The 111,806-nt window shown below is 47.6% G+C and overlaps 6 protein-coding genes and 1 pseudogene across 6 annotated transcripts; 3 read left to right on the plus strand and 4 right to left on the minus strand.

The window, feature by feature from the left end:
* Nucleotides 1-2,068: 2,068 nt before the first annotated feature.
* Nucleotides 2,069-20,166, minus strand: LOC129023683 (uncharacterized). Its single transcript, XM_063663366.1, has 3 exons — nucleotides 19,855-20,166; nucleotides 5,414-5,567; nucleotides 2,069-3,018 (listed from the first exon to the last, which is right to left on the minus strand). The coding sequence occupies exons 1-3, from the start codon at nucleotides 20,164-20,166 to the stop codon at nucleotides 2,780-2,782; spliced, it is 705 nt and encodes a 234-aa protein (XP_063519436.1). The 3' UTR covers nucleotides 2,069-2,779.
* A 3,856-nt stretch (nucleotides 20,167-24,022) lies between these two features.
* Nucleotides 24,023-34,323, plus strand: LOC129023458 (putative POM121-like protein 1-like). The gene is made up of 2 exons (XM_054470189.2): nucleotides 24,023-29,352; nucleotides 33,891-34,323. The coding sequence occupies exons 1-2, from the start codon at nucleotides 24,910-24,912 to the stop codon at nucleotides 33,924-33,926; spliced, it is 4,479 nt and encodes a 1,492-aa protein (XP_054326164.2). The 5' UTR covers nucleotides 24,023-24,909; the 3' UTR covers nucleotides 33,927-34,323.
* A 606-nt stretch (nucleotides 34,324-34,929) lies between these two features.
* On the minus strand, nucleotides 34,930-51,654 carry LOC129023456 (ubl carboxyl-terminal hydrolase 18-like; the record flags this gene model as incomplete). The annotated part of the gene is made up of 10 exons (XM_054470184.2): nucleotides 34,930-35,555; nucleotides 38,439-38,488; nucleotides 39,005-39,136; nucleotides 41,378-41,545; nucleotides 42,348-42,443; nucleotides 44,222-44,368; nucleotides 44,914-44,993; nucleotides 50,324-50,469; nucleotides 51,312-51,408; nucleotides 51,531-51,654. Coding segments are annotated over 10 exons (1,086 nt in total), but the record flags the coding sequence as incomplete, so codon positions are not given.
* Nucleotides 51,655-54,469: 2,815 nt separating this feature from the next.
* Nucleotides 54,470-62,626, plus strand: LOC134737582 (putative POM121-like protein 1-like). Its single transcript, XM_063663367.1, has 4 exons — nucleotides 54,470-54,495; nucleotides 54,721-57,658; nucleotides 59,304-59,345; nucleotides 62,282-62,626. Exons 1-3 carry the CDS (start codon nucleotides 54,470-54,472, stop codon nucleotides 59,322-59,324), a joined length of 2,985 nt encoding a protein of 994 aa, XP_063519437.1. The 3' UTR covers nucleotides 59,325-59,345; nucleotides 62,282-62,626.
* A 609-nt stretch (nucleotides 62,627-63,235) lies between these two features.
* LOC134739256 (ubl carboxyl-terminal hydrolase 18-like) lies at nucleotides 63,236-79,957 on the minus strand (the record flags this gene model as incomplete). The annotated part of the gene is made up of 10 exons (XM_063662770.1): nucleotides 63,236-63,857; nucleotides 66,742-66,791; nucleotides 67,308-67,439; nucleotides 69,679-69,846; nucleotides 70,649-70,744; nucleotides 72,523-72,669; nucleotides 73,216-73,295; nucleotides 78,627-78,772; nucleotides 79,615-79,711; nucleotides 79,834-79,957. Coding segments are annotated over 10 exons (1,086 nt in total), but the record flags the coding sequence as incomplete, so codon positions are not given.
* Nucleotides 79,958-82,764: 2,807 nt separating this feature from the next.
* Nucleotides 82,765-91,805, plus strand: LOC129023454 (putative POM121-like protein 1-like; annotated as a pseudogene).
* A 666-nt stretch (nucleotides 91,806-92,471) lies between these two features.
* Nucleotides 92,472-109,205, minus strand: LOC134739257 (ubl carboxyl-terminal hydrolase 18-like; the record flags this gene model as incomplete). Its single annotated transcript, XM_063662771.1, has 10 exons — nucleotides 92,472-93,097; nucleotides 95,981-96,030; nucleotides 96,547-96,678; nucleotides 98,920-99,087; nucleotides 99,890-99,985; nucleotides 101,764-101,910; nucleotides 102,457-102,536; nucleotides 107,867-108,012; nucleotides 108,863-108,959; nucleotides 109,082-109,205. Coding segments are annotated over 10 exons (1,086 nt in total), but the record flags the coding sequence as incomplete, so codon positions are not given.
* Between the last annotated feature and the right edge of the window lie 2,601 nt (nucleotides 109,206-111,806).

The raw sequence follows: 111,806 nt of genomic DNA on the forward strand, positions 1-111,806 counted from the left end.
TGTTTTGTTTGTTTGTGTTTTTTGAGACAGAGTCTCACTCTTGCCACCCAGGGTGGAGTGCAATGTTGTGATCTTGGCTCACTGCTACCTCCGCCTCCTGGGTTCAAGCGATTCTCCTGCCTCAGCCTCCCAAGTAGCTGGGATTACAGGTGCCCACCACCACGCCCGGCTAATTTTTGTACTTTTAGTAGAGATAGGGTTTCACCATGTTGGCCAGGCTAGTCTCGAACTCCTGACCTCAGGTGATCCACGCACCTCAGCCTCCCAAAGTGCTGGGATTACACGCATGAGCCACTGCGTGTAGCCCTGCCATTTTAAGGTATGTTTCTTCTCTACCTAGTTTGTTACTTTTTTCAAGACATGGTCTCACTCTGTCTTTCATGTTGGAATACAGTGGCACGATCATAGCTGCAGCTTTGAACTCCTGGGCTGAAGCCACTTCAGCCTTCTGAGTAGCTGAGACTACCAGTGCATGTCACCAGAGCTGGCTAGTTTTTATTTTTTTGTAGAGATCTATGTTCCTCAGGTTGGCCTTGAACTGTTGACCTCAATTGACCCTCCCAGCTCAGCCTCCCAAAAGCACTGGGTTGACAAGCATGAGCCACCGCCTGGCCCAGAGTCACATTTTAACATCACATCCTCACTGCCGGGCTCAAGTTTTGGCAGTGACTGAGAACCCTAAGGGAAAGTTTCTGGTCAGGCTTAGCCCAGTCTGTGCATAAGAAGGGAATGGAAAAATGGCCTGTGGATGGTTCTTTTGGAGAACTGGCCAGACAAGCACTGAGATGCCATTTCCTGGAATACAGGGCCGTGTGATGTCCCGCCCAGCTGTCAGGCCCTTGGCACCATCTAGTTTGGGAGCTCATCCAGAAGTGGCCTCATTTACCCAAAGCAGCTGGTCTCCCTTCCAATCTGGTCCCATTTGAGAGATGCAACTGGGCCCTGTCTTCCAGGAAACCATTTCAGTGCCTGTCTTTCTTCCTGCACTGGCTGGCCTCTCTGAACTGTGAGAACTTGGGTTATGCAAGGCTCTGCCTGTCAACTGAGCATCATGAAGCAGCTCTCTTCTGTTCCAGTGAGGCCGACCAGACTCCAACACCCCTGCCCTGGGTCTGACCATTCTCCCCTTCACCCAGAAGTGACCTCCAACCCGATGCTGTGCCCTGTCTTCTGGCAGCTGCTCTGGGGAAGGGCATTTTGGCCCCAAGGGCTTAGCATGTCATTTTCTGTTTGTCTTTCCAGAGCTATTTGGGACAGCCCACGCGTTAGTCCATGTACTGCTTCTTTGGAAGGCAGTTGGGGCTTTCTTTCAGGGGTGGGTATAAAAGTTCTTGTGGCCGGGTGCAGTGGCTCATGCCTGTAATCCCAGCACTTTGGGAGGCCAAGACGGTCGGATCATGAGGCCAGGAGATCGAGACTATCCTGGCTAATGCGGTGAAACCCCATCTCCACTAAAAATACAAAAAAATTAGCCGGGCATGGTGGCAGGTGCCTGTAGTCCCAGCTACTCAGGAGGCTGAGGCAGGAGAATGGCATAAACCCAGGAGGCAGAGCTTGCAGTGAGCCGAGATCGCGCCACTGCACTCCAGCCTGGGTGACAGAGAGAGACTCCGTCTCAAAAAAAAAAAAAAAAAACATGAGAAAGAAAAAAAAGTTCTTTTGACATTTGTGTATGAAATCAGCCTTCACTACATGGATAGGACCAGCATGCTTCTGCAGCACGACTCTGCAATCTTACTACATTTTTTTTTTATTTTGTATTTTATTTATTCCTTCTGAGACAGAGTCTCACTCTGTCACCCAGGCTGAAGTGCAGTGGCGAGATCTTGGCTCACTGCAACCTCCACCTCCTGGGTTCAAGCAATTCTCCTGTCTCAGCCTCCCAAGTAGCTGGGACTACAGGCACATGTCAAAACGCCCGGCTAATTTTTGTATTTTTAGTAGAGATGGAGTTTTGCCATATTGGTCAGGCTGGTCTCAAACTCCTGACCTCAGGTGACTGACCTGTCTTAGCCTCCCAAAGTGCTAGGATTACAGGTGTACATTTATTTATTTATTTGAGACGGAGTATTGCTCTGTATTTATTAATAATTAAGAACACAGAAGAGGCAAGAAATCTGTGACAGATATGAAAGGCAAAAGTAATCAGACTGGGAGAAATAACTGTATACGGAGGCCAAAAATGGAAAAAGATGGCATAACTCTTTTTTTTTTTTTTTTTTTTTTTTTGAGGCTCTGTCACCCAGGCTAGAGTGCAGTTGTGCCATCACAGATCACGGCAACTCTACCTCCCAGGCTCAGGTGATCCTCCCACCTCAGCCTCCCCAGTAGCTAGGACTACAAGCACACGCCACCATACCCAGCTAATTTTTGTATTTTTTGTAGAGACGGGGTTTCACCACATTGGGCATGTTGCCCAAGCTGGTCTTGAACTCCTAGGCTCCAGTGATCCGCCCACCTTGGCCTCCCAAAGTGCTGGGATTACAGGCGTGCACCATCGCACCTGGCTGGGGTAACTTTTTTCCCCAACATTAATTCCTTTCCCTAGTTCTGTAAGTGGTACCGCATCCTTATCTAAATCAGAAATCCTTACAAAAGAGAAAGTCTGTTCATGTTTGAAAGATAAAAGAAGAAAAATTCCTCTCTGGATTACTGTAATGAGTAGACAGAATAATCTGAGGTAAAGACAAGTGAATTGATACACGGAAATCAAACAGTCTTAGGAAAGTAACTAGAGGAGGTAAAGGTAGAGCAGATGAACTGAAGAATAAGGATGTTGTTATAGGCTGAACTGTGCCCCCGCAAAACACACAAAATTAATATGTTGAAGCCCTAACCCCAAAACCTCAAATGTGACTGCACCTGGAGACAGGATAATGAAGTTAAAGAGGTAATTAAGGTAAGATGAAGTCATTAGGGTGGGCCCTAATCCAACGCGACTGGTGTTCTTGTAAGAGGAGGAGATGAGGACACACACACAGAGGGACGAACCAGTGAAGACACAGAGAAGGCAGCCATCTGCAAGACAAAAAAGATATCTCAGGAGAAAGTAAATCTGCTAACACCCCCATCTCAGTCTGGCCTCCAGATTTGAGAAAATAAATTTCTGTGGTTTAAGCCATCCAGTCTGTGGTATTTTGTTATGACATCCCCAGCAAAATAAAATAAACGTACAAAGCCATACTGGGGCAGCTAATCCAGAGAGGTGATAACTGAATCCTGAGGTCAGGTAGCATCAGTCAGCAAGAAACTAAGTATACAAACACATGGAATCTCTCCCAGTACAATTCTAAAGGCAGGAAACAGGAAGACATGCAAATGGCAAGAGTATTTAATTTCCTTCCTACCACATAAGCTACAATGTTAAATGTGGTGATGACCCCAGGCTTGGGAGTAAAGACCTTGCCTCACCACCGGCCTTGTGGCCTTGTCAAAATAGATCCCCAATAAATATTTACTGAGCAAATGAATGCATGGCCTTGGCCAAGACACTTAAGCTTTCTCATCTCTAAAATGAAGATACTAGTTCTCACAGGGCTACAGTGAGGATAAAATGAAATCATGCCTGTAAATCACAAAGCAAAGACTTCAATATTCCTTCTTGTTAATCACACCTATTATCATTAACAGGGGGGCCCAATCTGAAATGGAAGGAAGAATCTGCATAAAGCCAAAGCAAAAATGAAGACAGTAGGTAATCCTGGCCTAGAAAAGTCTAATACACACAAGAGGGGCTAAGAGCCTAAATTACGATGACAGAAAAGGATCTGATGTAATTTTTACAATTTGCCTTCATAAGCTTTATTACAAACACTTGATCTTATGTTTACTAGAAGTTTTAAAGTTCTTTTTCTATAAATGTAAGAAGTAAAATATGAGAGCATTACTCCTTGGACTGTAGGATAAATTAATTTATCAACTCCATCGAATCTAGAAACAAATACCTGTTACTGAATGAAGAAAGATGGCAGAATTAGAATGAATGGATCTAGGCACTGATCATCAGAGGCTTCTAACATCATTTGAAGAGGGACAATCAGAAACTATGTGTTTCCTGATGGGTGGACACACCACCACCTATGAAGGAGTCTTGTATTTTGGTTGTTTTGTTTTCAAAATAGGGGGACAGGGGACCTGAATCTGTCCCATAAGGCTCCAATGCCATTTACAATAAATACAGAGAATAAAGGGTGATGGGCAAAAACATCATGGAGATATTGCGATATAAAAAATCCACATACTCAGAACTCTACAGCTCATATGACCAGCTTCCACAAAAATTAAACTACAAGAATCAGGATAAACCCATAGATTTTAAAAAAGAAGATTTAAGAGAGACATCAGCCAATTATATATGGACCTACATGAGTCCTGATCCAAATATAAAAATAGACAGTAAATAAAACAAAAATATTTATAAGACTGTTAGAAATTTAAATACTTATTGAATAAGTTATGATTTAAGGAATGATTATCAGTTATTTCAAGGACTGATAATGGTATTATGATTATATTTTTAAAACAATCCTCTGGCCGGGTGCGGTGGCTCATGCCTGTAATACCAGCACTTTGGGAGGCTGAGGCGGGCGGATCACGAGGTCAGGAGATCGAGACCATCCTTGCTAACACGGTGAAACTCTGTCTCTACTAAAAATACAAAAAAACTAGGTGGGCTTGGTGATGGGCACCTGTAGTCCTAGCTACTTGGGAGGCTGAGGCAGGAGAATGGCATCAACCCAGGAGGTGAAGCTTGCAGTTAGCCGAGATCGTGCCATTGCACTCCAGTCTGGGTGACAGAGCAAGACTCCATCTCAAAAAAAAAAAAAATCCTTCTCCTAGGCCCGGTGTGGTGGCTCATGCCTGTAATCCCAACACTTTGGGAGGCCGAGGCACGCAGATCATGAGGTCAGGAGTTCGAGACCAGCCTGACCAACATGGTGAAACCCCATCTTTACTAAAAATACAAAAATTAGCCAGGCATGGTGGCGCATGCCTGTAATCCCAGCTACTCAGGAGGCTGAGGCAGGAGAATCACTTGAACCTGGGAGGCGAAGGTTGTGGTGAGCCAAGATCGGGCCATTGCACTTCAGCCTGTGTGACTAAGACTCCGTCTCAAAAAAAAAAAAAAAAAAAAAAAAAGAATCTTTCTCTTTCCAAGATAATAAAGTATTTATGGATGAAATGATATGATGTGCAGAATCTGCTTCAAAATAATGAGGGAACAGTGGGTATCAGGAGTTACAACTGGCTGTGAGTTGATAACGGTGATGAGCGTATTGGGTTGAAATATCAATCCATCTACTTTTGTATGTCTAAAATTTCCTATAATTAGATGGAACACTGTAAACACCAATGCATCCTGCCTATTCAAACAAAAAAGCAGTTGAAGTCTCAGACTGAATGTCACCAATACCTGTGCTAATCTTGGATTTGTTCTCCACGGTGGTCATGGCAGGGGCAGATGCTGAAGGTGCTGCAGATGGGCAGGTGCTTTTCTTTCCTTTAACACCATTAGTCACCGTTACCCCTCCGGCCATTCCAGCTAAAAGGTCATCACTGCTCTTGGTCTAGAAGCAACAGAAAATAAAAACAAATTTACTAGATCAAGCAAGATTAGATATTTTGGGACTCAACAAAGCTCATGACTTTTATACTAAGTTCAAGAGCCCTATTACCAAAACTATCTGACAGGTAGTAAGCAGCACACCATACTGTGCTACAGAAACAGAACTTCTTTATAGGTTTATAAACAATCACTTACTTCTTTTTAAAATAATAAAATCGTACATGTAATCAAAGACTTTATGGAAGCCTGCTATGTGTCCACATATGCCAGATTCAGATGATGGGGGATAGCACATGATATCTTGGGAAAGTCCTATAATGCCACAGGAAGTGTCATCTTGCAATTTCTAGAAAGAAATATCATTGAGAGTCAAATAATCTTCACTGCTCTAAAGTGATTCCATGATGAGGCCAGTATCTAAAAGAATTTATTCTGAAATTTATCTTTTTTACCTTATAATTCTGTAGTAATCAAATTTTAGTCACAATTGAAAGGAGATATTTTCTAAAACATGCATAATATATTAATAAAAAACTAGAGACTTTACAGTTTGAGAAAGGGTTCTGCTGTCTAAATGATCGTTATTACGTGAGAAAGACTATGCACTATTTATATTTTATAAAGGCAATTTAAAAACCATGAGCCTTAAAAAAACACTATGGATAATAAATCGGCTGTAAATTTATTATTCTAAAAAGTAGTGAAGAAACGTTTTTACTTCTCCTAGAAATGAAGGGAACACAGAGCAGTTAAAGATATGTGGGGGAAAAAAAGAGAAAAACTACTTTTTAACAAAAGAACCCAAAAGTTTTCTCTCTTTGGCATGAGTTAGCCAACTGATTTACACTATCTTCTATCTGGAACCATGCCCTCTCTCGGATAATCAAACTGAATTCATTTCTACTAGTTAAGATACTTCATAAGTAACTAATCTCTAAAGTGTCTTCCAGTTCTAAATGTCAGTGACTCCATATGGAGCATATTTCTGTTATTCAATTATCAAAGTTCTAATACAGTACCATTAGGTTAAAAAGAGGCAGAAAAGGCTGGGCACAGTGTCTCATGCTTGTAATCTTAGCATTCTGGGAGGCCGAGGTGGATCACTTGAGCCCAGGAGTTCAACACCAGCCTGGGCAACATAGGGAGATTCCATTTCTACAAAAAATTTAAAAACTAATTACCTGGGCAAAGTGGCACATGCCTGTAGTCCCAGTTATTGGGAAGGTTGAAGTGAGAGGATCGCTTGAGCCCAGGAGGTCAAAGCTGCACTGAGCTGTGATCACGCCACTGTACTCCAGCCTAGGCAACAGAGTGAGACCCTGTCCCCACCCGCCGCCCAAAAAAAGAGGCAGAAAAAGGAATAAATATTTTCAATGAATTAAACAGAATTCAACTCTGGTAATTAAGGGCTGTTACATTATGAAATCTAGAATACATAAAAAGAGAGGGAAATACTGCATTAATTTCAAGGACTGTTCATATTCTTTTTTTTTTTTTTTTTTTTGAGACAAAGTCTCACTCTGTCACTGAGGCTGGAGTGCACTGGCATGATCTCGGCTCACTGCAATCTCCACCTCCCGGGTACAAGTGATTCTCCCACTTCAGCCTCCTGAGTTGCTAGGACTACAGGCATGCGCCACCACGCTCAGCTAATTTTTATATTCTTAGTAGAGATGGGGTATTGCCATGTTGGCCAAGCTGGTCTCGAACTCCTGGCCTTCAAGTGATCTGCCCACCTCGGCCTCCCAAACTGCTGGGATTACAAGTGTGAGCCACCATGCCTGGGCCTGTTCATACTTTTAAGACTTGTTTCTGTTCACAAAAACTGGCCATCAACTATGATGCCGAAGTCACACAATGAAAGTCATGCCACTTTCCTGCCAATTTGTCCCTCCTCTATTAGCCAGTAAATAAACTCAACACATTCTTATATTTTCAGTTTTGTTTTGTATCCTGCTAATAAAAGTAAAATTATCTTTGAACTAATCTTTCTTCCTCCATAAGTTAAATTCTTCCATTTGATAATAATTACATTGAAAACCACCCTACATTGTCATGTCAAAGTGGACTACTCATCACACTTCTCTGGTTACAATTTGCCTTTGGCTAATGACAAAGTTAAATATACATAAGGGCACCAAATCATAAACTTTGCACTTATAATAATTAAGACAGTATAGCGCTGGAACAAGAATAAACTAGTGAAACAGAGTCCATAAGGAAACTGCATATTTATAGACACTTGATTTATAACCAAGGCAGCAAGGGAGAAAACAAGAGTTTTGCAGAAAATGGTGCTAGGTCAAGTGCATACACCAAGGGGGCAAAAATAAATGCTGAGACCTATTTCACACCGTATCAAACATAAAGTCCAAGGTTTTCTAACTATGATTTTAAATCTAAAATTGTAAAACAAAGACTTGATCGATGTGACTACATAAAAATTAAAATCTTAAAAATAAAAAATCCTTTTAATTAAAAAAAGTTAAAATGTTTTGTACGACCAAAAAACCATCATAAATAGAATTTTAAAACGTAAAAAACTGGGAAAGTCTATTTGCAATATCTCACAAACAAATGGTTAAGGTCCCTAACACAGAATGCTTTAAAATTGAGGGGGAAAAGACCAAAAAAAGACAGAAAAATGAACAAAATGAATGAATCACACCATCAGTTTACACACACATACACAGAGAGAGAGAGAGAGAGAATGATGATCAACCTAACTCATAATGAGAGAAATGCAAATTAAGCAGCACTTGTCACCTGACAGATTGGTACACATGCTCTTTTGGGAGGAATATGGGGAAACAGGCACTCTCCTTAGTTGCTGACGGGATGCACCTTGACATAAGCCTTATGAAAGGAATCATGCAATATCTAACAAAGTTACACATGTATTTACCTTCTCCCCAGCAACTTCACTTCTAGGAATTTAACCTGAAGATACACCTCCAATAATACAAAAATACATATGCACATGGCTAATTATTCACTGCAGCATTGTTTTTTATTGCAAAATACTGGTACGCCTTAAATGCCTATATATATGCAGGAAAGCATATGAAGTACACTTTAGTGAATACAATGAGGTATTAAACAGCAACAAAAAATAAGAAAGACTGCTACCAATTGGTATGGAGAGAGATTTCTAGAGTACATTAAGTGAAAAGATTAACAGAGTGCAAAAGAATATATTTTGCCACCTTGTGTAAAAAAGGAAGTAAAAAATGTGTATTTGCTCATTTGTGCAAAAAGAAACATGAGAAGAATAAACAAAAACTAAATTGCCTGTTAACCTCTGGGATGGGTGGGAACTGCGTAAGAGGGAACAGGGGAGGGGAGGGGCACTTTTCTGAACATATCTTCTCATATAGTTCTGACTCGTGGAGCCATGTTAGTGTTTCATATGCTGAAAATAAACAAATAAATAAAATTTAAATAAAGATAGGAGAAACCTAAAATGGAATAGGATAGGAACAAACAGACTAACCGTATTTCAAATGAACAACACGACCCAAGTATTTTTTCAACACGGTAGTATTTTGACCATAAATCCTCAAACTCTCAAGCCAAAGACAAAAGTATGCAAATATTGAACTTCAGGCCGGTCCCAGTGGCTCATGCCTGTAATCCCAGCACTTTGGGAGGACGAGGTGGGTAGATCATGAGGTCAGGAGTTCAAGACCAGCCTGGCCAACACAGTGAAACCCCATCTCTACTAAAAATACAAAAAATTAGCCGGGCATGGTGGCACATGCCTGTAATCCCAGCTACTTGGAAGGCTGAGGCATGAAAATCGCTTGAACCCAGGAGGCAGAGGTTGCACTGAGCCGAGATGGTGCCACAGCCTGGGCGACAGGGCGAGACTCCGTCTCCAAAAAAATAAAAATAAAAATTAAAAAAACCCAAAAAACAAAAGAAAAGAAAACTATAGAGACTCTAGCAAGCAAAGAGGTAGTCCTCCATCACTGGGAGGCCCAAGCAGAACAGCCTATGAAGGAGGGGGCATAGCAGAGCTTTACCTTGAACACCTCAACTCATCAGGTGTCTTGATCTGTTGAGTTAGCACACAAAATGAAGTGGCAACATCTGCTGGCTTAACACTCAGGGATTACTACCTTCCTTGCGTGCCATTTGGAAACAGATATTTTTGTTTGTTTGTTTGTTTGTTTTGAAATGGGGTCTCACTCTGTCACCCAGGTTGGAGCACAGTGGTGCAATCACAACTCACTGCAGCCTCAATCTGCTAGACTCAAGGGATCCTCCCACCTCAGCCTCCTGAGTAGCTGGGATCACAGGCGAGTGCCACCATGCCTAATTTTTTTTTTTTTTTTAATTTTTAGTAGAGATGAGGTCTCACTATGTTGCCCAGGATGGTCTTGAACTCCTGGTCTTGAACTCAAGCAGTCCTCCCTCCTTGGCCTCCCAAAGTGCTGGGATTACAGGTGTGAGCCACTACACCCAGCCTGGAAGTAAAAAAATGAATCTCTGTAACTGAAGTCCCAAATAGGAAACCCTGAGCTTTTGAGGATACATAATTTTTTCATCTCCTCCAATTTAAAGTGGCAAATGAGGATGGTCATGGTGGCTCTGGCCTGTAATCCCAGCACTTTGGGAGGCCAAGGTCAGGAGTTCGAAACCAGCCTGGTCAACATGGTGAAACCCCCATCTCTACCAAAAAATTTAAAAATTAGCTGGGTGTGGTGGCGCTTGCCTGTGATCCCAGCTACTCAGGAGGCTGAGGCAGGTGAATCACTTGAACCTAGGAGGCAGAGGCTGCAGTGAGCCGAGATTGTGCCACTGAACTCCAGCCTGGGCAACAGAGTGAGATTCCATCTCAAAAAATAAATAAATAAAGTGGCAAATGAGAGAGGAAGCAGGTTTTGGAAGTGTGTAGATGCCTCAAAGGTCAGCATTTGATCTTACTGCCTATGAGTTCCCAGTAAAAGCAAAACATGTGAAAGGACTCTGAGGCACAAAAATACAGTTGGATGGTCCTGGGCAGGCAAGAGGAAAGTTGAGTAAATGTGTGTCTAAAACGTGCATTTCTAGGCTGGGCACAGTGGCTTACACATATAATCCTAGCACTTTAGGAGACCGAGGCAGGAGAATCACTTGAGCCCAGGAGTGTGAGATCAGCTTGGGCAACATAGTGAGACCCTGTCTCTACAAAAATAAAAATTAGCTGTGGTGATGAGTACCTGTAGTCCCAACTACTCAGGATGCTGAGGCAGGAAAATCACTTGAGCTCAGGAGGTGGAGGCTGCAGTGAGCTGTGATTGCACCATTGTTGCCCTCCAGCCTGGGCAACAGAGCAAGATGTGTTTCTAAAATAATAATAATAATAATAATAATAATAATAATATAATAAAATGTGCATTTCTAACTTCATTTCAAAGTTAAGGCCAGGTGCAGTGGCTCATGCCTGTAATCCCAGCATTTGGGAGGCCGAGGCAAGAGGATCACTTGAGCCCGGGAATTTGAGACCAGCCTGTGCAAAATAGTGAGACCCTGTCTCTAAATAAAAATAAAATAAAAAGTAAACAAAGTCAAATTTTTTTAAAAAATGGGAACAAAGGCCGGGCACAGTGGCTCATGCCTATAATCCTAGCACTTTGGGAGGCTGAGGCTGGTGGATCATGAGGTCAGGAGTGCAAGACCAGCCTGGCCAAGATGGTGAAACCCCGTCTCTACTAAAAATACAAAAAATTAGCCAGACGTGATGGCACGTGCCTATAATCCCAGCTACTGCAGAGGCTGAGGCAGAGAATAGCTTAAACCTGGAGGGGCAGAGGTTGCAGTGAGCCGAGATCATGCCACTGCACTCCAGCCTGGGCAACAGAGTGAGACTCCGTCTCAAAAAAAAAAAAAAAACAGAACAGAAACGTTTAACTGCATACCTCTAGGCCTAACAGAGTAGGGGTTAGCACAGGCGCAACCAGGTTGCATATCTATATACAATCTGCCCTGGCAGGAAGGACATCCTTTTCTTCCAGGCTTAACCACTCTAGGTGACCCAGATTATTTTAAATTATAGTGTCAACAATTTAAAGCAGGTTTTACTGTAAGGCACAATCTCAATAATCAATAGGGCAATATAATAAACACATAAAAGCTCAGGGAGAAAACAAGACTCTTGAATGGGCCTGGAAGTTTTGCCATGTCCCCCAAAGTACGCTCAGTTGCATCCTTCAGAACCTTTCAACACATACACATATACCTCCCTCATCCTTTTGTGAAGAGTGTCTATTAATCACTAATTAAGAGGATTTAGAGAAAATTTATAAACGGACAAACTTTGCTACCAAGGACTGACACATTTACTTTTCTAGCTCATCAGTTTATGTCCTAGAAAAACTCCAGATCCACATTGACCAGCTGTTTCCTATTTTTCATTTTACGATGGTGTTTCCACTTTCACCTGCAAAGTGAGTAATAGTAATACCGACTACAGTAATTTAAGTAAACCATTTAGAGTAATTTTGTCTTTAGTACTTTATTTACACTAAGAAAGCTGCCAACGATTCAAGCTGCACTCACTGGTGAAACCCTATGCTATATATGTAATTAATTTATTTCCTCAATTCTTACCTTCCTCCACCCCCTCCATTGGAAAATAAACTCTTAAGAATGCAAAAGCTTTCGTGTGTTTTTGTTCAATACTTAGAGCAGTGCCTGGTATCTAACAGTCAATATCTGCTAACTTTGATGAATGAATGGTATATTTATATTATGCAATATTACTATGCAGCCATGAAACACAACGAGTTAGAGGGTTACCAGCTAATTTAATGGAATTTCCAGAAGTATGAAGTCAAGAAAACAAGAAGAAAACTGTCAAAAATATCATCCCGCTTTTTTTTCCCTTGAAATGGAGTCTTCCTCTGACACCCAGGCTACAGTATAGTGCTGCCATCATGACTCACTGCAACCTCAGACTTCTGGGCTCAGGGAATCCTTCCACCTCAGCCTCCCAAGTAGCTGGGACTACAGGTGTGTGCCACAACGCCCAGCTAATTTACTTTAAATTATTTTTTGTAGAGACAGGGTCTCCCTATGTTGCCCAGGCTGGTCTCAAACTACTAGGCTCAAGAGATCCTCCCACCTCAACTTCCCAAAGTGTTGGGATTACAGGTGTGAGCCACTGTGCCCAGCCTAATCCCACTTTTTAAAAAGTATACCCCCAAATCCATACACTGGTGAGGAAGTGGAGAACGTGGAATCCTCATACACAGAATGTAAAATGGTACAGCTCTGGAAAACATTTTAGCAGTTTCTCAAAATGTTTAACATAGCTACTACACGACCCAGCAATTCAACTCCCAGATATACACCTAAGAGAACTGAAAGGATATGTCCACACAAAAATTTGCAGAGGAACTTGTACACACTTGTTCACAGTAGCATTATTCATAATAGCCCAAAGTGGCAAAAATGCTAATATTCATCAACTGATGGACAAATAAAGTATGAACTATCATTCAGCCATATAAGAAATGAAGTGCTAATACATGCTACAACAGGGATAGACCTTGATAACATTTTGCTAAATGAAAAAAGCCAAACAAAAGGTCACATGTTGTATGATTCCATTTACATAAAAATACCTAGACTAGGCAAATCCATAGAGACACAAAGATCAGTGACTGCCCAGAGCCAGAGGGAGTGGTGAATGTGAAATGACTACTAATGAGTACAGACTTCTTTTTGAGGTATTGAACATGTTATGGAATCAGATGGTGGTGATCAATGCATAACTTTGTGAATATACCAAAAACCACATGAAAGGTACACTTTAAAAGCCTGAATTTTAAGGTATGTGAATTATATCTCCATAAACCTACGATTTTGTTAATATACGCTTATTTGCAAATGAATACATGGATAATGAGGAATAATATGAAAGGTTAATGACAACCTTGGTGATAGGGTACAGGAGACTGGGAGAGGAAGATGTGTTGAGGTAGAAGATGACAAAAAATAAAAGACTAAAACAATAATCCAGGGCCAGAGGCCATGAGTTGGGAGATGGAGCAAGACGAATTGTACAAAGAAACGAGCATAAATCATAAAAAGGAGGGAACTAGGGTTGAAAAATCCAGCAAGTAGTTTGTAATGGGGGAGACGAAGCAAACCTAAGTAACTGCAGTGATTCAACGGAATTTGCAGAAAATGCAGAAGGGCGAGAAAAACAATGAAAAGATGGATCAGAAGATTTAAAATTGGCTCTACCCCACCAAAGTTTTAAAAAGCAAGCAAGAAGAAAATTCAGTTGCTCCTGGGCAAGAATTCTTGGGCCCAGTGGGGTAGAACCAAACCATGATAAGGAGACACCAGTGTTTTGTAAGCAAGAGAATATATTAAAGAGAGAAAAGGGGCATTTATTGGGAGAAAAGGTCTCACTGTGATTGTTCTGGAATAAAGTAGCCCCATCAGACTGCCTCAGGAACTCATGGTGGAAGAGGTGCCACTGGAAAATGGCTTAGTCGGGATCTTCCCCAAGAACACTAGAAGAGAGAGAGGAAGAATAGAACAGCTTTAAATTTTAGCAGATATTTCTTTTTCTTACTTAAAATAAACGTTATTGACCTAATATTTTTGAGACTGGGCTCTTGCAATGCTGCCCAAGCTGAACTCAAACTCCTAGGCTCAAGAGATTCTCCCACTTCAGCCTCCTGAAAAGCTGGCACTACAGGTGTGCACCACTGGGCCCAGTATAATGGCAATTTCTTGACAAATCTTGACAATGCCACCAGTATGTTTTTCTTTAGAGACAGAGTCTCTCTTTGTAGCCCAGGCTGGAGAACAGTGGTGTGATCCTAGCTCACTGCAGCCTCAAACACCTGGACTCAGGAGATCCCCCTGCCTCAGCCTCTCAAGTAGCTGAGACTACAGGTGCACACCACCACACCTGGCTAATTTTATTTTATTTTTTTATTATACTTTAAGTTCTAGGGTACATACACCTGGCTAATTATAAAATGTTTATTTGTACAGACAGGGTCTCGTTATGTTGCCCAGGCTGGTCTCGAACTCTCGGCCTCAAGCAATCCTCTCCTCTTCACCTCCCAAAGCCCTGAAATATGCCCACATCCAGCCTGCCACCAGTTTCTTTGCATACTTCTTTCCTAGGCTTGACCAAGACCTTTACTTTCTTCTGTGTACAGCTCAGCATTAAAAAAAAAAAAAAAAAAGTTTAGGCTGGGCACAATGGGTCACGCCTGTAATCCCAACACTTAGGGTGGCCAAGGCGGGAGGTTTGCTTGAACCCAGGAGTTCCACACCAGCCTAGGCAAGATGGCAAGACCACATCTCTCCAAAACAATTTTTGTAAAATTAGCCAGGTGTGCTGGTGCGGGCCTGCAGTCTCAGGTAGTGAGAAGACTAAGGCAAGAGGAACGCTTGAACCCAGGAGTTCAAGGCTGCGGTGAGCTGTGATCACCTCTCCAGCCTGGGTGATAGGGTGAGACCCAGTCTCTGAAAACAATTAAAAATTTAAAAAGTTGAATAATGAGTCTTCTTTTTAGAGGCAATGCATTTTTCCTCTTTAACTTTTTGTTTTCCTTAGGCTATATGCACAATAGACAAAGTTGAAATTTAATCTTAATCTCTTAAACCCTTACTGTCCAAACACATCAAACTCAAAAAAAAAAAACAAAAAAAAAAAACCAAAAAAGGTGAAAGGTGTACAAGAGAAAAAAGGGAAGTAATCTGTGCCAAATGTACATTCCTTCCACAATTTGGGACAAAAATGATGCCTACCTGGTCTCTGGGTGCCAAAATAAGACATCAGAGACACTCCCCTCCTTCAAGAAATAAAATTGGAATCAGACTACTAAGATACAATTAAACAGACTTTGAAAGTTGGTATGCACTACTGGGAGGTGTCTCACAGCTGGCAGGGTCAATTGCAACTAGAATAAAAGCTCCTAAGGGCAGAAACTAAGTGGCTCACTTCCTCTGTAACACTGCCGTGCCCAGCACTGTACCAGCACCCCAGCAGAGTCAACAACTTTCCATCAAGCCACACACTTACGGTCTCATCATCCAGTGGAGGCCGCAGACGAGACATAGTGTGCCAAATCCCAAACGCACAGGGTGCCAGACAAGTTTGCAGGAGGCAGGAGGACTAGGGAAGCCTTCCAGGCAAGGTGATGCCTGAGCTGAGTTGTTTTTCTTTTGAGTTTGGAACATTAATTTAATCAGAGGAAAACAAGGGACATGAAAAGGGCAAGGAAATAAGAAAATGAGCTGAGTTTTGAAGGCAATCATCAGATGAAGTGAGAGAAGAATATTCCAGCAGAGGGAGACAAGGAGACTGCAGAGATTTTAAGGGGCCAAGAGCTGTTCGGTGCAGCTCAGTGAAGCACCTAAACAGAGGTGAGGGAAGGAGAACAGGGGTCAAAGCCCAGTATTGAAGTGTTCTGGATACCAAGCTAAGGAAACCTTATTAGGAAGGTAGTGGGGCTGTTGAAGGGTTTAAATGGGAGAGTGATTTTGAACAGATTAATAGTTTGGAAAGATACAGGCAGAAGTAAACCTCTGGATTTAACCAAAAAATAAAGGACAGAACCACAATGAAGATGTTGGAAAAAATCAGGAAAAACACTGTTAAAAGATATTCACTCTCTTCTCTTATTTACAGATTTCCTTTATGGAATTACCAAATTATTCTTTGAAAATAGAGAACTCAGAAGTGGCTGAGAGCAGTCAGTCAGTCAGTCTTCAGAATGTAAAAACTACTATTCTGAAGAAGTAGATATTACATTATTAATTTCATTTCAAGATGCTTTAAAAATGTGCCTTTTGATACACTGCAGGATTTTTAAGAGTATGTCACAATAACTCTAAATCTTACTTGAAATTAACAGAAGAAGAGCACTATAAATTTTAAAGGCTTCACAGACACAGGGATCATCTGTTATGTTCACTTTGGAACAGATCATAACTGTCCCTCCCCCTCAACATACCCCAAATACATTGTTTAAGGCTACTTTCTTAAGGGTCATGTTATTTCACAGTAAAAGACTGAGGTCACAATGATTTCTGAGCTGAAGGAAAACCCCATGGGGGTTCTTTACCTCGCAGCTAGTCTATTCAATACTAACAATTCCAACCACCAGAAGGAATTTCCCTGCCTAGGCTTATTTGTTGGCACAATACAAAAAAAATCTCCTGGGGCCCGGTGAGGTGGCTAGTATCTGTAATCCCAGCACTTTGGGAGGCCAAGGCAGGCGGATCACCTGAGGTCGGGAGTTCCAGACCAGCCTGACCAACATGGAGAAACCCTGTCTCTACTAAAAATACAAAATCAGCCAGGGGTGGTGGCACATGCCTGTAATCCCAGCTACCTGGGAGGCTGAGGCAGGAGAATCGCTTGAACCTGGGAGGCGGAGGTTGCAGTGAGCCAAGATCATGCCATTAGACTCCAGCCTGGGCAACAAGAGCAAAACTCTGTCTCAAAACAAAATATCTCCTGACATTTTATATCTAATAAGAAAAGATCTATTTAACAATGATCAGAATAGGAACATCTTTAATGCCACACAAATTTAACAGCTTTCTCAGTGGATTTCTCAGTAGACTGTGACAAATGACCTCAAAATAAACTCATATTTACTCTTAAGAAATATTCTATATTTGAATCTTCTTAACAGCAAAAGCCCCAGGAACTTTTTCCTGAACTCCCTAACAACAGCAGCAAAACAAGAGATTCTCGGTTCTCTTTGTTTTTACAAATCACAGTAACTACCCTTGAATTTACTATTTACGTTTACCATATATCACCATTTACTATCACCATCATTTCATAAGAGATGCTTTATTTTAACACCAAGAAAGCAGAACATTTTTAAAGAAAGGATAGTCCTTCAATTGAATAAATTGAATTGTATAAAAGACTCCCAATATTGTCCTTTTTTTCGTATTTCTGTTCCCTTACTGAGCTGAGCAGTTTGTGTAATACCACACACAGGTTAGTCATGTGATTTAAATATGTATATGATAGTAATTTTGATACTATCACTTAAGTCATTTGAAATATCAGATGCACTGCGTGTCAAGTCAATTATAGAGAACCACTGCTTCAGAGAAATCACATCTGAGGAGGAAACACCGCAGATACACCCCCTAAAAGTTCACCTTTGAAACAGAAATTTTGATACAAACTTCACTTTAACTACAACTGTAATTGTAATTATTACAGTTATTCTCCACTCACTAGATACTGTACTTGACACTCAACGTTATTTGGTTGGCTACCAACGTGCACCAGTGATAAAGCTTTCCTATGGCACAACATTCACTTTCTTACTGAAAATGTCAAGAAAACCCCTACACACCTGCAACCCTTAGGAAGCATTCTCCAGCTATCAAAAAAGTCACTGAGTCGGCTAAGCGACTCTGTGTGGTGTACACTAAATCAAAGGGGAAAAGGTGTTTTTATGGAGGAAAAAAATACTGGATCAGCCATTTATTCATAGAAACAATTTTACCCACAACAATACTTCTCCTTTCACTATACACCCTTCTATATTGGTTTGGTTATTTTACAACATACATGTATATTGTAATAGCTCTTTTTTTGTTTGTTTGTTTATTTTTGAGACAGAGTCTCACTCTGTCGCCCAGGCTGGAGTGCGGTGCAGTGGCGAGACCTCGGTTCACTGCACCCTCCGCCTCCTAAGCAATTCTTCTGCCTCGGCCTCCCGAGTCACTGGGATCACAAGCGTGTGCCACCACGCCTGGCTAATTTTTATATTTTTTGTAGAGACCTGGTTTCACCATGTTGGCCAGGCTGGTATCGAACTCCTGACCTCAGGTGATCTGCCCGCCTCGGCCTCCCAAATTACTGAGATTACAGGCGTGAGCCAGGGTGCTCGGCCTTGTTATGTCTGGTTTTTGTTTTTTTGAGATGGAGCCTCGCTCTGTCGCCTAGGCTGGAGTACAGTGGCGCGAACTCGGCTCACTGCAACCTCCGCCTCCTGGGTTCAAGCGATCCTCCTGCCTCACCCTCCTGAGTAGCTGGGATTACAGGAGCGCAATTTTTGTATTTTTAGTAGAGACAGGGTGTCACCATGTTGGTCAGGCTGGTCTTGAATTCCTGACTTCAGGTGATCTGCCCGCCCCGGCCTCCCAAAGTGTCAGGATTACAGGCATGAGACACCGCGCCTGGCCTGGTTTTTAATTACGAAGAAAAAATTACTATAGTCCCTTTGGTATCACCCACATTGGCAAAATTGCAGTCCCCCTTCACTCCCCGAAGCCACCAGAAATGACTGCTGTTGTCTACAAAGCCTACAGCTCTGATTTCATCTCAAGATGTGTCCTACTGGGTGACAGCAAATGTCATTTTTTAAAGGCTTGTATCTGTTATAAGCTTGGGAAATATTATCAATGGCTTAAGAGGCTCTTTTGACAAAAGAAAACACTGTTCCCTGAAATCACCTGGGCTGTATTCATGGGAATCTTTCCCTCGCCCTTCGGGTACTTCGAACAAATGATCAAGGACATCAACAAATCACGGTTCCCTGCATTTGAATGATCACAGAATTTTTGCGTGTTCTGTAAATGGGCTAAAACTACTGGAAACTGATTTCTTTTCGTCATCTCCAGGGCAGCTTGCCCAACGTGCCATGACTATGATGTCTTAAACTTAACTACTTAAGGTAATACAATTACCAAATTCCTGGAAACGCAAAACGTCCTCAGACAGGTACCGGATTATTCACATCCAACCTGATGCAATTAACCACGTCTCAAAAAGAAAGGAGGTTCCGTCCGCCTGGGGTGCCGGCCACAGCAGAAGCAGCACCCGCAGCAGGCCCAGGGTCCGCCGCCTGGGGCCCCTGCTCCTCCGCGCTGCGCCCTCGGGGCCACCGAACAACGCTGTCCCCGCCCCAGGCAAGGGACCCGGGCGATGGGGCGGTAGCCCCAGCCTCTACCGGAGCACCGGAAAGGCAAGCACGAGGGTCGCACCCGGTCTGTCTGCACACAGACAAGCCGCAAGCGGGATCCCCAAACCAGCTGAACCCCAACATCAACGGACGAAGGCCCGTGGGCCTCGGCGGTGAAGCCTGCGGGTTGTCCCAGGAGCCCCGAAGCCCAGAACGAGGACGGCGCGGGAAGGGAAAGGCGCAGGTGCGGGACACACCGGAGGGGCCCAGGAGCAGGGACGATGCAGGCGCGAGGCCTGCTGGGACGCCCGGGCGCGGCCGTGCGGGCTGCGCTGAAGCGATAAACCAACCCACCAACGAACACTGCGGGAACCCGGCCGCGGCTCTTACCGCGGCACCGCATCGCTCCCTCGCAGGCTCCTCGTTTGAGCTGGGCGGTGAGCTCACCAGGTGGCTCAGCCGAGACCCGTTGAGTCCGGCCTCAGGGAAGCAGCCAACCCCGCGGTGCCGCTTGCCCGACCCGCCCAGCCTCCATCGCTGCCCCCGCCCTTGGCCAGCCCCTTCGCGCCCAGCAGGGCTGCGGCTGTCTGCGCAGGCGCCGTGGCCGTCTGCGCAGGCGCCATGGAGGCCCCGCCTACATTCCTTCACTGCGCAGGCGCCGCTGTCCCCTCCCACCCCCCCCACCCCCTCCCCTTCCCCCATCTCCAGCTCCTGTCAGTCTGAGCACTGGGTCGCGCAGGCGCCCTGCCACTTGGCCGGTCAAGAAAAAAGTAGCCGGCCAGCTGGTGCGCATGCGTTAGGCCTTGGGCTGGAGCCTGGCAAGGCGGGTCCCTTCAGAGGCCCCTCTGGGCCCAGCGGAATGATGCTCAGAGTCCGCTAGTCCCAAAGGTTCTCCTCAGCGTGTTTACCGTGTGCCAAGGACTGTGCTCTGCATGAGCCAGACAGTGGTGAGGAAAACACAAATCCCTGTCCTCGTGGCACTCCCGGTACATAAGGGAACAGACAAAAAAATAGGCGAGCAACATATATATATGTATATGTATATACACACATATATACATATATATGTGTGTATATAGATATGTGTGTGTGTATATATGTATATATATAAAATATTAAAGAAATTCTGGTGGAGTTCGAGTTCCATCGGCCCCCATCCGGGCCACCCTGCCGCCTTAGTGGCTGCTCCTCCCCAGAATGCTGATGCCTAAGAAAAACCGGATTGCCATTTATGAACTCCTTTTTAAAGAGGAAGTCACAGTGGTCAAGAAGGATGTCCACGTGCCTAAGCACCTGGAGCTGGCAGACAAGAATGTGCCTGGCCAGGCGCGGTGGCTTACACCTGTAATCCCACCACTTTGGGAGGCCGAGGCAGGCGGATCACGAGGTCAGGAGTTCAAGACCAGCCTGGCCAAGATGGTGAAACCCCGTGTCTACTAAAAATACAAAAATATTAGCCGGGCACGGTGGCAGACACCTGTAATCCCAGCTAGTCGGGAGGCCGAAGCAGGAGAATTGCTTGAACCCAGGGGGTGGAGGTTGCAGTGAGACGAGATCGCGCCCCTGCACTCCAGCCTGGGCGACAGAGTGAGACTCATCTCAAAAAAAAAAAAAAAAGAATGTGCCCAGCCTTCATGTCGTATAGTCCCGAGGCTACTACGTGAAGGAACAGTTTGCCTGGAGACTTTTCTACTGGTACCTTACCAATGAGGGTATCCAGTATCTCCGTGATTACCTTCATCTGCCCCTGGAGATTGTGCCTGCCACCCTACGCCGCAGCTGTCCAGGGACTGGCAGGCCTCGGTCTAAAGGTCTGGAGGGTGAGCGACCTGCAAGACTCACAAAAGGGGAAGCCGACAGATACCTACAGAGGGCGTGCTGTGCCCCCTGGTGCCGACAAGAAAGCTGAGGCTGGGGCTGGGTCAGCAACCGAATTCCAGTTTAGAGGCAGATGTGGTCGTGGACGCCATCAGCCACCTCAGTAAAATTGGAGAGGATTATTTTGCATTGAATAAACTTACAGCCAAAAAGACTTAAAAAAAAAAGAAAAAAATTGTATTATGTCGCAAATGAACCCGTTGCAATGATCATACAGGTTTTTTCCTTTGATAGTTTGTACTACTTTAATAGTTTTTTATTTTATTATATCATCTTAGTCTCCTAGGAAAACCCCAACTTGGTCGTGATACATGTTTAATCCATTGCTGAATTATTTGCTAATATTTTATTTAGCATTTTTGCATATATGTCCATAAGAAGTTAGTCTATACTTTTGTCTCCTTGTACTATTTATGTCTGGTTTGGTTTTAAGCCTATACTAAATTCACAGTGAGTTGGGGAGAATTCCATTTGCTTCTTTTTCTGAAAGATTATGTAGGCTGGGCACTGTGGCTTACGCTTGTAAAACTAGCACTTTGGGAGGCCGAGGCAGGTGGATTACCTGAGGTCGGGAGTTCAAGAACAGCCAGGACAACACAGTGAAACCCCATCTCTACTAAAAATACAAAAAAATTAGCCGGGTGCACCTGTAATCCCAGCTACTCTGGAGGCTGAGGCAGGAGAATCGCTTGAACCTGGGAGGCGGAGGTTGCAGTGAGTGGAGGTCATGCCACTGCACTCCAGTCTGGGCTACAAAGCGAGACTTCCTGTCAAAAATAAATAAATAATTTTTAAAAATTATGTAGAAGATAAAAACTTTATGTTCTTTTTAATGTTTGCTGTCCATAAAATCATCTGGGCCAGGTGCTTTTCTTTGGTTTTGTTTTTTTGTGAGATTTTTGAGGGGATGGGATACAGTTTTTTTTTTTTTTTGAGACGAAGTCTTGCTCTGTCGCCCAGGCTGGTGTGCAGTGGCACCATCTCGGCTCACTGTCAGCTCCGCCTCCCAGGTTCACGCCATTATCCTGCCTCAGCCTCCTGAGTAGCTGGGATTACAGGCACCCGCCACCAGGCCCGGCTAATTTTTTGTATTTTTAGTAGAGATGGGGTTTCACTGTGTTAGCCAGGATGGTCTCGATCTCCTGACCTTGTGATCTGCCCACCTTGGCCTCCCAAAGTGCTGGGATTACAGGCGTGAGCCACCGCACCCGGCCGGGATACAGATTTTAAAATAAACATTCAATTCCTTTAATGGTTCTAGATCTAGACAAACTTTTCTGTTTCACCCTACTTCCTTTTTATGAAGTTATATTTTTCTTTTGAGACAGAATTTCTCTGTTGCAGTCACGCGATCTTGGCTCACTGCAACCTCCGCCTCCCAGGTTCAAGTGATTCTCCTGCCTCAGCCTCCCAAGTAGGCAGGGTTACAAGCATGTGCCACCACACCCAGCTAATTTTTGTATTTTTAGTAGAGTTGGGGTTTTACTATGTTGGCCAGGCTGGTCTCGAACTCCTGAGGTCATGTGATCTCAGGATGAAAAAAGGCCGGATGAAAATTTTGGAAACATATGGAAGAAACCAAATGGATTTCTAGCTCAACTAAATCGTAATTATTCAGTGTCTATTTTTTGCAAGAAACCATATATTTCATGTCCACAATCAGGGCCACAGTCCCAGCTCTCTTGTGGGTGTTTCCTAAGCAAAATGAAGAAAACAGGCATACAAGTATACAAGTGCATTAAATTAATAAATCTTTTTCTCTCTTTTTTTTTTTTTTTTTTTTTTTTGAGATGGAGATTCTCACTGTCACCCAGGCTGGAGTGCAGTGGCGAGATCTCGGGTCACTGCAAGCTTCGCCTCCTGAGTTCACGCCATTCTCTTGCCTCAGCCTCCAGAGTAGCTGGGACTACAGGCGCCCGCCACCACGCCCGGCTAATTTTTTGTAGTTTTAGTAGAGACGGGGTTTCGCTATGTTGGCCAGGCTGGTCTCCAACTCCTGACCTCGTGATCCGCCCGCCTCCGCCTCCCAAAGTGCCACCGCACCCGGCCTTTCTTTTTAAGACAGAGTCTCGACGGGGCGCGGTGGCTCACGCCTTTAATCCCAGCACTTTGGGAGGCCGAGGCGGGCTGATCACGAGGTCAGGAGATCGAGACCATCCTGGTTAACACGGTGAAACCACGTCTCTACTAAAAATACAAAGAATTAGCCGGGTGTGGTGGCGGGCGCCTGTAGTCCCAGCTACTCCAGAGGCTGAGGCAGGAGAATGGCATGAACCCGGTAGGCGGAGCTTGCGGTGAGCCGAGATCAGGCCACTGGAATCCAGCCTGGGGACAGAGGGAGACTCCGTCTTAAAAAAAAAAAAAAAAAAAAGACAGAGGCTGGCTCTGTTGCCCAGGCTGGAGTGCAGTGGCGTCACAATCCCTGCCCCGCCACTGGGTTCAAGTGATTCTCCTGTCTCAGCCACCCGAGTAGGTGGGACTACAGGTGGGTGCCACCATGTCTGACTAAATTTCTATTTTTACTAGAGACAGGGTTTCACTATGTTGGCCAGGCTGGTCTCCAGCTCCTGATCTCCTGATCCGTCTGCCCTGACCTCCCAAAGTGCTAGGATTATAGGCATAAGACGCCACGCCCGGCCTCTTTTTTTTCTTTTTTTTTTTATTTTGAGGCAGAGTTTTGCTCTTGTTGCCCCGGCAGGAGTGCAATGGTGCGATCTCAGCTCACTGCAATCTCCACCTCTGCAGGAGAGCAGGAATCTTCAGTGATCCACGGGCAGATCTGCAGCCATTGTGGGCACCTGTTCTTCCCGTGACCTTTGTGCCCGGGTCGCAGCACGTGCTGAGATCGCGCCATTGCACTCCAGCCTGGGGGACAAGAGCGAAACTCCATCTCAACGGAACCCTTAAGGTCGTTCTGTCACTGGGGCCATTATGAGCTCACGCACCCACTCCCTCAGGTTTAAAAGGCGCGTTGCCCGGCAACAGAAGGAACTGCTGGCTTAGCCTTTGGCCGAGTTGGCAGCTCCACGAGGACCCTCAGAGTCCAGCTCTCCAGCGTTCAAGCATCCGACGGTTCCGAGTCCTCCCAGGAGCGGTTACCTGGACACTCTGTGACCCTCATTCCTGTCGGGGCCCAGGCTGAGGACCTGCTAGTAGGGCTCAGTTGCCTGGAGTCCGTTCAGCCCATCCCCCAGTTCACTTTGCTTGTGGGATCTCCCCGTTTCTCCTGCCCCTGGACTGAGTGGCAGGCCATCCCACAAGCACCCGGACACTTGGCATCAGTGGTGTCAAGACAACTCTAAGAAGGTTTTCTGTGATCCTGCAAGACCTGTGTTCCTTCCCGGTGATTCTGCCTTCAATTTGATTGCACAGGTACCACAGCAAGCCAGTGCTGTGTGCGCCGAATTCCAGGGCATCCTCCAGCTCAGCCACTACACTGAGCACAAGGAATCTCTGTGGGACCCAGGAACAGGTAGTCACCCCTTTGGGGCCCACAACACCCGGCTGTCCCCAGACTTGTGGCCAGGGAAGATAGTATTGAGGGCCCTCAAGGAGAGCGGGACAGGGATGGCTGAGCAGGACAAGGACCCTAGAGTCCAAGAGAATCCTGATGATCAGAGAAGGGTCCCCGAGGTCACCAGGGATGCACGGTCTGCATTTCGGCCCCTGTCGGACAACGGAGGCCTCTCTCCCTTTGTGCCCAGGCCCGGGCCTCTGCAGAGAGACCGCGATGCCCAGAGGTCAGAATTCAGATATAACCAGAGATCCCAGACCTCCTGGACGAGCTCGTGCCCCGAACTAAATGCGATCTCGAGCTCCTACAGCTCTACAGGAGGCCTCCTGGGGCTAAAGCGGAGGTGGGGGCCAGCCTCATCCCACTGCCAGCTGACCCGCAGTTCCTCAAAGACAGTGAGTGAGGACGGACCTCAGGCTGTCTCTTCTGGTCACACCCAGTGTGAAAAGACGGCAGATATAGCACCAGGGCAGACACTGGCCCTCAGGAATGGCTCCCCCAGATCCCAGGCCTCTAGGCCCCGTAAACGCAAGCTTCCCCTGCCGTCACGCAGGCAAGGGGATCCTCTGATGCTGCCACCTCCCTTAGTGCTGGGGTTCCAGGTCACTGCTGAAGACCTGGACCTGGAGAAGGAGGCGGCATTCCAGCGCATCAACAGTGAACTGCGGGCTGAGGCCAAAGCCATCTCGGACTGTAGACCCTCACGGCCTTCCCACGCTTTGTCCTCACTTGCAACAGGGACTTCTGGTGTGCCTACCATCTCTAAAGCACCCAGTATGGATGCACAGCAGGAGAGACACAAGTCCCAAGACTGCCTGGGCCCAGTGGCCCCCCTAGCTTCTGCTGCAGAGGTCCCCTCTACAGCTCCTGTGTCTGGGAAGAAGCACAGACCACCAGGCCCCCTGTTCTCCTCCTCAGATCCCCTTCCTGCCACCTCTTCCCACTCCCGGGACTCAGCCCAGGTCACCTCGCTGATTCCTGCCCCCTTCCCAGCTGCAAGCATGGATGCGGACATCAGAAGAACAACGCCTGGCACTTCTGCTCCTGCAGCTGCCGCAGAAGCCCCTCCCCCCTCCACATTGAACCCCACATCGGGGTCACTACTGAATGGAGTGGATGGAGGCCCTTCACATTTCTGGGCCACAGTCACAGCTGAAGCAGGTGCCCAGAGGTCAGAAGTCAGATATAACAAGAGATCCCAGACCTCCTGGACGAGCTCGTGCCCCAAACAAATTGCCACCTCGAGCTCCTACAGCTCTACGGGAGGCCTCCCTGGGCTAAAGCGGAGGTGGGGGCCAGCCTCATCCCACTGCCAGCTGACCCGCAGTTCCTCAAAGACAGTGAGTGAGGACGGACCTCAGGCTGTCTCTTCGGGTCACACCCAGTGTGAAAAGACGGCAGATATAGCACCAGGGCAGACACTGGCCCTCAGGAATGGCTCCCCCAGATCCCAGGCCTCTAGGCCCCGTAAACGCAAGCTTCCCCTGCCGTCACGCAGGCAAGGGGATCCTCTGATGCTGCCACCTCCCTTAGTGCTGGGGTTCCAGGTCACTGCTGAAGACCTGGACCTGGAGAAGGAGGCGGCATTCCAGCGCATCAACAGTGAACTGCGGGCTGAGGCCAAAGCCATCTCGGACTGTAGACCCTCACGGCCTTCCCACGCTTTGTCCTCACTTGCAACAGGGACTTCTGGTGTGCCTACCATCTCTAAAGCACCCAGTATGGATGCACAGCAGGAGAGACACAAGTCCCAAGACTGCCTGGGCCCAGTGGCCCCCCTAGCTTCTGCTGCAGAGGTCCCCTCTACAGCTCCTGTGTCTGGGAAGAAGCACAGACCACCAGGCCCCCTGTTCTCCTCCTCAGATCCCCTTCCTGCCACCTCTTCCCACTCCCGGGACTCAGCCCAGGTCACCTCGCTGATTCCTGCCCCCTTCCCAGCTGCAAGCATGGATGCGGACATCAGAAGAACAACGCCTGGCACTTCTGCTCCTGCAGCTGCCGCAGAAGCCCCTCCCCCCTCCACATTGAACCCCACGTCGGGGTCACTACTGAATGGAGTGGATGGAGGCCCTTCACATTTCTGGGCCACAGTCACAGCTGAAGCAGGTGCCCAGAGGTCAGAAGTCAGATATAACAAGAGATCCCAGACCTCCTGGACGAGCTCGTGCCCCAAACAAATTGCCACCTCGAGCTCCTACAGCTCTACGGGAGGCCTCCCTGGGCTAAAGCGGAGGTGGGGGCCAGCCTCATCCCACTGCCAGCTGACCTGCAGTTCCTCAAAGACAGTGAGTGAGGACGGACCTCAGGCTGTCTCTTCGGGTCACACCCAGTGTGAAAAGACGGCAGATATAGCACCAGGGCAGACACTGGCCCTCAGGAATGGCTCCCCCAGATCCCAGGCCTCTAGGCCCCGTAAACGCAAGCTTCCCCTGCCGTCACGCAGGCAAGGGGATCCTCTGATGCTGCCACCTCCCTTAGTGCTGGGGTTCCAGGTCACTGCTGAAGACCTGGACCTGGAGAAGGAGGCGGCATTCCAGCGCATCAACAGTGAACTGCGGGCTGAGGCCAAAGCCATCTCAGACTGTAGACCCTCACGGCCTTCCCACGCTTTGTCCTCACTTGCAACAGGGACTTCTGGTGTGCCTACCATCTCTAAAGCACCCAGTATGGATGCACAGCAGGAGAGACACAAGTCCCAAGACTGCCTGGGCCCAGTGGCCCCCCTAGCTTCTGCTGCAGAGGTCCCCTCTACAGCTCCTGTGTCTGGGAAGAAGCACAGACCACCAGGCCCCCTGTTCTCCTCCTCAGATCCCCTTCCTGCCACCTCTTCCCACTCCCCGGACTCAGCCCAGGTCACCTCGCTGATTCCTGCCCCCTTCCCAGCTGCAAGCATGGATGCGGACATCAGAAGAACAACGCCTGGCACTTCTGCTCCTGCAGCTGCCGCAGAAGCCCCTCCCCCCTCCACATTGAACCCTACGTCGGGGTCACTACTGAATGGAGTGGATGGAGGCCCTTCACATTTCTGGGCCACAGTCACAGCTGAAGCAGGTGCCCAGAGGTCAGAAGTCAGATATAACAAGAGATCCCAGACCTCCTGGACAAGCTCGTGCCCCAAACAAATTGCCACCTCGAGCTCCTACAGCTCTACGGGAGGCCTCCCTGGGCTAAAGCGGAGGTGGGGGCCAGCCTCATCCCACTGCCAGCTGACCTGCAGTTCCTCAAAGACAGTGAGTGAGGACGGACCTCAGGCTGTCTCTTCGGGTCACACCCAGTGTGAAAAGACGGCAGATATAGCACCAGGGCAGACACTGGCCCTCAGGAATGGCTCCCCCAGATCCCAGGCCTCTAGGCCCCGTAAACGCAAGCTTCCCCTGCCGTCACGCAGGCAAGGGGATCCTCTGATGCTGCCACCTCCCTTAGAGCTGGGGTTCCGGGTCACTGCCGAAGACCTGGACCTGGAGAAGGAGGCGGCATTCCAGCGCATCAACAGTGAACTGCGGGCTGAGACCAGGGCCATCTTGGACTGTAGACCCTCACGGCCTTCCCACACTTTGTCCTCACTTGCAACAGGGGCTTCTGGTCTGCCTGCCATCTCTAAAGCACCCAGTATGGATGCACAGCAGGAGAGACACAAGTCCCAAGACTGCCTGGGCCCAGTGGCCCCCCTAGCTTCTGCTGCAGAGGTCCTCTCTACAGCTCCTGTGTCTGGGAAGAAGCACAGACCACCAGGCCCCCTTTTCTCCTCCTCAGATACCTGTCCTGCCACCTCTTCCCACTCCCGGGACTCAGCCCAGGTCACCTCGCTGATTCCTGCCCCCTTCCCAGCTGCAAGCATGGATGCGGGCATCAGAAGAACAAGGCCTGGCACTTCTGCTCCTGCAGCTGCCACAGCAGCCCCTCCCCCCTCCACATTGAACCCCACGTCGGGGTCACTACTGAATGGAGTGGATGGAGGCCCTTCACATTTCTGGGCCTCAGCCGCAGCTGAAGCAGGTGCCCAGAGGTCAGAAGTCAGATATAACAAGAGATCCCAGACCTCCTGGACGAGCTCGTGCACCACACGAAATGCCATCTCGAGTTCCTACAGCTCTACGGGAGGTCTCCCGGGGCTAAAGCAGAAGAGGGGGCCAGCTTCATCCCACTGCCAGCTAACCCTCAGTTCCTCAAAGACAGTGAGTGAGGACGGACCTCAGGCTGTCTCTTCGGGTCACACCCGGTGTGAAAAGGCGGCCGATATAGCACCAGGGCAGACACTCGCCCCCAGGAATGGCTCCCCCAGATCCCAGGCCTCTAGGCCCCGTAGACGCAAGTTTCCCCTGCTGCCACGCAAGCGAGGGGAGCCTTTGATGCTGCCACCTCCCTTAGAGCTGGGGTTCCGGGTCACTGCTGAAGACCTGGACCTGGAGAAGGAGGCGGCATTCCAGCGCATCAACAGTGAACTGCAGGCTGAGGCCAAGGCCATCTCGGACTGCACACAGCCCTGCCATTTTCAGGTATGTTTCTTCTATACCTAGTTTATTTGTTCCTTTTTTCAAGACATGGTCTCACTCTGTATTTCGTGTTGGAATACAGTGGCACAGTCATAGCTGCAGCTTTGAACTCCTGGGCTGAAGCCACTTCAGCCTTCTGAGTAGCTGAGACTACCAGTGCATGTCACCAGAGTTGGCTAGTTTTTATTTTTTTGTAGAGATCTATGTTCCTCAGGTTGGCCTTGAACTGTTGATCTCAACTGATCCTCCCAACTCAGCCTCCCAAAAGCACTGGGTTGATGAGCACGAGCCACTGCCTGGCCCAGAGTCACATTTTAACATCACATCCTCACTGCTGCGCTCAAGTTTTGGCAGTGACTGAAAACCCTAAGGAAGAGTTTCTGGTCAGGCCCGGGCCCGTCTGTGCATAGCAGGGGAATGGAAAAATGGCCTGTGGATGGTTCTTTTGGAGAAATGGCCAGACAAGCACTGAGATGCCGTTTCCTGGAATACAGGGCCGTGCGATGTCCAGCCCAGCTGCCAGGTCCAGGGCCCTCGGCACCATCTAGTCTGGGAGCTCATTCAGAAATGGCCTCATTTGCTCAAAGCAGCTGGTTTCCCTTCCAATCTGGTCCCATTTGAGAGATGCAACTGGGCCCTGTCTTCCAGGAAACCATTTCAGTGCGTGCCTGTCTTTGTCCCCGCGCTTTTCTTATTAACTAAGATTTCTAAATGTATTACATATTCACATTTAGAAACTCTAAATATCATAAAAGGTTAGCAAGGAAGTTTCCCTTCCACTCTGAACTTCCAAACACCAAGTCAACATTTTTGTTTGCATATCATCCCTGCAATCTATGTGCAAATAGAAACATGCACCTGGAATGCATGCTGATGTGTGATCGTGTTTACACAAAGTCCTCTGCACCTCTGCATATATCACTGGGCAATGCACCTTAGTTATCATTCCACATTTCAAATGTAAATCCATTGTATTGTTTCAGAGCTATAAAGTACTGCACCCTATGACTATTCCCAAAATTACTTAAGCACCCCATTATGGGTACACATTTCTTCTGTTTCCAGTCTTGCTCTTATAACCAATGCTGTAGTGAACAGCACTATGTTGAGTAGAAGTGGTGACCATGGGCATCTTTGTCTTGTTCGCGTCCTCAGGGGGAATGCTTTCAACTTTCCCCCTTTCAGGAAAATGTTGGCTGTGGGTTTGTCATAGATAGCTTTTATTACCTTAAGATATGTCCGTTCTATGCTGATTTTGATGAATGGTTTTAATCATAAAGAATGCTGGATTTTGTCAAATGCTTTTTCTGCATCTATTCAGATTATCATGTGATTTTTGTTTTTAGTTTTATTTATGTGATGTATCACATTTATTGACTTGCATATGTTAAACCATCCCTGCATCCCTGGTATGAAACCCACTTGATCATGGTGGATTCTCTTTTTGATATGCTGATGGATTCGGTTAGGTTGGTTGTAGCATTTCTTATTATTCCATCTGTGGAATGTATTGGTTTAAATAATGAAAACATGTTCTATCTTCACTGCTTAGCACTTTGTGTTTCTTTAACAGCCTTCCCAACAGGGCAACATAAAAGCAGGAACCCCGCTAGTCTCCCCTTAACCTGGAATTTCCCCTTCTCCACAGCTCGCTCATTGGACAGGATAGACTGGGCATCCAGGCCTCAAGGTAAGGACACACTCCGTCACCTAGAGTTGCAGTGCCTGGGAAGGCCAACCTTGGAGAGGCGCTGCCAGCTTTACAGCGGTAGAGGTGTTGGGAGGGACTGACCACCAATTTATAAGGCTGTACTTTGTTGGCGACATAAAGGATTGTTTCACAGATTGTTGGGGAGGGACAATCCCAAGGGCTCCCCTGTCCCTGGTCCTGGCTCTGCACAAAGGCAATAAGAGAGGGATGCTGGTAAGGGCTGACCTGTTGCTGTGCTGGGGAGGAAGGTGCTAGGCTGAAATTCAGGAGGCTGAGGATGCAGCAGTCCCATAGGAGGTACATGACCTTCAGGATACATTTTCTTCATTGATGATCAATGGAAATGATAAATCACTGACTATTTTTTCTATCATTGGAATCTACTCTCTACTGCTCATGCTGTTCCTGTCTTTTGGGGAAGATGGAAGATCGAATCAGTGTGTGCTGCACTGAGCGGATGGAAGGAGAACTGCGACAAAAATTGAGGAAGGGTGAGGGATGAGAGGGCCCTTCATCCAGCTGCTTGCAGAGTCCTCCTGAGGAGGAAAGCCCCGTGGCTCCCTGAGGAAGGAGCAGTGAGGGCTGCGTGACTCCCACAGTGAAGTGTGTGGTATGTCTGAGGACACCCAGGCTGGTCCATGAGGAGCCAGTGGCAGAGTGAGAAGCAGAAAGGCCAGGAGGGTGGCTGGAGGCCAGGCTCTGAGTCATTCTCCATGTGATGGAAACAGCCGGAGCCCAGTGGGCTTGGAGGTACAGGATGCGGTGGCTGATGACAGAACAATGTGGAGAGAGGCGTCATTTGTCAAATCCTTACTTTGTTCTGGGCATTGTGCTAAAAATTCTGATGGCTCATCCCATTTAGGGGCTGAAAGTTGCAGAGGTTTAGGAAGCTTGCCCACGATACTGGAGCCCCCATCTCCTGCCCTAGTGCTGTCCTCCTTCTCACCCAGCCACCACCTGTTTCAGGGGAACACACAGAAGTGGTAACCTCTTATGGAGAGGCGAGTAAATTCTGCTGTTTTTGTTATTCACAGAAAAAACACTGGCTCGTGTGGGTTGGGAAGGATATTTCATCTGGTTATTTCCACCTGTGTGACTCTTATAGTATTGAAATGCATAGGTTAGCATTTTTGGCCAATTTACTCAGCATTCTGGGTTAAAGGCTTTTATTTATTTATTTATTTATTTATTTTTGAGATGGAGTTTCACTCTTGTTGCCCAAGCTGGAGTGCAACGGCGCAATCTTGGTTCACTGCCACCTCTGCCTCCCAGGTTCAAACTATTCTGTCTCAGCCTCCCAAGTAGCTGAGATTATAGGCACGTGCCACCACACTGGGCTAATTTTTCTGTATTTTTGGTAGAAATGAGATTTCACCATGTTGGTCAGGCTGGTTTCGAACTCCTGACCTCAGGTGATCTGCCCTCCTCGGCCTCCGAAAGTGCTGGGATTACAGGTGTGAGCCACCACGCCCGCCCTAAAGTCTTTTAAAATTCACTTGTATGAGTTGACTTAGTTTTCTTTAACCTTGTAGAAAAATACAAAAATGGCAATCTCTTTTATCACACAAATAATGTCTTTTTAATGGAGTGATTTTTTTCTAATTGAGGTATTATGTACTTTTCATTTACTAATTATTGTTTACATTTGAAGTGTTTTGTGAATTAATATTTAATTGCATAGATGAAGATTACTAGTCATAGGCATTTTACTAACCAATACTCATTAAGCATAGCGTGGATTCATGTGACGTCAAGCAGCTATTTTATTGGTAAAAAAAACGAAAAAGCACAAGAATGAACGCAAGAACTGAAACAGTGGAGACACTTAGAATGACTTGTCTAAGATCTAAATCATTTTGTTGTCTTCCCAGCGTACTTATTATCCTGATCATTGTCATCAGCATTGTTTGGGTCCTTTTAGCACAGATTTCTCAAAATGGGCAACTCCATAACAGTTGGAAGCTTACGAATTCATATAATTTGTAAGAGGGCAATTTGGAAGTACCTATCTACTTTAAAATTCCAATAACCTGGGAATTTCATCTAGAGTCTTTTATGTCTAGACTCTTTCATGTAAAATATTTCCACAATTAGGAGAAATATGTGTATGGGGATTTGCTATGTAGCGGTGTTTTGATAGAATAGAAAACTGGGATAAACCAAATTTCCATCACGAAGGAAATAGTAATACGCTGAATAATAATACAGCGAATATTATGCAGGCTTTAAACATCAAAAAAGAGTTCAACTTCTGACTTCCGATGATGGTGTTGAAGCAGGTCACTGCTGGTTTACATTTGATTTTCATGTGGGAACTCTGGAAGTCTGCCTTAGTGATTTTTTATGTGGCTAAATTTAGCTAATGACAAGCTATTCGAAGTATGGCAAAATGGAACTTTAAAACAGTATCTTGTCAGCAACCAAGTGGACCTGTTTCACGTAAAGCCCACGCATTCATCTGCCTGTCCTTCATTCTGTCTGTCCACACGGGCATCATTCATTCGTGGAACTGAGTGCCCACTGTCGAGCTGACAAGCCCATAACCTCCCTGTTCCTAGTCACACATTAATTCTTCAACAAGTTCCTTTTGATAGATTGTGACTAAGCTTAGCTGCTATTTCCAATTGCTTCCCCAAACGTACTTCTCACTGTTCTCCCATCACACCCTTCAGCCCATCCATGCGGGGTTCCTTTGCTTTTCCCACCTTACACCAAACTCCCTATTTTTACTCCCACTTTTACCTCCTCTCCAAGACAAAACAAACAAACAAAACTAGCATTTTAAAACTTAGTTGTAATCTTTCTTCCTTCATGAAAATTTCTCCAACAGCCACTTCCACGGTCCTGTGTGTTCTGGATATTTTAAAATATTGGCTATAAGCTTGAGCACATCAGGATATGCTGTTTTGCTGTATGCAGATGGAGGCAGTGGCCGGAATGAATGAACGGCAACAATTGCTGGCAACCGGCAGAAGCTGAGAGACAGGGAACGGGCTCTTCTCCAGAGCCTCCAGGAGCCAGGCCTTTGAATACCTCGAATGTGGGCTTCTGGGAGACCATGTGTTTCTGTTATAAGCAGCCCAGTCTCTGGCAGTTTTTACGGCTGCCCCTGGATGCTCATCTACACCTGTCTGACAAGGTCAAGCTCCAAGGAAGGGATTCTCTGCATATCTACATTGTTTGCAGATTTTACGATAATCATTTATTCTTGCGTGGCTGATCATTGTTAGCCAATATAAATAAAATAATAAAGAAATGACCCACATTTTATGTTGGGAGTTTGATCTGCCATTTATCAAGTATGGAATCTTGAACAAGGGGTTGAACATCTGAATGTCTCCATCACTTCATCTGTAAAGCGGGGGTGCTCACACCCACCGGCTCCCCTCCCATGTTGGTGCCAGACTCTCCCTGGACCCCTGTTCTCTTACCAGCCACATCCATTCTCCCCCCAGAGGCGCTAGTGACTGTGCGTGACTTTCCATTCCCACCACGTTTGTCTCTAACCCCAGCAGCAGATCAGTGTAAGCAGAACACAGCTGAGTGCTCCTCACCACCCACCAGATCAGGTGCAAACTTCCAAGCCTCACTGGATCCCCTCCACATTCTGAGCTCCACCTGACTTCCCATCGCTATCCTTCCCCACCCGCCTCCCTGGTAGAGAAAAGCTGAGTGTGTGATGCTGTCTGAATGCTGAGCACGGCCTTTTGCGGCCAGTCCACTGCATACGCTGCCCCTATCGGAGACCTCCACCTTAACCCTTTCCAGCCTGGAGGCTCCTCCCAGGTCCCCACAACAGAAGTGACTTCCCTTGCCCTTGAATTCCTGTAGCACAAGCCCTACTGCCCCCCATTAAAACGGCAAAGTCCTTTTGTGGAAAATAACTTTATTCATGATTGTGTTTATCACAGTATCTTATGGAGAAGAGATGATCAATAAATATTTGCCGAATAAATGAATAGCAGTTACAAAACACTTGATTTATATGGAATTAATGTTGGTTCTCAAAGTGAAAAATTACAAACAGCACTGATATTCAGCCAGTATACAAGTCTGGTCACAGCAGTTGTAAAATACTGAAATACCCCCTGCCACTGACCTTTGGCCCCCAGATGCCTCCCACTGCCACTGCTCTCCCCACTGGGAACCCCTGAAGTTCGCACAGGCTCATAACTAAAGGGCTAATGTCTTGCACAGCAGCGAGCACCCAGGACCGAGCAGCCACATGGCCGGGTCCGCTGGTGAAAGCATCCATTCTGACTGATCAGGATCTGAGGGGCCTCATTGTTAAATATTTTGATAATATCCCTAATTATAAATAAGGCTCAGTTATATAGTTTGAAAACAATGCTTCTCCTCATTGCAAAATCTCTTAGAAGACTCTGTAGATCCAGGAACGGAAATGGAAAATGACAGCATGTCAATCTCTGAAGGTTTTGGGCATACCCATTAGCACTCCATCTTCATGTAAACCAGAAGATATGCAGTTTCCTGCCTAGAGAGAAGAAAAGACACATCAGCACAGCGGCATGAAATCTTCATCAGAAAACAATGCTTCATTAATCCATGACAGGACAAGCGTCAGCAAACTTCCAGGTAGCTGGATTAAGCCTTCATCTATCCATCACCTCGGAGAGGAACAAAATAGGTGTGGCCTGGGAAGATAAGCACTACGTTTCTATTAGTTAATATCTAAAGCGGAGGTTAACAAGCTATGGGCACACAAGCCAAATCCAGCCCTCTTGGGGTTTTTTAAATCTACTTTCAACTTTTTAGATTCAGCTGAGCACATGTGCAGGTTTGTCATGTGGATATGAGCATACTCCCCAACAGTTAGTCTTTCACCCCTCCTCTCCCTCCCCATCCAGCAGTTCCCAGTTGTTGCCATCTTTAAGTCAATGAGTCCCCATGTTTAGCTCCCATTTATAAGAGAGAATATGCATTATGTTTTGTTTGTTTGTTTTAAATGGAGTCTTGCCCTGTAGCCCAGGCTAGAGTGCAGTGGCACAATCTTGGCTCACTGCAACCTCTGCCTCCCAGGTTCAAACGATTCTCCCTCCTCAGCCTCCCAAGTAGCTAGGACTACAGGTGCCCACCACCACGCCCAGCTTTTTGTATTTTTAGTAGAGACAGGGTTTCACCGTGTTAGCCAGGATGGTCTCAATCTCCTGACCTCACGATCTGCCCGCCTCAGTCTCCCAAAGTGCAGGGATTACAGGCGTGAGCCACCATGCCCAGCCTTTTGTTTATTTTTTGATGAGACCGGTTCTTGCTCTGTCACCAGGCTGGAGCGCAGTGGCACAATAATAGCTCACCACAGCCTCGTGCTCCTGGGCTCAACTGACCCTCCTGCCTCAGTTTTAGCTTCCTGAGTAGCTAGGACTACGGGTGTGTACCACCATGCCTAGCTATAATAATTTTTAATTTTTTGTAGAGATGGAGTCTTGCTTTGTTGCCCAGGCTGGTCTTGAACTCCTGGCTTAAAGTGATCCTCCTGCCTCGGCCTCCCAAAGTGCTGGGATTAAAGGTGTGAGGTCACACCCAGTCTCCAAGCCTCTTTTTGCAAGTAAATGTAATTGGACCCCAGCCATGCTCATCTGCTCATGTACTGTCTACGGCTGCTTTTGCTCTATAGGGCAGAGTTAAGTGGTTATAACAGACACTGTACAGACCACAAAGTCTGAAGTACTTTCTCTCCAGCCCTTTACAGAGAAAGTCTGCCAATCTCTAATCTCAATAACAGGGAAATCAATGACAACCACAAAGTGACAAAGATTGGGTGTCTAAGATGGATGCTCAGAATAAACGAGAGAGAAAGATGCAAAGTAGGAGGAGGATTTCAAACGCAAGCTTCACCTAATCCGTTATTTGTCAAATGACCAGGCCTATCTCTGTAGCTGAAAATCACCTCAAATAGCATCTCTGATATACAGTCTCAAAGCTCAGCCAAGAAATTTACAAAGTCTCTCTGCTTTAACTTCATCCACCTTTTTTCTCTCCAGCTTCTCCTCGGTAGTTAATGATTATAAAAATATTTATTGGCTCACACCTGTAATCCCAGCACTTTGGGAGGCCGAGGTGGGCGGATTACGAGGTCAGGAGATCGAGACCATCCTGGTTAACACGGTGAAACCCCGTCTCTACTAAAAATATAAAAAAATTAGCCAGGAGTGGTGGCAGGCGCTTGTAGTCCCAGCTACTCGGGAGGCTGAGGCAGGAGAATGGCGTGAACCCACGAGGCGGAGCTTGCAATGAGCTGGGATCCCACTACTGCACTCCAGCCTGGGTGACAGAGCAAGAATCCATCTCAAAAAAAAAAAAAAAAAAACAGTGTGATGGCCAGGCGCGGTGTTCATGCCTATAATCCAAGCACTTTGGGAGGCTGAAATGGATGGATGGCTTGAGCCTAGTAGTTTGAGACAAGCCTGGCAACACAGCGAGACCTCATCTCTACAAACATTTTTTTAAAATATGCCAGGGATGGTGGTGCATGCCTGTAGTCCCAGCTATTCAGGAGGCTGAGGTGGGAGGATCACCTGTGCCCAGGAGTTCAAGGCTGCAGTGAGCTATGATCACACCACAGTGCTCCAGCCTGGACAACAAAGCAAGACTCCATCTCTAAAAATAAAATTAAAAAAAAAAGATCTTTGCTGTAAAAGAGGTATGCTCAAATGCAATAAAAGCATATAAGAAGGCCGGGTGTGGTGGCTCATGCCTGTAATCCCAGCACTTTGGGAGGCTGAGGCAGGCAGATCATGAGGTCAAGAGACTGAGACCATCCTGGCCAACGTGGCGAAACACTGTCTCTACTAAAAATACAAAAAACAATTAGCTGGGCCTGATGGCACACACCTGTAGTCCCAGCTACTCAGGAGGCTGAGTCAGGAGAATCGCTTGAACCTGGGAGGCGGAGGTTGCAGTGAGCGAAGATTGTGCCACTGCACTCCAGCCCGGCAACAGAGCGAGACTCCGTCAAAAAAAAAAAAAAAAAAAAAAGAAAGAAAACCATACAAGAAGCCCCTACGAATCTGGGTGAATCAGCAAAGGCTTCACAGGATAGGAAAAGGCCATGAGTATGAAAACATGAGTGGGGAGTTGGCCTAGATGGTAAACGAGGAGGACAATACGGCCGGGAACTGCATGTGCACAGCAAACGGGAGATGGAGGGCACGGCTGATTGGCAGCTACCTGTACTTTAATATTCCTGGAGTGTGACGTGTGAGGCAAGCATGGGGTGGTGGGGTGAGTGCTGGAGATGAGGCGGACAGTGAGCCAGCCATCAGCATGTTAGTAACAGGGGAATCCACGGGCATTTCCTGCAGCTCCAAGGACCCTATGTGAGCTCATCAGACTCCCATTACCCAAATCCGTTTCTTACCAGTGGTAGTTAGGATTTCCATAGGTACACTGGATGTCTTCCCAGGACACCTGGAAGCCAGAAACAAATGAGGTCAAGCAGCCAGCTGACACAAGCACCCACAGAGGACAGGATGCTATGGTGTGCCCCTCATCCTCCAGACAAGCCCACCCCTAGCAACTCCCAAGAGCCTGGAGCAACAGCAGGAGGATGTCTTGTGCAATGAAGTATTTTTAGCGCCCTTGTCCCTGTGTTTAAACTTGGTCATGCTTATCCCAGAGGCCTAACTTACATATTTCTAACTCTCCTTGCTCTCTAGACATTTCCCACAAAGCAGAAAGCTGCAGAGCATGAGCCTAGAGCACCAAAAACTTAGAAGTGGAGGGAAGTGAATTGAACCCTTACAGAGGTGCAAACCACATGGGGACTTCAGACCGAAAAAGGCTTGAACCCTCATCAAAGGCCTCACACCCAGACAGCAGGACCACAGTGTGTCTTGATCTCGGAGACCCATGCAGCCCTGAGCCCAGCATTTGCTAGAGGTGGCCAATCCAGGGCAGGAGGCAATTGTGGACGATGTTTCTTACCAAGCAAATATTGGAGTCATTGAAGCAGAACCATTTTCCATCCACAGCATTCCGGATGTAGACACAGTAATGACCGGAGTCTGCCATTCCCACGTGCGCAATCACAGCAAAAAGCTCAAACTGCCCTCCAGGCTGGAAAGAAACAGGCACGAGACAGTTCACCCACCACCACAAACACGACTGCCTCACACACTTATACCTGCCCACCCTAGGTCCGACTCTGGGACTTTAGAATATTAGAAAACAGTCCCGACCCACGGCCAGTGGGCACCCTCCAGGAGGGGCTTTCCTGAGTGTGGATCCTGTACTGCGAAGGCTCAGCAGCTTGACAGGCAGAGCACACAAGAGATGGAAGGCAGGAGGTCACGAGAGAGGCCCCTAAAGCCAAGGCAAGATTGGAACTTCCCCCTGGGAGGGGTGGGGATCATCAGAACACAGTTCTGTTTCTCCACAAGCTCAGGAATGACCCTAACCTGAGCCACTATACCCAGCCAAAAAAGTCTTTTGTAGAGGGAGGGGAGACAGAGGGCAAGGGCGGCACACGTAAAGCTGAGTCACCCCCAGTGGAGGCTGAAATTATCCCTATTTCCATTTGCAGACTTTGTGCAGAACTTTACAAAATGCAGGGCAATATCTGTATCTAAATATTAGTTTACAAGAAATAAAAAGGTTACAGGAACATGTTAAATGATACCAACCAGCCAGTGCTGGCATTTGAAAAAAATATTCAACCAAATCAACTGCAAGGAAAAGAAAATGAGCGGAAATCTAAAAGGAACTTAAGAAAGAAACTTAACCAAATGCAAGTGTAGGCGTTGTTTGGATCTAGCGTCAAACAAAACACATAGATTATACAACAGTCAGGAAGTCTGAACGTTGACCAGATATTTGATGCTATTAAGGAATTGCAAGATGGAGATGATTATCTTTTGAGTGCTTTTATTCTTTAGGGATACATAATGAAGTGTTTATAAATGAAATAGTATGATTTGCTTCAAAAAAATCCAGTACAGGGTTGGGTGAAACAAGAGGGTGGGTTATAGGAAAAGCAAGACCTGCCATGAGTTTTGGTAACTGTTATAGCCGAGGATTCACTGTCTAACTCTTCCTTCACTACACACTTTGGTATCTATTTGTAATGTTCCATAACAAAGTCTTTGTTGTTGTTGTTGCAAAGGTTGAGTCTTGCTTTGTGGTCCAGCTGGGCTCGACTCCTGGACTCCAGCAATCCTCTTGGCCTCCCAAAGAGCTGGGATTACAGGCGTGACCCACTGCATCCAGCCAAAAAAGTCTTTTTTAAGTGAAAAACAATTTTAAATATACTTCATCGGGCAGAATCTGCAGGTAGAAATAAAAAGAACTAGAAGGAAAGAAAAAGAGAATCCTATGAAATGTATACGGCCTAAGTAGCTAAAGAAATCATATAATAGGAGCTATTGTAACGTATTATCAGGCCTTAATTTTCTAATTATTATTTGGCATAAATAGCCAAACAGACCAATAAAACAGAAGAGACACTCCAAAAATAGACCTGTACATATGGGAATACAAAATTTGCTATGTAGCATTTCAAATCTATGGAAAAAAGATATTTGTCTTTTTTTTTTTTTTTTTTTTTTTTTTTTTAGTTTTTCTTGTTTTGTTTTTAGAGACAGTGTCTTGCGCTGTCACCCAGGCTGGAGTACAATGATAGATCATAGCTCACTGCAGCCTCAAACTCCTGGGCTCAAGTGATCCTCCCACTCAGCCTCCCAAGTAGCTGGGAATAAAGGTTTGTGCTACCACACCCAGCCAATTTTTTTCTTTTCTTTTTTTTTTTTTTTTTTTGAGAGACGGGGGTCTCATTATGTTGCCGAAGCTGGTCTCGAACTCCTGGGCTCAAGCAATCCTCCTGCCTCAGCCTTTCGAGGTATGGGATCACAGGCATGAGCCACATCACCTGGCCTTGTGTCTCTTTTTTTCTCAGAATCTCTCAATGAGTTATTATCTCAGGACAAGTAAATTAAACTTTACTCTGATTAAATGTGGTCCAGTCAACTGGCTACTTTATGATTATTCTCAAAGTGGGCACACGCCATCTGAAGAAGAAAGTTTGGTTGGTACTAAGAACCCACAATGACATGTTTGCCTATGCATTTCTATGTATTCCACGTTACTTCCAAAGGAGCCTACTGAATTCTGGATTCTGTCCCTCAGTGCTGTGAGGCATATGAACACAAATCCAATATTCAGAAAGAAGAAAGTCTTTTGAGGCTGGGGACAGTCTCTGAGGAACAGGTGGCTCCTAGCAGACTGGGAGTGAAGGAAGGGAAAACGGAAAGGACGTGGCATCTGGGGAGAAGCAGGATGGCAAGGAGGTCGGGATCATCCCACCTGCTCCTCAGCATCACAAGACTCTTGCTTCGTTGGAAGGACCTGACTGAAATCCAAGCTCTGGGGGAAGTACAGGGAGTGGCAGATCTTTCTCGTCTGTGAATTCCTGATGGAGAATCGCATGAGGTGGATTGTCAGGGTCTGGGGAAAATGGGTCAGCTTCAAGACCTGAAAAAACAAAATCGCTCTGGAGATAAAGTCCACTTGGAATGAGAGAGTCAGAGAAATGTCAGGGCTAGCAACGTGTTCTTCCCAAAAAGAGGGGAGCAGGGTGACATCACGGAGTTCAAGGCACCTGTTCACTGAATCTGCTGAGCTCCTCTGAGAATAATGCAAAACTTGGCTATTCGACCACCGTGTGGCCCCCCACAACAGGCACAAGGGCACGGGGCTCTGCACAGGTACCAGGACCCAGGGAGCCACCGCGTCTGCTCCAGGGAGCTGGTCTTGCCCCGAGGGAAACGCCCTGCTGGCTGCTCTCAGGCCCCCTCCTGCAGGCCCTCTCAGTGATGCGACCATGAGAAGCCACATCCATGGCTCTGGATATCAGAACCCCAGCGTCCCAGATACTAGCCAGACCCAGATTCCCTTTCTCACCCACTGCCGGGTGTCCTCGGGGGCCTCTGATGATTCTATCAGGAAATCCACAGGGGGCAACCCCAGACTAGTGAAGGACAGATGACCCCTGAACAGCACGGGTTTGGACTGTGTGGGTCCACTTATACACAAATTGTTGTAAATAAATACAGTCTGCCCTCCCCCATAGGCACGAGTTCCACATCTGCAACCAAATGCTCATCAAAAATACAGTATCCCAGATGCACAATCGCATACATGAGGGACTGACTTTTCCTATACGTGGGTTCCACAGGGCCGACTGGGTGTGACTTGAGTGTGTGTGTATTTTGGTAAAAGCAGGGGTCCTGGAACAAATCCCCCATATGCACCGAGGGATTTAGGGAATGAGTACCTGTTTCCTATGGGTCTTCTTCCCACAGTTCTCACAGAAGCACTTGCTTTTTCTTGATAACTCCCTGGGCTGGAAGAAGCAATGCAGGGCGTCCTCCTGTCCCACCCAAGAGAACAGGGAAAAAGCAGCGTTGGTATTTCCCACCTTGAGTACTATATTCATCTGTTCTCACACTGCTGTGAGACAATAGCTGAGACTGGGTAATTTATAAGAAAAGAAATTTGATTGGCTCATGGTTCTGCAGGCTGACCGGAAGCATGGCAGCAGGAAGCTCCCAATCATGGCGGAAGGCCAAGCAGGAGCAGGTGTCTTACCTGGGAGGAGTAGGTGCGAGAGACCAAGTTGGGAGCTGGAGTGCAGGGGCGCGACCTCGGCTCACCGCAACCTCCGCCTCCCGGGGTCAAGCGATTCTCCTGCCTCAGCCTCCTAAGTAGCTGGGACTATAGGCTGTGCCACCACACCCAGCTAATTTTTTATGTTTTTAGTAGAGACAGGGTTTTACCATGTTGGCCAGGCTGGTCTCAAACTCCTGACCTCAGGTGATCCGCCCACCTCAGCCTCCCAAAGTGCTGGGATTATGGGCGTGAGTCACCACACCCAGCCCGGCTCCACACTTTTAAACAACCAGATCTCATGAGAACTCACTGTCACAAAGACAGTACCACGGGGGATGGTGCCAAACCATTCACGAGAAACCCTCCCGCATGATCCAATCTCCTTCTACCAGGCTTTACCTCCAACACTGGGGATTACAACTCAACAGGAGATTTTCGGGCAGGGACACAGACCCGAACTGTATCAGGTACAGCCTCCCCACACTTTGCAGCTGAGGGTTTCAGCTTTTCTCCTGGTTCTCCTCATATCCCCCTTAATGCCTGGCCTGGTGTGGTCCACCTGGCAGGATCTCAAAGGGCACCTACTGACGGGAGGAACAAAACAGGAGGGGGCTCCTATTAAGGGAGCAGGATGAGGGAAGGGAGGTAGGAGGGAAAACATTTTTGCCGAAACAAAGGAGAAATTGGCCAGAGCCATGAAAATAAGTGACTTTTCCGAAGCCAGAGATAGATCAAAGAGGGGAGGGGGAATTGGCCACACTGTGCTGTGTGGTGCGATGCTTTGAGGGTTTGTCCTCCCCAAAACCCGGGTTAAAACTGAATTCCCAATGTGGCTGTATGGAAAGGCAGGGACTTTGAGAGATAATTGAGGAGGGCAAGGTGGCTCATGCCTGTAATCCCAGGGAGGCTGAGGCAGGTGGATCACTTGAAGTCAGGAGTTTCAGACCAGCCTGGCCAACGTTGTGAAACCCCATCTCTACTAAAAATACAGAAATTAGCTGGGCATGGTGGTGGGCACCTGTAATCCCAGCTACTTGGGAGGCTGAGGCAGGAGAATCGCTTAACACCAGAGGCGGAGGTTGCAGTGAGCTGAGTTTGCGCCACTGCACTTCAGCCTGAGCGACAGAGGAAGACTCTGTCTCCAAAAAAAAAAGGTGTGGTGGGGGTGGGGGGAGTTATTGCATCATGAGGGCACAGCCCTCATAAATGAATTAATCCACTCATAGATTAATGGGTTAATGGGTTAATGGGTTATCCTGGGAGTGGGACTGGTGGCTTCATACGAAGAGGAAAAGAGAATTGAGCTGGCACATTAGCACGGTCAGCCCCCTCGCCATGTGATGCCCTGCACTGCCTCGCCTCAGGACTCTGAGAGTCCCCACCAGCAAGCAGGCCCTCACCAGGAGCAGCCCCTCAACCTTGACTTCCCAGCCTCCAGAACTGTAAGAAATAAATTACCTGGTCTCAGATATTGAGTTATAACAACAGAAAATGGACTAACACATACAGGGGCAGCAAATACCAAGAGAATCCCCTTACCAGTGTCTTCAGGGGCTTTGAGTCCACATCAAAAAGAGAAAGTGGGAGGGTGAGCATGCTGCTGTTTCTGCTACTCTCCATGGCACAGTCAAGGCAAATCAAGGAGTCCTTCATCCGGATCATATACAGGGCCTGCAGCCTCTCCACCTGCAAGAGGGGGAGCAGAGAGGTGAGATGGGAACACCACCATAAGCCAGGTCAGGCCAACTGCCAGAAGGTGAAGCCAAGAGACAGAAGCTCCTCACAAAGGTGCAAAATAATACCAGTAACAATATTATGAGACTGTGATAAGTGTTTTATGTGGATTCTTTTTTTTTTTTTTTTTTTTTGAGATGGAGTCTTGCTCTGTCGCCCAGGCTGGAGTGCAGTGGCAAGATCTCAGCTCACTGCAAGCTCCGCCTCCCGGCTTCACGCCATTCTCCTGCCTCAGCCTCCCGAGTAGCTGGGACTACAGGCGCCCACCACCACGCCCAGCTAATTTTTTTGTATTTTTAGTAGAGACGGGGTTTCACCGTGTTAGCCAGGATGGTCTCGATCTCCTGACCTCGTGATCTGCCCGCCTCGGCCTCCCAAAGTGCTGGGATCACAGGGGATTAACTCTTTTATTTCTCTGCACACTACAGGAACAACAGCTGAATGAGGGAAATGAGCAGCATCTTAAGCTTCCGAGTGCTCTTGTTCTAGGTTCTTACCAAGTGCACATCAGTGATCTGGTCCTTCATCAGGTTCCAGAGTTTGAGGTACAGTTGAGCAGCATCATGTTGGACAAACACTGGCCACAGAGAAAAGGAACAGCCAATTAGTGAGGTCTTCAGAGTTGTTTCTCATGCCCTGGTACTTAGACACACATGAACACTCATCACTTTGTCTCTTCCTAGCCCTCCACCCCACTGCAAGGCTAAGTTGGCACTACAGAAGAAGTGATCAATAAATGAACGGTAAGTTTGCTATTGATTTTTGAGAACGCCTCTTAAAACTTAAGCTCCAGTGCCAGGTGTAGTGGCTCATGCCTATAATCTTAACACTTCGGGAGGCCAAGGTGAGAGGATCGCTTGAACTCAGGAGTTTGAGACCAGCCTGGGCAACATAGCAAGACTCTATCTCTATAAAAAATTTAAAAAATTAGTTGAGGGTAGTGGTGCATGCCTGTAGTCAGAGCTACTCGGGAGGCTGAAGCAGGAGGATCACTTGAGCCCAGGATGTTGAGGCTACGGTGAGCTGTGATGTCACCACTGCACTCAGCCTGGGGAATGAGATGTCCACAGGGACTTTGAAAAGCACTGATACATTCCTGATGATCTAGAAGGCCAGGCGCATGCCCAAGTAAGACCTGAGAGGGCTCCGATCCCTCCCCTCTGGCTGACCACAAGGCCACATGCAAGAAAGCAATGAAGGCGAATACAGAATCACGAACTGCCCAGTAACAATAAAACAGCAACAACAACAAACCCTGCTGTGGGGACCTCTGATGTCCAGTGTTGCCACCTTACATTATCTAAAATGTTCATTTTCCAACAAAAGAGACAAGACATACGATGAAACAGAAAAGCATGGCCACACACAGGAAAACAGCAATCAGTAGAACCTTTCACTGAGAAGCCCTAGATGTTGGCCTTACTAAACAAAGACTTTAGCTGTTATAATATGTTCAAAGAAATAAAGAAAACCATGTCAAGGAAGTAAAAGAAACTATAAAAATGCTGCCTCACCAAATAAAAAGTATCAATAAAGAAAAAACTATAAAAAAAGAACCAAGCAGAAACTCTTGAGTTGAGGAGAACAGTAACTGAAATGAAAAATGTACTAGAGGAGGTCAATAGCAGATTAGAGCTGGCAAAAGAAAGAATCCATAAATCTGGAGCTAGGTTGATTGAGGTTCTCCAGACTGAGGACGGAAGGAAAGCTGAACACAGTACCCATGCAGCCGAAAAGCTGATGAGCTGCTCACCGCATGTAGAGTTCAACTAACTCTGATACAAAAAAAAAATGTGATACAAAAGGTTTTATATACAAACGTGAATTTATTCTGAAGCCAGCCTGGGGGAAGGAGCAAGACACATCCTGCCTTTTAATGTGCCATTTCTCCTTTGGAGGAGAGAGGGGCATTTTCATAAGGTGTGTTGTGGGGGTGGGGGGAGTGAGCAATGGCGGTTTTCTACCGGGCAGTTATCAAGTTCCCAGCAGCTGAGTTGGCGCCTTTCTGGGCAGAAGTAAATTATAAAAGTGGCCAAGTGGGCATGCTTTCTCCATGCCTTCCTAGTGGGTGAAAGACAAACCCCTAGAGGGTGGAAGTTTCGAAGCCACCCCCTGGCAGGGAGAGTTCCCTGGTGGGTATGCTTTGGGCTGCAAATCTACTGCCAAGTCTCAGGAAAGATCAGCTGGAAGAACTTGCCCTGTTCTCAATCAAACCTCCATCAGCCTACCTCCATTTACGGATTCTTCCTTTTGCCCAGCAGGGAATGTCTGGAGAGGGGTAGGCGAAAGGTGATATTTGCATTTCTAAAGGGCTAACAGGAAACAGGAAACAAGGCCAGCCGCAGTGAGGGGTGAGGGATGGGAAGAGGAAAAGTGAAAAGAAAATAATAAGAAAACTAATGAAACGATCTCTTAGAAAATGGGAGTACTCAGTTACACCCAGGTGGGTTCACTAGTGAACGATGGGTTCTACCAAACATTTATGGGAAAAATTATACCAATTCCCTACAACCTCTTCCAGAAGACAAAAGCAGAGAGAACACTTCCTAACTCATTCTCTGACGCATTATCCTAACACCAAAACCAGACAAACATTGTAAGAAAAAAACCTAAAAACCAGTATCTCCTGTGAACATAAATGCAAAATTCCTCAAAAAAATATTAGTGAATCAAATTCAACTATGTATAAAAAGAATCACAGAGGGTGACATAAGCGAGATGGTAGAGGAGGAGGCTCCTGGTGCTCCCTTCTCCCATGGACACACGGTAAAACTCTCATCTACACACAGATCAACTCCCTCTGAAAAAGAAACCCAGAAACTAGCTGAGAGAGGCCTGCACTGGGGGCAATGGGGAGAATACCCACATCGCAATGGGTTGGAAAAGCTGAGACACACTCGCTCCACAAGCCCCACCCTAGACACAGTACCTTACTGTGAGGAAGGAATCCCTACTCCCAGCTGTCTCCTGGAGAGGGGAGGGTTTGGACCACACATAGGCAGCCCCAGCTTTTGCAGTTCCCACTAACCCTAGTGGCTGCTAGGTCACCTAGCTCTGGGAGCAGACATGGGTCAGCAGTTATGAATCCTCTGCGACCACAGAGGGCAAAGAGGCAGTTTTAAATGGGCACGTGATCACTTCCAGTAGCTGTGCTCCTGTGCTCAGCACAGAGCAAACCGGCAGAAATGCCAGGCTCCTAGTTTCTCCCTGGAAGGATATGTCTGTGGGCTCTCCTAGCTGTTGCCCGAGGGATGGGCTTCTATTAATAACTGGCCTGCACCTGGAGCCAATGAGGCAGGTAAACAATAGATTTCCAGGAGTCAGGACAGGCCTGTGGGCAATTCCCATGCCTTCTCCCACCCCCTGCTCTACGATAAATCAGGTCTCTAACTTCACACATTGAGTACACAACATTTACCCCTCTCAAATGAAGGTCTAGCTCCTCAGTCACCGAGCTTTGGGAGCTGACAAGGCTCTGTATTTGTGAGTCCCACAGGGGCACAGACACCAAAGAACATCCCCCCCAGGCCCAGTGCAGCGTGAACAGGCAAAAAGGCCCGGCTCCCACTTTCTCCCTAGAAGGAGTTTGTCTGCACAGTGCAGCTGCTGCCCTGGGGTTTCCATGCATCTAGGAGCTGACAGACCAGGAAACCACTGCTCCTCTGAGACCCTGAACAGGCAAGTGAGCACCTCCACAGCTGCTCCCATTGGTTTGCTCGACAGATAGCGTCAAGCTTCCAACTAACCTGTCTGTCTCTAAGCAGAGAGCAGCCAGCATTCACTAGGCCCCTGGGGGTGACAAAGAGTAAAACAATGCATGAAAGAGTGTGCAGTTTAAACACAAGTGCAGGCACTTGCCACAGATCCTCTGTCCAGCATTTTGCAGAGCAAGTGGCGGATAAACTCACGCTCCCAGCTTTTCCCTGAGGATAGAATAAACTGGAACACACATTTAATGCCCCAACGTCTCCAGCTGCACCTCAAGGGGCTGGTTTCTATTTCCCCTGTCTGGGCCACTGACAGGACTTGACACACTCTAATCTCCTGAGGGCCGCTAAGAACATAGATGACAGTTTGGACAACACAAAGGGTCAAGAGGCGCTCCAAGTGTCTGGCAGGGCTAATTGGTAAGTTCGTCTCTTATACAAGGCCAGTGGGACAAGACTAGGAGAGGTATTTTTCTTTTTTTCTTTTTTTTTTTTTTTTGAGACGGAGTCTCACTCTGTCGCCCAGGCTGGAGTGCAGTGGTGCGATCTCGGCTCACTGCAAGCTCCGCCTCCTGGGTTCACGCCATTCTCCCGCCTCAGCCTCCCGAGTAGCTGGGACTACAGGCGCCCGCCACCACACCCGGCTAATTTTTTGTATTTTTAGTAGAGACGGGGTTTCACCATGTTAGCCAGGATGGTCTCCATCTCCTGACCTCGTGATCTGCCCGCCTCGGCCTCCCAAAGTGCTGGGATTACAGGCGTGAGCCACCGCGCCCGGCCTGGGAGAGGTATTTTTCTTAACTAAAGTACAGAAAATAACAGAGAATCAAGAACAATGAAGAACAGAGAAATATGTTCCAAGCAAAAGAACAAGATAAATCTCCAGAAAATGCCCCCAGTGAAATGAAGATAAGTGACTTACCTTACAGACAATTCAAAATAATGATCATGAAGATGCTTACCATGTCTAGGACAGCAATGCATGAACAAAGTAAGAATTTCAGCAAAGAGACAGAAAAAGTTCAAAAGAAATAATAGAGCTGAAGAATACAATAACTGAAATAAGAGCTCAAAAGGGAAGCTCAACAGACTAAATCAAGCAGAAGAAAGGATTAACAAACTAGAAGATAGGTCACTGGAAATCATTCAGAGGAGCAAAAATGAAAAAGAATGAAAAAGAGTGAAGATATCTTAAGAGAGTTAGGGGACATCAAGCAGACCAAAATAGGCATTATCAGAGTCCCAGAAGGAGGAGAGTGAGAAGAGACAGAAAGCTTATCCAAAGAAATAACAGTCACGAGTTGGAGATCAACATTTCAGTCAATGGCAGACCACATTACCATAGTGGCCATAGCATGCAGCCTAGCTGTGTAGTAGGCTGTCCCATTTAAGTTTGTGTAAGTCCACTCCATGATGTCCACACAATGACAAATTCACCTTCTGATGCATTTTCAGAACATATCTCTGTTGGTAAGCAACACATACCTATAATGACTGAAAACTTCCCAACCCAGGGAAGGAAATAGAAATCCACATCCAGGAAGCCCAAAGGACACCAATAAGACTGATCTAAAGCAACCCACATCAAGACACATCGTCATCAATTTCAAAAGTTAAAGACAATTCTCAAAGCAGCAAGAGAAAAGCAATATATTAGACACAAGGGAAAACCTGCAAGTGTGGGATTTCTTTTGGGGGTGATGAAAATGTTATGAAATTAGATTGTGATGATGGAGGCATAACTCTGTGAATACACTACAAACCTTTGAATTGTATGTTTTTAAATGGATGAATTTTACAGTATGTGATGCACATCTCAATATAGCTATCTAAAAAAAAACAACACCTAACCTATTTGTGAATTATTTTGTAGAACACGTTTTCTCTTTTTTATTCCTTTATTCTGTTTTCCTGCAGTTCCCTAACTGTGGTGGAATAAGCTTGGAGGAGATGCCTTCACTTACTCTACTGAGAGGCAGAAAAAGGGTAGGTACGGAAGTAAATGTCCATAAATAATATCAATTCTGCACCTCCAAAGATGTGTGCCTCTTACGCAAATGTCTCTATTATCTGAGGGGTCCAGGCTACCTAACTTCCTTCTTGTTGCTTCACTGCCCATTAGTTCCTCTCTTCACTCTCTCTCTAAGCTTCCCACCCCCTTTGGATCAGCAGCCAGGAGCCCAGTGGGAGGGTATCTTACGGGGCACATTGTACTTCTGCAGGCAGTAGGCCAGCTCCAGGGGCCGCACTGCTTTCTGCCGGCTGTCCTGCATCTTCTCCAGCAGCAGAAGCATCTGGAAAGGGACGCTTCTCCTCTGCTCATCAGCTCCCCTGGGCACCGTGATCCTGCCACACAAGAACAGCCAGAAACCTCCTTACATGTAGTTCTCAAAGCTAGGTGCACACTGGAATCACTTGGGAGAAATTGCAAATCTTCATATCCAGGCCACTCCCATACAAATTAAACCAGAATTCTGGGTCAGGGGGTGCGGGGCACGGGCAGTTACCAGAATTTTTCAGTTCCTCAGATTATTTCAATGTGTGGTCAAGGTTGAGCAGCACCATATGAGTGAATCTGCTCTACAGGGGACCCTCTAGAGAGGGGGATCAGCACGACTGCTGCCTTGGCCCCTCTGCACCCTGCCCAGCAATCATGCGAGGCTTCATCTTAAAAAAAAAAAAAAAAAAGTACCGATACCTGGGCCGCACCCCAGACCAACCTAAGAAGTTTTAGAAATAATGTGTAGGCCAGAATATGCAGAAGCCAGTCTTTCCTCTGCCAGCTTTTGAGAGAAGGTCTCAAAAAGTCCAAGTCACTGTGAATAACGGAATATATTAAAAATGAAATAATACAGGCTGGGTGCAGTGGCTCACGCCTGTAATCCCAGCACTTTGGGAGGCTGAGGTGGGCGGATCACGAGGTCAGGAGATCGAGACCATCCTGGCTAACATGGTGAAACCCCGTCTCTATTAAAAATACAAAAAAAATTAGCCAGGCATGGTGGCGGGCTAGTCCCAGCTACTCGGGAGGCTGAAGCAGGAGAATCGCTTGAACCCGGGAGGCAGAGCTTGCAGTGAGCCAAGATCGCACCACTGCACTCCAGCCTGGGCAAAAGAGCGAGACTCCATCTCAAAAAAAAGAAAAAAGAAATAATACAAACGCTTATCAGCCTGAAGAACAGTCTTACCTCTTCAATATCCTGGCGAAGTCCACATTCATTACAAATACCTGAATCAAGGAGTTAAGGCAGCAGGTCTGTCCAATGTTGTGTAAACCAACCAGGCCTATAAGGGGAAGAGAAAAAAAAAGCTGAAGGCAAGGCCTAGGTAAAGAAGTTGACAAGGCTGGGCATGGTGGCTCACGCCTGTAATTCCAGTACTTTGGGAGGCTGAGGTGGGCGGATCACCTGAGGTCGAGAGTTCAAGACCAGCCTGGCCAACATGGTAAAACCGTGTCTCTACAAAAAAAATCCAAAAATCAGCCAGGCGCGGTGGCTCGCGCCTGTAATCCCAGCACTTTGGGAGGCCAAGGTGGGCAGATCACGAGGTCAGGAGATCGAGACCATCCTGGCTAACACAGTGAAAGCCCGTCTCTACTAAAAATGCAAAAAAAATTAGCTGGGCGTGGTGGTGGGCGCCTGTAGTCTCAGCTACTCAGGAGGCAGGAGAATGGTGTGAACTTGGGAGGTGGAGCTTGTAGTGAGCCAAGATCTCACCACTGCACTCCAGCCTGGGCGACAGAGCGAGCCTCCGTCTCAAAAAAAAAAAAAAAAAAAAAAAAAAATCCAAAAATCAGCCGGGTGTCATGACAGGTGCCTGTAATCCCAGCTCCTTGGGAGGCTGAGGCAGAAGAATTGCTTGAACCCAGAAGGCAGAGGTTGCAGTGAGCCAAGATCGCGCCACTGCACTCCAGCCTGGGCAACAAGAGTGGAATTCTGTCTCAAAAAAAAAAAAAAAAAAAAAAAGTTGACAAAAATCTAACGTTTTTCTTAAAGCTACTAAGGACATGAAGTCCTGTAAAGTCTCTCAACTACGATGTGTTCACTCAGCTTGCAAACAAATCAGAGAGAAGATATCAAACATGAACCTTTAAAAAGCTCTATCACAAGGGCCAAGCACAGTGGCTCACACCTGTAATCCCAGCACTTTGGGAGGCCGAGACGGGAAGACCACCTGAGGTCAGGAGTTCAATACCAGCCTGGCCTACATGGTGAAACCTCATATTTACTAAAAATACAAAAATTAGCCAGGTGTGGTGGTGCACGCCTGTAATCCCAGCTACTCGGGAGGCTGAAGGAGAACTGCTTGAACCTGGCAGGCAGAGGTTGCAGTGAGCCAAGATCGTGCCACTGCACTCCAGCCTAGGTGACACAGCAAAACTCCATCTCACAACAACAACAACAAAAAAAAAGAGTTCGATAACAAGAAAAGTTTTAATATAGTCCATTAGGAAAAGTGAGATGTCACCAAAAGTATATATTACTTACTGCCAAATGAGTAGTATGAGCAATTGTTGGGAGAGAAAAAGAAACATTAGAGAAAGCATAACTGAGAATATGGCTTCCTCTCATTCAAATCGTTCTCCACGGAGCTAAGTCCAAATGTGCATCTGTGGGGCTCAGGGATAAGAGGGACTCCCCAGTTTGTCTATATCGGACTCCAGTGGAGAGGACTCTGCCCAGTCCCCACTACAGGGAGGCAGGAAATAAATCAGAAGGTAACTTTGGGGAAGATTCGCCTAATCCAGTGTCACCCTGAGAGGCTGAAAGGCAGAAGGAACTTACAAGAATACGAGAAAAACAAAAGATAACATTTGTCTGACCCCTACCAACCAACCTCCTCTTTTCCAACCCAACCTTAGGCTCAGCAGACCCCACAAGGTAAGCAATTTAAGAGGGAGGAAGTACCACTAATCTCAGGATTCTTGGGGAAAGGGCTTTGGCTTATGAGACACGACAGTAAGAAAATAACAATCTGGGGTTGCAGGTGAGCACAGATTTCTGCTCCCAGACTATCAGGAGCACACTGCTTCCAGACAGACCCGAATAAGGTAGCAGTAAAGACGGGAACTAATGCTAAGTGCCTCTAGACGCCCAGCACTGGTTTAAAGCAGTTCCCACAGATGACCCCATTTAATCCTCCCAACAACCCTATGTGCTTGGTACTATTATTACCCCCATTTTTTTTGTTTATTTTTTTGTTTGAGACAGAGTCTCACTCTGTCACCCAGGCTGGAGTGCAGTGGCATGATCTCAACTCACTGCAACCTCTGCCGCCCAGGTTCAAGCAATTCTCCTGCCTCAGCCTCCTAAGTAGCTGGGATTACAGGCACCTGCCACTGCGCCCGGCTAATTTTTGTATTTTTAGTAGAGACGGGGTTTCACCATTTTGGCCAGGCTGGTCTTAAACTCCTGACCTCATGATCCACTTGCCTCGGCCTCCCAAAGTGCCACCGCACCCGGCCTTTCTTTTTAAGACAGAGTCTCGACGGGGCGCGGTGGCTCACGCCTTTAATCCCAGCACTTTGGGAGGCCGAGGCGGGCTGATCACGAGGTCAGGAGATCGAGACCATCCTGGTTAACACGGTGAAACCCCATCTCTACTAAAAATACAAAGAATTAGCCGGGTGTGGTGGTGGGCGCCTGTAGTCCCAGCTACTCCAGAGGCTGAGGCAGGAGAATGGCATGAACCCGGTAGGCGGAGCTTGCGGTGAGCCGAGATCAGGCCACTGGAATCCAGCCTGGGGACAGAGGGAGACTCCGTCTCAAAAAAAAAAAAAAAAAAAGACAGAGGCTGGCTCTGTTGCCCAGGCTGGAGTGCAGTGGCGTCACAATCCCTGCCCCGCCACTGGGTTCAAGTGATTCTCCTGTCTCAGCCACCCGAGTAGGTGGGACTACAGGTGCGTGCCACCATGTCTGACTAAATTTCTATTTTTACTAGAGACAGGGTTTCACTATGTTGGCCAGGCTGGTCTCCAGCTCCTGATCTCCTGATCCGTCTGCCCTGACCTCCCAAAGTGCTAGGATTATAGGCATAAGACGCCACGCCCAGCCTCTTTTTTTTCTTTTTTTTTTTTATTTTGAGGCAGAGTTTTGCTCTTGTTGCCCCGGCAGGAGTGCAATGGTGCGATCTCAGCTCACTGCAATCTCCACCTCTGCAGGAGAGCAGGAATCTTCAGTGATCCACGGGCAGATCTGTAGCCATTGTGGGCACCTGTTCTTCCCGTGACCTTTGTGCCCGGGTCGCAGCACGTGCTGAGATCGCGCCATTGCACTCCAGCCTGGGGGACAAGAGCGAAACTCCATCTCAACGGAACCCTTAAGGTCGTTCTGTCACTGGGGCCATTATGAGCACACACACCCACTCCCTCAGGTTTAAAAGGCGCGTTGCCCGGCAACAGAAGGAACTGCTGGCTTAGCCTTTGGCCGAGTTGGCAGCTCCACGAGGACCCTCAGAGTCCAGCTCTCCAGCGTTCAAGCATCCGACGGTTCCGAGTCCTCCCAGGAGCGGTTACCTGGGCACTCTGTGCCCCTCATTCCTGTCAGGGCCCAGGCTGAGGACCTGCTAGTAGGGCTCAGTTGCCTGGAGTCCGTTCAGCCCATCCCCCAGTTCACTTTGCTTGTGGGATCTCCCCGTTTCTCCTGCCCCTGGACTGAGTGGCAGGCCATCCCACAAGCACCCGGACACTTGGCATCAGTGGTGTCAAGACAACTCTAAGAAGGTTTTCTGTGATCCTGCAAGACCTGTGTTCCTTCCCGGTGATTCTGCCTTCAATTTGATTGCACAGGTACCACAGCAAGCCAGTGCTGTGTGCGCCGAATTCCAGGGCATCCTCCAGCTCAGCCACTACACTGAGCACAAGGAATCTCTGTGGGACCCAGGAACAGGTAGTCACCCCTTTGGGGCCCACAACACCCGGCTGTCCCCAGACTTGTGGCCAGGGAAGATAGTATTGAGGGCCCTCAAGGAGAGCGGGACAGGGATGGCTGAGCAGGACAAGGACCCTAGAGTCCAAGAGAATCCTGATGATCAGAGAAGGGTCCCCGAGGTCACCAGGGATGCACGGTCTGCATTTCGGCCCCTGTCGGACAACGGAGGCCTCTCTCCCTTTGTGCCCAGGCCCGGGCCTCTGCAGAGAGACCGCCATGCCCAGAGGTCAGAATTCAGATATAACCAGAGATCCCAGACCTCCTGGACGAGCTCGTGCCCCGAACTAAATTCCATCTCGAGCTCCTACAGCTCTACAGGAGGCCTCCTGGGGCTAAAGCGGAGGTGGGGGCCAGCCTCATCCCACTGCCAGCTGACCCGCAGTTCCTCAAAGACAGTGAGTGAGGACGGACCTCAGGCTGTCTCTTCTGGTCACACCCAGTGTGAAAAGACGGCAGATATAGCACCAGGGCAGACACTGGCCCTCAGGAATGGCTCCCCCAGATCCCAGGCCTCTAGGCCCCGTAAACGCAAGCTTCCCCTGCCGTCACGCAGGCAAGGGGATCCTCTGATGCTGCCACCTCCCTTAGTGCTGGGGTTCCAGGTCACTGCTGAAGACCTGGACCTGGAGAAGGAGGCGGCATTCCAGCGCATCAACAGTGAACTGCGGGCTGAGGCCAAAGCCATCTCGGACTGTAGACCCTCACGGCCTTCCCACGCTTTGTCCTCACTTGCAACAGGGACTTCTGGTGTGCCTACCATCTCTAAAGCACCCAGTATGGATGCACAGCAGGAGAGACACAAGTCCCAAGACTGCCTGGGCCCAGTGGCCCCCCTAGCTTCTGCTGCAGAGGTCCCCTCTACAGCTCCTGTGTCTGGGAAGAAGCACAGACCACCAGGCCCCCTGTTCTCCTCCTCAGATCCCCTTCCTGCCACCTCTTCCCACTCCCGGGACTCAGCCCAGGTCACCTCACTGATTCCTGCCCCCTTCCCAGCTGCAAGCATGGATGCGGACATCAGAAGAACAACGCCTGGCACTTCTGCTCCTGCAGCTGCCGCAGAAGCCCCTCCCCCCTCCACATTGAACCCCACGTCGGGGTCACTACTGAATGGAGTGGATGGAGGCCCTTCACATTTCTGGGCCACAGTCACAGCTGAAGCAGGTGCCCAGAGGTCAGAAGTCAGATATAACAAGAGATCCCAGACCTCCTGGACGAGCTCGTGCCCCAAACAAATTGCCACCTCGAGCTCCTACAGCTCTACGGGAGGCCTCCCTGGGCTAAAGCGGAGGTGGGGGCCAGCCTCATCCCACTGCCAGCTGACCTGCAGTTCCTCAAAGACAGTGAGTGAGGACGGACCTCAGGCTGTCTCTTCGGGTCACACCCAGTGTGAAAAGACGGCAGATATAGCACCAGGGCAGACACTGGCCCTCAGGAATGGCTCCCCCAGATCCCAGGCCTCTAGGCCCCGTAAACGCAAGCTTCCCCTGCCGTCACGCAGGCAAGGGGATCCTCTGATGCTGCCACCTCCCTTAGAGCTGGGGTTCCGGGTCACTGCCGAAGACCTGGACCTGGAGAAGGAGGCGGCATTCCAGCGCATCAACAGTGAACTGCGGGCTGAGACCAGGGCCATCTTGGACTGTAGACCCTCACGGCCTTCCCACACTTTGTCCTCACTTGCAACAGGGGCTTCTGGTCTGCCTGCCATCTCTAAAGCACCCAGTATGGATGCACAGCAGGAGAGACACAAGTCCCAAGACTGCCTGGGCCCAGTGGCCCCCCTAGCTTCTGCTGCAGAGGTCCTCTCTACAGCTCCTGTGTCTGGGAAGAAGCACAGACCACCAGGCCCCCTTTTCTCCTCCTCAGATACCTGTCCTGCCACCTCTTCCCACTCCCGGGACTCAGCCCAGGTCACCTCGCTGATTCCTGCCCCCTTCCCAGCTGCAAGCATGGATGCGGGCATCAGAAGAACAAGGCCTGGCACTTCTGCTCCTGCAGCTGCCACAGCAGCCCCTCCCCCCTCCACATTGAACCCCACGTCGGGGTCACTACTGAATGGAGTGGATGGAGGCCCTTCACATTTCTGGGCCTCAGCCGCAGCTGAAGCAGGTGCCCAGAGGTCAGAAGTCAGATATAACAAGAGATCCCAGACCTCCTGGACGAGCTCGTGCACCACACGAAATGCCATCTCGAGTTCCTACAGCTCTACGGGAGGTCTCCCGGGGCTAAAGCAGAAGAGGGGGCCAGCTTCATCCCACTGCCAGCTAACCCTCAGTTCCTCAAAGACAGTGAGTGAGGACGGACCTCAGGCTGTCTCTTCGGGTCACACCCGGTGTGAAAAGGCGGCAGATATAGCACCAGGGCAGACACTCGCCCCCAGGAATGGCTCCCCCAGATCCCAGGCCTCTAGGCCCCGTAGATGCAAGTTTCCCCTGCTGCCACGCAGGCGAGGGGAGCCTTTGATGCTGCCACCTCCCTTAGAGCTGGGGTTCCGGGTCACTGCTGAAGACCTGGACCTGGAGAAGGAGGCGGCATTCCAGCGCATCAACAGTGAACTGCAGGCTGAGGCCAAGGCCATCTCGGACTGCACACAGCCCTGCCATTTTCAGGTATGTTTCTTCTATACCTAGTTTATTTGTTCCTTTTTTCAAGACATGGTCTCACTCTGTATTTCGTGTTGGAATACAGTGGCACAGTCATAGCTGCAGCTTTGAACTCCTGGGCTGAAGCCACTTCAGCCTTCTGAGTAGCTGAGACTACCAGTGCATGTCACCAGAGTTGGCTAGTTTTTATTTTTTTGTAGAGATCTATGTTCCTCAGGTTGGCCTTGAACTGTTGATCTCAACTGATCCTCCCAACTCAGCCTCCCAAAAGCACTGGGTTGATGAGCACGAGCCACTGCCTGGCCCAGAGTCACATTTTAACATCACATCCTCACTGCTGCGCTCACGTTTTGGCAGTGACTGAAAACCCTAAGGAAGAGTTTCTGGTCAGGCCCGGGCCCGTCTGTGCATAGCAGGGGAATGGAAAAATGGCCTGTGGATGGTTCTTTTGGAGAAATGGCCAGACAAGCACTGAGATGCCGTTTCCTGGAATACAGGGCCGTGCGATGTCCAGCCCAGCTGCCAGGTCCAGGGCCCTCGGCACCATCTAGTCTGGGAGCTCATTCAGAAATGGCCTCATTTGCTCAAAGCAGCTGGTTTCCCTTCCAATCTGGTCCCATTTGAGAGATGCAACTGGGCCCTGTCTTCCAGGAAACCATTTCAGTGCGTGCCTGTCTTTGTCCCCGCGCTTTTCTTATTAACTAAGATTTCTAAATGTATTACATATTCACATTTAGAAACTCTAAATATCATAAAAGGTTAGCAAGGAAGTTTCCCTTCCACTCTGAACTTCCAAACACCAAGTCAACATTTTTGTTTGCATATCATCCCTGCAATCTATGTGCAAATAGAAACATGCACCTGGAATGCATGCTGATGTGTGATCGTGTTTACACAAAGTCCTCTGCACCTCTGCATATATCACTGGGCAATGCACCTTAGTTATCATTCCACATTTCAAATGTAAATCCATTGTATTGTTTCAGAGCTATAAAGTACTGCACCCTATGACTATTCCCAAAATTACTTAAGCACCCCATTATGGGTACACATTTCTTCTGTTTCCAGTCTTGCTCTTATAACCAATGCTGTAGTGAACAGCACTATGTTGAGTAGAAGTGGTGACCATGGGCATCTTTGTCTTGTTCGCGTCCTCAGGGGGAATGCTTTCAACTTTCCCCCTTTCAGGAAAATGTTGGCTGTGGGTTTGTCATAGATAGCTTTTATTACCTTAAGATATGTCCGTTCTATGCTGATTTTGATGAATGGTTTTAATCATAAAGAATGCTGGATTTTGTCAAATGCTTTTTCTGCATCTATTCAGATTATCATGTGATTTTTGTTTTTAGTTTTATTTATGTGATGTATCACATTTATTGACTTGCATATGTTAAACCATCCCTGCATCCCTGGTATGAAACCCACTTGATCATGGTGGATTCTCTTTTTGATATGCTGATGGATTCGGTTAGGTTGGTTGTAGCATTTCTTATTATTCCATCTGTGGAATGTATTGGTTTAAATAATGAAAACATGTTCTATCTTCACTGCTTAGCACTTTGTGTTTCTTTAACAGCCTTCCCAACAGGGCAACATAAAAGCAGGAACCCCGCTAGTCTCCCCTTAACCTGGAATTTCCCCTTCTCCACAGCTCGCTCATTGGACAGGATAGACTGGGCATCCAGGCCTCAAGGTAAGGACACACTCCGTCACCTAGAGTTGCAGTGCCTGGGAAGGCCAACCTTGGAGAGGCGCTGCCAGCTTTACAGTGGTAGAGGTGTTGGGAGGGACTGACCACCAATTTATAAGGCTGTACTTTGTTGGCGACATAAAGGATTGTTTCACAGATTGTTGGGGAGGGACAATCCCAAGGGCTCCCCTGTCCCTGGTCCTGGCTCTGCACAAAGGCAATAAGAGAGGGATGCTGGTAAGGGCTGACCTGTTGCTGTGCTGGGGAGGAAGGTGCTAGGCTGAAATTCAGGAGGCTGAGGATGCAGCAGTCCCATAGGAGGTACATGACCTTCAGGATACATTTTCTTCATTGATGATCAATGGAAATGATAAATCACTGACTATTTTTTCTATCATTGGAATCTACTCTCTACTGCTCATGCTGTTCCTGTCTTTTGGGGAAGATGGAAGATCGAATCAGTGTGTGCTGCACTGAGCGGATGGAAGGAGAACTGCGACAAAAATTGAGGAAGGGTGAGGGATGAGAGGGCCCTTCATCCAGCTGCTTGCAGAGTCCTCCTGAGGAGGAAAGCCCCGTGGCTCCCTGAGGAAGGAGCAGTGAGGGCTGCGTGACTCCCACAGTGAAGTGTGTGGTATGTCTGAGGACACCCAGGCTGGTCCATGAGGAGCCAGTGGCAGAGTGAGAAGCAGAAAGGCCAGGAGGGTGGCTGGAGGCCAGGCTCTGAGTCATTCTCCATGTGATGGAAACAGCCGGAGCCCAGTGGGCTTGGAGGTACAGGATGCGGTGGCTGATGACAGAACAATGTGGAGAGAGGCGTCATTTGTCAAATCCTTACTTTGTTCTGGGCATTGTGCTAAAAATTCTGATGGCTCATCCCATTTAGGGGCTGAAAGTTGCAGAGGTTTAGGAAGCTTGCCCACGATACTGGAGCCCCCATCTCCTGCCCTAGTGCTGTCCTCCTTCTCACCCAGCCACCACCTGTTTCAGGGGAACACACAGAAGTGGTAACCTCTTATGGAGAGGCGAGTAAATTCTGCTGTTTTTGTTATTCACAGAAAAAACACTGGCTCGTGTGGGTTGGGAAGGATATTTCATCTGGTTATTTCCACCTGTGTGACTCTTATAGTATTGAAATGCATAGGTTAGCATTTTTGGCCAATTTACTCAGCATTCTGGGTTAAAGGCTTTTATTTATTTATTTATTTATTTATTTTTGAGATGGAGTTTCACTCTTGTTGCCCAAGCTGGAGTGCAACGGCGCAATCTTGGTTCACTGCCACCTCTGCCTCCCAGGTTCAAACTATTCTGTCTCAGCCTCCCAAGTAGCTGAGATTATAGGCACGTGCCACCACACTGGGCTAATTTTTCTGTATTTTTGGTAGAAATGAGATTTCACCATGTTGGTCAGGCTGGTTTCGAACTCCTGACCTCAGGTGATCTGCCCTCCTCGGCCTCCGAAAGTGCTGGGATTACAGGTGTGAGCCACCACGCCCGCCCTAAAGTCTTTTAAAATTCACTTGTATGAGTTGACTTAGTTTTCTTTAACCTTGTAGAAAAATACAAAAATGGCAATCTCTTTTATCACACAAATAATGTCTTTTTAATGGAGTGATTTTTTTCTAATTGAGGTATTATGTACTTTTCATTTACTAATTATTGTTTACATTTGAAGTGTTTTGTGAATTAATATTTGATTGCATAGATGAAGATTACTAGTCATAGGCATTTTACTAACCAATACTCATTAAGCATAGCGTGGATTCATGTGACGTCAAGCAGCTATTTTATTGGTAAAACGAAAAAGCACAAGAATGAACGCAAGAACTGAAACAGTGGAGACACTTAGAATGACTTGTCTAAGATCTAAATCATTTTGTTGTCTTCCCAGCGTACTTATTATCCTGATCATTGTCATCAGCATTGTTTGGGTCCTTTTAGCACAGATTTCTCAAAATGGGCAACTCCATAACAGTTGGAAGCTTACGAATTCATATAATTTGTAAGAGGGCAATTTGGAAGTACCTATCTACTTTAAAATTCCAATAACCTGGGAATTTCATCTAGAGTCTTTTATGTCTAGACTCTTTCATGTAAAATATTTCCACAATTAGGAGAAATATGTGTATGGGGATTTGCTATGTAGCGGTGTTTTGATAGAATAGAAAACTGGGATAAACCAAATTTCCATCACGAAGGAAATAGTAATACGCTGAATAATAATACAGCGAATATTATGCAGGCTTTAAACATCAAAAAAGAGTTCAACTTCTGACTTCCGATGATGGTGTTGAAGCAGGTCACTGCTGGTTTACATTTGATTTTCATGTGGGAACTCTGGAAGTCTGCCTTAGTGATTTTTTATGTGGCTAAATTTAGCTAATGACAAGCTATTCGAAGTATGGCAAAATGGAACTTTAAAACAGTATCTTGTCAGCAACCAAGTGGACCTGTTTCACGTAAAGCCCACGCATTCATCTGCCTGTCCTTCATTCTGTCTGTCCACACGGGCATCATTCATTCGTGGAACTGAGTGCCCACTGTCGAGCTGACAAGCCCATAACCTCCCTGTTCCTAGTCACACATTAATTCTTCAACAAGTTCCTTTTGATAGATTGTGACTAAGCTTAGCTGCTATTTCCAATTGCTTCCCCAAACGTACTTCTCACTGTTCTCCCATCACACCCTTCAGCCCATCCATGCGGGGTTCCTTTGCTTTTCCCACCTTACACCAAACTCCCTATTTTTACTCCCACTTTTACCTCCTCTCCAAGACAAAACAAACAAACAAAACTAGCATTTTAAAACTTAGTTGTAATCTTTCTTCCTTCATGAAAATTTCTCCAACAGCCACTTCCACGGTCCTGTGTGTTCTGGATATTTTAAAATATTGGCTATAAGCTTGAGCACATCAGGATATGCTGTTTTGCTGTATGCAGATGGAGGCAGTGGCCGGAATGAATGAACGGCAACAATTGCTGGCAACCGGCAGAAGCTGAGAGACAGGGAACGGGCTCTTCTCCAGAGCCTCCAGGAGCCAGGCCTTTGAATACCTCGAATGTGGGCTTCTGGGAGACCATGTGTTTCTGTTATAAGCAGCCCAGTCTCTGGCAGTTTTTACGGCTGCCCCTGGATGCTCATCTACACCTGTCTGACAAGGTCAAGCTCCAAGGAAGGGATTCTCTGCATATCTACATTGTTTGCAGATTTTACGATAATCATTTATTCTTGCGTGGCTGATCATTGTTAGCCAATATAAATAAAATAATAAAGAAATGACCCACATTTTATGTTGGGAGTTTGATCTGCCATTTATCAAGTATGGAATCTTGAACAAGGGGTTGAACATCTGAATGTCTCCATCACTTCATCTGTAAAGCGGGGGTGCTCACACCCACCGGCTCCCCTCCCATGTTGGTGCCAGACTCTCCCTGGACCCCTGTTCTCTTACCAGCCACATCCATTCTCCCCCCAGAGGCGCTAGTGACTGTGCGTGACTTTCCATTCCCACCACGTTTGTCTCTAACCCCAGCAGCAGATCAGTGTAAGCAGAACACAGCTGAGTGCTCCTCACCACCCACCAGATCAGGTGCAAACTTCCAAGCCTCACTGGATCCCCTCCACATTCTGAGCTCCACCTGACTTCCCATCGCTATCCTTCCCCACCCGCCTCCCTGGTAGAGAAAAGCTGAGTGTGTGATGCTGTCTGAATGCTGAGCACGGCCTTTTGCGGCCAGTCCACTGCATACGCTGCCCCTATCGGAGACCTCCACCTTAACCCTTTCCAGCCTGGAGGCTCCTCCCAGGTCCCCACAACAGAAGTGACTTCCCTTGCCCTTGAATTCCTGTAGCACAAGCCCTACTGCCCCCCATTAAAACGGCAAAGTCCTTTTGTGGAAAATAACTTTATTCATGATTGTGTTTATCACAGTATCTTATGGAGAAGAGATGATCAATAAATATTTGCCGAATAAATGAATAGCAGTTACAAAACACTTGATTTATATGGAATTAATGTTGGTTCTCAAAGTGAAAAATTACAAACAGCACTGATATTCAGCCAGTATACAAGTCTGGTCACAGCAGTTGTAAAATACTGAAATACCCCCTGCCACTGACCTTTGGCCCCCAGATGCCTCCCACTGCCACTGCTCTCCCCACTGGGAACCCCTGAAGTTCGCACAGGCTCATAACTAAAGGGCTAATGTCTTGCACAGCAGCGAGCACCCAGGACCGAGCAGCCACATGGCCGGGTCCGCTGGTGAAAGCATCCATTCTGACTGATCAGGATCTGAGGGGCCTCATTGTTAAATATTTTGATAATATCCCTAATTATAAATAAGGCTCAGTTATATAGTTTGAAAACAATGCTTCTCCTCATTGCAAAATCTCTTAGAAGACTCTGTAGATCCAGGAACGGAAATGGAAAATGACAGCATGTCAATCTCTGAAGGTTTTGGGCATACCCATTAGCACTCCATCTTCATGTAAACCAGAAGATATGCAGTTTCCTGCCTAGAGAGAAGAAAAGACACATCAGCACAGCGGCATGAAATCTTCATCAGAAAACAATGCTTCATTAATCCATGACAGGATAAGCGTCAGCAAACTTCCAGGTAGCTGGATTAAGCCTTCATCTATCCATCACCTCGGAGAGGAACAAAATAGGTGTGGCCTGGGAAGATAAGCACTACGTTTCTATTAGTTAATATCTAAAGCGGAGGTTAACAAGCTATGGGCACACAAGCCAAATCCAGCCCTCTTGGGGTTTTTTAAATCTACTTTCAACTTTTTAGATTCAGCTGAGCACATGTGCAGGTTTGTCATGTGGATATGAGCATACTCCCCAACAGTTAGTCTTTCACCCCTCCTCTCCCTCCCCATCCAGCAGTTCCCAGTTGTTGCCATCTTTAAGTCAATGAGTCCCCATGTTTAGCTCCCATTTATAAGAGAGAATATGCATTATGTTTTGTTTGTTTGTTTTAAATGGAGTCTTGCCCTGTAGCCCAGGCTAGAGTGCAGTGGCACAATCTTGGCTCACTGCAACCTCTGCCTCCCAGGTTCAAACGATTCTCCCTCCTCAGCCTCCCAAGTAGCTAGGACTACAGGTGCCCACCACCACGCCCAGCTTTTTGTATTTTTAGTAGAGACAGGGTTTCACCGTGTTAGCCAGGATGGTCTCAATCTCCTGACCTCACGATCTGCCCGCCTCAGTCTCCCAAAGTGCAGGGATTACAGGCGTGAGCCACCATGCCCAGCCTTTTGTTTATTTTTTGATGAGACCGGTTCTTGCTCTGTCACCAGGCTGGAGCGCAGTGGCACAATAATAGCTCACCACAGCCTCGTGCTCCTGGGCTCAACTGACCCTCCTGCCTCAGTTTTAGCTTCCTGAGTAGCTAGGACTACGGGTGTGTACCACCATGCCTAGCTATAATAATTTTTAATTTTTTGTAGAGATGGAGTCTTGCTTTGTTGCCCAGGCTGGTCTTGAACTCCTGGCTTAAAGTGATCCTCCTGCCTCGGCCTCCCAAAGTGCTGGGATTAAAGGTGTGAGATCACACCCAGTCTCCAAGCCTCTTTTTGCAAGTAAATGTAATTGGACCCCAGCCATGCTCATCTGCTCATGTACTGTCTACGGCTGCTTTTGCTCTATAGGGCAGAGTTAAGTGGTTATAACAGACACTGTACAGACCACAAAGTCTGAAGTACTTTCTCTCCAGCCCTTTACAGAGAAAGTCTGCCAATCTCTAATCTCAATAACAGGGAAATCAATGACAACCACAAAGTGACAAAGATTGGGTGTCTAAGATGGATGCTCAGAATAAACGAGAGAGAAAGATGCAAAGTAGGAGGAGGATTTCAAACGCAAGCTTCACCTAATCCGTTATTTGTCAAATGACCAGGCCTATCTCTGTAGCTGAAAATCACCTCAAATAGCATCTCTGATATACAGTCTCAAAGCTCAGCCAAGAAATTTACAAAGTCTCTCTGCTTTAACTTCATCCACCTTTTTTCTCTCCAGCTTCTCCTCGGTAGTTAATGATTATAAAAATATTTATTGGCTCACACCTGTAATCCCAGCACTTTGGGAGGCCGAGGTGGGCGGATTACGAGGTCAGGAGATCGAGACCATCCTGGTTAACACGGTGAAACCCCGTCTCTACTAAAAATATAAAAAAATTAGCCAGGAGTGGTGGCAGGCGCTTGTAGTCCCAGCTACTCGGGAGGCTGAGGCAGGAGAATGGCGTGAACCCACGAGGCGGAGCTTGCAATGAGCTGGGATCCCACTACTGCACTCCAGCCTGGGTGACAGAGCAAGAATCCATCTCAAAAAAAAAAAAAAAAAACAGTGTGATGGCCAGGCGCGGTGTTCATGCCTATAATCCAAGCACTTTGGGAGGCTGAAATGGATGGATGGCTTGAGCCTAGTAGTTTGAGACAAGCCTGGCAACACAGCGAGACCTCATCTCTACAAACATTTTTTTAAAATATGCCAGGGATGGTGGTGCATGCCTGTAGTCCCAGCTATTCAGGAGGCTGAGGTGGGAGGATCACCTGTGCCCAGGAGTTCAAGGCTGCAGTGAGCTATGATCACACCACAGTGCTCCAGCCTGGACAACAAAGCAAGACTCCATCTCTAAAAATAAAATTAAAAAAAAAAAGATCTTTGCTGTAAAAGAGGTATGCTCAAATGCAATAAAAGCATATAAGAAGGCCGGGTGTGGTGGCTCATGCCTGTAATCCCAGCACTTTGGGAGGCTGAGGCAGGCAGATCATGAGGTCAAGAGACTGAGACCATCCTGGCCAACGTGGCGAAACACTGTCTCTACTAAAAATACAAAAAACAATTAGCTGGGCCTGATGGCACACACCTGTAGTCCCAGCTACTCAGGAGGCTGAGTCAGGAGAATCGCTTGAACCTGGGAGGCGGAGGTTGCAGTGAGCGAAGATTGTGCCACTGCACTCCAGCCCGGCAACAGAGCGAGACTCCGTCAAAAAAAAAAAAAAAAAAAAAAAGAAAGAAAACCATACAAGAAGCCCCTACGAATCTGGGTGAATCAGCAAAGGCTTCACAGGATAGGAAAAGGCCATGAGTATGAAAACATGAGTGGGGAGTTGGCCTAGATGGTAAACGAGGAGGACAATACGGCCGGGAACTGCATGTGCACAGCAAACGGGAGATGGAGGGCACGGCTGATTGGCAGCTACCTGTACTTTAATATTCCTGGAGTGTGACGTGTGAGGCAAGCATGGGGTGGTGGGGTGAGTGCTGGAGATGAGGCGGACAGTGAGCCAGCCATCAGCATGTTAGTAACAGGGGAATCCACGGGCATTTCCTGCAGCTCCAAGGACCCTATGTGAGCTCATCAGACTCCCATTACCCAAATCCGTTTCTTACCAGTGGTAGTTAGGATTTCCATAGGTACACTGGATGTCTTCCCAGGACACCTGGAAGCCAGAAACAAATGAGGTCAAGCAGCCAGCTGACACAAGCACCCACAGAGGACAGGATGCTATGGTGTGCCCCTCATCCTCCAGACAAGCCCACCCCTAGCAACTCCCAAGAGCCTGGAGCAACAGCAGGAGGATGTCTTGTGCAATGAAGTATTTTTAGCGCCCTTGTCCCTGTGTTTAAACTTGGTCATGCTTATCCCAGAGGCCTAACTTACATATTTCTAACTCTCCTTGCTCTCTAGACATTTCCCACAAAGCAGAAAGCTGCAGAGCATGAGCCTAGAGCACCAAAAACTTAGAAGTGGAGGGAAGTGAATTGAACCCTTACAGAGGTGCAAACCACATGGGGACTTCAGACCGAAAAAGGCTTGAACCCTCATCAAAGGCCTCACACCCAGACAGCAGGACCACAGTGTGTCTTGATCTCGGAGACCCATGCAGCCCTGAGCCCAGCATTTGCTAGAGGTGGCCAATCCAGGGCAGGAGGCAATTGTGGACGATGTTTCTTACCAAGCAAATATTGGAGTCATTGAAGCAGAACCATTTTCCATCCACAGCATTCCGGATGTAGACACAGTAATGACCGGAGTCTGCCATTCCCACGTGCGCAATCACAGCAAAAAGCTCAAACTGCCCTCCAGGCTGGAAAGAAACAGGCACGAGACAGTTCACCCACCACCACAAACACGACTGCCTCACACACTTATACCTGCCCACCCTAGGTCCGACTCTGGGACTTTAGAATATTAGAAAACAGTCCCGACCCACGGCCAGTGGGCACCCTCCAGGAGGGGCTTTCCTGAGTGTGGATCCTGTACTGCGAAGGCTCAGCAGCTTGACAGGCAGAGCACACAAGAGATGGAAGGCAGGAGGTCACGAGAGAGGCCCCTAAAGCCAAGGCAAGATTGGAACTTCCCCCTGGGAGGGGTGGGGATCATCAGAACACAGTTCTGTTTCTCCACAAGCTCAGGAATGACCCTAACCTGAGCCACTATACCCAGCCAAAAAAGTCTTTTGTAGAGGGAGGGGAGACAGAGGGCAAGGGCGGCACACGTAAAGCTGAGTCACCCCCAGTGGAGGCTGAAATTATCCCTATTTCCATTTGCAGACTTTGTGCAGAACTTTACAAAATGCAGGGCAATATCTGTATCTAAATATTAGTTTACAAGAAATAAAAAGGTTACAGGAACATGTTAAATGATACCAACCAGCCAGTGCTGGCATTTGAAAAAAATATTCAACCAAATCAACTGCAAGGAAAAGAAAATGAGCGGAAATCTAAAAGGAACTTAAGAAAGAAACTTAACCAAATGCAAGTGTAGGCGTTGTTTGGATCTAGCGTCAAACAAAACACATAGATTATACAACAGTCAGGAAGTCTGAACGTTGACCAGATATTTGATGCTATTAAGGAATTGCAAGATGGAGATGATTATCTTTTGAGTGCTTTTATTCTTTAGGGATACATAATGAAGTGTTTATAAATGAAATAGTATGATTTGCTTCAAAAAAATCCAGTACAGGGTTGGGTGAAACAAGAGGGTGGGTTATAGGAAAAGCAAGACCTGCCATGAGTTTTGGTAACTGTTATAGCCGAGGATTCACTGTCTAACTCTTCCTTCACTACACACTTTGGTATCTATTTGTAATGTTCCATAACAAAGTCTTTGTTGTTGTTGTTGCAAAGGTTGAGTCTTGCTTTGTGGTCCAGCTGGGCTCGACTCCTGGACTCCAGCAATCCTCTTGGCCTCCCAAAGAGCTGGGATTACAGGCGTGACCCACTGCATCCAGCCAAAAAAGTCTTTTTTAAGTGAAAAACAATTTTAAATATACTTCATCGGGCAGAATCTGCAGGTAGAAATAAAAAGAACTAGAAGGAAAGAAAAAGAGAATCCTATGAAATGTATACGGCCTAAGTAGCTAAAGAAATCATATAATAGGAGCTATTGTAACGTATTATCAGGCCTTAATTTTCTAATTATTATTTGGCATAAATAGCCAAACAGACCAATAAAACAGAAGAGACACTCCAAAAATAGACCTGTACATATGGGAATACAAAATTTGCTATGTAGCATTTCAAATCTATGGAAAAAAGATATTTGTCTTTTTTTTTTTTTTTTTTTTTTTTTTAGTTTTTCTTGTTTTGTTTTTAGAGACAGTGTCTTGCGCTGTCACCCAGGCTGGAGTACAATGATAGATCATAGCTCACTGCAGCCTCAAACTCCTGGGCTCAAGTGATCCTCCCACTCAGCCTCCCAAGTAGCTGGGAATAAAGGTTTGTGCTACCACACCCAGCCAATTTTTTTCTTTTCTTTTTTTTTTTTTTTTTTTTGAGAGACGGGGGTCTCATTATGTTGCCGAAGCTGGTCTCGAACTCCTGGGCTCAAGCAATCCTCCTGCCTCAGCCTTTCGAGGTATGGGATCACAGGCATGAGCCACATCACCTGGCCTTGTGTCTCTTTTTTTCTCAGAATCTCTCAATGAGTTATTATCTCAGGACAAGTAAATTAAACTTTACTCTGATTAAATGTGGTCCAGTCAACTGGCTACTTTATGATTATTCTCAAAGTGGGCACACGCCATCTGAAGAAGAAAGTTTGGTTGGTACTAAGAACCCACAATGACATGTTTGCCTATGCATTTCTATGTATTCCACGTTACTTCCAAAGGAGCCTACTGAATTCTGGATTCTGTCCCTCAGTGCTGTGAGGCATATGAACACAAATCCAATATTCAGAAAGAAGAAAGTCTTTTGAGGCTGGGGACAGTCTCTGAGGAACAGGTGGCTCCTAGCAGACTGGGAGTGAAGGAAGGGAAAACGGAAAGGACGTGGCATCTGGGGAGAAGCAGGATGGCAAGGAGGTCGGGATCATCCCACCTGCTCCTCAGCATCACAAGACTCTTGCTTCGTTGGAAGGACCTGACTGAAATCCAAGCTCTGGGGGAAGTACAGGGAGTGGCAGATCTTTCTCGTCTGTGAATTCCTGATGGAGAATCGCATGAGGTGGATTGTCAGGGTCTGGGGAAAATGGGTCAGCTTCAAGACCTGAAAAAACAAAATCGCTCTGGAGATAAAGTCCACTTGGAATGAGAGAGTCAGAGAAATGTCAGGGCTAGCAACGTGTTCTTCCCAAAAAGAGGGGAGCAGGGTGACATCACGGAGTTCAAGGCACCTGTTCACTGAATCTGCTGAGCTCCTCTGAGAATAATGCAAAACTTGGCTATTCGACCACCGTGTGGCCCCCCACAACAGGCACAAGGGCACGGGGCTCTGCACAGGTACCAGGACCCAGGGAGCCACCGCGTCTGCTCCAGGGAGCTGGTCTTGCCCCGAGGGAAACGCCCTGCTGGCTGCTCTCAGGCCCCCTCCTGCAGGCCCTCTCAGTGATGCGACCATGAGAAGCCACATCCATGGCTCTGGATATCAGAACCCCAGCGTCCCAGATACTAGCCAGACCCAGATTCCCTTTCTCACCCACTGCCGGGTGTCCTCGGGGGCCTCTGATGATTCTATCAGGAAATCCACAGGGGGCAACCCCAGACTAGTGAAGGACAGATGACCCCTGAACAGCACGGGTTTGGACTGTGTGGGTCCACTTATACACAAATTGTTGTAAATAAATACAGTCTGCCCTCCCCCATAGGCACGAGTTCCACATCTGCAACCAAATGCTCATCAAAAATACAGTATCCCAGATGCACAATCGCATACATGAGGGACTGACTTTTCCTATACGTGGGTTCCACAGGGCCGACTGGGTGTGACTTGAGTGTGTGTGTATTTTGGTAAAAGCAGGGGTCCTGGAACAAATCCCCCATATGCACCGAGGGATTTAGGGAATGAGTACCTGTTTCCTATGGGTCTTCTTCCCACAGTTCTCACAGAAGCACTTGCTTTTTCTTGATAACTCCCTGGGCTGGAAGAAGCAATGCAGGGCGTCCTCCTGTCCCACCCAAGAGAACAGGGAAAAAGCAGCGTTGGTATTTCCCACCTTGAGTACTATATTCATCTGTTCTCACACTGCTGTGAGACAATAGCTGAGACTGGGTAATTTATAAGAAAAGAAATTTGATTGGCTCATGGTTCTGCAGGCTGACCGGAAGCATGGCAGCAGGAAGCTCCCAATCATGGCGGAAGGCCAAGCAGGAGCAGGTGTCTTACCTGGGAGGAGTAGGTGCGAGAGACCAAGTTGGGAGCTGGAGTGCAGGGGCGCGATCTCGGCTCACCGCAACCTCCGCCTCCCGGGGTCAAGCGATTCTCCTGCCTCAGCCTCCTAAGTAGCTGGGACTATAGGCTGTGCCACCACACCCAGCTAATTTTTTATGTTTTTAGTAGAGACAGGGTTTTACCATGTTGGCCAGGCTGGTCTCAAACTCCTGACCTCAGGTGATCCGCCCACCTCAGCCTCCCAAAGTGCTGGGATTATGGGCGTGAGTCACCACACCCAGCCCGGCTCCACACTTTTAAACAACCAGATCTCATGAGAACTCACTGTCACAAAGACAGTACCACGGGGGATGGTGCCAAACCATTCACGAGAAACCCTCCCGCATGATCCAATCTCCTTCTACCAGGCTTTACCTCCAACACTGGGGATTACAACTCAACAGGAGATTTTCGGGCAGGGACACAGACCCGAACTGTATCAGGTACAGCCTCCCCACACTTTGCAGCTGAGGGTTTCAGCTTTTCTCCTGGTTCTCCTCATATCCCCCTTAATGCCTGGCCTGGTGTGGTCCACCTGGCAGGATCTCAAAGGGCACCTACTGACGGGAGGAACAAAACAGGAGGGGGCTCCTATTAAGGGAGCAGGATGAGGGAAGGGAGGTAGGAGGGAAAACATTTTTGCCGAAACAAAGGAGAAATTGGCCAGAGCCATGAAAATAAGTGACTTTTCCGAAGCCAGAGATAGATCAAAGAGGGGAGGGGGAATTGGCCACACTGTGCTGTGTGGTGCGATGCTTTGAGGGTTTGTCCTCCCCAAAACCCGGGTTAAAACTGAATTCCCAATGTGGCTGTATGGAAAGGCAGGGACTTTGAGAGATAATTGAGGAGGGCAAGGTGGCTCATGCCTGTAATCCCAGGGAGGCTGAGGCAGGTGGATCACTTGAAGTCAGGAGTTTCAGACCAGCCTGGCCAACGTTGTGAAACCCCATCTCTACTAAAAATACAGAAATTAGCTGGGCATGGTGGTGGGCACCTGTAATCCCAGCTACTTGGGAGGCTGAGGCAGGAGAATCGCTTAACACCAGAGGCGGAGGTTGCAGTGAGCTGAGTTTGCGCCACTGCACTTCAGCCTGAGCGACAGAGGAAGACTCTGTCTCCAAAAAAAAAAGGTGTGGTGGGGGTGGGGGGAGTTATTGCATCATGAGGGCACAGCCCTCATAAATGAATTAATCCACTCATAGATTAATGGGTTAATGGGTTAATGGGTTATCCTGGGAGTGGGACTGGTGGCTTCATACGAAGAGGAAAAGAGAATTGAGCTGGCACATTAGCACGGTCAGCCCCCTCGCCATGTGATGCCCTGCACTGCCTCGCCTCAGGACTCTGAGAGTCCCCACCAGCAAGCAGGCCCTCACCAGGAGCGGCCCCTCAACCTTGACTTCCCAGCCTCCAGAACTGTAAGAAATAAATTACCTGGTCTCAGATATTGAGTTATAACAACAGAAAATGGACTAACACATACAGGGGCAGCAAATACCAAGAGAATCCCCTTACCAGTGTCTTCAGGGGCTTTGAGTCCACATCAAAAAGAGAAAGTGGGAGGGTGAGCATGCTGCTGTTTCTGCTACTCTCCATGGCACAGTCAAGGCAAATCAAGGAGTCCTTCATCCGGATCATATACAGGGCCTGCAGCCTCTCCACCTGCAAGAGGGGGAGCAGAGAGGTGAGATGGGAACACCACCATAAGCCAGGTCAGGCCAACTGCCAGAAGGTGAAGCCAAGAGACAGAAGCTCCTCACAAAGGTGCAAAATAATACCAGTAACAATATTATGAGACTGTGATAAGTGTTTTATGTGGATTCTTTTTTTTTTTTTTTTTTTTTTGAGATGGAGTCTTGCTCTGTCGCCCAGGCTGGAGTGCAGTGGCAAGATCTCAGCTCACTGCAAGCTCCGCCTCCCGGCTTCACGCCATTCTCCTGCCTCAGCCTCCCGAGTAGCTGGGACTACAGGCGCCCACCACCACGCCCAGCTAATTTTTTTGTATTTTTAGTAGAGACGGGGTTTCACCGTGTTAGCCAGGATGGTCTCGATCTCCTGACCTCGTGATCTGCCCGCCTCGGCCTCCCAAAGTGCTGGGATCACAGGGGATTAACTCTTTTATTTCTCTGCACACTACAGGAACAACAGCTGAATGAGGGAAATGAGCAGCATCTTAAGCTTCCGAGTGCTCTTGTTCTAGGTTCTTACCAAGTGCACATCAGTGATCTGGTCCTTCATCAGGTTCCAGAGTTTGAGGTACAGTTGAGCAGCATCATGTTGGACAAACACTGGCCACAGAGAAAAGGAACAGCCAATTAGTGAGGTCTTCAGAGTTGTTTCTCATGCCCTGGTACTTAGACACACATGAACACTCATCACTTTGTCTCTTCCTAGCCCTCCACCCCACTGCAAGGCTAAGTTGGCACTACAGAAGAAGTGATCAATAAATGAACGGTAAGTTTGCTATTGATTTTTGAGAACGCCTCTTAAAACTTAAGCTCCAGTGCCAGGTGTAGTGGCTCATGCCTATAATCTTAACACTTCGGGAGGCCAAGGTGAGAGGATCGCTTGAACTCAGGAGTTTGAGACCAGCCTGGGCAACATAGCAAGACTCTATCTCTATAAAAAATTTAAAAAATTAGTTGAGGGTAGTGGTGCATGCCTGTAGTCAGAGCTACTCGGGAGGCTGAAGCAGGAGGATCACTTGAGCCCAGGATGTTGAGGCTACGGTGAGCTGTGATGTCACCACTGCACTCAGCCTGGGGAATGAGATGTCCACAGGGACTTTGAAAAGCACTGATACATTCCTGATGATCTAGAAGGCCAGGCGCATGCCCAAGTAAGACCTGAGAGGGCTCCGATCCCTCCCCTCTGGCTGACCACAAGGCCACATGCAAGAAAGCAATGAAGGCGAATACAGAATCACGAACTGCCCAGTAACAATAAAACAGCAACAACAACAAACCCTGCTGTGGGGACCTCTGATGTCCAGTGTTGCCACCTTACATTATCTAAAATGTTCATTTTCCAACAAAAGAGACAAGACATACGATGAAACAGAAAAGCATGGCCACACACAGGAAAACAGCAATCAGTAGAACCTTTCACTGAGAAGCCCTAGATGTTGGCCTTACTAAACAAAGACTTTAGCTGTTATAATATGTTCAAAGAAATAAAGAAAACCATGTCAAGGAAGTAAAAGAAACTATAAAAATGCTGCCTCACCAAATAAAAAGTATCAATAAAGAAAAAACTATAAAAAAAGAACCAAGCAGAAACTCTTGAGTTGAGGAGAACAGTAACTGAAATGAAAAATGTACTAGAGGAGGTCAATAGCAGATTAGAGCTGGCAAAAGAAAGAATCCATAAATCTGGAGCTAGGTTGATTGAGGTTCTCCAGACTGAGGACGGAAGGAAAGCTGAACACAGTACCCATGCAGCCGAAAAGCTGATGAGCTGCTCACCGCATGTAGAGTTCAACTAACTCTGATACAAAAAAAAAATGTGATACAAAAGGTTTTATATACAAACGTGAATTTATTCTGAAGCCAGCCTGGGGGAAGGAGCAAGACACATCCTGCCTTTTAATGTGCCATTTCTCCTTTGGAGGAGAGAGGGGCATTTTCATAAGGTGTGTTGTGGGGGTGGGGGGAGTGAGCAATGGCGGTTTTCTACCGGGCAGTTATCAAGTTCCCAGCAGCTGAGTTGGCGCCTTTCTGGGCAGAAGTAAATTATAAAAGTGGCCAAGTGGGCATGCTTTCTCCATGCCTTCCTAGTGGGTGAAAGACAAACCCCTAGAGGGTGGAAGTTTCGAAGCCACCCCCTGGCAGGGAGAGTTCCCTGGTGGGTATGCTTTGGGCTGCAAATCTACTGCCAAGTCTCAGGAAAGATCAGCTGGAAGAACTTGCCCTGTTCTCAATCAAACCTCCATCAGCCTACCTCCATTTACGGATTCTTCCTTTTGCCCAGCAGGGAATGTCTGGAGAGGGGTAGGCGAAAGGTGATATTTGCATTTCTAAAGGGCTAACAGGAAACAGGAAACAAGGCCAGCCGCAGTGAGGGGTGAGGGATGGGAAGAGGAAAAGTGAAAAGAAAATAATAAGAAAACTAATGAAACGATCTCTTAGAAAATGGGAGTACTCAGTTACACCCAGGTGGGTTCACTAGTGAACGATGGGTTCTACCAAACATTTATGGGAAAAATTATACCAATTCCCTACAACCTCTTCCAGAAGACAAAAGCAGAGAGAACACTTCCTAACTCATTCTCTGACGCATTATCCTAACACCAAAACCAGACAAACATTGTAAGAAAAAAACCTAAAAACCAGTATCTCCTGTGAACATAAATGCAAAATTCCTCAAAAAAATATTAGTGAATCAAATTCAACTATGTATAAAAAGAATCACAGAGGGTGACATAAGCGAGATGGTAGAGGAGGAGGCTCCTGGTGCTCCCTTCTCCCATGGACACACGGTAAAACTCTCATCTACACACAGATCAACTCCCTCTGAAAAAGAAACCCAGAAACTAGCTGAGAGAGGCCTGCACTGGGGGCAATGGGGAGAATACCCACATCGCAATGGGTTGGAAAAGCTGAGACACACTCGCTCCACAAGCCCCACCCTAGACACAGTACCTTACTGTGAGGAAGGAATCCCTACTCCCAGCTGTCTCCTGGAGAGGGGAGGGTTTGGACCACACATAGGCAGCCCCAGCTTTTGCAGTTCCCACTAACCCTAGTGGCTGCTAGGTCACCTAGCTCTGGGAGCAGACATGGGTCAGCAGTTATGAATCCTCTGCGACCACAGAGGGCAAAGAGGCAGTTTTAAATGGGCACGTGATCACTTCCAGTAGCTGTGCTCCTGTGCTCAGCACAGAGCAAACCGGCAGAAATGCCAGGCTCCTAGTTTCTCCCTGGAAGGATATGTCTGTGGGCTCTCCTAGCTGTTGCCCGAGGGATGGGCTTCTATTAATAACTGGCCTGCACCTGGAGCCAATGAGGCAGGTAAACAATAGATTTCCAGGAGTCAGGACAGGCCTGTGGGCAAGTCCCATGCCTTCTCCCACCCCCTGCTCTACGATAAATCAGGTCTCTAACTTCACACATTGAGTACACAACATTTACCCCTCTCAAATGAAGGTCTAGCTCCTCAGTCACCGAGCTTTGGGAGCTGACAAGGCTCTGTATTTGTGAGTCCCACAGGGGCACAGACACCAAAGAACATCCCCCCCAGGCCCAGTGCAGCGTGAACAGGCAAAAAGGCCCGGCTCCCACTTTCTCCCTAGAAGGAGTTTGTCTGCACAGTGCAGCTGCTGCCCTGGGGTTTCCATGCATCTAGGAGCTGACAGACCAGGAAACCACTGCTCCTCTGAGACCCTGAACAGGCAAGTGAGCACCTCCACAGCTGCTCCCATTGGTTTGCTCGACAGATAGCGTCAAGCTTCCAACTAACCTGTCTGTCTCTAAGCAGAGAGCAGCCAGCATTCACTAGGCCCCTGGGGGTGACAAAGAGTAAAACAATGCATGAAAGAGTGTGCAGTTTAAACACAAGTGCAGGCACTTGCCACAGATCCTCTGTCCAGCATTTTGCAGAGCAAGTGGCGGATAAACTCACGCTCCCAGCTTTTCCCTGAGGATAGAATAAACTGGAACACACATTTAATGCCCCAACGTCTCCAGCTGCACCTCAAGGGGCTGGTTTCTATTTCCCCTGTCTGGGCCACTGACAGGACTTGACACACTCTAATCTCCTGAGGGCCGCTAAGAACATAGATGACAGTTTGGACAACACAAAGGGTCAAGAGGCGCTCCAAGTGTCTGGCAGGGCTAATTGGTAAGTTCGTCTCTTATACAAGGCCAGTGGGACAAGACTAGGAGAGGTATTTTTCTTTTTTTCTTTTTTTTTTTTTTTTTGAGACGGAGTCTCACTCTGTCGCCCAGGCTGGAGTGCAGTGGTGCGATCTCGGCTCACTGCAAGCTCCGCCTCCTGGGTTCACGCCATTCTCCCGCCTCAGCCTCCCGAGTAGCTGGGACTACAGGCGCCCGCCACCACACCCGGCTAATTTTTTGTATTTTTAGTAGAGACGGGGTTTCACCATGTTAGCCAGGATGGTCTCCATCTCCTGACCTCGTGATCTGCCCGCCTCGGCCTCCCAAAGTGCTGGGATTACAGGCGTGAGCCACCGCGCCCGGCCTGGGAGAGGTATTTTTCTTAACTAAAGTACAGAAAATAACAGAGAATCAAGAACAATGAAGAACAGAGAAATATGTTCCAAGCAAAAGAACAAGATAAATCTCCAGAAAATGCCCCCAGTGAAATGAAGATAAGTGACTTACCTTACAGACAATTCAAAATAATGATCATGAAGATGCTTACCATGTCTAGGACAGCAATGCATGAACAAAGTAAGAATTTCAGCAAAGAGACAGAAAAAGTTCAAAAGAAATAATAGAGCTGAAGAATACAATAACTGAAATAAGAGCTCAAAAGGGAAGCTCAACAGACTAAATCAAGCAGAAGAAAGGATTAACAAACTAGAAGATAGGTCACTGGAAATCATTCAGAGGAGCAAAAATGAAAAAGAATGAAAAAGAGTGAAGATATCTTAAGAGAGTTAGGGGACATCAAGCAGACCAAAATAGGCATTATCAGAGTCCCAGAAGGAGGAGAGTGAGAAGAGACAGAAAGCTTATCCAAAGAAATAACAGTCACGAGTTGGAGATCAACATTTCAGTCAATGGCAGACCACATTACCATAGTGGCCATAGCATGCAGCCTAGCTGTGTAGTAGGCTGTCCCATTTAAGTTTGTGTAAGTCCACTCCATGATGTCCACACAATGACAAATTCACCTTCTGATGCATTTTCAGAACATATCTCTGTTGGTAAGCAACACATACCTATAATGACTGAAAACTTCCCAACCCAGGGAAGGAAATAGAAATCCACATCCAGGAAGCCCAAAGGACACCAATAAGACTGATCTAAAGCAACCCACATCAAGACACATCGTCATCAATTTCAAAAGTTAAAGACAATTCTCAAAGCAGCAAGAGAAAAGCAATATATTAGACACAAGGGAAAACCTGCAAGTGTGGGATTTCTTTTGGGGGTGATGAAAATGTTATGAAATTAGATTGTGATGATGGAGGCATAACTCTGTGAATACACTACAAACCTTTGAATTGTATGTTTTTAAATGGATGAATTTTACAGTATGTGATGCACATCTCAATATAGCTATCTAAAAAAAAACAACACCTAACCTATTTGTGAATTATTTTGTAGAACACGTTTTCTCTTTTTTATTCCTTTATTCTGTTTTCCTGCAGTTCCCTAACTGTGGTGGAATAAGCTTGGAGGAGATGCCTTCACTTACTCTACTGAGAGGCAGAAAAAGGGTAGGTACGGAAGTAAATGTCCATAAATAATATCAATTCTGCACCTCCAAAGATGTGTGCCTCTTACGCAAATGTCTCTATTATCTGAGGGGTCCAGGCTACCTAACTTCCTTCTTGTTGCTTCACTGCCCATTAGTTCCTCTCTTCACTCTCTCTCTAAGCTTCCCACCCCCTTTGGATCAGCAGCCAGGAGCCCAGTGGGAGGGTATCTTACGGGGCACATTGTACTTCTGCAGGCAGTAGGCCAGCTCCAGGGGCCGCACTGCTTTCTGCCGGCTGTCCTGCATCTTCTCCAGCAGCAGAAGCATCTGGAAAGGGACGCTTCTCCTCTGCTCATCAGCTCCCCTGGGCACCGTGATCCTGCCACACAAGAACAGCCAGAAACCTCCTTACATGTAGTTCTCAAAGCTAGGTGCACACTGGAATCACTTGGGAGAAATTGCAAATCTTCATATCCAGGCCACTCCCATACAAATTAAACCAGAATTCTGGGTCAGGGGGTGCGGGGCACGGGCAGTTACCAGAATTTTTCAGTTCCTCAGATTATTTCAATGTGTGGTCAAGGTTGAGCAGCACCATATGAGTGAATCTGCTCTACAGGGGACCCTCTAGAGAGGGGGATCAGCACGACTGCTGCCTTGGCCCCTCTGCACCCTGCCCAGCAATCATGCGAGGCTTCATCTTAAAAAAAAAAAAAAAAAAGTACCGATACCTGGGCCGCACCCCAGACCAACCTAAGAAGTTTTAGAAATAATGTGTAGGCCAGAATATGCAGAAGCCAGTCTTTCCTCTGCCAGCTTTTGAGAGAAGGTCTCAAAAAGTCCAAGTCACTGTGAATAACGGAATATATTAAAAATGAAATAATACAGGCTGGGTGCAGTGGCTCACGCCTGTAATCCCAGCACTTTGGGAGGCTGAGGTGGGCGGATCACGAGGTCAGGAGATCGAGACCATCCTGGCTAACATGGTGAAACCCCGTCTCTATTAAAAATACAAAAAAAATTAGCCAGGCATGGTGGCGGGCTAGTCCCAGCTACTCGGGAGGCTGAAGCAGGAGAATCGCTTGAACCCGGGAGGCAGAGCTTGCAGTGAGCCAAGATCGCACCACTGCACTCCAGCCTGGGCAACAGAGCGAGACTCCATCTCAAAAAAAAGAAAAAAGAAATAATACAAACGCTTATCAGCCTGAAGAACAGTCTTACCTCTTCAATATCCTGGCGAAGTCCACATTCATTACAAATACCTGAATCAAGGAGTTAAGGCAGCAGGTCTGTCCAATGTTGTGTAAACCAACCAGGCCTATAAGGGGAAGAGAAAAAAAAAGCTGAAGGCAAGGCCTAGGTAAAGAAGTTGACAAGGCTGGGCATGGTGGCTCACGCCTGTAATTCCAGTACTTTGGGAGGCTGAGGTGGGCGGATCACCTGAGGTCGAGAGTTCAAGACCAGCCTGGCCAACATGGTAAAACCGTGTCTCTACAAAAAAAATCCAAAAATCAGCCAGGCGCGGTGGCTCGCGCCTGTAATCCCAGCACTTTGGGAGGCCAAGGTGGGCAGATCACGAGGTCAGGAGATCGAGACCATCCTGGCTAACACAGTGAAAGCCCGTCTCTACTAAAAATGCAAAAAAAATTAGCTGGGCGTGGTGGTGGGCGCCTGTAGTCTCAGCTACTCAGGAGGCAGGAGAATGGTGTGAACTTGGGAGGTGGAGCTTGTAGTGAGCCAAGATCTCACCACTGCACTCCAGCCTGGGCGACAGAGCGAGCCTCCATCTCAAAAAAAAAAAAAAAAAAAAAATCCAAAAATCAGCCGGGTGTCATGACAGGTGCCTGTAATCCCAGCTCCTTGGGAGGCTGAGGCAGAAGAATTGCTTGAACCCAGAAGGCAGAGGTTGCAGTGAGCCAAGATCGCGCCACTGCACTCCAGCCTGGGCAACAAGAGTGGAATTCTGTCTCAAAAAAAAAAAAAAAAAAAAAAAGTTGACAAAAATCTAACGTTTTTCTTAAAGCTACTAAGGACATGAAGTCCTGTAAAGTCTCTCAACTACGATGTGTTCACTCAGCTTGCAAACAAATCAGAGAGAAGATATCAAACATGAACCTTTAAAAAGCTCTATCACAAGGGCCAAGCACAGTGGCTCACACCTGTAATCCCAGCATTTTGGGAGGCCGAGACGGGAAGACCACCTGAGGTCAGGAGTTCAATACCAGCCTGGCCTACATGGTGAAACCTCATATTTACTAAAAATACAAAAATTAGCCAGGTGTGGTGGTGCACGCCTGTAATCCCAGCTACTCGGGAGGCTGAAGGAGAACTGCTTGAACCTGGCAGGCAGAGGTTGCAGTGAGCCAAGATCGTGCCACTGCACTCCAGCCTAGGTGACACAGCAAAACTCCATCTCACAACAACAACAACAAAAAAGAGTTCGATAACAAGAAAAGTTTTAATATAGTCCATTAGGAAAAGTGAGATGTCACCAAAAGTATATATTACTTACTGCCAAATGAGTAGTATGAGCAATTGTTGGGAGAGAAAAAGAAACATTAGAGAAAGCATAACTGAGAATATGGCTTCCTCTCATTCAAATCGTTCTCCACGGAGCTAAGTCCAAATGTGCATCTGTGGGGCTCAGGGATAAGAGGGACTCCCCAGTTTGTCTATATCGGACTCCAGTGGAGAGGACTCTGCCCAGTCCCCACTACAGGGAGGCAGGAAATAAATCAGAAGGTAACTTTGGGGAAGAATCGCCTAATCCAGTGTCACCCTGAGAGGCTGAAAGGCAGAAGGAACTTACAAGAATACGAGAAAAACAAAAGATAACATTTGTCTGACCCCTACCAACCAACCTCCTCTTTTCCAACCCAACCTTAGGCTCAGCAGACCCCACAAGGTAAGCAATTTAAGAGGGAGGAAGTACCACTAATCTCAGGATTCTTGGGGAAAGGGCTTTGGCTTATGAGACACGACAGTAAGAAAATAACAATCTGGGGTTGCAGGTGAGCACAGATTTCTGCTCCCAGACTATCAGGAGCACACTGCTTCCAGACAGACCCGAATAAGGTAGCAGTAAAGACGGGAACTAATGCTAAGTGCCTCTAGACGCCCAGCACTGGTTTAAAGCCGTTCCCACAGATGACCCCATTTAATCCTCCCAACAACCCTATGTGCTTGGTACTATTATTACCCCCATTTTTTTTGTTTATTTTTTTGTTTGAGACAGAGTCTCACTCTGTCACCCAGGCTGGAGTGCAGTGGCATGATCTCAACTCACTGCAACCTCTGCCGCCCAGGTTCAAGCAATTCTCCTGCCTCAGCCTCCTAAGTAGCTGGGATTACAGGCACCTGCCACTGCGCCCGGCTAATTTTTGTATTTTTAGTAGAGACGGGGTTTCACCATTTTGGCCAGGCTGGTCTTAAACTCCTGACCTCATGATCCACTTGCCTCGGCCTCCCAAAGTGCCACCGCACCCGGCCTTTCTTTTTAAGACAGAGTCTCGACGGGGCGCGGTGGCTCACGCCTTTAATCCCAGCACTTTGGGAGGCCGAGGCGGGCTGATCACGAGGTCAGGAGATCGAGACCATCCTGGTTAACACGGTGAAACCCCATCTCTACTAAAAATACAAAGAATTAGCCGGGTGTGGTGGTGGGCGCCTGTAGTCCCAGCTACTCCAGAGGCTGAGGCAGGAGAATGGCATGAACCCGGTAGGCGGAGCTTGCGGTGAGCCGAGATCAGGCCACTGGAATCCAGCCTGGGGACAGAGGGAGACTCCGTCTCAAAAAAAAAAAAAAAAAAAGACAGAGGCTGGCTCTGTTGCCCAGGCTGGAGTGCAGTGGCGTCACAATCCCTGCCCCGCCACTGGGTTCAAGTGATTCTCCTGTCTCAGCCACCCGAGTAGGTGGGACTACAGGTGCGTGCCACCATGTCTGACTAAATTTCTATTTTTACTAGAGACAGGGTTTCACTATGTTGGCCAGGCTGGTCTCCAGCTCCTGATCTCCTGATCCGTCTGCCCTGACCTCCCAAAGTGCTAGGATTATAGGCATAAGACGCCACGCCCAGCCTCTTTTTTTTCTTTTTTTTTTTTATTTTGAGGCAGAGTTTTGCTCTTGTTGCCCCGGCAGGAGTGCAATGGTGCGATCTCAGCTCACTGCAATCTCCACCTCTGCAGGAGAGCAGGAATCTTCAGTGATCCACGGGCAGATCTGTAGCCATTGTGGGCACCTGTTCTTCCCGTGACCTTTGTGCCCGGGTCGCAGCACGTGCTGAGATCGCGCCATTGCACTCCAGCCTGGGGGACAAGAGCGAAACTCCATCTCAACGGAACCCTTAAGGTCGTTCTGTCACTGGGGCCATTATGAGCACACACACCCACTCCCTCAGGTTTAAAAGGCGCGTTGCCCGGCAACAGAAGGAACTGCTGGCTTAGCCTTTGGCCGAGTTGGCAGCTCCACGAGGACCCTCAGAGTCCAGCTCTCCAGCGTTCAAGCATCCGACGGTTCCGAGTCCTCCCAGGAGCGGTTACCTGGGCACTCTGTGCCCCTCATTCCTGTCAGGGCCCAGGCTGAGGACCTGCTAGTAGGGCTCAGTTGCCTGGAGTCCGTTCAGCCCATCCCCCAGTTCACTTTGCTTGTGGGATCTCCCCGTTTCTCCTGCCCCTGGACTGAGTGGCAGGCCATCCCACAAGCACCCGGACACTTGGCATCAGTGGTGTCAAGACAACTCTAAGAAGGTTTTCTGTGATCCTGCAAGACCTGTGTTCCTTCCCGGTGATTCTGCCTTCAATTTGATTGCACAGGTACCACAGCAAGCCAGTGCTGTGTGCGCCGAATTCCAGGGCATCCTCCAGCTCAGCCACTACACTGAGCACAAGGAATCTCTGTGGGACCCAGGAACAGGTAGTCACCCCTTTGGGGCCCACAACACCCGGCTGTCCCCAGACTTGTGGCCAGGGAAGATAGTATTGAGGGCCCTCAAGGAGAGCGGGACAGGGATGGCTGAGCAGGACAAGGACCCTAGAGTCCAAGAGAATCCTGATGATCAGAGAAGGGTCCCCGAGGTCACCAGGGATGCACGGTCTGCATTTCGGCCCCTGTCGGACAACGGAGGCCTCTCTCCCTTTGTGCCCAGGCCCGGGCCTCTGCAGAGAGACCGCCATGCCCAGAGGTCAGAATTCAGATATAACCAGAGATCCCAGACCTCCTGGACGAGCTCGTGCCCCGAACTAAATTCCATCTCGAGCTCCTACAGCTCTACAGGAGGCCTCCTGGGGCTAAAGCGGAGGTGGGGGCCAGCCTCATCCCACTGCCAGCTGACCCGCAGTTCCTCAAAGACAGTGAGTGAGGACGGACCTCAGGCTGTCTCTTCTGGTCACACCCAGTGTGAAAAGACGGCAGATATAGCACCAGGGCAGACACTGGCCCTCAGGAATGGCTCCCCCAGATCCCAGGCCTCTAGGCCCCGTAAACGCAAGCTTCCCCTGCCGTCACGCAGGCAAGGGGATCCTCTGATGCTGCCACCTCCCTTAGTGCTGGGGTTCCAGGTCACTGCTGAAGACCTGGACCTGGAGAAGGAGGCGGCATTCCAGCGCATCAACAGTGAACTGCGGGCTGAGGCCAAAGCCATCTCGGACTGTAGACCCTCACGGCCTTCCCACGCTTTGTCCTCACTTGCAACAGGGACTTCTGGTGTGCCTACCATCTCTAAAGCACCCAGTATGGATGCACAGCAGGAGAGACACAAGTCCCAAGACTGCCTGGGCCCAGTGGCCCCCCTAGCTTCTGCTGCAGAGGTCCCCTCTACAGCTCCTGTGTCTGGGAAGAAGCACAGACCACCAGGCCCCCTGTTCTCCTCCTCAGATCCCCTTCCTGCCACCTCTTCCCACTCCCGGGACTCAGCCCAGGTCACCTCGCTGATTCCTGCCCCCTTCCCAGCTGCAAGCATGGATGCGGACATCAGAAGAACAACGCCTGGCACTTCTGCTCCTGCAGCTGCCGCAGAAGCCCCTCCCCCCTCCACATTGAACCCCACGTCGGGGTCACTACTGAATGGAGTGGATGGAGGCCCTTCACATTTCTGGGCCACTGTCACAGCTGAAGCAGGTGCCCAGAGGTCAGAAGTCAGATATAACAAGAGATCCCAGACCTCCTGGACGAGCTCGTGCCCCAAACAAATTGCCACCTCGAGCTCCTACAGCTCTACGGGAGGCCTCCCTGGGCTAAAGCGGAGGTGGGGGCCAGCCTCATCCCACTGCCAGCTGACCTGCAGTTCCTCAAAGACAGTGAGTGAGGACGGACCTCAGGCTGTCTCTTCGGGTCACACCCAGTGTGAAAAGACGGCAGATATAGCACCAGGGCAGACACTGGCCCTCAGGAATGGCTCCCCCAGATCCCAGGCCTCTAGGCCCCGTAAACGCAAGCTTCCCCTGCCGTCACGCAGGCAAGGGGATCCTCTGATGCTGCCACCTCCCTTAGTGCTGGGGTTCCAGGTCACTGCTGAAGACCTGGACCTGGAGAAGGAGGCGGCATTCCAGCGCATCAACAGTGAACTGCGGGCTGAGGCCAAAGCCATCTCGGACTGTAGACCCTCACGGCCTTCCCACGCTTTGTCCTCACTTGCAACAGGGACTTCTGGTGTGCCTACCATCTCTAAAGCACCCAGTATGGATGCACAGCAGGAGAGACACAAGTCCCAAGACTGCCTGGGCCCAGTGGCCCCCCTAGCTTCTGCTGCAGAGGTCCCCTCTACAGCTCCTGTGTCTGGGAAGAAGCACAGACCACCAGGCCCCCTGTTCTCCTCCTCAGATCCCCTTCCTGCCACCTCTTCCCACTCCCGGGACTCAGCCCAGGTCACCTCGCTGATTCCTGCCCCCTTCCCAGCTGCAAGCATGGATGCGGACATCAGAAGAACAACGCCTGGCACTTCTGCTCCTGCAGCTGCCGCAGAAGCCCCTCCCCCCTCCACATTGAACCCCACGTCGGGGTCACTACTGAATGGAGTGGATGGAGGCCCTTCACATTTCTGGGCCACAGTCACAGCTGAAGCAGGTGCCCAGAGGTCAGAAGTCAGATATAACAAGAGATCCCAGACCTCCTGGACGAGCTCGTGCCCCAAACAAATTGCCACCTCGAGCTCCTACAGCTCTACGGGAGGCCTCCCTGGGCTAAAGCGGAGGTGGGGGCCAGCCTCATCCCACTGCCAGCTGACCTGCAGTTCCTCAAAGACAGTGAGTGAGGACGGACCTCAGGCTGTCTCTTCGGGTCACACCCAGTGTGAAAAGACGGCAGATATAGCACCAGGGCAGACACTGGCCCTCAGGAATGGCTCCCCCAGATCCCAGGCCTCTAGGCCCCGTAAACGCAAGCTTCCCCTGCCGTCACGCAGGCAAGGGGATCCTCTGATGCTGCCACCTCCCTTAGAGCTGGGGTTCCGGGTCACTGCCGAAGACCTGGACCTGGAGAAGGAGGCGGCATTCCAGCGCATCAACAGTGAACTGCGGGCTGAGACCAGGGCCATCTCGGACTGTAGACCCTCACGGCCTTCCCACACTTTGTCCTCACTTGCAACAGGGGCTTCTGGTCTGCCTGCCATCTCTAAAGCACCCAGTATGGATGCACAGCAGGAGAGACACAAGTCCCAAGACTGCCTGGGCCCAGTGGCCCCCCTAGCTTCTGCTGCAGAGGTCCTCTCTACAGCTCCTGTGTCTGGGAAGAAGCACAGACCACCAGGCCCCCTTTTCTCCTCCTCAGATACCTGTCCTGCCACCTCTTCCCACTCCCGGGACTCAGCCCAGGTCACCTCGCTGATTCCTGCCCCCTTCCCAGCTGCAAGCATGGATGCGGGCATCAGAAGAACAAGGCCTGGCACTTCTGCTCCTGCAGCTGCCACAGCAGCCCCTCCCCCCTCCACATTGAACCCCACGTCGGGGTCACTACTGAATGGAGTGGATGGAGGCCCTTCACATTTCTGGGCCTCAGCCGCAGCTGAAGCAGGTGCCCAGAGGTCAGAAGTCAGATATAACAAGAGATCCCAGACCTCCTGGACGAGCTCGTGCACCACACGAAATGCCATCTCGAGTTCCTACAGCTCTACGGGAGGTCTCCCGGGGCTAAAGCAGAAGAGGGGGCCAGCTTCATCCCACTGCCAGCTAACCCTCAGTTCCTCAAAGACAGTGAGTGAGGACGGACCTCAGGCTGTCTCTTCGGGTCACACCCGGTGTGAAAAGGCGGCAGATATAGCACCAGGGCAGACACTCGCCCCCAGGAATGGCTCCCCCAGATCCCAGGCCTCTAGGCCCCGTAGACGCAAGTTTCCCCTGCTGCCACGCAGGCGAGGGGAGCCTTTGATGCTGCCACCTCCCTTAGAGCTGGGGTTCCGGGTCACTGCTGAAGACCTGGACCTGGAGAAGGAGGCGGCATTCCAGCGCATCAACAGTGAACTGCAGGCTGAGGCCAAGGCCATCTCGGACTGCACACAGCCCTGCCATTTTCAGGTATGTTTCTTCTATACCTAGTTTATTTGTTCCTTTTTTCAAGACATGGTCTCACTCTGTATTTCGTGTTGGAATACAGTGGCACAGTCATAGCTGCAGCTTTGAACTCCTGGGCTGAAGCCACTTCAGCCTTCTGAGTAGCTGAGACTACCAGTGCATGTCACCAGAGTTGGCTAGTTTTTATTTTTTTGTAGAGATCTATGTTCCTCAGGTTGGCCTTGAACTGTTGATCTCAACTGATCCTCCCAACTCAGCCTCCCAAAAGCACTGGGTTGATGAGCACGAGCCACTGCCTGGCCCAGAGTCACATTTTAACATCACATCCTCACTGCTGCGCTCAAGTTTTGGCAGTGACTGAAAACCCTAAGGAAGAGTTTCTGGTCAGGCCCGGGCCCGTCTGTGCATAGCAGGGGAATGGAAAAATGGCCTGTGGATGGTTCTTTTGGAGAAATGGCCAGACAAGCACTGAGATGCCGTTTCCTGGAATACAGGGCCGTGCGATATCCAGCCCAGCTGCCAGGTCCAGGGCCCTCGGCACCATCTAGTCTGGGAGCTCATTCAGAAATGGCCTCATTTGCTCAAAGCAGCTGGTTTCCCTTCCAATCTGGTCCCATTTGAGAGATGCAACTGGGCCCTGTCTTCCAGGAAACCATTTCAGTGCGTGCCTGTCTTTGTCCCCGCGCTTTTCTTATTAACTAAGATTTCTAAATGTATTACATATTCACATTTAGAAACTCTAAATATCATAAAAGGTTAGCAAGGAAGTTTCCCTTCCACTCTGAACTTCCAAACACCAAGTCAACATTTTTGTTTGCATATCATCCCTGCAATCTATGTGCAAATAGAAACATGCACCTGGAATGCATGCTGATGTGTGATCGTGTTTACACAAAGTCCTCTGCACCTCTGCATATATCACTGGGCAATGCACCTTAGTTATCATTCCACATTTCAAATGTAAATCCATTGTATTGTTTCAGAGCTATAAAGTACTGCACCCTATGACTATTCCCAAAATTACTTAAGCACCCCATTATGGGTACACATTTCTTCTGTTTCCAGTCTTGCTCTTATAACCAATGCTGTAGTGAACAGCACTATGTTGAGTAGAAGTGGTGACCATGGGCATCTTTGTCTTGTTCGCGTCCTCAGGGGGAATGCTTTCAACTTTCCCCCTTTCAGGAAAATGTTGGCTGTGGGTTTGTCATAGATAGCTTTTATTACCTTAAGATATGTCCGTTCTATGCTGATTTTGATGAATGGTTTTAATCATAAAGAATGCTGGATTTTGTCAAATGCTTTTTCTGCATCTATTCAGATTATCATGTGATTTTTGTTTTTAGTTTTATTTATGTGATGTATCACATTTATTGACTTGCATATGTTAAACCATCCCTGCATCCCTGGTATGAAACCCACTTGATCATGGTGGATTCTCTTTTTGATATGCTGATGGATTCGGTTAGGTTGGTTGTAGCATTTCTTATTATTCCATCTGTGGAATGTATTGGTTTAAATAATGAAAACATGTTCTATCTTCACTGCTTAGCACTTTGTGTTTCTTTAACAGCCTTCCCAACAGGGCAACATAAAAGCAGGAACCCCGCTAGTCTCCCCTTAACCTGGAATTTCCCCTTCTCCACAGCTCGCTCATTGGACAGGATAGACTGGGCATCCAGGCCTCAAGGTAAGGACACACTCCGTCACCTAGAGTTGCAGTGCCTGGGAAGGCCAACCTTGGAGAGGCGCTGCCAGCTTTACAGCGGTAGAGGTGTTGGGAGGGACTGACCACCAATTTATAAGGCTGTACTTTGTTGGCGACATAAAGGATTGTTTCACAGATTGTTGGGGAGGGACAATCCCAAGGGCTCCCCTGTCCCTGGTCCTGGCTCTGCACAAAGGCAATAAGAGAGGGATGCTGGTAAGGGCTGACCTGTTGCTGTGCTGGGGAGGAAGGTGCTAGGCTGAAATTCAGGAGGCTGAGGATGCAGCAGTCCCATAGGAGGTACATGACCTTCAGGATACATTTTCTTCATTGATGATCAATGGAAATGATAAATCACTGACTATTTTTTCTATCATTGGAATCTACTCTCTACTGCTCATGCTGTTCCTGTCTTTTGGGGAAGATGGAAGATCGAATCAGTGTGTGCTGCACTGAGCGGATGGAAGGAGAACTGCGACAAAAATTGAGGAAGGGTGAGGGATGAGAGGGCCCTTCATCCAGCTGCTTGCAGAGTCCTCCTGAGGAGGAAAGCCCCGTGGCTCCCTGAGGAAGGAGCAGTGAGGGCTGCGTGACTCCCACAGTGAAGTGTGTGGTATGTCTGAGGACACCCAGGCTGGTCCATGAGGAGCCAGTGGCAGAGTGAGAAGCAGAAAGGCCAGGAGGGTGGCTGGAGGCCAGGCTCTGAGTCATTCTCCATGTGATGGAAACAGCCGGAGCCCAGTGGGCTTGGAGGTACAGGATGCGGTGGCTGATGACAGAACAATGTGGAGAGAGGCGTCATTTGTCAAATCCTTACTTTGTTCTGGGCATTGTGCTAAAAATTCTGATGGCTCATCCCATTTAGGGGCTGAAAGTTGCAGAGGTTTAGGAAGCTTGCCCACGATACTGGAGCCCCCATCTCCTGCCCTAGTGCTGTCCTCCTTCTCACCCAGCCACCACCTGTTTCAGGGGAACACACAGAAGTGGTAACCTCTTATGGAGAGGCGAGTAAATTCTGCTGTTTTTGTTATTCACAGAAAAAACACTGGCTCGTGTGGGTTGGGAAGGATATTTCATCTGGTTATTTCCACCTGTGTGACTCTTATAGTATTGAAATGCATAGGTTAGCATTTTTGGCCAATTTACTCAGCATTCTGGGTTAAAGGCTTTTATTTATTTATTTATTTATTTATTTTTGAGATGGAGTTTCACTCTTGTTGCCCAAGCTGGAGTGCAACGGCGCAATCTTGGTTCACTGCCACCTCTGCCTCCCAGGTTCAAACTATTCTGTCTCAGCCTCCCAAGTAGCTGAGATTATAGGCACGTGCCACCACACTGGGCTAATTTTTCTGTATTTTTGGTAGAAATGAGATTTCACCATGTTGGTCAGGCTGGTTTCGAACTCCTGACCTCAGGTGATCTGCCCTCCTCGGCCTCCGAAAGTGCTGGGATTACAGGTGTGAGCCACCACGCCCGCCCTAAAGTCTTTTAAAATTCACTTGTATGAGTTGACTTAGTTTTCTTTAACCTTGTAGAAAAATACAAAAATGGCAATCTCTTTTATCACACAAATAATGTCTTTTTAATGGAGTGATTTTTTTCTAATTGAGGTATTATGTACTTTTCATTTACTAATTATTGTTTACATTTGAAGTGTTTTGTGAATTAATATTTGATTGCATAGATGAAGATTACTAGTCATAGGCATTTTACTAACCAATACTCATTAAGCATAGCGTGGATTCATGTGACGTCAAGCAGCTATTTTATTGGTAAAACGAAAAAGCACAAGAATGAACGCAAGAACTGAAACAGTGGAGACACTTAGAATGACTTGTCTAAGATCTAAATCATTTTGTTGTCTTCCCAGCGTACTTATTATCCTGATCATTGTCATCAGCATTGTTTGGGTCCTTTTAGCACAGATTTCTCAAAATGGGCAACTCCATAACAGTTGGAAGCTTACGAATTCATATAATTTGTAAGAGGGCAATTTGGAAGTACCTATCTACTTTAAAATTCCAATAACCTGGGAATTTCATCTAGAGTCTTTTATGTCTAGACTCTTTCATGTAAAATATTTCCACAATTAGGAGAAATATGTGTATGGGGATTTGCTATGTAGCGGTGTTTTGATAGAATAGAAAACTGGGATAAACCAAATTTCCATCACGAAGGAAATAGTAATACGCTGAATAATAATACAGCGAATATTATGCAGGCTTTAAACATCAAAAAAGAGTTCAACTTCTGACTTCCGATGATGGTGTTGAAGCAGGTCACTGCTGGTTTACATTTGATTTTCATGTGGGAACTCTGGAAGTCTGCCTTAGTGATTTTTTATGTGGCTAAATTTAGCTAATGACAAGCTATTCGAAGTATGGCAAAATGGAACTTTAAAACAGTATCTTGTCAGCAACCAAGTGGACCTGTTTCACGTAAAGCCCACGCATTCATCTGCCTGTCCTTCATTCTGTCTGTCCACACGGGCATCATTCATTCGTGGAACTGAGTGCCCACTGTCGAGCTGACAAGCCCATAACCTCCCTGTTCCTAGTCACACATTAATTCTTCAACAAGTTCCTTTTGATAGATTGTGACTAAGCTTAGCTGCTATTTCCAATTGCTTCCCCAAACGTACTTCTCACTGTTCTCCCATCACACCCTTCAGCCCATCCATGCGGGGTTCCTTTGCTTTTCCCACCTTACACCAAACTCCCTATTTTTACTCCCACTTTTACCTCCTCTCCAAGACAAAACAAACAAACAAAACTAGCATTTTAAAACTTAGTTGTAATCTTTCTTCCTTCATGAAAATTTCTCCAACAGCCACTTCCACGGTCCTGTGTGTTCTGGATATTTTAAAATATTGGCTATAAGCTTGAGCACATCAGGATATGCTGTTTTGCTGTATGCAGATGGAGGCAGTGGCCGGAATGAATGAACGGCAACAATTGCTGGCAACCGGCAGAAGCTGAGAGACAGGGAACGGGCTCTTCTCCAGAGCCTCCAGGAGCCAGGCCTTTGAATACCTCGAATGTGGGCTTCTGGGAGACCATGTGTTTCTGTTATAAGCAGCCCAGTCTCTGGCAGTTTTTACGGCTGCCCCTGGATGCTCATCTACACCTGTCTGACAAGGTCAAGCTCCAAGGAAGGGATTCTCTGCATATCTACATTGTTTGCAGATTTTACGATAATCATTTATTCTTGCGTGGCTGATCATTGTTAGCCAATATAAATAAAATAATAAAGAAATGACCCACATTTTATGTTGGGAGTTTGATCTGCCATTTATCAAGTATGGAATCTTGAACAAGGGGTTGAACATCTGAATGTCTCCATCACTTCATCTGTAAAGCGGGGGTGCTCACACCCACCGGCTCCCCTCCCATGTTGGTGCCAGACTCTCCCTGGACCCCTGTTCTCTTACCAGCCACATCCATTCTCCCCCCAGAGGCGCTAGTGACTGTGCGTGACTTTCCATTCCCACCACGTTTGTCTCTAACCCCAGCAGCAGATCAGTGTAAGCAGAACACAGCTGAGTGCTCCTCACCACCCACCAGATCAGGTGCAAACTTCCAAGCCTCACTGGATCCCCTCCACATTCTGAGCTCCACCTGACTTCCCATCGCTATCCTTCCCCACCCGCCTCCCTGGTAGAGAAAAGCTGAGTGTGTGATGCTGTCTGAATGCTGAGCACGGCCTTTTGCGGCCAGTCCACTGCATACGCTGCCCCTATCGGAGACCTCCACCTTAACCCTTTCCAGCCTGGAGGCTCCTCCCAGGTCCCCACAACAGAAGTGACTTCCCTTGCCCTTGAATTCCTGTAGCACAAGCCCTACTGCCCCCCATTAAAACGGCAAAGTCCTTTTGTGGAAAATAACTTTATTCATGATTGTGTTTATCACAGTATCTTATGGAGAAGAGATGATCAATAAATATTTGCCGAATAAATGAATAGCAGTTACAAAACACTTGATTTATATGGAATTAATGTTGGTTCTCAAAGTGAAAAATTACAAACAGCACTGATATTCAGCCAGTATACAAGTCTGGTCACAGCAGTTGTAAAATACTGAAATACCCCCTGCCACTGACCTTTGGCCCCCAGATGCCTCCCACTGCCACTGCTCTCCCCACTGGGAACCCCTGAAGTTCGCACAGGCTCATAACTAAAGGGCTAATGTCTTGCACAGCAGCGAGCACCCAGGACCGAGCAGCCACATGGCCGGGTCCGCTGGTGAAAGCATCCATTCTGACTGATCAGGATCTGAGGGGCCTCATTGTTAAATATTTTGATAATATCCCTAATTATAAATAAGGCTCAGTTATATAGTTTGAAAACAATGCTTCTCCTCATTGCAAAATCTCTTAGAAGACTCTGTAGATCCAGGAACGGAAATGGAAAATGACAGCATGTCAATCTCTGAAGGTTTTGGGCATACCCATTAGCACTCCATCTTCATGTAAACCAGAAGATATGCAGTTTCCTGCCTAGAGAGAAGAAAAGACACATCAGCACAGCGGCATGAAATCTTCATCAGAAAACAATGCTTCATTAATCCATGACAGGACAAGCGTCAGCAAACTTCCAGGTAGCTGGATTAAGCCTTCATCTATCCATCACCTCGGAGAGGAACAAAATAGGTGTGGCCTGGGAAGATAAGCACTACGTTTCTATTAGTTAATATCTAAAGCGGAGGTTAACAAGCTATGGGCACACAAGCCAAATCCAGCCCTCTTGGGGTTTTTTAAATCTACTTTCAACTTTTTAGATTCAGCTGAGCACATGTGCAGGTTTGTCATGTGGATATGAGCATACTCCCCAACAGTTAGTCTTTCACCCCTCCTCTCCCTCCCCATCCAGCAGTTCCCAGTTGTTGCCATCTTTAAGTCAATGAGTCCCCATGTTTAGCTCCCATTTATAAGAGAGAATATGCATTATGTTTTGTTTGTTTGTTTTAAATGGAGTCTTGCCCTGTAGCCCAGGCTAGAGTGCAGTGGCACAATCTTGGCTCACTGCAACCTCTGCCTCCCAGGTTCAAACGATTCTCCCTCCTCAGCCTCCCAAGTAGCTAGGACTACAGGTGCCCACCACCACGCCCAGCTTTTTGTATTTTTAGTAGAGACAGGGTTTCACCGTGTTAGCCAGGATGGTCTCAATCTCCTGACCTCACGATCTGCCCGCCTCAGTCTCCCAAAGTGCAGGGATTACAGGCGTGAGCCACCATGCCCAGCCTTTTGTTTATTTTTTGATGAGACCGGTTCTTGCTCTGTCACCAGGCTGGAGCGCAGTGGCACAATAATAGCTCACCACAGCCTCGTGCTCCTGGGCTCAACTGACCCTCCTGCCTCAGTTTTAGCTTCCTGAGTAGCTAGGACTACGGGTGTGTACCACCATGCCTAGCTATAATAATTTTTAATTTTTTGTAGAGATGGAGTCTTGCTTTGTTGCCCAGGCTGGTCTTGAACTCCTGGCTTAAAGTGATCCTCCTGCCTCGGCCTCCCAAAGTGCTGGGATTAAAGGTGTGAGATCACACCCAGTCTCCAAGCCTCTTTTTGCAAGTAAATGTAATTGGACCCCAGCCATGCTCATCTGCTCATGTACTGTCTACGGCTGCTTTTGCTCTATAGGGCAGAGTTAAGTGGTTATAACAGACACTGTACAGACCACAAAGTCTGAAGTACTTTCTCTCCAGCCCTTTACAGAGAAAGTCTGCCAATCTCTAATCTCAATAACAGGGAAATCAATGACAACCACAAAGTGACAAAGATTGGGTGTCTAAGATGGATGCTCAGAATAAACGAGAGAGAAAGATGCAAAGTAGGAGGAGGATTTCAAACGCAAGCTTCACCTAATCCGTTATTTGTCAAATGACCAGGCCTATCTCTGTAGCTGAAAATCACCTCAAATAGCATCTCTGATATACAGTCTCAAAGCTCAGCCAAGAAATTTACAAAGTCTCTCTGCTTTAACTTCATCCACCTTTTTTCTCTCCAGCTTCTCCTCGGTAGTTAATGATTATAAAAATATTTATTGGCTCACACCTGTAATCCCAGCACTTTGGGAGGCCGAGGTGGGCGGATTACGAGGTCAGGAGATCGAGACCATCCTGGTTAACACGGTGAAACCCCGTCTCTACTAAAAATATAAAAAAATTAGCCAGGAGTGGTGGCAGGCGCTTGTAGTCCCAGCTACTCGGGAGGCTGAGGCAGGAGAATGGCGTGAACCCACGAGGCGGAGCTTGCAATGAGCTGGGATCCCACTACTGCACTCCAGCCTGGGTGACAGAGCAAGAATCCATCTCAAAAAAAAAAAAAAAAAACAGTGTGATGGCCAGGCGCGGTGTTCATGCCTATAATCCAAGCACTTTGGGAGGCTGAAATGGATGGATGGCTTGAGCCTAGTAGTTTGAGACAAGCCTGGCAACACAGCGAGACCTCATCTCTACAAACATTTTTTTAAAATATGCCAGGGATGGTGGTGCATGCCTGTAGTCCCAGCTATTCAGGAGGCTGAGGTGGGAGGATCACCTGTGCCCAGGAGTTCAAGGCTGCAGTGAGCTATGATCACACCACAGTGCTCCAGCCTGGACAACAAAGCAAGACTCCATCTCTAAAAATAAAATTAAAAAAAAAAAGATCTTTGCTGTAAAAGAGGTATGCTCAAATGCAATAAAAGCATATAAGAAGGCCGGGTGTGGTGGCTCATGCCTGTAATCCCAGCACTTTGGGAGGCTGAGGCAGGCAGATCATGAGGTCAAGAGACTGAGACCATCCTGGCCAACGTGGCGAAACACTGTCTCTACTAAAAATACAAAAAACAATTAGCTGGGCCTGATGGCACACACCTGTAGTCCCAGCTACTCAGGAGGCTGAGTCAGGAGAATCGCTTGAACCTGGGAGGCGGAGGTTGCAGTGAGCGAAGATTGTGCCACTGCACTCCAGCCCGGCAACAGAGCGAGACTCCGTCAAAAAAAAAAAAAAAAAAAAAAGAAAGAAAACCATACAAGAAGCCCCTACGAATCTGGGTGAATCAGCAAAGGCTTCACAGGATAGGAAAAGGCCATGAGTATGAAAACATGAGTGGGGAGTTGGCCTAGATGGTAAACGAGGAGGACAATACGGCCGGGAACTGCATGTGCACAGCAAACGGGAGATGGAGGGCACGGCTGATTGGCAGCTACCTGTACTTTAATATTCCTGGAGTGTGACGTGTGAGGCAAGCATGGGGTGGTGGGGTGAGTGCTGGAGATGAGGCGGACAGTGAGCCAGCCATCAGCATGTTAGTAACAGGGGAATCCACGGGCATTTCCTGCAGCTCCAAGGACCCTATGTGAGCTCATCAGACTCCCATTACCCAAATCCGTTTCTTACCAGTGGTAGTTAGGATTTCCATAGGTACACTGGATGTCTTCCCAGGACACCTGGAAGCCAGAAACAAATGAGGTCAAGCAGCCAGCTGACACAAGCACCCACAGAGGACAGGATGCTATGGTGTGCCCCTCATCCTCCAGACAAGCCCACCCCTAGCAACTCCCAAGAGCCTGGAGCAACAGCAGGAGGATGTCTTGTGCAATGAAGTATTTTTAGCGCCCTTGTCCCTGTGTTTAAACTTGGTCATGCTTATCCCAGAGGCCTAACTTACATATTTCTAACTCTCCTTGCTCTCTAGACATTTCCCACAAAGCAGAAAGCTGCAGAGCATGAGCCTAGAGCACCAAAAACTTAGAAGTGGAGGGAAGTGAATTGAACCCTTACAGAGGTGCAAACCACATGGGGACTTCAGACCGAAAAAGGCTTGAACCCTCATCAAAGGCCTCACACCCAGACAGCAGGACCACAGTGTGTCTTGATCTCGGAGACCCATGCAGCCCTGAGCCCAGCATTTGCTAGAGGTGGCCAATCCAGGGCAGGAGGCAATTGTGGACGATGTTTCTTACCAAGCAAATATTGGAGTCATTGAAGCAGAACCATTTTCCATCCACAGCATTCCGGATGTAGACACAGTAATGACCGGAGTCTGCCATTCCCACGTGCGCAATCACAGCAAAAAGCTCAAACTGCCCTCCAGGCTGGAAAGAAACAGGCACGAGACAGTTCACCCACCACCACAAACACGACTGCCTCACACACTTATACCTGCCCACCCTAGGTCCGACTCTGGGACTTTAGAATATTAGAAAACAGTCCCGACCCACGGCCAGTGGGCACCCTCCAGGAGGGGCTTTCCTGAGTGTGGATCCTGTACTGCGAAGGCTCAGCAGCTTGACAGGCAGAGCACACAAGAGATGGAAGGCAGGAGGTCACGAGAGAGGCCCCTAAAGCCAAGGCAAGATTGGAACTTCCCCCTGGGAGGGGTGGGGATCATCAGAACACAGTTCTGTTTCTCCACAAGCTCAGGAATGACCCTAACCTGAGCCACTATACCCAGCCAAAAAAGTCTTTTGTAGAGGGAGGGGAGACAGAGGGCAAGGGCGGCACACGTAAAGCTGAGTCACCCCCAGTGGAGGCTGAAATTATCCCTATTTCCATTTGCAGACTTTGTGCAGAACTTTACAAAATGCAGGGCAATATCTGTATCTAAATATTAGTTTACAAGAAATAAAAAGGTTACAGGAACATGTTAAATGATACCAACCAGCCAGTGCTGGCATTTGAAAAAAATATTCAACCAAATCAACTGCAAGGAAAAGAAAATGAGCGGAAATCTAAAAGGAACTTAAGAAAGAAACTTAACCAAATGCAAGTGTAGGCGTTGTTTGGATCTAGCGTCAAACAAAACACATAGATTATACAACAGTCAGGAAGTCTGAACGTTGACCAGATATTTGATGCTATTAAGGAATTGCAAGATGGAGATGATTATCTTTTGAGTGCTTTTATTCTTTAGGGATACATAATGAAGTGTTTATAAATGAAATAGTATGATTTGCTTCAAAAAAATCCAGTACAGGGTTGGGTGAAACAAGAGGGTGGGTTATAGGAAAAGCAAGACCTGCCATGAGTTTTGGTAACTGTTATAGCCGAGGATTCACTGTCTAACTCTTCCTTCACTACACACTTTGGTATCTATTTGTAATGTTCCATAACAAAGTCTTTGTTGTTGTTGTTGCAAAGGTTGAGTCTTGCTTTGTGGTCCAGCTGGGCTCGACTCCTGGACTCCAGCAATCCTCTTGGCCTCCCAAAGAGCTGGGATTACAGGCGTGACCCACTGCATCCAGCCAAAAAAGTCTTTTTTAAGTGAAAAACAATTTTAAATATACTTCATCGGGCAGAATCTGCAGGTAGAAATAAAAAGAACTAGAAGGAAAGAAAAAGAGAATCCTATGAAATGTATACGGCCTAAGTAGCTAAAGAAATCATATAATAGGAGCTATTGTAACGTATTATCAGGCCTTAATTTTCTAATTATTATTTGGCATAAATAGCCAAACAGACCAATAAAACAGAAGAGACACTCCAAAAATAGACCTGTACATATGGGAATACAAAATTTGCTATGTAGCATTTCAAATCTATGGAAAAAAGATATTTGTCTTTTTTTTTTTTTTTTTTTTTTTTTTTTAGTTTTTCTTGTTTTGTTTTTAGAGACAGTGTCTTGCGCTGTCACCCAGGCTGGAGTACAATGATAGATCATAGCTCACTGCAGCCTCAAACTCCTGGGCTCAAGTGATCCTCCCACTCAGCCTCCCAAGTAGCTGGGAATAAAGGTTTGTGCTACCACACCCAGCCAATTTTTTTCTTTTCTTTTTTTTTTTTTTTTTTTTGAGAGACGGGGGTCTCATTATGTTGCCGAAGCTGGTCTCGAACTCCTGGGCTCAAGCAATCCTCCTGCCTCAGCCTTTCGAGGTATGGGATCACAGGCATGAGCCACATCACCTGGCCTTGTGTCTCTTTTTTTCTCAGAATCTCTCAATGAGTTATTATCTCAGGACAAGTAAATTAAACTTTACTCTGATTAAATGTGGTCCAGTCAACTGGCTACTTTATGATTATTCTCAAAGTGGGCACACGCCATCTGAAGAAGAAAGTTTGGTTGGTACTAAGAACCCACAATGACATGTTTGCCTATGCATTTCTATGTATTCCACGTTACTTCCAAAGGAGCCTACTGAATTCTGGATTCTGTCCCTCAGTGCTGTGAGGCATATGAACACAAATCCAATATTCAGAAAGAAGAAAGTCTTTTGAGGCTGGGGACAGTCTCTGAGGAACAGGTGGCTCCTAGCAGACTGGGAGTGAAGGAAGGGAAAACGGAAAGGACGTGGCATCTGGGGAGAAGCAGGATGGCAAGGAGGTCGGGATCATCCCACCTGCTCCTCAGCATCACAAGACTCTTGCTTCGTTGGAAGGACCTGACTGAAATCCAAGCTCTGGGGGAAGTACAGGGAGTGGCAGATCTTTCTCGTCTGTGAATTCCTGATGGAGAATCGCATGAGGTGGATTGTCAGGGTCTGGGGAAAATGGGTCAGCTTCAAGACCTGAAAAAACAAAATCGCTCTGGAGATAAAGTCCACTTGGAATGAGAGAGTCAGAGAAATGTCAGGGCTAGCAACGTGTTCTTCCCAAAAAGAGGGGAGCAGGGTGACATCACGGAGTTCAAGGCACCTGTTCACTGAATCTGCTGAGCTCCTCTGAGAATAATGCAAAACTTGGCTATTCGACCACCGTGTGGCCCCCCACAACAGGCACAAGGGCACGGGGCTCTGCACAGGTACCAGGACCCAGGGAGCCACCGCGTCTGCTCCAGGGAGCTGGTCTTGCCCCGAGGGAAACGCCCTGCTGGCTGCTCTCAGGCCCCCTCCTGCAGGCCCTCTCAGTGATGCGACCATGAGAAGCCACATCCATGGCTCTGGATATCAGAACCCCAGCGTCCCAGATACTAGCCAGACCCAGATTCCCTTTCTCACCCACTGCCGGGTGTCCTCGGGGGCCTCTGATGATTCTATCAGGAAATCCACAGGGGGCAACCCCAGACTAGTGAAGGACAGATGACCCCTGAACAGCACGGGTTTGGACTGTGTGGGTCCACTTATACACAAATTGTTGTAAATAAATACAGTCTGCCCTCCCCCATAGGCACGAGTTCCACATCTGCAACCAAATGCTCATCAAAAATACAGTATCCCAGATGCACAATCGCATACATGAGGGACTGACTTTTCCTATACGTGGGTTCCACAGGGCCGACTGGGTGTGACTTGAGTGTGTGTGTATTTTGGTAAAAGCAGGGGTCCTGGAACAAATCCCCCATATGCACCGAGGGATTTAGGGAATGAGTACCTGTTTCCTATGGGTCTTCTTCCCACAGTTCTCACAGAAGCACTTGCTTTTTCTTGATAACTCCCTGGGCTGGAAGAAGCAATGCAGGGCGTCCTCCTGTCCCACCCAAGAGAACAGGGAAAAAGCAGCGTTGGTATTTCCCACCTTGAGTACTATATTCATCTGTTCTCACACTGCTGTGAGACAATAGCTGAGACTGGGTAATTTATAAGAAAAGAAATTTGATTGGCTCATGGTTCTGCAGGCTGACCGGAAGCATGGCAGCAGGAAGCTCCCAATCATGGCGGAAGGCCAAGCAGGAGCAGGTGTCTTACCTGGGAGGAGTAGGTGCGAGAGACCAAGTTGGGAGCTGGAGTGCAGGGGCGCGATCTCGGCTCACCGCAACCTCCGCCTCCCGGGGTCAAGCGATTCTCCTGCCTCAGCCTCCTAAGTAGCTGGGACTATAGGCTGTGCCACCACACCCAGCTAATTTTTTATGTTTTTAGTAGAGACAGGGTTTTACCATGTTGGCCAGGCTGGTCTCAAACTCCTGACCTCAGGTGATCCGCCCACCTCAGCCTCCCAAAGTGCTGGGATTATGGGCGTGAGTCACCACACCCAGCCCGGCTCCACACTTTTAAACAACCAGATCTCATGAGAACTCACTGTCACAAAGACAGTACCACGGGGGATGGTGCCAAACCATTCACGAGAAACCCTCCCGCATGATCCAATCTCCTTCTACCAGGCTTTACCTCCAACACTGGGGATTACAACTCAACAGGAGATTTTCGGGCAGGGACACAGACCCGAACTGTATCAGGTACAGCCTCCCCACACTTTGCAGCTGAGGGTTTCAGCTTTTCTCCTGGTTCTCCTCATATCCCCCTTAATGCCTGGCCTGGTGTGGTCCACCTGGCAGGATCTCAAAGGGCACCTACTGACGGGAGGAACAAAACAGGAGGGGGCTCCTATTAAGGGAGCAGGATGAGGGAAGGGAGGTAGGAGGGAAAACATTTTTGCCGAAACAAAGGAGAAATTGGCCAGAGCCATGAAAATAAGTGACTTTTCCGAAGCCAGAGATAGATCAAAGAGGGGAGGGGGAATTGGCCACACTGTGCTGTGTGGTGCGATGCTTTGAGGGTTTGTCCTCCCCAAAACCCGGGTTAAAACTGAATTCCCAATGTGGCTGTATGGAAAGGCAGGGACTTTGAGAGATAATTGAGGAGGGCAAGGTGGCTCATGCCTGTAATCCCAGGGAGGCTGAGGCAGGTGGATCACTTGAAGTCAGGAGTTTCAGACCAGCCTGGCCAACGTTGTGAAACCCCATCTCTACTAAAAATACAGAAATTAGCTGGGCATGGTGGTGGGCACCTGTAATCCCAGCTACTTGGGAGGCTGAGGCAGGAGAATCGCTTAACACCAGAGGCGGAGGTTGCAGTGAGCTGAGTTTGCGCCACTGCACTTCAGCCTGAGCGACAGAGGAAGACTCTGTCTCCAAAAAAAAAAGGTGTGGTGGGGGTGGGGGGAGTTATTGCATCATGAGGGCACAGCCCTCATAAATGAATTAATCCACTCATAGATTAATGGGTTAATGGGTTAATGGGTTATCCTGGGAGTGGGACTGGTGGCTTCATACGAAGAGGAAAAGAGAATTGAGCTGGCACATTAGCACGGTCAGCCCCCTCGCCATGTGATGCCCTGCACTGCCTCGCCTCAGGACTCTGAGAGTCCCCACCAGCAAGCAGGCCCTCACCAGGAGCGGCCCCTCAACCTTGACTTCCCAGCCTCCAGAACTGTAAGAAATAAATTACCTGGTCTCAGATATTGAGTTATAACAACAGAAAATGGACTAACACATACAGGGGCAGCAAATACCAAGAGAATCCCCTTACCAGTGTCTTCAGGGGCTTTGAGTCCACATCAAAAAGAGAAAGTGGGAGGGTGAGCATGCTGCTGTTTCTGCTACTCTCCATGGCACAGTCAAGGCAAATCAAGGAGTCCTTCATCCGGATCATATACAGGGCCTGCAGCCTCTCCACCTGCAAGAGGGGGAGCAGAGAGGTGAGATGGGAACACCACCATAAGCCAGGTCAGGCCAACTGCCAGAAGGTGAAGCCAAGAGACAGAAGCTCCTCACAAAGGTGCAAAATAATACCAGTAACAATATTATGAGACTGTGATAAGTGTTTTATGTGGATTCTTTTTTTTTTTTTTTTTTTTTTGAGATGGAGTCTTGCTCTGTCGCCCAGGCTGGAGTGCAGTGGCAAGATCTCAGCTCACTGCAAGCTCCGCCTCCCGGCTTCACGCCATTCTCCTGCCTCAGCCTCCCGAGTAGCTGGGACTACAGGCGCCCACCACCACGCCCAGCTAATTTTTTTGTATTTTTAGTAGAGACGGGGTTTCACCGTGTTAGCCAGGATGGTCTCGATCTCCTGACCTCGTGATCTGCCCGCCTCGGCCTCCCAAAGTGCTGGGATCACAGGGGATTAACTCTTTTATTTCTCTGCACACTACAGGAACAACAGCTGAATGAGGGAAATGAGCAGCATCTTAAGCTTCCGAGTGCTCTTGTTCTAGGTTCTTACCAAGTGCACATCAGTGATCTGGTCCTTCATCAGGTTCCAGAGTTTGAGGTACAGTTGAGCAGCATCATGTTGGACAAACACTGGCCACAGAGAAAAGGAACAGCCAATTAGTGAGGTCTTCAGAGTTGTTTCTCATGCCCTGGTACTTAGACACACATGAACACTCATCACTTTGTCTCTTCCTAGCCCTCCACCCCACTGCAAGGCTAAGTTGGCACTACAGAAGAAGTGATCAATAAATGAACGGTAAGTTTGCTATTGATTTTTGAGAACGCCTCTTAAAACTTAAGCTCCAGTGCCAGGTGTAGTGGCTCATGCCTATAATCTTAACACTTCGGGAGGCCAAGGTGAGAGGATCGCTTGAACTCAGGAGTTTGAGACCAGCCTGGGCAACATAGCAAGACTCTATCTCTATAAAAAATTTAAAAAATTAGTTGAGGGTAGTGGTGCATGCCTGTAGTCAGAGCTACTCGGGAGGCTGAAGCAGGAGGATCACTTGAGCCCAGGATGTTGAGGCTACGGTGAGCTGTGATGTCACCACTGCACTCAGCCTGGGGAATGAGATGTCCACAGGGACTTTGAAAAGCACTGATACATTCCTGATGATCTAGAAGGCCAGGCGCATGCCCAAGTAAGACCTGAGAGGGCTCCGATCCCTCCCCTCTGGCTGACCACAAGGCCACATGCAAGAAAGCAATGAAGGCGAATACAGAATCACGAACTGCCCAGTAACAATAAAACAGCAACAACAACAAACCCTGCTGTGGGGACCTCTGATGTCCAGTGTTGCCACCTTACATTATCTAAAATGTTCATTTTCCAACAAAAGAGACAAGACATACGATGAAACAGAAAAGCATGGCCACACACAGGAAAACAGCAATCAGTAGAACCTTTCACTGAGAAGCCCTAGATGTTGGCCTTACTAAACAAAGACTTTAGCTGTTATAATATGTTCAAAGAAATAAAGAAAACCATGTCAAGGAAGTAAAAGAAACTATAAAAATGCTGCCTCACCAAATAAAAAGTATCAATAAAGAAAAAACTATAAAAAAAGAACCAAGCAGAAACTCTTGAGTTGAGGAGAACAGTAACTGAAATGAAAAATGTACTAGAGGAGGTCAATAGCAGATTAGAGCTGGCAAAAGAAAGAATCCATAAATCTGGAGCTAGGTTGATTGAGGTTCTCCAGACTGAGGACGGAAGGAAAGCTGAACACAGTACCCATGCAGCCGAAAAGCTGATGAGCTGCTCACCGCATGTAGAGTTCAACTAACTCTGATACAAAAAAAAAATGTGATACAAAAGGTTTTATATACAAACGTGAATTTATTCTGAAGCCAGCCTGGGGGAAGGAGCAAGACACATCCTGCCTTTTAATGTGCCATTTCTCCTTTGGAGGAGAGAGGGGCATTTTCATAAGGTGTGTTGTGGGGGTGGGGGGAGTGAGCAATGGCGGTTTTCTACCGGGCAGTTATCAAGTTCCCAGCAGCTGAGTTGGCGCCTTTCTGGGCAGAAGTAAATTATAAAAGTGGCCAAGTGGGCATGCTTTCTCCATGCCTTCCTAGTGGGTGAAAGACAAACCCCTAGAGGGTGGAAGTTTCGAAGCCACCCCCTGGCAGGGAGAGTTCCCTGGTGGGTATGCTTTGGGCTGCAAATCTACTGCCAAGTCTCAGGAAAGATCAGCTGGAAGAACTTGCCCTGTTCTCAATCAAACCTCCATCAGCCTACCTCCATTTACGGATTCTTCCTTTTGCCCAGCAGGGAATGTCTGGAGAGGGGTAGGCGAAAGGTGATATTTGCATTTCTAAAGGGCTAACAGGAAACAGGAAACAAGGCCAGCCGCAGTGAGGGGTGAGGGATGGGAAGAGGAAAAGTGAAAAGAAAATAATAAGAAAACTAATGAAACGATCTCTTAGAAAATGGGAGTACTCAGTTACACCCAGGTGGGTTCACTAGTGAACGATGGGTTCTACCAAACATTTATGGGAAAAATTATACCAATTCCCTACAACCTCTTCCAGAAGACAAAAGCAGAGAGAATACTTCCTAACTCATTCTCTGACGCATTATCCTAACACCAAAACCAGACAAACATTGTAAGAAAAAAACCTAAAAACCAGTATCTCCTGTGAACATAAATGCAAAATTCCTCAACAAAATATTAGTGAATCAAATTCAACTATGTATAAAAAGAATCACAGAGGGTGACATAAGCGAGATGGTAGAGGAGGAGGCTCCTGGTGCTCCCTTCTCCCATGGACACACGGTAAAACTCTCATCTACACACAGATCAACTCCCTCTGAAAAAGAAACCCAGAAACTAGCTGAGAGAGGCCTGCACTGGGGGCAATGGGGAGAATACCCACATCGCAATGGGTTGGAAAAGCTGAGACACACTCGCTCCACAAGCCCCACCCTAGACACAGTACCTTACTGTGAGGAAGGAATCCCTACTCCCAGCTGTCTCCTGGAGAGGGGAGGGTTTGGACCACACATAGGCAGCCCCAGCTTTTGCAGTTCCCACTAACCCTAGTGGCTGCTAGGTCACCTAGCTCTGGGAGCAGACATGGGTCAGCAGTTATGAATCCTCTGCGACCACAGAGGGCAAAGAGGCAGTTTTAAATGGGCACGTGATCACTTCCAGTAGCTGTGCTCCTGTGCTCAGCACAGAGCAAACCGGCAGAAATGCCAGGCTCCTAGTTTCTCCCTGGAAGGATATGTCTGTGGGCTCTCCTAGCTGTTGCCCGAGGGATGGGCTTCTATTAATAACTGGCCTGCACCTGGAGCCAATGAGGCAGGTAAACAATAGATTTCCAGGAGTCAGGACAGGCCTGTGGGCAATTCCCATGCCTTCTCCCACCCCCTGCTCTACGATAAATCAGGTCTCTAACTTCACACATTGAGTACACAACATTTACCCCTCTCAAATGAAGGTCTAGCTCCTCAGTCACCGAGCTTTGGGAGCTGACAAGGCTCTGTATTTGTGAGTCCCACAGGGGCACAGACACCAAAGAACATCCCCCCCAGGCCCAGTGCAGCGTGAACAGGCAAAAAGGCCCGGCTCCCACTTTCTCCCTAGAAGGAGTTTGTCTGCACAGTGCAGCTGCTGCCCTGGGGTTTCCATGCATCTAGGAGCTGACAGACCAGGAAACCACTGCTCCTCTGAGACCCTGAACAGGCAAGTGAGCACCTCCACAGCTGCTCCCATTGGTTTGCTCGACAGATAGCGTCAAGCTTCCAACTAACCTGTCTGTCTCTAAGCAGAGAGCAGCCAGCATTCACTAGGCCCCTGGGGGTGACAAAGAGTAAAACAATGCATGAAAGAGTGTGCAGTTTAAACACAAGTGCAGGCACTTGCCACAGATCCTCTGTCCAGCATTTTGCAGAGCAAGTGGCGGATAAACTCACGCTCCCAGCTTTTCCCTGAGGATAGAATAAACTGGAACACACATTTAATGCCCCAACGTCTCCAGCTGCACCTCAAGGGGCTGGTTTCTATTTCCCCTGTCTGGGCCACTGACAGGACTTGACACACTCTAATCTCCTGAGGGCCGCTAAGAACATAGATGACAGTTTGGACAACACAAAGGGTCAAGAGGCGCTCCAAGTGTCTGGCAGGGCTAATTGGTAAGTTCGTCTCTTATACAAGGCCAGTGGGACAAGACTAGGAGAGGTATTTTTCTTTTTTTCTTTTTTTTTTTTTTTTGAGACGGAGTCTCACTCTGTCGCCCAGGCTGGAGTGCAGTGGTGCGATCTCGGCTCACTGCAAGCTCCGCCTCCTGGGTTCACGCCATTCTCCCGCCTCAGCCTCCCGAGTAGCTGGGACTACAGGCGCCCGCCACCACACCCGGCTAATTTTTTGTATTTTTAGTAGAGACGGGGTTTCACCATGTTAGCCAGGATGGTCTCCATCTCCTGACCTCGTGATCTGCCCGCCTCAGCCTCCCAAAGTGCTGGGATTACAGGCGTGAGCCACCGCGCCCGGCCTGGGAGAGGTATTTTTCTTAACTAAAGTACAGAAAATAACAGAGAATCAAGAACAATGAAGAACAGAGAAATATGTTCCAAGCAAAAGAACAAGATAAATCTCCAGAAAATGCCCCCAGTGAAATGAAGATAAGTGACTTACCTTACAGACAATTCAAAATAATGATCATGAAGATGCTTACCATGTCTAGGACAGCAATGCATGAACAAAGTAAGAATTTCAGCAAAGAGACAGAAAAAGTTCAAAAGAAATAATAGAGCTGAAGAATACAATAACTGAAATAAGAGCTCAAAAGGGAAGCTCAACAGACTAAATCAAGCAGAAGAAAGGATTAACAAACTAGAAGATAGGTCACTGGAAATCATTCAGAGGAGCAAAAATGAAAAAGAATGAAAAAGAGTGAAGATATCTTAAGAGAGTTAGGGGACATCAAGCAGACCAAAATAGGCATTATCAGAGTCCCAGAAGGAGGAGAGTGAGAAGAGACAGAAAGCTTATCCAAAGAAATAACAGTCACGAGTTGGAGATCAACATTTCAGTCAATGGCAGACCACATTACCATAGTGGCCATAGCATGCAGCCTAGCTGTGTAGTAGGCTGTCCCATTTAAGTTTGTGTAAGTCCACTCCATGATGTCCACACAATGACAAATTCACCTTCTGATGCATTTTCAGAACATATCTCTGTTGGTAAGCAACACATACCTATAATGACTGAAAACTTCCCAACCCAGGGAAGGAAATAGAAATCCACATCCAGGAAGCCCAAAGGACACCAATAAGACTGATCTAAAGCAACCCACATCAAGACACATCGTCATCAATTTCAAAAGTTAAAGACAATTCTCAAAGCAGCAAGAGAAAAGCAATGTATTAGACACAAGGGAAAACCTGCAAGTGTGGGATTTCTTTTGGGGGTGATGAAAATGTTATGAAATTAGATTGTGATGATGGAGGCATAACTCTGTGAATACACTACAAACCTTTGAATTGTATGTTTTTAAATGGATGAATTTTACAGTATGTGATGCACATCTCAATATAGCTATCTAAAAAAAAACAACACCTAACCTATTTGTGAATTATTTTGTAGAACACGTTTTCTCTTTTTTATTCCTTTATTCTGTTTTCCTGCAGTTCCCTAACTGTGGTGGAATAAGCTTGGAGGAGATGCCTTCACTTACTCTACTGAGAGGCAGAAAAAGGGTAGGTACGGAAGTAAATGTCCATAAATAATATCAATTCTGCACCTCCAAAGATGTGTGCCTCTTACGCAAATGTCTCTATTATCTGAGGGGTCCAGGCTACCTAACTTCCTTCTTGTTGCTTCACTGCCCATTAGTTCCTCTCTTCACTCTCTCTCTAAGCTTCCCACCCCCTTTGGATCAGCAGCCAGGAGCCCAGTGGGAGGGTATCTTACGGGGCACATTGTACTTCTGCAGGCAGTAGGCCAGCTCCAGGGGCCGCACTGCTTTCTGCCGGCTGTCCTGCATCTTCTCCAGCAGCAGAAGCATCTGGAAAGGGACGCTTCTCCTCTGCTCATCAGCTCCCCTGGGCACCGTGATCCTGCCACACAAGAACAGCCAGAAACCTCCTTACATGTAGTTCTCAAAGCTAGGTGCACACTGGAATCACTTGGGAGAAATTGCAAATCTTCATATCCAGGCCACTCCCATACAAATTAAACCAGAATTCTGGGTCAGGGGGTGCGGGGCACGGGCAGTTACCAGAATTTTTCAGTTCCTCAGATTATTTCAATGTGTGGTCAAGGTTGAGCAGCACCATATGAGTGAATCTGCTCTACAGGGGACCCTCTAGAGAGGGGGATCAGCACGACTGCTGCCTTGGCCCCTCTGCACCCTGCCCAGCAATCATGCGAGGCTTCATCTTAAAAAAAAAAAAAAAAAAAAAAAAAAGTACCGATACCTGGGCCGCACCCCAGACCAACCTAAGAAGTTTTAGAAATAATGTGTAGGCCAGAATATGCAGAAGCCAGTCTTTCCTCTGCCAGCTTTTGAGAGAAGGTCTCAAAAAGTCCAAGTCACTGTGAATAACGGAATATATTAAAAATGAAATAATACAGGCTGGGTGCAGTGGCTCACGCCTGTAATCCCAGCACTTTGGGAGGCTGAGGTGGGCGGATCACGAGGTCAGGAGATCGAGACCATCCTGGCTAACATGGTGAAACCCCGTCTCTATTAAAAATACAAAAAAAATTAGCCAGGCATGGTGGCGGGCTAGTCCCAGCTACTCGGGAGGCTGAAGCAGGAGAATCGCTTGAACCCGGGAGGCAGAGCTTGCAGTGAGCCAAGATCGCACCACTGCACTCCAGCCTGGGCAACAGAGCGAGACTCCATCTCAAAAAAAAGAAAAAAGAAATAATACAAACGCTTATCAGCCTGAAGAACAGTCTTACCTCTTCAATATCCTGGCGAAGTCCACATTCATTACAAATACCTGAATCAAGGAGTTAAGGCAGCAGGTCTGTCCAATGTTGTGTAAACCAACCAGGCCTATAAGGGGAAGAGAAAAAAAAAGCTGAAGGCAAGGCCTAGGTAAAGAAGTTGACAAGGCTGGGCATGGTGGCTCACGCCTGTAATTCCAGTACTTTGGGAGGCTGAGGTGGGCGGATCACCTGAGGTCGAGAGTTCAAGACCAGCCTGGCCAACATGGTAAAACCGTGTCTCTACAAAAAAAATCCAAAAATCAGCCAGGCGCGGTGGCTCGCGCCTGTAATCCCAGCACTTTGGGAGGCCAAGGTGGGCAGATCACGAGGTCAGGAGATCGAGACCATCCTGGCTAACACAGTGAAAGCCCGTCTCTACTAAAAATGCAAAAAAAATTAGCTGGGCGTGGTGGTGGGCGCCTGTAGTCTCAGCTACTCAGGAGGCAGGAGAATGGTGTGAACTTGGGAAGTGGAGCTTGTAGTGAGCCAAGATCTCGCCACTGCACTCCAGCCTGGGCGACAGAGCGAGCCTCCGTCTCAAAAAAAAAAAAAAAAAAATCCAAAAATCAGCCGGGTGTCATGACAGGTGCCTGTAATCCCAGCTCCTTGGGAGGCTGAGGCAGAAGAATTGCTTGAACCCAGGGGGCGGAGGTTGCAGTGAGACGAGATCGCGCCCCTGCACTCCAGTCTGGGCGACAGAGTGAGACTCATCTCAAAAAAAAAAAAAAAAAAAAAAAAAAGAATGTGCCCAGCCTTCATGTCATGTAGTCCCGAGGCTACTACATGAAGGAACAGTTTGCCTGGAGACTTTTCTACTGGTACCTTACCAATGAGGGTATCCAGTATCTCCGTGATTACCTTCATCTGCCCCTGGAGATTGTGCCTGCCACCCTACGCCGCAGCCGTCCAGGGACTGGCAGGCCTCGGTCTAAAGGTCTGGAGGGTGAGCGACCTTCAAGACTCACAAAAGGGGAAGCCGACAGAGATACCTACAGAGGGCGTGCTGTGCCCCCTGGTGCCGACAAGAAAGCTGAGGCTGGGGCTGGGTCAGCAACCGAATTCCAGTTTAGAGGCAGATGTGGTCGTGGACGCCATCAGCCACCTCAGTAAAATTGGAGAGGATTATTTTGCATTGAATAAACTTACAGCCAAAAAACTTAAAAAAAAAAAAATTGTATTATGTCGCAAATGAACCCGTTGCAATGATCATACAGGTTTTTTCCTTTGATAGTTTGTACTACTTTAAGAGTTTTTTCTTTTATTATACCATCTTAGTCTCCTAGGAAAACCCCAACTTGGTCGTGATACATGTTTAATCCATTGCTGAATTATTTGCTAATATTTTATTTAGCATTTTTGCATATATGTCCATAAGAAGTTAGTCTATACTTTTGTCTCCTTGTACTATTTATGTCTGGTTTGGTTTTAAGCCTATACTAAATTCACAGTGAGTTGGGGAGAATTCCATTTGCTTCTTTTTCTGAAAGATTATGTAGGCTGGGCTGGGCACTGTGGCTTACGCTTGTAAAACTAGCACTTTGGGAGGCCGAGGCAGGTGGATTACCTGAGGTCGGGAGTTCAAGAACAGCCAGGACAACACAGAGAAACCCCATCGCTACTAAAAATACAAAAAATTAGCCGGGCGCACCTGTAATCCCAGCTACTCTGGAGGCTGAGGCAGGAGAATCGCTTGAACCTGGGAGGCGGAGGTTGCAGTGAGTGGAGGTCACGCCACTGCACTCCAGTCTGGGCTACAAAGCGAGACTTCCTGTCAAAAATAAATAAATAATTTTTAAAAATTATGTAGAAGATAAAAACTTTATGTTCTTTTTAATGTTTGCTGTCCATAAAATCATCTGGGCCAGGTGCTTTTCTTTGGTTTTGTTTTTTTGTGAGATTTTTGAGGGGATGGGATACAGATTTTTTTTTTTTTTTTGAGACGAAGTCTTGCTCTGTCGCCCAGGCTGGTGTGCAGTGGCACCATCTCGGCTCACTGTCAGCTCCGCCTCCCAGGTTCACGCCATTATCCTGCCTCAGCCTCCTGAGTAGCTGGGATTACAGGCACCCGCCACCAGGCCCGGCTAATTTTTTGTATTTTTAGTAGAGATGGGGTTTCACTGTGTTAGCCAGGATGGTCTCGATCTCCTGACCTTGTGATCTGCCCACCTCGGCCTCCCAAAGTGCTGGGATTACAGGCGTGAGCCACCGCACTCGGCCGGGATACAGATTTTAAAATAAACATTCAATTCCTTTAATGGTTCTAGATCTAGACAAACTTTTCTGTTTCACCCTACTTCGTTTTTATGAAGTTATATTTTTCTTTTGAGACAGAATTTCTCTGTTGCAGTCACGCGATCTTGGCTCACTGCAACCTCCGCCTCCCAGGTTCAAGTGATTCTCCTGCCTCAGCCTCCCAAGTAGGCAGGGTTACAAGCATGTGCCACCACACCCAGCTAATTTTTGTATTTTTAGTAGAGTTGGGGTTTTACTATGTTGGCCAGGCTGGTCTCGAACTCCTGAGGTCATGTGATCTCAGGATGAAAAAAGGCCGGATGAAAATTTTGGAAACATATGGAAGAAACCAAATGGATTTCTAGCTCAACTAAATCATAATTATTCAGTGTCTATTTTTTGCAAGAAACCATATATTTCATGTCCACAATCAGGGCCACAGTCCCAGCTCTCTTGTGGGTGTTTCCTAAGCAAATTGAAGAAAACAGGCATACAAGTATACAAGTGCATTAAATTAATAAATCTTTTTCTCTCTTTTTTTTTTTTGAGATGGAGATTCTCACTGTCACCCAGGCTGGAGTGCAGTGGCGAGATCTCGGGTCACTGCAAGCTTCGCCTCCTGAGTTCACGCCATTCTCTTGCCTCAGCCTCCAGAGTAGCTGGGACTACAGGCGCCCGCCAC

Source organism: Pongo pygmaeus, chromosome 23 (genome assembly GCF_028885625.2).
Source record: "Pongo pygmaeus isolate AG05252 chromosome 23, NHGRI_mPonPyg2-v2.0_pri, whole genome shotgun sequence".
NCBI classification, from domain to species: domain Eukaryota; kingdom Metazoa; phylum Chordata; class Mammalia; order Primates; family Hominidae; genus Pongo; species Pongo pygmaeus.

Coding starts and splice junctions, on each gene's coding strand:
- LOC134737582 (XM_063663367.1), top strand. CDS start 54,470: ATGAGCACACACACCCACTCCCTCAG. Junction 54,496..54,720: donor ACACACACCCACTCCCTCAG/GTTTAAAAGGCG, acceptor GAGTCCGTTCAG/CCCATCCCCCAGTTCACTTT. Junction 57,659..59,303: donor CACAGCCCTGCCATTTTCAG/GTATGTTTCTTC, acceptor CCTTCTCCACAG/CTCGCTCATTGGACAGGATA.
- LOC129023458 (XM_054470189.2), top strand. CDS start 24,910: ATGGCTGAGCAGGACAAGGACCCTAGAGTCCAAGAGAATCCTGATGAT. Junction 29,353..33,890: donor CACAGCCCTGCCATTTTCAG/GTATGTTTCTTC, acceptor TTTCTCCAACAG/CCACTTCCACGGTCCTGTGT.
- LOC129023683 (XM_063663366.1), bottom strand. CDS start 20,166: ATGGGGGAAGGGGAGGGGGTGGGGGGGGTGGGAGGGGACAGCGGCGCC. Junction 5,568..19,854: donor GGGAGCGATGCGGTGCCGCG/GTAAGAGCCGCG, acceptor TGTTGCTTCTAG/ACCAAGAGCAGTGATGACCT. Junction 3,019..5,413: donor CAAATCCAAGATTAGCACAG/GTATTGGTGACA, acceptor TTTGTCTTGCAG/ATGGCTGCCTTCTCTGTGTC.